At 41.5% G+C, this 144,179-nt stretch overlaps 1 protein-coding gene across 1 annotated transcript; it reads right to left on the bottom strand.

Moving 5' to 3' along the window:
- Positions 1-40,128: 40,128 nt before the first annotated feature.
- On the bottom strand, positions 40,129-111,537 carry LOC145391405 (neuronal acetylcholine receptor subunit alpha-10-like). Its single transcript, XM_080266013.1, has 10 exons — positions 111,313-111,537; positions 74,366-74,511; positions 72,229-72,383; positions 63,155-63,338; positions 60,657-60,873; positions 59,605-59,739; positions 53,591-53,796; positions 52,215-52,386; positions 51,438-51,553; positions 40,129-40,227 (listed from the first exon to the last, which is right to left on the bottom strand). The coding sequence occupies exons 1-10, from the start codon at positions 111,377-111,379 to the stop codon at positions 40,129-40,131; spliced, it is 1,497 nt and encodes a 498-aa protein (XP_080122139.1). The 5' UTR covers positions 111,380-111,537.
- Positions 111,538-144,179: the final 32,642 nt, after the last annotated feature.

The following is a 144,179-nucleotide window of genomic DNA, read 5'->3' as shown; positions in this document are numbered from 1 at the left end:
TTTTATTGTTCATTGCTCTTCTTGACTGTTTTAAAGTCTTATTTATTTCTGCTTGTTTGTATGTTTTCTTTTTTTGCTCAAATATTTTCGTGCAACACATGCTCTTTTACGCTTATTTTTTCACTTATTATCCTTCTAGCCTTTTTTTTTGGGGGGGGGAGGGAGATAGTCCATTTTCCTCTTTATTTTCAATTTTGCAACTATTCATACTTTTCTTCTCATATTTTTCATTATCTACTTTTTCGTTCTAATTTTTAAATCCTAATTTTCATTTATTCTCATTGTTTTAGTCTTCTAACTCTATTTTTGCAGTTTTCTTATTTTTTTCCTCTCTCTCTCTCTCTCTCTCTCTCTCTCTCTCTCTCTCTCTCTCTCATGCTTTTCTCTTGTCCTTACATACTTTTTAAAGGTTTTCCTTCTCCCTCTTTTTTTTTTTTTTTTTTTTTTGTTAATAACAAAACGGAGGATGGAAAAATAATAAAAAAAATAATCCATACACCAGAGTACTGGTGTCCTCCATTCAAAAAATCACTCTCTCTCTCTCTCTCTCTCTCTCTCTCTCTTCCTTCCTTCTGCTCCTTTCTTCCCCTAACGTTATTCCTCATGGTCTCCTTCTCCTTCTTGTTTTTCTTCCCTTCCCTTTCTTCTTGATATCCATCCTATTTTGCTCCCCTCCATTTCTCTTGTGGCTTCCTTTGATAATTCTCTCCATTAATAATTCATTTTGCTCCTTGATACCGCTTATCTCTTCTCTCTCTCCCTCTCTCTACCAATCTGACCCTCTTCAGAATCTTAGTCTCGCACACTTCTCTTCATAAAATCCATGTCCCCCCCCCTCTCTCTCTCTCTCTCTCACGCACCCAGTTTTTCTTCCAGCAGTCTTACTAAGGCTTGATGAACGTGGGGCTTAATTTCCAGCCACGTATTAAATCCAGGTTGACGCGGGAGTTTCATCAGGCATGGTCCTGGTTGTGTTATGGTGTCGAGTTACAGGCATCTATATCAGTATTTCATCGTTTATGCTTTTCTTTCTTTATTTTTTGCCACTGTGACTCCTTTCAGCATTTCAGTCTCTGGACCGAATTCTTAGTCACTTTCGAGATTTCGCAATGTCTTTTCCTTGGCAATCTATTCTCCATGCTGCACCTCGGTATCGGATTTTATGTTACTGTTTAATTACACGCCCTGTCCCAGATTACACGCCCTGCCTGTCCTCACCTGCATCCACCTTGGTGAAAAGGAATCATGCGTGCTACTGTAAATATGTGTCACTGGGATTCCCACTTACCAATTTGTTGAGTAAAAAATATTCGACTCGAGCACAGATTTTCACTCCCGATGTAGCGAGCGGGGTGGCCATGATGACTCCCAGGAAAGTAAGCCTATTTTGTACTCAGTGCCAGAATTACCTTTACAAAGAGTACCGCTGCACTATGAGAGGTAAAAGAGCTAACTCGGCCAGGGAACTCATAAGCGATCGCGTTGGCTGGAAGAATTTTGTGCGGAGGAGTGTATGACAATTGTTCGGCCCCTCTTTTCAATCTGACAACCGTTGGATTAACTCTGTCGGATAGGTGAGTGTGAAACTACCTGCGGAATGTTTTTTGACCTATCAAGTGCAGCCAGGATTCCGGTGGCTTGAAGGGTGAGCGAATTGGAGACTGGCTCATTCAAGTTGGCAAACACTGGGTAGTATCTCCTATTATTTTTTCTTTCTGGCTCTCTGGACCCCATCTTATGGGAAAGGAAGTCTCGATGATGACGATGATGATGATGATGATAATGTTGATGGTGATGATGATAATGATGATGATGATGACAAGATGTTACCGTACTGAAGGACTTAATTACCGTGCCTCCCTGCCCTCCGCAAAGAATCCCGATGAGAACTGCCTTAACTTACCACTAGAGCGGTCTCGCATCGGCCACTTGGGGATAAACTTGGCCACCGATACTGAATTATCCTGCACACATTTACCCAGCCAATAACCAATGAAATAGCCGAGCGTATAATTCTGCCCTTGTGTGCTCGTTCCCGGTATTTGGGTATTTGCCGAGGATGGAGAATGAGAGATTGACTAGGAGAGTGTGTGTGAGTGAGGTGAAGGGTGGGAGAAGATCAATGATGAGATGGAGGGATGGGATAGCGAGGTATGTGAGAGAGAGGAGGGTGTGACGTAGAAAAGAAGGCAACCTGTTGGCAGAGGACTGGGTGACATGGAGGCGATTCGTTTGTGGCCATCCTTTCTAGGATTAAGGGCGTCTGGCGATAGACAGATAGGCAGACAGACATACAGATAGACATATAAACAGAGAGACAGACAAACAGGCAAACAGACAGAAAAAGACTGAGGAAGAGACAAACAGATAGACGGCTTTTACCGGTCCAATAATCAATGAAACAGCCGACTCTCTAACTCAGCCCTCGTATGCTCGTTGGTGTTATGTGTTTGTGAAAATGCTTGCGACCCAGGCAGCTTAGACTGAAAGTGGGAATTTTAAAGGCTGCAAAATGCTCTCGAACCGTTGTGTTGTGTGCTTGGGTCTTTTCTTGTTGGTTGAGGAGAATTTTTTGACTTTTTTTTTTTGGGGGGGAGGGGGCAATATCTTACCTCTTTCCTGACAGGGACAACTCTAGTATCTCATCCAGCTAATGCCAGATTGTTTTATCCAGCTAAGCGAGTCTTAAGATGCCCGAGAGTGTTAATACCGGTACTTATCATTAACTCTTTCATGGTAGGGACAAATCTGGTACTCTATTCCAGCTAATGCCACATGGATATATTCACATGAGAATGCATCTTAAGAGTTTAAATTTGCTACAAGAACGTGAAATGCATCTTAACTGTGCTTTTGAGTATTTGGAGTCTTTCTTGATGACTGAGGAGATTTGTGTTCCTCTCTCTCTCTCTCTCTCTCTCTCTCTCTTTCCCCCTATTCCCCCTTTCAAAACTTCATTCCCCTTTAAATAACCCCATTTTCCTTTCCAAATTCCCGTTCCCTTTTATACAGCCTTATTTCCCCTGTCAAAACTCCATTACCCTCTATATAACCTCATTTCCCTATTAAAATCCCCTAAATTTCCCTTTTGAACCTCACTGTAGTCGGTTTGTTTTCATATGGCGAAGATACAAAACTCAAATTTAGCTCAGTTCATGGTCAAGTGTAGTCAGATAGAGGGAGTGATTTGACTGGTAACCAAGAAGACTCATTCTTTCTTCATATCCAGGTCTCATTGAACTTAATGCATTCGCGACTTAGTATTTAAGCTGTGAGTGGCCCAGTTCCCTCCGACGAAAACAAATCAACTATTATGTCCTAAAATCCCAAATTCTCTCGATAGAAACTCATCATCCCCTCTCTAGAACCCTATTACCACCCCGCATCCCCTCCTCCCCTACTTAAACTCCGATATATCTCATTCACATTAATCCGAGAGAGATTTTCGTCCTTTTGCAGCTCATTTCCCCTAGCCCAGTGGCTGAATACAACACTACAGTCCTTCATCCTTTCCATAGCCCTCATTAGGGACTAGCATCATATTCTAGCGGTAATCTATTGTTATATCTCAGCATTCAAGATGGAGAGCTAGAAATTTTATGGCTATGCTCTGTTCACTTGAATTAGACTTACAATTTTCATCTATCCATCTTCAGAGATGAGTTGTAAGATGAGACTAACGATAGAATATGGTGCTGGTTACAAAGAAATGCGATGGAAAGGATACAGTGCCATAGTATTGTCTTCTGCCATTGAGCTACATGTACTAGGCTGCAAAAGGACGAAAATCTCCGCCATGTCAATGAGAGCGACCTATAGTTAAAGTGAAAGGAGTACTGAACCCCACCACAAACCCCACCTCCTCTCCCCTCTCCAACTGGCCCATACTAAACTACAACATTATCAGGCGGGAAAATAATGAGGCCCCTCGTTAGCCTAAATAACTCTGTATCACCAGGTCATAAGCTCGCCGTTATTACTTTTCTATTAACTATGTGGGGGAATTACGAGGCCAATCCCGTCGCCACGTTATTACTATAGCGCTTTACTCGTTGCATTTATTGGGTTGTAAATAAAGTACAAGTGAAGTGGCTGAAACGGGGTAGTGATAAGACCTTCACTAGACATGGAGGCTTTCAACATCCACTGACTCAATATAGTGCTAGCTTCAGGTGACTCTACACTGAGTTACAAGACAAAAACCATTTCCTACGTTGGGTGGTAACCATATAATCAAATGAAGCTTGGTGGTCTTGTGGGTTAAGATGCCCCAGCCGATTGGGGACCTTAAGGATTTCCATCCAAGGGGTGGCTGGAGTTTACTACTCACAAAATGTCACTCAGGGGATAATAAGGCTGGTCATCCTCGTCCTAAATGTCCTAAGTGAGTTGCCTAGCCTCGGCCTCCTACGCTCCTGATGGGAAATAAAGCTTGAATGACAGAATAAGATCACCTGGAGGTAGGAATCATCATCATCATCAATTTCAGTATCACAATCATCACCATCATCATTTACAGTATCAGTCATCGTCATCATTCTGACATCTTTTCCCACCAAGGAAGGAATGGAATTTAAACTTATTCAACTTTTCGCTCACATTCTGAAACTCTGATCGAGAACTGACGGAAATGACAGTCTAATCATGCGGGCGAAATTGCGCGGGCGACATTAAATTCATATCCCATTGTGATTGCTTAGTTCCGCGGCAAAAAAAAAAAAAAAAAAAGTTCTACATCCTTTCCATGGAACTTCTTTACCAATGGCAACATATTCATGTGTTAATCTAGTGTGACACCTTAGCATTCAAGAAAAATGACAATTTTAGGACAAGTTAGAGTACAATGAGTATGCTGTTGGCTGTCTTCTGGCGTGGCGATGATTTAGGATATTGTCATTATGTCGCGCTCCCCGATTGCACTGCCTCGCCAATGGGCAGCTGGACGGGCGTAGAATATTGCCTACAGAGGAGAGCTGGTAGAATATTTGGTATCAGGAGTGGTTTCAATATTCAAATATATAGGAAAGGTAGCCAGGTTGATTACTTGGTATTAAATGAAGTTTCAGTATTCTGAGACGGAGGAGATGTGCTAGATTACTTCGTGGTAGGTGGGGGCGCTACCATCTATTCATTCAACGCAATGTTCAGGTAAGTCTACAGCGAGTGACAAGCCGAATGATATCTTGTAACGCAGGAAACCATCCACTACACTAGGTAGTAACCAAATTCAGCACTCGTATTCTGGTATGGAGGACAGCTGATGGTACTAGGTAGATTCTTTGGTATTAGAAGTATTTTCAGGACTCTGTTATAAAAGAAAACCCAGTGCAAGGTTAGCTAGAAGTTTTTTAAGTATTCCGTACAAGGGCGAGGTGACGTTGCTGTTAGATGTGGTCTGGATATTAGGTACAAGAACTGGTTACTGGTGGAATATCAGATGTTCAAGAATGTACTCCCCAAGGATGTTCGTGCATCTTACAAGGCAGGGGGACGTATAAAGTATTCAGTTCTTTTTGCGTGGCGGCACTTTTTCCCTTTAATAGCTTGACCGCGACGTTAAATGCTGGGCCAACCCAAACCATCCTCCAACATCTATAATCCACACTGGCTCACCTCGCCTCCATCTTTATCTACCAGTTAACCTTGAGTTATGAAGGATATTTTCAGTCACCTACATTTTTATATTTCTTGTGGCTGCCTACTGAATTTCAACTCAGTTTTAGAATACTTTTATTTGTCTGAAGGTATTGCAATGCTCTCTGTAACTATGTTCAACACAAAAACATAATCTTTGTTTAAGCATCACTGATCTGGGGCCTTCCATGTATGCAATTCAAAAGGAGCATTTTTTTCTGATCCCTTCAGCTTTTTATTACTTCCATCAGCACAATGAAAAATCTTTTTTTGTTTTTGTTACATCAAAAACATAATCTCTTTTGGGCACGACTGACATGGGACCATTTGTGTACGAACGTGAGAAGGAGCACTTATTTATTAATTGGGTTATTTTTACTTTGCTTTAAGCTTTTTCTTATTTCTTTCAACAAAAAGATAAAATCATCTTTATAATGCACGACTTTCCCGGAGCCATCCATTTATCCATTTCGAGTCATGACCGGCGCCAGTAATGCCATGTTCAGGGCTTAAACTTTCACACAGACTCCTGAATTCAGCTCCACGGGAACTACTTATGCAAATGCGACGGAGATGACGAGAGAGAGTGAGAGGGACTTTTACAGAGACGAAAAATTTAAAGTATCTTTTAAGAGATTCTCGGGAATGTCAAGAGAGTAGTAGGTCGGGGTGAAAAGCCGTATTCCAGTAAGCTGATGAGGCTTCTTAACACCTTTTGCTGAGCCATTTAACTGACAGTTTTACATCAGTATTCTCTTACATTTCACTTCACAGTAAAGTAAATAACGAGACACTGTACACTGAGTTTTGGAATCCAGTAGTGCGTTCCTTGGATCCCAACAAATTTTTAAGCTGTATTTTCTGATTCTTCACTGTTCAAGTAAAAAGTGGAATAATATTTTTGTCCACAACTGTACAGTACAATCTTGCTAAAAAAAAAAAAAAAATGCCCAACACGCCCTCTTACAACGCTTAACTTTGTATTCCCTTCCAGAGTTACGTTACTCAACCTCACACCTCAAAATTACATTCATAGTTCGTATATATATGTTTTGTGGAATACAGGTCTCCATTTTCAAGCTGTGGAATGGGACCATTTACAAATAACGACAGGGATTTGTATATACCAGGATGGTGGAACATATTTTTGCTTTTTTCCTTTTATTTTTCATTTTTTTGTACAGAATTAAGATTGCACATAGAAAGGCACGTGGTACGTAAATTCCTCCTCTCCCAGATACCATAACAAGAAAGAGAGAGAAAAAAGAAAGATCCGTACATTCCGATTCTGTATATACGAACACACTACACCGCGTTCAGAGCAATGGCGTGTATCGAGAATAGAAGGGGAGGAGGGTGGAGAAGCGGGCGATGGAGGGGGGGAGGGAGGATTCAGTCGTCATCCACCACGTTTCCTGTCGCTTTAACTTTATCAGCACGATGATGTATGTCATTTTAATCATGCAGGTTTCAGATGACTTTATTTTTCAGTTCTGGTGAGACTATGCTGAAGGGGTTAAATATAGCCATCATTAACCTTTTCCTAAACTAAATAAAATCGTATGGAGCTACCAGGAGGAAACTTAAACACACACACACACACACACACACACACACAAAACGGTGTGATCGCAAGGAGACAAACGCACTATGGGAAAACTACTGCTGTCAAATTCCTTGAAAGCCGTCTAGTGGCTATATAGGGAAATTCCACTCGCGTTCTTGCCTTTAGTCCTTAAAAACCTGAAGCTCTAGCTTGGCTATTGGACGGAGCATGGGAGAGGTTTTTATGTCCCCATTTGCAATATCCTCCCCTCTCTCCTCTTTCAACTATCCCTTCCCCCTTATCCTTCTGTTTCCACCTCTCCCTTCTTGTATCCCCTCCCTCTCCGCCCATTTCTCCCTTTCTCATCCCCTCTCTCCTCTTTTAACTCTCCTTCCCCTTATTTTACAGTTTAATCCCTCTTTCCCCTCCTCCCCTCCTTTTGCTTTTCTCTCCCTCTCTCTTCTTTTAACTATCCCTTTATCTTTTCTTTAACTCTCCCCTCTCCCTTTCCTTCCCTTTCCCTCTTTCCCTTACTCTCTCCCATCTCCCTGTTTCTCCTCTCATCTCCTAATGAGATGGTAAAAGTAACATGAAAAATACATCTCCAAATTCAGTGGGTTAAAGAATGCGTTGGGTATGGAAATTAAACATTTTTGTTTACCTACCTACCTATTTATCTATCTATTTGTATCACTACATTAATCCTTTCAGCCCGAAGACGACTTTTCCAATATTTTGGCTACTCTTTGAAAACTGTATTCGAGAGTCTCAAAAGAATCACGCCTCCCCCTCCTAAAATATTAACAGTGCTGCCGGAATGTACCGTACGTGTTCCTATGTCTCCCCCTAATGTTTAACCTACACACCTACTGATTTTACCAGTTAAAAGCAACACAGGACAGCAGCACAGCATTAAAGCCAACACCGGGTACCTTAAGCGCTGCCATGTGCTGGTGCTCATTATTTCTTATGCCTAAATTCTTTCCACAGATGATGTGCAATTTTATAAACAAAAAGTTACATATTGGAGGGACCATGCTAGCCTGAACTGCTGATAAACTAAACATTCTCTTGTCTTCACTTATGCTTAGCTCAGACATAGAGCAAATTGGCTATGAACGTACATGAAAAGTTGTTCATGGACATGTAAATAAATGCTGTTAAAAGTGCCACGGAAAAGTTAAGTATACATAAAAGAGTAGGGCGGTACTTGGTGGCCGCCGAGCGGTGACAAAGTGAAATTATGTTTCTTAATTTTCATGGTTGCAATATTCTGTGTAAGTTGCTTTTTCTGTCACCAGTAACTCGGCACGTCTTCATAATAATACTGTACATCTTTTAGTATAGGACTGCATCAGACCTAATGATAAATCTTAAAATTATATTTTTCAAGGAAGACGAGGAGCAATGACTAAATTAATCGCGTCACTAAAATTACCTTTTTATATTAGTTTTGCTACCTTCAGCCGATTTTTTCACCTTAAGAGCAACTTTCAAAACTGAAGGGGTTATATTCAGCTTTACTTAACCCTTTTAAACTGAGAAATGGTTGCTTAGTTGTTTAAATCATCTGGCATTATCAGAAGTATAATAAGAAATACATAACCGAACCGAACACAGAAAACATCATACCACTGCAGTCGGAAGTGTTTACAGCCCCCCCACGGAATTTCTCTTACGCTGAATATAAGCCAATAGACCATAGCAAGTGTGTAATATATAAACCAGATCTATTCCACCAAAACAGATACCATGAAAATCGTAGTGAATGATTACAAAAAATGATGAGATAAGCAGAAAAAAAGGAAAGCAAGAGAGAAATGATCAGGATATAAAGACCAAACAGAAGACGAATATGAATGGGAGGGAAAAAGAGATGGAAGATTCGTGGAAAAAGAAATACAATAGCACACAGACAGAAAAAGGTAAGAAAAAAAAAAGGAAGCAAAAGAAACCGATTAAAGAATGGTACAAAAAAGAAAAAGAAACAAAGACAATTTGGTAAAGAAGACGAACGTTGGGCAGATGTTCATGAAAACAAAAATGGAGAAACACACACACACACACACACACACACACACACACACACACACACACACACACACACACACACACACACACACACACACTTACTTTTAAATTTCTCCCGGTCAAATCCTCAACTCTCACCTCCCAATATCACTAAGTTAAAAATATTTCGATGTCATGAATACTAGATAGACTTGCTCTTATCATGCAACGGCCGTGACCGAGCTGCACACAGGCACTGTCAACAGTACAATAGGAGTGAGTAGGGATGATTGTGGCTGTGGGCTATAGTTGGTCTGTTTTCATCTGATAGAACTGGTGTACTACAACTTGAACACAATGCTGTGTTGGTACATGAAAATGACAGAGCCTTCGTTAAGAGGTATGAATGAGTCTCCTTGGTTACTAGCCAAATCAACCCTCAATTCTGAGTACATTCGGCCATAACCTGAGCTGAAAAGCGTTATGGATCTTTATCAGTAAAGGTATATCCTCTTGACTTGGCCTAAAATTGCCATCTCTCCACCTTGGATGCTGAGTTATAACAATAAATTTGCACTACAGTATAATGCCAGTCACAAAGAAGTGCTACAGAAATTATGTAGAGCCGCAGTACTGTCTTTTTCTGCCACTAAGCTACGCGAAAGAAGTTGCAAAAAGGACAATAGGAAGGTCAAGGGTCGTGTTTATACAGATTCGTATGTCAAGGTTCATAATGGGATATTGGATATTTTTACACACACACACACACACACACACACACACACACACACACACACACACACACGTATTTATACCTACTGATATATATTAAAGCAAATCTCTCTCTCTCTCTCTCTCTCTCTCTCTCTCTCTCTCATATTCAGACTCTAAGCTTCCTCTGCACCTCAAAGCTTTTTACACAACCTCCCCAAGCCAACACAATACTTAAGTCGCCTTTACGAATAATTCTTTGCCTGTTTTGTTGGCCAAGTTGGGAAGCGTCGTGGGGGAGTTGCAAGGAGTTGGAGAGGCAAGTTTGCGGCCAACATGAATAAGATGATGAATATACATGAAAAATTTGGCTTGGAATGGGAGAAGGTCTAGGAAGAATATGGGCTCTGTTTTAAATCTATGTCCGTCTATATAACGCACATATGAATAAAGACAGGCAGGCAAAACTGATGTACACTCAGATAGATAGATAGATAGATAGGCCGATAGATGAAAAGACTGATACATAGAGAGTTTAAGCTCCGGGTACTTTTAACAAAATATCTTCAGAACTGCTTCTAACCTGAACTCAGAACAAAAAGAACACAGAACAAAAGGGCATCATACAATATAACAGATTACAAATATATCGCAACTACAATGACGTCAAATGTGGCATGTCGGTGATTTTCCTCTCTGACGATTAATATTACAAAGCATCATCTATGGCCAGAGAAGCAATACCAGACCTCTTTCAAATGGCGAATATTAGCTAGTAAAGGAATGTGAGAAGCAGAAGAGGTGAGATATTACTAAGACTCTCAGTTGAGCAATATTAGCAAACAAGGTAAGTGGAAAGCTGAAGTGCTGAAATATTACCAAAACTATCTCAGCACAGCAATATCACCCGCAGAGCTAGGTGAGAGGTAGAAGGGATGAAATAATAGGCGAACCAATCTCCCCGACTCAGGCAGAGGAGAGGAAGAAGTAGACGAGATGAAATATAATAAAAAATCTCTCAGGTGTGGAATATTAACCAGCGGAGAGACGTGAAAGGCACCAGAGGCAAAATATCAAGTGCATTTTAGTCCTCCCCTGTACCAGGTTCAGTGGGCGGGCGATGTTAATTATCTCGGCGAAGAAGAATGGTCAAAATATTTTCCTCATTGCATAATAAAGGCGGATAATAAGATAGAGGTGGAGCTCTCTCTCGATTTCTTAATGTTATTGGCTCCCCTCATTCTGTTTGTTCTCTCTCTCTCTCTCTCTCTCTCTCTCTCTCTCTCTCTCTCTCACTCTCTCTCTCTCTCTCTCTCTCTCTCTCTCTCTCTCATCCGTTCCGCCTGTGCATCTCCTCTGACGTACTGAACAATAGAAAAATTTTTGAGGAAGATTGGTGTGGTGTCTTTCGAAGCTTGGAAACCCTTTCAGAAACCACCCTACCAAAGAAAAAAGACAGATAGATGGACTCTGTGTGTGTGTGTGTGTGTGTGTGTGTGTGTGTGTGTGTGTGTGTGTGTGTGTGTGTGTGTGTGTGTGTGTGTGTGTGTGTGTGTGTGTGTGTGTGTGTGTGTGTGTGTGTGTGTGTCTCAGTAAATATGGCGACGTTTATATTTTCATTACGTACAAAGTGCAGGGGCAATTCCAGGAGACTCCGCCTCTCGAGTACCCGGCAGAGAAAAAGAAGGCGAGGGGAAGAGGAGAAAGAAGGAAAGAAAAAGAAGGAGAGGGGAGAAATATACATAAATATAATAGTATATATACCGGTAATGTAAATGTTATTCTTATCTACACACACACACACACACACACACACAGAGTAAAGCTGAGACACAGAGACATGCAGGTTAACAAAAAGGCAAGGAAACAGCGGACTGCTTTAGCATCCCCCGAGGTGGAACAAAATGGCCCAGGAAAAGACCACCATGACTGCAAAAAGTATAAAGAAAAAAATCAATTGTTATAGTACTTTGGGGGCTGGAAAGAGCGGCACAGACATAGACAAAAGTTCGTCAAACATCTCTCTGCCGCCTGTGGCAATATGAAGAACACAGTAAAAGGATATGAAAATGAAGGATACTATGGAACGGAAGGTGTCACAAGAACAGTTTTTGTGATGGCAATTTGAAGCATACAACAAGAGTATGTGAAGGACGGATTCTCTGTCTTTTGGGGAAGAATGAGAAACATGACAGGTAGGAAACGGTGAAGGTTGAATATTGTCGAAGAACCAATGCTCATGGCGGCACACACAGCCAGGAAAGTATCGTTTCACTTTCAGTGTCACACTTAATTACACAGCAGACGAAAGCAACTGAACATGCAAATACATATGCAACTCAGTCGTCATTGTTTATGTATTTATATCATTTCAAAGGGTAACATGAAGGAACTACATATGTTATTACATTATTACGAAAGGCACCTTGGAAACCCTTCAAATATTACCAGACCCGTAGTGCTCACTCTGATATCCATCGTACCGGTAACGATACTTTCCCGGCTTTGTACCTCATGGAGATAATGGAATGAGGGAAAATGTGAAATACGATGGCACAGATATTTTTTTGGAATGTGTCTATAATGTCGACGGTGTGGCCTCTACCCCACATGCGTTGTGAAAGCTGCGTAATCTTTAAACTGCCATAATGTCGCTCGCGTCTTACCGTATCTATTCTATCTCTTGACGGTTTAGTTCAGTTTAAGAGAAAGTTTTTCGAGCTGTTGGAAAAAAAAAAAGGGAAGAGAATTGTTTTAAAAATGTGACAGTAATAATATGAGTGAATAATACTGAATAAATGTGACAAAAATGTGGAGAGAAAAGAATATACGAGAAAACTTGGACCAGTGCTTTGATCATTATTTGAAAGAGTATGAGAGACTGGATGAGGGATTTTTTTTTTTTTTTTACTGTGTCTCCACGGTTGGTTGTATTTTATTAATCTATTAAGCTACTGTCAGGTAAATAAAAGCTGTGTATGAAAAAAAAAAAAAAGCTGATTACTGACATGGGATGAGGGAAGATATTCAGGAGAGGAAAAGTGATATGAGCAATGAAAAGTGTTAAGTACCACTGCTTTTGGGCTTCAAACGTGCGGTCTTCTGGTATGACCCTCTGGTGCGAAATTAGAGTGATGTCATTTGTGTGTAATGGTGATTGCTTCTCCCCGGGCTTATGAAATGTTGATGGTAATGTTGTCGCCCGACGCTCAATGCTCTGTGTTGTCTACTTACACACACACACACACACACACACACACACACACACACACACACACACACACACACACACACACACACACACACACACACACACACACACACACACACACAGAGCCACTACCATTCTCCACCATCCATTCTTTATTAATTCAGAAATCCTTAATTCATTTCAGCCCACGATATTCCCATCCTTAGCTTTCAATCTTTTTCTGTTCTATCCTTCCAGCATTTTTTTTTATTCTTATTTGTTTTGTCTACTACCATCGTGTGTGTGTGCATTCCATCCTCCTCCTCCTACTACTTATTCTCCGTAGTTCATTATACACTTCATCCTATCACGATTGTTCTTTATTTCCAGACCAAATCATCATCCTTTACACTGATTTTTTTTACCTCTGCAACTAGTAAATCTGTCCTAAGCTGAATAAAGGCGTCCAATAAAGGCATGAATAAAGTAAAAACACGTCAGCGGATTGAAGAGAATAAGTTTGAGGCGGGCAGTTAAAGCCATTTATCACCAGTCCCAGCGGCACAGTATCTCCTGACACTTCATTCGACTCCTAAGTGAAGGCCGATGAATATTAATAGCCAAGTAACTGTAATCCATCAAAGAACTCGGTAAGATACCTACACATAAAAAGGGAAACAGTGATATACTCGTACTTCATTAATTTTCTGGCGCGCACACGCACACGCGCGCGCGCGCGCGCACACACACACACACACACACACACACACACACACACACACACACACACACACACACACACACACACACACACACACACACACACACACAAGAAATCCTAATAATTTTTCATAACTGAGATTCACTGGCTTTTTGCTTTTTCGATACCATAATGAAACTAAAAGATAGAGAGATTATCACAGTATACGGTAGCTGCACCTCAGGCTCATCTGAATGTGAACCCCGTGGACTGCAGGCCGATGTTCCCCTTCCACTGTCCACCATTCTCTTTCTGGGGGATAGGGAGGGGACTGAGGTATGTCTGTACAACCGGGTCATATCGATGCCACTACGTGATGGCATCCCGCTAAAGCAATTCACTAGGGGGAAAAAAAAAGGAAACAAAAGTATCATAATATTGTAAAAATGCCAAACAATTTCACAATTTTGCATATCCATTACTTTTTCTGATAAAAACGAAGTGTATCTCTCTGTCGTCTTAAAAAATGCTTTATGACCAACACTATATTTTCATCCTCTCGTGGTCGCATTATTATTTGCATTTTATCGTGGTTGCCTGAAATCAATACGCCTTATTTATGAGGTAGGAATGAGTCTCCTTGGTTACTAAACATCTCAACCTTCCAGTCTGACTACACTTGGCCATCAACTAGGCTGGAAGGGGTTAGTGATCTTTGCAAGGTTAAAGGCGCTGTAGTCACTTATTTCTTTCATATATTTCTTAACAGTTCGTGCTCTCCCCTTCACTTGATCATCAATCTTGCTTTTTCTGCTTTTCCTTAAGTTTTGTGGTATTCCTCTGAACTTAATATTTCCAACACCTCGGCGTAAAATTAGGAGCATCCAAGCGTAAAGGAACTGCTCACTCACCCACTCACTCTCTTACAATTCTTCCTCACAACGTACCATCCACCTCCCTGGGTACTAGCTTGCCTGCCTACCTGCCTGCCTAATTCTCTGCTTGCTGCGTGCCTGCTTGCGTGGGTCTCAACACGTCCTGCAATATGTTAGGCGCAGATATAAATTTCTCCCTTGGACCCACCCTCCCTCTCTCTCTTCCTCCCTCCCTCGCTCCCTCCTATCTTCCTCTCCACTCCCTCTCCCTCCCTCCTTCCTTCCTTCCTCCCCCCTTGGCCTTCCTTCCTCTCTCCCTCCCTCCGACGTTTTTCTCGCAGTGCATATTGTATTGGCCGCGCAGGAGCTCTTGAATCACGGGCTGGGGACACAGGCGAAGAATGTTTCCCTTCGAGGACATAAAACAACACCCAAACCCAGTCCGGCCCTAAGAACTGTTATGATGCCTATACTCTTTTCACCCTAACTTGGCCAAGATTAAGGCCTAGCAAAGAAATTTTGAAATGTTTACCTGCGTAAATACAAAAAGACGCCCCCCTCCCAATCCTAAGCTTAATAAAATCGTCTGAAGACAAAGTATAAGCAAAATCTTCTACTAACTTCTTGAGGTAATACATCACTTGGTATTTTCACCTTTAAGGCATCAGTCGCTTTCTTTCTCTCATTTTGGATACAACACTGAACGCCGTAATCAGAGAGAGAGAGAGAGAGAGAGAGAGAGAGAGAGAGAGAGAGTGAGAGAGAGAGAGTTGGTGGAAAAAGAGGCAAACTGTAAGAATTGGGATATTAAGCGTGAGAAGAGGTGAGAGGGGCTGAGAGGAGGATGGTGCCACGGTGATTAACAGTGGAAGATAACTGTGATGCTGGCTGTGCTTGGAGAGGATTGGCTGTGAAAATGGTAATTGGAGTTAACAAGTGAAGACAAAGAAATTACGCTTGAGAGTGCGGTAAGTGAGACAGAGACACCTATAAAAAGGTGCGGTAAGTGAGAGGTGGATGTATGGTGCTAAGGTGCTTAACTGTGAAAGATTACTGTATCATGGTGCTTAGCAAGGAATGACTGAGAGAACGGTGATAGTGGGTTACCCGGTAAGAATATGATGAAGCAAGGTATTGGGTGGGCACGGTGAAAAATCGTGATAAAATGTTTTGCTTAAAAGTTTGGTAAAATGGGTGTGGTGAGGTGTGGTGTGGTGTGGTGAGATTGGTGTGGGATGACGTGATGAGAGGGTTGTGGTGTGGAGACAAAAAAGAAAGAAAAGGATAACTGACAAAGGGGAAAAAAAGGAAAAGTGACAGAAAGAAAACTGAGAAAGAAGAAAAAGAGAAACCTGACAAAATTAAAGAAACAGGAACAAGAAATGGATAACATGCGATAAAGAAACTAAGAAAAAAGGAGAGACGGATAACTGAAAGAGAAAGAAACTGAAAACTAACAAAGAGAATGAAAAACTCTATCACGACCTGCCACCACATAACACACGGTTAACTGGCAGTGAATGTGGTGTACAAATGTGGTGCATTATGTGCGTGTCACGAGGAAGGGGAGGGGGAGCAAAGGTTATTAATGGAGGAGGAGGAGGAGGAGGGAGGAAAATTGAGCAGGAAGAGGGAAAATAACGATGAACATGATGATGATGATCATGGGGAGGAGGAGAAGGAGGAGGAGAAAGAGGAGGAGGAGAGAAAGGGAGAGAACAGGGGGATCACCACCCTGCAAAATTCTTCCTCTACATTAGCGCGTTCTGCCCAGGTCATTAATTAATGAAGAGAGTCCAAGTTAGGGGTTTATGTGTCGGAAAGTTATCCCTTCCACTTTCTGCCTTAATTACCTCGCCCAACATACACTCACCTTATAACTAGCTTGGAATTCATTAGCTCTCTGTTATACGTTTTATACACCCATATGTATAAAGCTCCTCTTCCACTCCTCCGGGCGATTTCTCGTGTGTTGCGGGGACGGCTTAGCGTTATCAATATTTAACCTGCATCACTTATTCACTTCCTACTCCCACTGCCACACTCACACCCACATCAGCAGACTAAGCCGTCTTCACAACACATAAGATACCATCAGGTGAGTTTCTAGTGGAGCGGCTGTTATGGACCATCCTGTATATCCAAGGAACTTGTTTCTTTCACGATTAATTCGCTCAGAATGGAGAGGGACACTTTCATGTGGTGGCACAGATATAACCGAGTGGTCTCAACTACCTGGTTATACGCGTACAAACGTCCCTCATCTCCCTCCCTATCCCCCGGATGGAGGATGGTGGACTGCAGGAGGTGGGCAGCTAAAGCCTGGAGTTCACCACTCTCCTTTCGGGGGACAGGGAAGGGATGAAAAAGCTTTTGTATAGCCGCGTACCTTCTTCGCCCCATCATATTGGTGCCACCATGTGAAGGCGCCCCTCTCCATCAGCGGCAGGAATAAAACGGCCAGATTTAGCAAAGGATACAAAGCTATAATTTCGCGTTCCTCTCATTCAGGCCATTTCATCCCAACTCCTCAAAAAAGCGACATAAATTCGCGTCTCCAAGAGGGCGTTTTTCTATTAGGTGAAGCGGATTTATCACCTCACCTGCAAGGGTTCATAAAAAGGAGGGTGGGTTTAATTACGGGTCAATTAACCGAAGATTGCCTGGAGAGTGATGACAGGGAGGGGGTAGGACGTGGAGGGGGGGAATGGGGAGGGAGGGGATAGGGCGTCGAGGGGGGGAGGGGGAGGAGGAGGAAGTGCTGCGAGGAAGGGAGGATGAGGGAGGAAGTAGAAGAGAATGAAAGGGAGGAAAAAAAGAGGGAAAGGAAATGGGAATAAATAAGAGGAAGAGGATGACGAAATTATAGGACGAAGGAAAGGGGAGGATGAGGAAGGAAAGTGAAGGAAGAGGAAGGAAAGTGTAGGATTAGGATTAGGATAGGGATTAGGAGGAGGAGGAGAAAAGGGGGAGGTGGCAGAGGAAAAGAAGAGACGAGAAGGAAAGGTGGAGGGAGGAAGTGGGAAAGAAAAGAAAGAAAATGAAAGACTAAGAGAAGGAAGATGGAAAGAGATGCAGGGGGAAAGGTGGAAAAGGAAAAGCAGGAAAGGGAAAGGGGGAAGAGGAAGGGGAAGGGAGGAAGAAGCGATGAGGTAGGGAGGGAATGGAGTAAGTGCTGAAAGCAGGAGAGGATAAGAAAGAAAGGTGGAGCAAGGGACAGGAGGAGGAGGTAGGGACTAACAATACTGCTGGCGAAAAATATTAACATACTCAGGTTCCTACACTCATTTTAAACTGAATAACACAGAATGGTGTCAGCTAAAACAGACTACTAGAGTTGTTCTGGTCATGAGGGGGATATGGATTAAAGATCTAACACTCTTAGGTTCTTAAACTTAACCCAAGCTGAATAAAATCATCTGGGCCCGTTTTCTTGTCCATAACACCTCTTCCAAAGCGATTTATTTTTGGATATGGCTGGTTAATATCCTTCTGTACATTATTCATGCATTATATGGCTGTATTAATTGGATTTGCGTGACACAGAGGAAGAAAGTGCGGTGTAAAAAGCAAAACAAATGACTTAAGGAAATGTGTTATGGAGCTTCCTTACGTGAAAAGAATACGGGCCAAAGACAAAGAGGTGACAAGGAAGAAGAAATTAAAAATAACAAGAGAAAAGGAAGAGAGAAAAAAAAACTTAATTATCAGAAGCCGGGATGTGAAGTAGACAAAGCAACAGATGAAGAAGTAAAGAAGAAAGACGAAGAAACTGAGGACACAAAGAGAGAGACAATTATGGAGTAAAAATGGAAAGAACTTGTGAAAGATTAAAGGACGGGAGAGAGGAAGAAAATGAAGAACGCTGAGAGAGAGAGAGAGAGAGAGAGAGAGAGAGAGAGAGAGAGAGAGAGAGAGAGAGAGAGAGAGAGAGAGAGAGAGAGAGACGGAATAAATTAGAGGAGAGGATATAAGATCATTGTGGAATGAGAAAAGATGTACTTGAATAAAAAGAAGCTACAGTAAGTGCAAAGGGATAAGACAAGGAAGGAGAGAGAGAGAGAGAGAGAGAGAGAGAGAGAGAGAGAGAGAGAGAGAGAGAGAGAGAGAGAGAGAGAGAGAGAGACGGAATAAATTAGAGGAGAGGATATAAGATCATTGTGGAATGAGAAAAGATGTACTTGAATAAAAAGAAGCTACAGTAAGTGCAAAGGGATAAGACAAGGAAGGAGAGAGAGAGAGAGAGAGAGAGAGAGAGAGAGAGAGAGAGAGAGAGAGAGAGAGAGAGAGAGAGAGAGAGAGAGAGAGACAGACAGACAGACAGACAGACAGAGGAACCAGATGCGAAATACCGAAGGGAATGGAAAACGAAAAAAATAAAAAAAAAAACAGAAAATGAGAGTTCGAGATACGATAAAGAGAAAGAACGGTGAGGGGAACTTGTAATAAACAGCGGGTTAAGCATAATTAGATAAAGAAGAATTAAAGGAAAAGAGAGAATAGGAAGACCACTGTATTGAAATATGAAGATAAAAAAACGAAAGACAATAAAAACAAATATATAAATGAGAGAGAGAGAGAGAGAGAGAGAGAGAGAGAGAGAGAGAGAGAGAGAGAGAGAGAGAGAGAGAGAGAGAGAGAGAGAGAATGTGAAAACTGTGACAAGCAAAGAAAAAAGCCGAAACAATAAATGGAGGAAGTGAGAGAGAGAGAATGTGAAAACTGTGAGAAGGAAAATAAAGAAAAAAAGCAAAAACAATAAATGGAGGAAGAGAGACAAGGGATAACTGAGATGAGGAAAGTAAAGATAAAAATAAATGGAGGGGAAAACGACGGAGTGGAGGAGGAGGAGGAGGAGGAGAAAAGATAAGTTATGGTAAACTTAGGAGTAAAACAAAAACAGAAAAATAAGTATGTATGTGAACTGAGAGGACATGAAAATGGAGAAAGAGGAGAGAAACGAAAACTGCAAAACTGCTGAATAATAATAATAATAATAATAATAATAATAATAATAATAAATGAACCGGAATAATAGGACAGAAAGAAGAAAAAGAAAGGAAGACATGAGATGTGAAAATTGATAACAGTAATTATGTTACGGCAACCTAAAGAAATAATACAAGTCAGAAAGAAAGACAACGCCAAAAGAGAAATATTTAAAAACAACATGAAGGAAGGAAGGAAGAAGGGAAGTAAGGAAATAAGGATGGAAGGAAGGAAGAAAGGAATGGAGGAGAGACAAAACAAGACACGAGGTGATAATATAATAGTAAGAAGACAGACTAAAAAATTTAAGATAAAAAAGAAAAATTAACTGGTAACACTTAAGGCAAGAGGAATAACAGTGTAGTATAAATGACGACGCGAAGCAACGATTTGGAAAAAAATGAGTTAACCTCTAGTCGGTTTGTTTTCATATGATGGAACTGGACCACTGCAACAACTTGAATACTGGGTCATACTTCCAAAAAATGTCAACGAGCTTTAGTTAAGAATTAAGAAAAGTCTCCTTGGTTACTAGGGAAATCAACCTTCCAATTTGACTACACCTCTCCACAAACTGAACTGAAAAAAGTTAGGGATCAGAGGAAATGAAACAGACAACAGTTGTGGCATAAGAGAAAGAAAAACAAGAGAACAATAAACGAGGACAATATGCGACGATAGAAAAGGAAAAATAAATGATAGAGGAAAAAGAATCTCATGGGAATATAAAAGAAGAAAGGGCACCAGAACAATACGCAAAGAAATTATGCGACAGAAGAAAAAGAAAAAAGTAAGGAAACAGAAAAGGAAACTAATGGGAACAGGAAAGATGCAACACTGAAAAAGTTCTTGACGTGTGGGAGGAGGTCGCTGGGAGGGGAAAAAAAAAAAAAAGGAGAAACACGAGGCAAATATGAAAAAAAGGAGAGGAAGGAGGAGGAGGAGGAGGAGGAGGAGGAGGAGGAGGAGGAGGAGGAGGAGGAGGAGGAGGAGGAGGAGGAGGATGAGGAGGAGGATGAGGAGGAGGAGGATGAGGAGGAGGAGGAGGAGGAAATGCGAAGAAACTATGGAAAACAATACCGTAATGGAGGAAGAGGACTTAAAAGGAAATACAAGAAATAAAAAGGGATGTGGATATGGGGAGAAGTGAAAGAGTGGTGAAGAAGAAGGAAATGCAATGGAAACTACGAGAAAGTTGTTATGGAAGAAGAAATAAGAAGATAAATACGGACGAAAGTGGTGGAGAAAAATATGAAGCGTGGAAGGGGAGGAGATAACAAGGAAATGGAATGGATGAGGAAGAAGGAAGAATTGCCAGTAAAATGGGGAAAAAATAAGGAATGAGAGGAAAAGGAAGGCGACATGAAGAGTGGACAGTGATGGAAATATGAGGAACAAGAATAAGATAAATACGAAGGACTGACAGGGACAGATTTACGATGGAAGAAGAATGAAAGAGGAATACGGAAGAGCGAAAGAGGGAGAAGGAAGAGGAAGTTAGCGAAGCAGATGGGAAGAATATGCAATAAAAAACAAGGAACTGTTGGGAGAGATGGAGGGAGGGAGGAAGAAAATGCAAGGACAATTGGAAAAATGATAATGGGGAAAGAGGAAAACCGAAGAAAATAATGAGTACACAAGGAAAATGAGGCAAAATGATAGAGAACAATTGAGAAGCACGGAAATGGGGAAGAAAATTATGAGGAGGGAAGGTAGTTGAGGAAAATGATGGAAAGGCAAGGAAAATAAGAAAAAATGAAAATGGAGAGAAATATGAAGGAGAAGAATCAGATGCGAGGAAAAAAAATATGAGGAAAACAGAAGATAACGAAGGAAGAAATACGAAGAAAATAAAGAGAAATGGAGGAGGAAAGACAGCATGATAAGAAAAAAATGAATGTCAATGAAGAAGAGAGAAAAACAGGAAGGGAAGAAAGGATAAGAAAAGAGGAAGAAATAAGAGGAAAATTGATGATAGGGAAGAGATATACGACTGAAAAAAAAGGTGGAAGAGGAAGGAGGAAGAGGATGCCAGCGAGGCAGATAAGAAGAATACCGGGTATGCAATAAAAACCAAAGAGATTCTGAGGGAGAGAGGGAGGAAGAGCCAGAAACTATCTATCTACCTATTTGATTATCTATCTGTAGCCAGACTCCTTAATCTCGGAAGGGGTGACCACAAACGAATCGCCTCCAGGCCACTCATTCCTTCACCATCACGCTGCCCATTCTTCAAATCACATCCTCTCTCTCACATATCTCTCCTCCCCAACCCTCCATTTAATCTTCGGCCCCCCTGTCCCCTCTCTCTCCCGCTCCATCTCACTCACATCCACTCTCCAAGTCAGTCTCTCATCCTCTCCTCATCACGTATGCTTAAAGTCGTTACGAATGAAACGTACAGAAAAGCAGACTAAAGTGAACTCCCTCATCAACTTAAAAAAAATGAAAATGAATATACACAATTATAAGTAAGAGATTACGTGTGCTCTGGCGTGTGCGTATGCTAATGTGTATGTATGTATGCATGCATGCATGTATGTATGCGTGTACATTATGTACCGGTATGCATGTACAGTATGCATGTATGTATGTGTTGTCGCGTGCGCGTGGTTAAACAAGTGGAGTAAAATTATAAGAGTATTCATTAAGACAGTCACCCCCACCCTGTTATTAACTCCACTAATGTAATATCAAAAGTAGCTTAATAGGTTACGCTATCCTCTAATCATCCAAAGTAATGCAATTAGGTTCATTAGGCTTTTGAACGGAATCATATATAAAAAATACCTTAACAGACTAGATTATGCGATACGCAAATTTTAATAAGCTTTAATAGTTGTTTTGTTTCACCTGACAAGATCCGTGGCCCCTTTCAGCTCAGACGATGGTCAGGTGTACAGTAATCAGACTGAAGGATAAATCTGACTAGCACCTCATAACTAAGGCTCACCGAATTTCACGTAACCTTGACTTCGTATTCAAGTTGTGAGTCGCCCAGTTCCATCAGATGAAAACAAACAGGCGATAAGATCTTACATGCAGGCTCCTCATTCATGTGATGCTATATGAAGCGTGGGCCTGTCACTTACCCTAAAACTCTTCGGAACGGTATGACATCGTCTTCTTTATTTCAATTTTGCTTGCCCTTGACGATTTAATTCAGCTAAAAAAATTGTAGTGAAGACGTTGCGAAAACAGTTGATATATCTACTTGACGTACAGTGCAGTACTATCTACCAATCAGTCAGCCTTTCTATTTATCCATTTATTTTCCTGACCCGAATTTGTCCTTTTGCCGCTTGTTTAATGTAGCTCAGTGGTAAAGACATTGTTACGGCTCTTCAACCTTTCTATGGCACTTCTCCGCGACTAGCATCTTATTTCATTGTTAATCTACCGTTACAGCTGAGCACAAGAGATGGAGAGATGGCAATTATAAGATAAGTAAAGCAATTACACCCACCCCATTACAAAAATACATTATCATCTAGGACTGAGAGTTATTAGACAGCACAGAAATACATCTACACCCTAATCTTTTATTCATAAGTAAAAATTATTAGACAAATTTGAAACATATCTTCTTCCATTTCTTTTATTCATGTGCTAAGGGTAATAAATCTGCTGGTGACAAAAGAATGTATGGAGACATCATCTTGGGTCACATAAGTCTTCCTTCCCCCATTAACTTACACGATTTAAATTACATCACTCCACCACACCACACATCACCTCTCTCACCACCATGCCACACCACGCCACTCTATTCCCCCACCACAACTCACCACATCACCACACCTCACCAATCCACCACATCACACAACTCCACTCCACACCATAACTCACCAATCCACCACACCACACCACACCACACCATTAGAGTATCACCCAATTTACCAGTTAGCCTAGCCGGACAATACCGTTAACAATCTGTCGTCTCAGAAGTATGGCCCAACCTGGGGTACGCGACGATATTATGACGGTACCGTATACATGAAGACTTTTATAAGGAGTTTGAATGTTATTAGGTAACTTTAAAAGCGATATTAAGTGATTGGGGGCATAAAAATGAAGGTTATATTAATAAGGAATGAGTGGAGAATGAGAGGGGGAAGGATGCAAGGGGAAGAGAGGGGGAAAGATGGAAGAATGGAGGGAGACAGAGGGGGGGAAGGACGGAGGGAGGCAATGGGAGAAGACTGATGAAATGGAGAGAGGGAAGAATGAAGAGATGGAGAGAGGGAAGAACGAAGAGATGGAGAGAGGGAAGAACGAAGAGATGGAGAGAGGGAAGAACGAAGAGATGGAGAGAGGGAAGAATGAAGAGATGGAGAGAGGGAAGAATGAAGAGATGAAGAGAGGGAAGAATGAAGAGATGGAGAGAGGGAAGAATGAAGAGATGGAGAGAGGGAAGAACGAAGAGATGGAGAGAGGGAAGGATGAAGAGATGGAGAGAGGGAAGAATGAAGAGATGGAGAGAGGGAAGAATGAAGAGATGGAGAGAGGGAAGAACGAAGAGATGGAGAGAGGGAAGAATGAAGAGATGGAGAGAGGGAAGAACGAAGAGATGGAGAGAGGGAAGGATGAAGAGATGGAGAGAGGGAAGAATGAAGAGATGGAGGGAGGCAAGAATGAGAAGGAGAGAGGGAAGGATAGAGAAAGAGATTAAAGGGAAAGATGGAGGGAGGGCGAGGAGGAAAAGATGGAGGGAGGAAGAGTTATTGGTTGTTAGGTTCAGTTTCTATGACAGCTAATACAAAAATCCTCTGACGGTAGGGAGAATTAAGTCTATAAGACGCCAACATAAATGCACAAACAATGCCAAATTAATCAAAAAATCCGAACACCAATTTTCCTGTTCTGTAAAATAAATATATGTACGGTTTATTTATAAAAAAAAATGTCCTTCCGCGTCACTTTCCAAATTATAAAGAATTCAGTTCCCTTCATACAATATTCACACCAATAAAAGTATTCTGATGGTTGTGCCATTTACCTACTAACAGTAACCTTAAAAACAGACAGATAGATAGATTCAGAGAGAAAGACAGATAGATAAACAGCCAATTCTAAATATAAAGATATATTACAAGATAACACTCTGATATAAACAGATTGACAAAAAAGAAAAAAAAAGATAGGCAGACAGATAGACAGAGATGGTACACTACATAGGACAAATTTTGCAAAGAATAAAATATGTTCCTGGAGCGCCTCCCCCTCTCCTGTCCTCTCCCTGCCTGTAATGAGATAACGTCTAATCTCCCAGCTCAGTCACACGTGAAATAATTTTTTTTTTTTTCAGTTGCGACAATTTATTCTCTGTTGGCGAGTATGGACAAATATATTAAATTCGAATGTACTGGATAAATACGTAATATATTTCTGTCCTATTAATACTGTTGATATGCTAAATTTATGAAAACCTAAATTTATTCTGTCGGTGTACGGGGGCATATATATGAAATTCCAATGTATTAGTTAATTAGGTCAAATATGCACTAATATTAATAACGTCTGTTTTACTGAACTTTATGAAAATTCAGTATAGTTCGTTCATTTTAACTTGGCATAGATTTTCATCCCTTTGCAGCTCATTTCTCGTAGCTGAATAGTACAGTCAGACAGTACTACGGTTCTTCATCCTTTCCACCGCACTTCTTCGTTACTAGCACCATATCTCCTGTTACAGCTCAACAATCAAGAAAAGAAGATGGGACTTGTACTCCTAGTTAAAGTGAACGGAGTATAGTAAAGGCATATTACAAAATGTTTGTTGTGTAATTTGGAAATGGAAGTATAATTATGTGTTGTACGAGTAATTAACAAACGTGGTAATGTGTGTGTACGAATGGGGTGAATGAGTGTATGTTTAACTGTAAGTATGCACGTATTTTAAATAGGTGTCGGTTTATATGTGAATGTGACTGTAAACATAAGGTTCACTTGAGTGTGTGTGTGTGTGTGTGTGTGTGTGTGTGTGTGTGTGTGTGTGTGTGTGTGTGTGTGTGTGTGTGTGTGTGTGTGTGTGTGTGTGTGTGTGTGTGTGTGTGTGTGTGTGTGTGTGTACCGCCAAAGGGAGAGTGTGTGTGTACTGTTGGGCAGGGTACAGCACATAATTTCTGTTGATGCCGCACTAATACGTGATTCTGACGGCTAATTTCACCGCACCAGGTATTACTGATTGCACACGATAAAAACAGCTATTTCGATAATTGTGCCAGAACGCTTTTTGAACGTATCCTCAGACTGGAAACTCTGTTCTCTGTATTTGCTCTACTGATCATAATTTAATCTGGTTCTGTAATGGTGTTGGAGAGGGATGCCTTCGCGTGGTGGCACTGATATAACTAGGCGAGGAGTGAAGGAGGGAGTGTGGTGGTGATGGAAGGTGGGGTAGAGGGGGGGGGTGAAAATGCTCGGAACATTATCTGGGAAGGCCATACTAATTCTTGCACCAGTATCCCTACGGAGAAACATCCCATGCAGCTCTCTCTCTCTCTTTCTCTCTCTCTCTCTCTCTCGGTTACACACACACACAATGCCTGAAATCAAAGTCCTGGCGGCGAGGTCACAACATTACACTAGCTTTGAGTCCCACTGACCATACTGACCGTCGCAGCGCTGTCCCTCACCACACCACAATACCACATCACACAGTACCAAAGCACACTACACAACACCACATCACACAGTACCAAAGCACACCACACAATACATCACACAGCACCAAACCACATCACACAATACATCACACAGCACCAAACTACACCACACAATACCCACTACACCACGCCACACCGCACATCATATAACCATAATACACCAAACCACCACACAGCATCATCAAAGAATTTACATCACATCACACCACATCATAGCCACAATTATACACCCAACCACACTGACAACACACCGCGCCACACTACCACCACCACACCATATCACACCGGAATTTCGTAACACGTTATCACACCACACTAAAATACTTAACCACATTTACAGCAGGAGAACACCGCATTAACATTTGCTGAGTCAGTCATTACCACCACTATCATTTCAGCCCTGTATTTTATCCCTAAAAGAGAGGCTTGGATAAGTTATTCAACATTAACAGGAAAAAGAAATGATAAAAGTAGGAGGCCTTACTGCATATCATCATCATCATCATTTTAAATTTCATGCCACAAGCACCACATCTTCTACACAAGCCCAGCCTACCTTTTATTTCAATCGCTTGTCTCACACACTTATCCTAAGTTTTGACTGCTTCTGCGGCAAAATTCAACCATAAACAACATCCCACATGACAACAACACAAAGAACAAGATTCTGTCTGTCTGTCTGTCTGTCTTTCCCTTTTTTACAATACCAACACTATTGTTTGGAGTCAAGGTCAACAGAGTAACAAATAAAAGCAGTTTGGTGATTTTTTGCACTAAAAAAGCTAGATGGCTATGGAAGAGAGAGAGAGAGAGAGAGAGAGAGAGAGAGAGAGAGAGAGAGAGAGAGAGAGAGAGAGAGAGAGAGAGAGAGAGAGAGAGAGAGAGACTAAGAACTCATTAAATGATCATACAGCCTTTCTGCACCGTCTTAAATATAACTACAGTAATTGGTGTAGTTCAGCGGAATAACTACAACTACCGGTACGTGGCGTGGAAAGACGGAACACACAGGAAGTGAAACGTTAACTAAATAACTGCACAAATACCAAGCCGAAGAGAAAATCAGAACACAATAATTACCATACGGTAAGTTAAAAGAAACTAATATCAGGTTCAATGACGTGTAGCTTTAAGAAAGCGGTGGTGGTGGGAAAGGAGGCAGTATAATCAAATGTTACCGACCTGAGTGCAAAGATACCAAACTGGAGAGAGAATCTGAGCACAAAAAATAATGCGCTAAGAGAAAAACAGCTAATAACAGGTTTCTAAGACGTGTAGCTTTAAGGCAGGCGGTGGTGGTGGTGGTTGTGGTGGTGGTGGTGGTAGTGGCTGTGGTGGAAAAGGAGGCAGCAGACCAATACCGCCCACCGACCAGCCACCTGACCAGAAAACAAAGGGCGAATTTATGTCCTTGCCATAAATGGGAAAAAATCCCTTACGATAAATCAGACGGCGACCACTCTGCGCGGACAATGGATGACTTCATTTTGCCCTGAATAATACCCTCCCTTGGCCGCCGGCATAAGACTGATGGTCAAGCATGTGTCTAATACATTCGTGTTTCTTACACGAATATGGGATACGGTAGTGCGAGTACGGTACGAGTATGTCGACTGAGATGTATGTATGTGTGGTGAAGCAGGGTTAACTGGGGTAATGTGAAATATGTACACAGCGTTGTAGTGTCTTCTGCAGCGACTTTTCCATCGCCTTGTACAGCATCTACAAGACAACCGGTTTGCTGATGCCGAGTTAGAATAATTTCTAAATTTAATCTAACTTGGCCTACAATTGACATCTCTTCATCTTGGACGTCGAGTTATAATAACAGCTTAATACTTGCATATGATACGAAGTTTTAATGAAAAGGATGTAGCGCCGCAGAATTGCCTTTTCTACCATTAAATTACGTGAAGTAAGATACAAATGTCAGAGTAAAAATGGCTTAGTTACACTCCTCATAATATGGTATCACTTACCTTGCTTCCAGCTGGCGATCTGTCCAGCATTAGGGGCCCATACGTTCTATTAAACCCTAAATGCCAGCGGACAACGCATTACAACATACACGTACATACAAGATCAAGGGCTATATTACCTCGACGAGATGGAACTTCTGGAGGTGGCGGGGATGGGGACTGCCTGCTTGTTTGTCTGGGTAGCCCGCGCCGACTCAACCAGGCACAACACGCCACCACCCCACGAGTCTGACCCTGCTCATTTCCCTGCGCCACCAAAGCAATTCGTCTTTTCCCATTTTCCACTAGGCAATGTTTGATGCAAATTTTTACATAAGTGTGCATTTCTGTCGAACAGATTTAAAGTTTATTAGTACTCGATTAATTACACGAATACCGTAAAGAACTGAGGCCTGTTGGAAGGAGACAAGAGTGAGAAAACTGGAAACGAGTTATCCGAAAGAAACACGCCGAGTTACGTGGAGGGATACACAGAAACAGGTGAGGAAGTAAAGAAGCCTTGTGGTGTTGATATGGATGTGCTGGAAAGTATTAAATGAAGTACCTTGAGATGGCCTGGCCTTGTGGAGACAATGACGAATATAAGACTGACCAGCAAAGTGTGTGTAAGTGAGGTGGAAGAGGGACGATGGCAGAAGGGAAGATAGAGGACTATAAAAAAATAGATAGAGGGATCAGGTGGAGGGGTAAAAGATGGCGTGCAAAGAGAGAGGGAAGTCAGATGGATGAGGGCAGGTTAAAAGTGAGGCGATTCGTTTGTAGCCACCCCTTCCGGGATTTAGACACCTGGCTATAAGCAGACAGATAGAATAACACGAATGAAAAACGTTATGAACGCCTGATATCGATTTCTTACTTGCGAGTGCTTTACTGACACGGAATGTTTCTTACCGTGTTGTCCCATACAGATTTTTACTCGAGAATGTGGCCAGACACCTGAATTCCGTAAACGGGTGGCCACAATCCACTTCCACATCGCCTTCCTCCAATTCACCCCCCTCCCCTCATATACCTCTTCACTCCAGCCCTCCGTCTAGTCCTTGGTCTCTCCCTTCTCCTCTTTTCAGACACGCGAAAACAGTTGAGATCTAGCCAGTTTCTTTTCACCTAAGGGAACTGGGTGAAGACTATTTCGTGGTGGCATGAAATTCGATTAACTTCATTATGAGGCAATGATGAGTCTCCTTGGTTACAAGTCAAATCAACCCTTTAATCTAACCACACCTGGTCATTAACCGAGCTGAAAGGTGTTAAGGATCTCTGAAAGTTTAGAGTAACAATAAAAAAACTGAAGTGTAAAAGTTTTTTGTAGCAACGTAAACAGGGTGTTCCATAAATAGTGGTACTCTAGAACCTCACTTGGCGGTATCTTTGGCGTAGGTGTAGTTGGGGATGTAGGAAATAGAAAAAAAAAAAAGATGCGGGATAAACAATGATAACGCTGTGTAAGCCCTGCCCACAACACACGAGAAATCGCCCGGCTGAGTGAAAAAAGTGCGTTATGTATGGACCGTCCTGTATACATTTTCTTGGTGTGCGTAGCTACTCTAAAACTTGCTCAAAATTAACGTAAAAATACACGGCAAAAATAGAAATGTTTAAACAAATAAAAAGCTACATTTTTCCTGTGTGTTTTAAAATGCTCTTTAACATTTCTCCTTCCTCTAATGATGGGGAAAAAAAACCCTACAGGGGAATATATATATATAAAGCTTGAGTACGTCCGGCTGGCAAAAAGGAAAGTAAATAAAGAGATAGGCTTATACAAATAATTCCAGCGACAGAGCCAACAAAGTCACACATTTACTATTCAGTCACAAAAATTATTCCAGTTCTATCTATCTGTCTCTCTATTTATCTCTTTATTAATCAGTCTATCTACACACAATCTCGCACTTCCTTCTCCCTCCAAAAACTACTCCGGCTTTGTCAGAAGCTAGTAAGAATTTGCAAAAGTTCAGCAGAAATCACAACAACAAACGAACGGTGAATCACTGAAACGTAATAACAAAAATCGCTTAGAAAACACACACACACACACACACACACACACACACACACACACACACACACACACACACACACAACCAAAAATCACCTCAACAGAAATATCACGGCAACAAAAACAGAATAATCACTGCAACAAACAAAAAGTCGTTGCAACAAAAAGAAATATCACTGCAACTTCGACAAAAATTATTGCAACGTAACAGGATGCACTGGTCCATTTTTACTTGGCAAGCCTCCAGGAAAAATAATGACTGCCCTCACTTGTAAATGAAATGCTGACAGTATCTTAGTAGTAGTAGTAGTAGTAGCAGTAGTTATAGTAACAGTAGTAGTAGTAGTACTAGTAGTAGCAGCAGTAGTAGTAGTAATAAAGTAGTAATAATAGTAGTAGCAGTTGTAGTAGCAGCAATAATAATAATAATAATAATAATAATAATAATAATAACAATAATGATAATAACAATAACAATGCCCTACTAAAAATCCAACCAAAGGCTAAAATATATATAGCTAAAGTACATAATGATATGGGCGAAGAGTGGCAAAGGTCAATAAGCAATAATATTATACCTGCACTTCCAATAAAGGTTACCAAATTTGTAAGCACATTAAAAAGAACACTACACAATTCCCACTAATAACAATATTATACCGGTACTAACAGTGTGTGTGTGTGTGTGTGTGTGTGTGTGTGTGTGTGTGTGTGTGTGTGTGTGTGTGTGTGTGTGTGTGTGTGTGTGTGTGTGTGTGTGTGTGTGTGTGTGTGTGTGTGTGTGTGTGTGTGTGTGTGTGTGTGTGTGTGTGTGTGTGTGTGTATCCACCACCATCATCCAAGCCCAGTTCAACCCACCCAGCCCAGCCATAACTCACAAAGACAAGCAGTAATTCGTACTTACCCCACCTGAGACTTTCACATGGCTGCCAGACAGAGCAATGGTCACGTCATCTGTAGAAATATATAAGGCAGTGAGAGAAATTACAGACACACAAAGAAAATCTATATGGTGATGCGTAAAAGTTATAGAAGACAGAAGAAAAACAATACACGAGGGAGTAAAATGATAAAAGGGCAAAATTATAGATGCACAAATGATATAAACGAGCGTGAGGAAAATTATGCAAGGACACAGGAACTAGTGGATGTATACGTGGATGCAAATGTTGTATACGTAGAAACATGTGGGTGACTGCAGATAAAGCCGGTGCAAATGCTATATAAGAAGTAAAACTGGGGTGCTTGCACACACACACACACACACACACACACACACACACACACACACACACACACACACACAAACGTGCAGGAGCTATACAAGATCATAAATATCAACATGCAGATCGCTGTAGCAAAGGAAACAATTGGGTGCACTGAACAAAACCATCATGGATACTGTATAAGAAGCATTGGCGGTGCTAGAGAGGAACGCCTTCATGTGGTGGCATTGATATGACTCGGCAGCTTCAATGCCCATTTATATAAAAGTCTCTCTCAACTCTATCCCTGTCCCAAAAAAGGTGGGCTACAGGAGAAGGGAATTTCAGCATGCAGTTTGTTGGGTTCCCATTTCAGATGAACCTGAGGCTACAACAGCAACAACAGTACCAAGAAACTTGTGAATTCGCGAGAGAGAGAGAGAGAGAGAGAGAGAGAGAGAGAGAGAGAGAGAGAGAGAGAGAGAGAGAGAGAGAGAGAGAGAGAGAGAGAGAATAATGAAAGTAGACAAGAAGAAGACGAGTAATGAGACAGAAAAAAGCAGGCGACAGTTCCCCTTTAGCACACGTCCTGTCCATCAGTGTTATCATGTCAGCACAACGCAACACAATCCCTCGCTTCTCCTTAACACCGGTGGTTTGCTGTGTGTGTGTGTGTGTGTGTGTGTGTGTGTGTGTGTGTGTGTGTGTGTGTGTGTGTGTGTGTGTGTGTGTGTGTGTGTGTGTGTGTGTGTGTGTGTGTGTGTGTGTGTGTGTGTGTGTGTGTGTGTGTGTGTGTGTGTGTGTGTGTGTGTGTGTGTGTGTGTGTGTGTGATTCAGGAAAACTTAATAAACCAGGAAGAGAATACAGACATAGGCTATCTATATAATGTTAATGGAAATTTGGCAAGGAACTAACCTGGATATTAAGAAAGTAATTTTTGGATAACCCGAAGAGGAGTATTATAGTTACGTGCGATATCCCATCACCGACCTCTTACATAAGCCAGACAACTTCACTCTTTTCGCCTTAGCTTGGCCCATGTTTTCGTCCTTCTGCAGCTTATTTCACGAACCTCAGTGGGAGAAAAAGACAACACCACGGCTCTTCACCCTTTCCCTATCACTTCTTCGTGGCTAGCACCATATTCTAGATGTTAATCTCGCAATACAGCTCAGTATTCATTATAAAAGGATGGCAACTTCAGACCAAGTTAAAGTGAAAGGAGTATAACACTTAGATTATCAAACCATCTATTATTACTTACCAGTCAATTAAAGTTACTAATACCTACCACGCTGGCTCCATTTACTGATATAGATTTACTAATACAATGTGTTATAATCAGGTATTATAGAGTTACAGAGCTAAATGATATACTAGTTGGTTAGTAATATCACACACACACACACACACACACACACACACACACACACACACACACACACACAGTCGGGTTAGGAGAGTGAAACACAATAGTCATTCATACATTTAATAAACATATGTGAGTAAGAATAATGGTATTCACAATGAGTATGGTGACTTTAGGTTCGTACTGTGAGTGGCATGGAAGGCTTCGTTGCATCTCCTCCTAAGCCATTTAGTCTGCATATTACACCCTGTACGCCATTTCTATCGCTTTAATATCGACAGAGTTTACACCAGTATCACGCAAAAGGATACTCAGTTGTAAGAGCAGAATAATTCGGTAAGGAAGAGATGTTACGAAATATTCACAGTCACTTAACGTACGACCCCTACAGTTCTAACTGGCTTTTGAGATTTCGTAAGATCTCTTCTACAGCGATAACTTCCGCACATTACACCTCAGTATCCCTTAATATGCTACTACGTCGGTTTACTCTAATCTGACGAAGATCTCTGACCCCTTTCACCTCGGCTGAGGGCCAAGTGTGATCAGACTGAGAGGTTGATTTGACTGGTAACCAAGGAGACTCATTCCCAGCTCAAAACCAAGGCTTACTGAATTTTAAGCAAGCACGACTTGCTGTTCAAATGACTGTGGCCCAAAATCCTCAGATGAAAACTGACCGACCAATGCAAACCATGTCGATATTAAAAGGACATGACTAACAAAGAATATAGCATAAAGGTATAACAGACAAAATAAATCGCTAAGGGGGATATGCAACGAAGCATCTGATCCACTTACAATACGATCCACAATTTAATGCCCAAAGCAGGACTACTAAGCTTTTTTTACTCTAACGTGGCCCAGATTTTCGTCTTTTGCAGCTTACGAGTATATCAAGCTGCTCACTGGTCGAAAAAGACAATGCTACTGTTCTACATCCTTTCCACAACACTTCTTCGCGACTAGCATCATTACCCAGTCTTATTCTCTTGCTACAACTCAGTATTCAAAATGGAGAGACTGGAATTTTAGGCCAAGTTTGAGTAAAAAGAGTATACAAGGTCAGCGTCCACAACAACACTAACCCCAATGTAAACGCGGCCATTCAGATATTTTTTTTTTCCCACGAGAGACGCTTTGCATTCTGATTCTAGGCTATGAAAGGGTCTGTTACCGAATTTCCCTTATTTTTTTTTCTTTTTTCGCCAATCGACTGTGGTAGCTGGAGACCTGTTTGAGATTTTTGTCTGGTCAGATTTTTTCCCTGCCTGTTTTGTAACTCTCTCTCTCTCTCTCTCTCGTGGCATTTGATGGCGAGAAGTTTACACTGCTCCCTGAAAGGCAACTTCATGGATTATCAGCTATCGGTGAGTTACAATGTATTTCGTTTATTCGTTTTAGTAAGAATTTATGCATACGAAATTTAAAGTGTCAGTGGCGGATACATGGGGGGCGGGGAGGGGACGGCCGCCCCCCCTTCAGCTATGAATGGCGCCCCTAAGAGCTCATCAACTGGTAAAGAATAGGTGGAATGATCTATATTTCAGTTTTGATCAATAAGTAGTGGATGATTTGAATTTATATATATTTTACTTTTGATCAATTGGAAGAGAATTGTTTGAATCTATAATTTATTCCAATTTCAATCGGTAGAGATCTGTAACTGGTTTCCATCTAACACGAATTACTGGTTATAGGTTTTAAATATTAACCACCATAAAAGTACCACAACCTGCCCCCAAATCCCTTTCGAAATGCTTGTGAAATGTTAAAAAGCGTTTTGTGACCGGGGCTCTGCCCCGGACCCCGCTGGGAGAGCTACCGCTCACCTCAGACCCCCTAGCTTATTGCCTCGCGCCTTGGGCGCTAGGCGCCCCTAACACTGACAAACAGCAACCCCCCCCCCTTTCCTAAATCCTGGATCCGCCACTGAAGAGTGTGATTAGTGTGCTGCATTAAACATGACAGTGTTATTGTTCTTGTCTCAGGTTCATATGACACGTGAATCCGGTGGACTGCAGACATAAACTGCCCTTATTTTGCAATCCAGCATCCCCTTCTCTGTGACAGGGAGAGAACTGAGGGACGTTTGTATAACTGGGCAGCTCCATCGCCTGATAACGTCGGTGCCACCACGTGAAGGCGTCCCTCTCCTGCACCCAAACACTGAATAAGTCCTGATTCAGCACTGTTTTGTAGCCTATGACACGGATGCAAACATCTAAAAAAAAAAATATCCGAATGGGCCTCAACATCTACAAGACCACAGTATCAGAAAGTACAGGTAGGAAAGACAAAAATACAGGCTAGAAAATATATATGTTCTTCGATGGTCCTAGATGATGATTTGATATAAGGCCGAACACTGCACACGAAGACGAATCCATGGTTTTAACAAGCATAGAAAGTGCGAAAAACTTGGACGCTAACCTCACACAAATGCCCGAATACTCAATACAAAAGAACGTAGGATCTATTATATCAAAAATAGACGTATATTATGTGCGCGCGCATGTGACCGAAAAACATCTGGAACTGATACTGCTATTTGACATGGTTTTATTTTATTTTCACTATTTTTTTACAAGAACATCGAACACTTAAACACAAATGGCGGACTCAAAGGATAGTGTCATTTACTCCTCTCTCTCTCTCTCTCCCCTTGTTTAATATATTGGTTTAGGCTATTACATTGTCAAGTTAAGGTAGTTTTTTTATTCAACTAGTTTTGATAGTTAGACTGAGTTTGAGATAGTCCAGAAAATACCTGGTGTTTTGCGTCAGCTATTATTTTCAGAATCAATAAAAATCCCCATAACAATGAGAAAACTGTTTATAAATCAAATTGATACCATCCAAAAATTATTCAAGCTCTCAGTTAATATAATTTTCCGATACGAGGGCATAGAAAACTGCTTATAAAAGGAACTGATCACATTAAACTAGCTCAAGATAGGAAAGACTTTGAAGATAACAAGGTTAAGTGTTGCAAATCTGTTTTCTGGTGCAGGCTGAATCCAGTTTCCGGGTGCTAGGTGTTCTTGAGTCAGTACTTGAAATCTGCTGTTTAAGTACAGGCTGGTCCATATATTAGGCAATTCAATTCTCGTGTGATGCAGGGACGGCTATGTTTGTGTCTGCTTTCAATTATTTTCAACTTCCCATAACCCTTTTCAGGCGTCATTTTTTTTCATATTCATTGTTTATATGGTTGATTAGTACGTCATGAGGCAGCAACAAAATCTTCGCCCCTCACAAAACCAGATTTTGCCGTATCCAGAACACCGAAAACTGGAGAGCACAATATGCGGATCGCCTTGTAGTTCCTGGTTATCATCATCGCCATTATCATGATCATCATCATCCTCATCATTTCTAAGCTGTAAATAAGAACAAATGGCACAACCGAAGTACACCTATCAGCTCCAGCCATAAGCATTTCAACCCCTCTATTTCAATACCCATTTTTGCGACAGGAAGAAAAAATGTAAATATGACCTTTCGTTTTCACGAAGACGACAGAGAAAACGATTATGCGTTTTTCCATAATAAATACATGTGAAAAGAAAATCAGACAGGGAACTGAGCTGACAGAATGATTATTGTACGAAGGAGAGCATGACAAGGGTTTGGTATCCTTTATTAAATAAGATGATCGTAGGACTGACTATGATAGGTAACTGTTAGGTGCATAGTGAGGAAAGGTGTGACTGTAAGGTAGAGTCAGAATTCTGGGGGATTGAATAGTGAATGGATGGGTGTGGCCCATTTCATTAAGTATACCGTTGATTCTTCTTCCACAATGATTTTCTTTTTTCTTTTTCCATGCATTTGACTTGTTTCAATGAGCATAGTGTTCATTGGGTGTCTCTCTCTCTCTCTCTTTTACATCTGGATCCTACTTCATCCCACCTATTCGTGGGAAAAAGAGGCGAGATGATGATGATGATGATAAAGAGCATTATTATTCCTGGCCAAGTAATGGTTTATATCTATCTCAACAGATTACCTAGTCAGATAAATATAAACAGGATGTAAATCACCAGTAAAAGATGTTTTTGTATTCTAAATAAAAGTGATAACATGATTTTTTCTTTTCTCTTGAGCCAGCAAGCACGTTAGGCAGTAAAAAACAACGAGATGAAAATATATATGTATGTGTGTGTGTGTGTACAGTAATTCACCGGGTGGGTCAGGATCACTTGATGGTCGTGATCGTCAGCATTTTACCCTCCCGGAAGGGAGCTGAGAGCTCATATAGTCCAATCTAAGGGCAAGGCTGTGACCTTCACACACCCACACACCCGTCCCCTTGCTCAAGGGGGACAGTAACCACCCACTTCGTCAGTGAAACATTTCGCAACCTGAGCGAGGCGCGAACTTCCGTCTACCAGATGGCAAACGAGAACGTTACCACTGCGCCAGCGAGCGGGGTGTGTGTGTGTGTGTGTGTGTGTGTGTGTGTGTGTGTGTGTGTGTGTGTGTGTGTGTGTGTGTGTGTGTGTGTGTGTGTGTGTGTGTGTGTGTGTGTGTGTGTGTGTGTGTGTGTGTGTGTGTGTGTGTGTGTGTGTGTGTGTGTGTGTGTGTGTGTGTGTGTGTGTGTGTGTGTGTGTGTGTGTGTGTGTGTGTGTGTGTGTGTGTGTGTGTGTGTGTGTGTGTGTGTGTGTGTGTGTGTGTGTGTGTGTGTGTGTGTGTGTGTGTGTGTGTGTGTGTGTGTGTGTGTGTGTGTGTGTGTGTGTGTGTGTGTGTGTGTGTGTGTGTGTGTGTGTGTGTGTGTGTGTGTGTGTGTGTGTGTGTGTGTGTGTGTGTGTGTGTGTGTGTGTGTGTGTGTGTGTGTGTGTGTGTGTGTGTGTGTGTGTGTGTGTGTGTGTGTGTCCGGAAAAACAAACAACGAAACTGGAGCAAAGAAGGCCCTGACTAAATTAATGTCATGAAAACAAAATATTTTCATTTAATGGCATATACTCGTAGTGACACGAGAAACTGCCTAAGCATAATTAAGGAACCTGATTCTGAAATTTACAAGCACTGAAAACCAACAAAGAATACTAAAACCAACACCCTACAACTACTACTACTACTGATGACGATGATGATCGTGATGATAATAATAATAATAATAATAATAATAATAATAATGATAATAATAATCTCACCTTATGGGGTTACAGCAGTACTGAAATTGCTGAACTTACTGATGGGACGCTATCCTGAAACGTATAAACACCGAAAAGAAAAAAATATGCAAAGAAGAAATAACGACTTAAGGAGCTAAAGAAAAAAAACCGGGCTCACCTTAATCATGAAACAGATGAAGTTACTGAGGGGTACATCGTTTTGAAATCTAGTCACCGATATTACAAACACCGACATGAAAGAACAAACCTGAAAGAAAAAGAACTTTCAAGAACAAAGTAAAAAAATTTCTGAACTAACGAAAACACGGGAAAAAATACTAGCCTACTGGCACCGACAGGAAACAAAAATAAAATCCTGAAACAAAAATTATGCGAAAAATTTGCAAACATAAAAAAACACAAGCCTGGAAAAGAAAAGAAAGCTCAGCTGTTTAGTAAAAGTTGAAAATTTTCAGAACTAAAAAGAAACAAAAAATGCTATTATTATCGCTCGGGAATCTCTAGGACAAGAGTGGCTAAAAACGGAAATCTGAACAGAAGGATTTTGTTTTAATCTAGTTTTTATCATGGCCCCATCTGAACGTGAACACGGTGGATTGCAGGATAAATTTGTTGCCCTCCTCCTGCAGTCCATCATTCTCCTTTCCGGGGATAGGGATAGGGATAGGGACGTTTGTATAACCAGGCAGCTGAGGCCGATGGTTCTATGGGTCCCACTAAGTGAAGGCATCCTCTCCAGCATCTTGGAAACATGATGTAAGAGAACGTGAAGAAGGGGTGACCGGGCGATCTTAAGAACGAATGGAATATGAATTGTCTGTCTTTTAATCGCAAGTACCGGGAAACTTGACAGGAAAGCTGGCAATATAAATCAAAACGAAAGATAGCTTACGTAGTCTCAGCATTTATTTATTTATTGAAACAGGAAAGCTTAATATATTACCGGAACAGACGACAAAAAATTTAATGTGTGTGTGTGTGTGTGTGTGTGTGTATGTGTGTGTAATTTCTCAAACGGGAAAGCCGAAAATACCAGCCTGAACCGACCGGCGATATTATTTTTTATAAAATATTCATCTAACAGAGGAAAGCAAAAAAAAAAAAAAAAAAATGAATCCAGACGATGCATTTTTTTTTTTTTTTACCATTTTTCTCTTAAACACGGAAACTAAAAGTATTAACCCTAATTTTGTGGAGAAAGTTTGTGTATTTATTTACTTATTTTTATATAGCTTGTAAACAAAGCCAAAAAGAAAAGATCCTAGAATATTTATTTTAACAGATCCAACTATACGAACCTCAGACAACGACAAAGGCAATATTAAAATGAAAACCGAAAAATAATTATGAGCCCCATTGTTAGAAAGACACGATATTAATACATTTTTGTTGCGATTTTTTTTACTTGAACCAACGAGTGACAATACCTTTTGTTGCAGCTTTTTTTTTAACCGAAATAAAAGATATAAATAATAATACTTTTTAAGGATTTTCTAATCTGAACCGAAGACAGAGACATTGTTAACATCTTTTGCTGTCATTATTATTACTGATGAATTTTCTCAACCGAAGAAATTATTAATATTTTTGTTGTTATTTTTCGTCTGAATCGAAGACAAAGATAATAATTTTTTTTGTTAATTTTCCAACCTAAACCGAAGACAGAGACAACATTCATAGTTTTATTTATTTATTTTCCTTGCTGCCATTTTTCCAACCTGGACAGCTGACACAACGGTAATACTTTTTCCTCTGACTAATTTAACTGATGATTGACCTCCACCGAAGAGAGATAATATTAGTGCTGTTTTTTGTTGTTGTTATTTTCCCAACCTCAATCGAAGACAGAGACACTTCTTTTGTTATATTTTTTTTTTTCGTTATTTTTCCACACCGAACCGAAAGATGACATATATTAATATTTTTTTTTGTTATTTTTCCAACCTGAACCAAAGATAAAGTAATATTTCTTGTTCTTTTATTATACTGTTTGGGCATTAGTCATGAGTGGAGCTATAATTACCACTGCTACTATTACTACTGCTATTGCTACTGCTACTACTATTGCTACTACTACCACTACTGCCAAAATAGGCCAGTAAGTGACGTCATGGGCCGTGTGGGGAGGAGAAGAGGATGGTAGTAGTGGCGATGACGGTGGAGAGCAGAAAACACATCAGGAGGAATCGGTCAAATACCAGTGCCACCTGTAAATTAAATAAAAATAAAATGTTAATATCTGATGTCTATATTTATCTTCCCATTTAAACACACACACACACACACACACACACACACACACACACACACACACACACACACACACACACACACACACACGCACACTACGTCCTTCGCTCCCCTCTCTCTTTTATTAAGCGTGCCATCCTTCACACTTGTCTGGCTAAATTACAGTCTGCGAGGCAAAACATCGTCGGAAAAGAAATCAGTAGGATGATGATGCTGTCTGTTTGCTACCTGGTCAGTTTTGTGTGTATTTATTTTCAGACAAGTGCTTCTTTCAGTCTTCGTGATTGTGAATGAGAGACTGAGGAAGCTGGATTAAGTCTATTTCTGTTGCAGGTTTATATAACTTAGAAAAATGAGACAGAAACAAGAGATGAGGGAAAATGAACGAAGAGAGGAAAGGAAGGGAGAAGCGGAAAGAGAAGTAGACTGGAAGGAGGAGAGAAGAGGAAGAAAAGGAAAATGAAGCAGCAGGGACCTTATTCGTGTGTGTGTGTGTGTGTGTGTGTGTGTGTGTGTGTGTGTGTGTGTGTGTGTGTGTGTGTGTGTGTGTGTGTGTGTGTGTGTGTGTGTGTGCGCGCGTAGGTATGTGTATGTATGTATAGGTATGATATGTGTGTATGCATGGGTGTGCTCATGTGTATGCGTGTGTACGTGTGTGTGGTGTGTGTATGGTGTGTAAGTATAGTGTGTGTGTATGTATGTGTCCATGTATGCTTGTCTGTATGTAGGTATATGTTTTGTTTATGTGTACTTGTGTGTGTGTATATATGTGTACATGTGTTTATATAAGTTTACATACGTGTGTATGTGTAGAGGTGATGCCAACCCGTCTGGTAAGGCCAAAAGACAGCATTAAAGGGAGATAGACCGTTCCAGCCGAGAGAGAGAGAGAGAGAGAGAGAGAGAGAGAGAGAGAGAGAGAGAGAGAGAGAGAGAGAGAGAGAGAGAGAGAGAGAACCGAATAGGGAAACGAAAGGATGGTATGAAGGAGAGGGGAATATGCTCGTAGGAAGAGAAGCCTAGGGAAAAGGGAGACAAGAAAATGAAAGTGAGGGGTGAAAAAGGAGCGGGGAAAAACAAGGAGAGAAGTAAAAAGAAAAGGGGAAGCAGGGAAGGGTGTGAAACTGAAGGGGATAATGGAAGGACGGAGAGAAAGACAAGGGGGGAAGAGGAGAAGGGAAAAAGGGAAAGAAAAATGAGGAAGAAATTAGGGGAAAAGATTAGGGAGGGAAAGGAAATAAGGAGAGAAAGAGAGGAAAAGGAAGGAGGAAAAGACATGAGAGAGAGGAAAGAATAGCATGGGAGGGAAAAAATGAGAAGGAAAGAATGGTGGGAGTTAAAAATAGGGAGGGGAGGGAGCTTACCCCACCCCTACACCACTGCCACTGGTTTTATTCATCTTAAGGTAGACCCCTTGAGATGAAAGGGATAATGAAGGCTATATGTAACCTTTGATCAGAATGCCTTTGCTATGTGTATGAAATCGTCTGGAGGTAGGAAGATTGAAATAAAACAAGAGGGAGTATTCAGAGTGCAACACCTGTGGCCACCAACTAGTCTCTGAGTCGAATATCTGATTTTACTACCTTCGACACATGACTTAAAATCGAATCATATTATTCTTGCCTAGTTCTCAACACTACCACTACCTTAGATTCAAATCAGATAAAAAAAAAAGTGAGTTGACACTGCTAATTGACCTTGACATGACACTTTCTTGTGACCTTAACCTTTAACCTATCACAAACCGCTGGTGACTATTCCGCTGATTGTTGTAAAATCCGCCTTTTGTACAAATTTTCGAGAGCAGAACGAAAAATAGCCAAGCGCAACACAAACGAGTGGGCACAGCAGCAACGTCGATACGTGAGTCCTATTGAATTGGCAATAAACTCTTTACTAACTGAAACCGCGAAAGGGGAGAGAGGGCACTGGAATGAGTAGGGTCGGTTTGTTTGTTTTTATTCTCTGCATTTTTTCGTTTGTCTTTCCGCTTCGATGTATATAAAAAAAAAAAACTCTTGAAAACATGCAGGTAGGCAGACAGGGACTCCCCCTCTCTCTCTCTCTCTCTCTCTCTCTCTCTCTCACACACACACACACACACACACACACACACACACACACACACACACACACACACACACACACACACACACACACACACACACACACATACACACACACAACGTGTATGTTTATTTTTTCAATACTGGCCTAGTTTGCGTCAGCATCATACAAGATTATGTTATGGCGTAATACGTACCATAAATCACTGAGACAGAGGTATGACAAAAGCCTTCTATGCCACTCAGAATTAGAGTCACTCCCCTAAAATATATCGCTTCGTTCACTTTTTATTTTTCCGGTATCGAGTGTTCATCCTCAGGGATTCAAGTCTCTTCATATACTCTTTTTAGTTCCGCTTCCGCCACAGTCTCCCAATCGTTACGTCTCCACAAACTTCAATCTTCATCCCCCAACCATTTTTCTCTCCAAGTTTCTGATCCTCCCTGATGGTCAAAATTCTCTCATTCACTCCAGTCAGACTTCATGCTATCACTGGTGGACTTTTTTTATTTTATTTAACTTGACCTAAAGTTTTCACCTCTCCACACTGGAAGTTGATTTACAGCGTTAGACTATGACTAGAATATGGTGGTGGTCACAAGTTAATGCTACGAAAGGATAAAGGGTCGAAGTATTATTGTTTTTGTTTCGCCGGCTCAGACGTACAGAAATGACAATGATTAGGTGGATGTGCAGTGCGTCCCTGCGTCCAAGGCCTGGAGGGGCTGGGTTTACAATGGAAGAGTTGAGAGGTAGGATGGGACTGGAGTGTGTTGGTGTCGTGATGAGGAGAGGTAGATTGAGGTGGTTTGGACATGTGGAGAGGATGGGGGATGATAATTGGGTGAGGAAGGTGAGAAGTGTTAATATTGGGGGTGGGGTTATGAGGGGTAGACCGAGAAAGACATGGGACGAGGTCATTAAGTGTGACCTTAGGGTTAAGGGACTGAACAGGGAGGCTGCAATGGATCGTGCAGCGTGGAAAGCCGCCATTAGGTGACCAAGGCCGACACATGCAAGCATGTTGGAGCCTTTAAAAACGAAAACGAAAACGAGCTAGGTGAAATATGCTGCATAAAGATGAAAATCCTGGCCAAATTAAGGTGAAAATTTTTTAATAGTCTCCAAGGCAAACTCTTCAGAAAAGGGACTGGGATACTGATGATCCTCAGAAAAGACCTGCAATCACCGTCGAACTGTTAAACAATGCCCTGTTCATGAAAGATACTCCAGCAGAATAATGACTATCCATCTATTTATAGCCGGACACCCAAATCCTGACGAAGAAAACAATCTACACAGTCGGTCGGAAATTTACGCCTAAACTCCTTCAACGGGCACTTGCCACTCGTCCACCAAATTCCCTCTCAACTACATTTTTTTTTTCTTTTTGCACAGATCCAGAAACGCATGGACTAAACTCTGAAGAAAACTTAAAACATTTCATTATTTAACGTTTTTCTTAGGCTGCACTAATTCCTATAAATGCTGAAACAACAAAATATTATAGATTTTTCTGTGTCCAACTCTGGGCATATTCTTGACAGCCTGTTCGCTTAGGCACTGCAGTCCTATGTGCCGCACACCTGCACATTTCCCCATTTCGGCACTGATACCCACCGTCCATACTGAATATATGCTAGTGTCTCATTTAGGACTGGTGCACTGATATTAGGTGTTTTCATGATCTGTCGGCGAGACTTGAGGAGGGTAAGTAAAGTCTGTCTTAACGAACTTCACCCAACTGTTCCCTGCCCCAGCCTGGGATCGAACTCACGTCCTTTCAAATAACAAACGACCTCCTTAACCACTCGGCCACAACGAAGGAATAATGCGAAGATGGAAAGAATACGATATGGCTACTGATACAGGCGAGAGGAGAGGTGAGGCTGGAAGATACTGTATACTCTAAATGGAGGTAAGATAAGGTAAGGAAAGGTAAAGAAAAAAGGGAAAAGCGAGGTAAGGCATGGCAAGGCAAGGCAAGGCAAGGTAAGTTACATAAAGTTACGGTAAGGTAAGATATAAACTGAAATGATCAAGGTGAAGTGAGTTGAGGTCAGGAGGAACCTAAATGTACATACACACACATCAAATGGACGAGAAATGTTGACTCTCTCCCTTTCATCCCCGGTTCACAAACAACTCATAAAATACCACACCTCAAATTAAACAGGTCTCAATATAACATAAACTATATATCTACAGACCCATCTATTTATCTGTTAATTGTAATATCATGATGAAAGATCCAAATCCCCCCCCCCTCTCTCTCTCTCTCTCTCTCTCTCTCTCTCAAACAGGAAGAACTCGCTTTATTATCCTCAAACATTCCAACAAAACGCAGCAACAGGTACCCACGCATCCTAGGACATTTTTACTTAATTCTCGCCACAAGATAATTTTATTCAGCTTGGGAGAGACCTCTTGTAAGAAAGCGTTAATAAAGACTGTGACTAACCCCTCGAGATCGAAGGTCTTAAATTCATGAAAATCGCCTCAGAAAATGCAAAAAAAACTATCGAACTGACGGAGTTAGGAGACCGCTGGCACCCCAACAGTACATATGCCCATCCATCCCTCAACATCCCCTCCCCAACCCCATCCATCCCTCAGCATACCCTCCCCAACTCCATCCATCCCTCAGCATCCCCTCCCCAACCCCATCCATCCCTCAGGATCCCCTCCCCAATCCCATCCATCCCTCAGCATCCCCTCCCCAACCCCATCCATCACAGCCAAGGAGATTATATAAAATAATGCGTAATGTATGATCCGTGTTCCAGTTTATCCCTGTGAATAATTGACAAGCTTCCATTAAAAAGCTGAGCCTCTGCACCAAGTTCCCTCCTCACATACACATACTCCTAACTTTCTTACTTCTTAGGGCGGCAACAATGTAATTCCCACAACGCAGGGAGGGACGTAAAAAAAAAAAAAGTTTAACAAGGTCCATATACCTAAAAAAAAAAAAGAAAAAAAAAAGAACGAAAAATAATTCACAAAAGGTGCATAATAAAAAGCAGAAAATCGTAAGGAAAATGTAATTGACAAAGAGACCGCAAGTTGAGGTTATAATAATCAGAAAACGTTGAATATGCAAGAAAAAATGTAGAAACAAATAAATGAACACTTTCTCGTTAAACATGCACCCCTAACTTTCGTCTTACTTAGGAAGGCAATAATGTAATTCCCACAACGCAGGGAGGGAAACAGAAAAAAGTTTACTCAAGTTCCATATTATAAAACTGCATAAAAAGCCACAGATAAAAGATAAAGCAAAAGAACAGCCAAGTAAAATATTTAACAAGAAGTATAAGAACATTTAAATGGATATAAAGTACATAAATTGGTACAACAAATGAATAAACTTTGAGGTGATTCGTGAAACGGGAAACTGGGCTAATTATACAAACAATTTCTCGTTGCATACATACATATAGTCTTAACTTTTTTAATACTTAAGACGACAATATGATTCCTACAAAACAAAGGGGAGTAGAAAAACGTCTAGGAAGTTAGATATTACAGTATCATGAAAGCAACAGAAAAAAGCTGAAAAACACATGAAATCGCAAGAAAAAGGTAACAGATATTATGAGAAAAAGAAGAGTAATTATTAGGAAACGGAGAACAAAAAAAAATAAGGCGCAACATTATATGAACAGTTTCTTGCTAAATACATATATCCCTAATTTTCCAACTACTTGGGGGGGAGGGTAATAAAGTAGTTCCCACAACGGCGGGGAGAGTAAAAAAAAAAAAAAGTTTGAGAAGTTGCACATTAGGTTGCCACAAAAAAGGGTGGAGGGAAAAAGCTAAATGGCATGGTAAAAGCATAAGGAATAATAAGAAAAAATGTAGACCATATGAGGGCACTATAAAAAGTCAAAAACCGACCAAAGAATCTGAAACAAAAAATCTCATAAATTACAAAAAAAGGTAAAAAGTCTACATTATTCAAACATCTCCTCGTTGATATATAAACCCCTAATATTCTACTTACAGTACCGGTACTTAGAGGAAAAATAATGTAACTGACATACTGAAGCTCTTTAATATATGACTATAAAAGAAAGAAAAAAACAAGAGGCAAATTAAAAAATATAAGGAACATACTAAACAAAGCAAAAGATAACGGTAACATAAGAAAAGGTAGTGGACGTTATTAAGAACAGAAGGAACTAGAAGGAAAAAAAATCCTCAGAAGGAATACATCTTTAGTCTAAGAAATTTTTCAAAATGAGGAGGTTACATACTCGTATAGCATTCCTTAAATTCCATCATTACAAGTTTTTATTGAGCTGAATAAAACCTGCAGGTAACGAGACTAAAATAAAAAAAAGGTCATCGAAGGATTAATAATGGACCCTGATTGTCAAAAACCCACACAAAGAGAAGCAGGAGACGGAGACGACTTTTGTTCCCGACTGCACTTTCCCTCCCTCCCCCGTCCCCTTCCTTCTTACGCATTTGTTAGTGGAGCCCGGTCTGAGGATTTACCGGGAAAATGAGGGTAAGAGTAGGCTATTGGGCTGATGGTCTGGCTAATCTGTGTAATGGCTTTTGTCGGGGGGCGGCATTACCCTCTACTCTACTTTATTCTAGCCATCTATTTTTTCTTGGTGTTTCATGGTATTTATTTATTTTTCTTTACGAGGTAGTAGGCTGCGTATAAATAATAAATGGTTCTTCTCTTCGTTGCGTGGTAGGTGTTTGTTTTGGCACCTTATTCAGTGCTGGACTGCCCGGATATATACACGTCACTCAATTCCCTTTATATTCCCCGAAAGGAGGATGGTGGACTGCGGGAGGACGACAGTTTCAGCCTGCAGTCCACCGGGTTCACGTTTCAGATGAGCCTGGGGCTATATCTACCACCACCACGACTATCACCACCACCATCACCGTCACCACCAAAACCATCACCAGCATCACCACCACCACCACCATCACCACCACAACCATCACCAGCACCACCATCACCAGCACCACCACCATCATCACCACCACCATCACCACCATCATCACCAGCACCAAACAAGACAACATTTTTTGGTCACGCAGGCACACATCCGCCGCCAAACACGTGATGAAAAATGATAAAATTACCCCATGTTTGTGGCCATGTGATCACGAACACAGGCCCCCCTCAACGCACATGCAGGTACACATACATATACATACTCACATAGTTATTACACTGGCACGCATACAATCACATACAGACACAAACACACAAATATAATTATCACAATCATACATACATAAATACATACAAACACAAAAAGTAACACACACACACACACACACACACACACACACACACACACACACACACACACACACACACACACACACACACACACTGGATGTTACAGAGCTGACGGCTGCTTTGACTCATAAATTATATCAGATTATTAATTAACTCACTCCCTTTCATGCCCCATACTTCAGCTAATACCAGGTCCAGGTATTTCAAAAAGCCAATGTAATAATTATTGCTATGGCGATGGAGATTATCATTATTATTATTATTATTATTATTATTATTATTATTACAATTATTATTATTATATTACTGTTATTAGCAAAATTATCATCATCATCATTCTAAAACTATGATGTCATTATATCAATGAAATGGGCAGGATCTTAAAAAAAAAAAAAAAAAAGAAGACAGGAAAACATAACTCCTCCAACTCCTCCTCCTCATATCATATTACCCCCTGGGGGTAGGGTTTTTTTTTCAAGAATACTCCCCCAGTATCCCTGCTTGTCGTAAAAGGCGACTAAAAGGGTTGGCGGAGGGTCAGTGCCCCTCCCCGGAAAACAACTAAAAAAACAAACAATAAGCCTCGGACAAGGACTGACCAAACGATGACGACCAAGGACTGGACAAAGGACATGGTAATTGGAACTTGGAATGTAAGGGGAGCGAATGATGAGGTGAAAGAGAGAGAGATTGTCCAGGAGCTTGAGGGTGCGAAAGTGGATGTATGTGGAATAACTGAAACAAAATGGAGAGGAGAAAGTGTGAGAGAATGGGAGTATGGATGGGGTATATGTGCAGGAGTAGGTGAGAATGAGAGGGCAAAGGAAGGAGTATGTATAGTTGTGAGTAAAAGATGGAAGAGGAGCATAAGACAGTATGGATCAGTTGGGTCAAGGATTGTGTGGGTAAAGTTGAAAGTTGGAATACAAATGTGGGCGATTGTGTATGTGTATGCACCAACGCAAGATCGTGCTAAAAGAGTGAGAGAAGAGTTCTGGACAAATGTAGAAGTGTGCATGGAAAAGTTTGGAAGGAATGAGAGAGTGTTTTTGATTGGTGATATGAATGGTAAAGTTAGGAATGTGAAGGTGGATGGAATAGTTGATGAGTGGGGTGTGCCTGCTGAGATAGATGAGAATGGGAGTGCGTTAGTGGACATTTGTGCTGGGAGGGGGTTGGTGATAGCCAATACCCTCTTCAGGCATAAAATGATCCACAGGTATACATGGCGAGTGATGAGAAGGGTGGGTGGTGAACTAACTGAAAGGAAGGCAATGATTGATTATGTGTGTGTGGATGAAAGGATGCGAAGATGTGTAAAGGATGCAAGAGTGTATAGAGGTTGGGGGAGTGAACTTTCTGACCACTACTTGGTGGTGGCCAGAATTAGAATGCAAGTATGATGGAGGAATAGAAGAAGGGAAAGACGAGAGGAAGGAGTAGTTGCAAGGAGAGTGGAAAGGTTACAAGAGGATGAGAAAAAGGCAGAGTATAAGAGAGAAGTGGAGGAACGATTGGGCAAATATGAATTGGAGCAGATGGGAGACGTGGAAGGTGTGTGTAAGATATTTACAGAAGAAATATGTGCAGCATGTGATGTGGTGTGTGGAAGGAAGAGAAGACGGAGGGGGGTGCAAGGAACAGCGTGGTGGACTGAAAAGGTGAAACAGGCTGTGGCACAAAAGAAGAAAGCATACAATGAATGGATGAGAAATAGGGGCGTGGAAGAAGTTGAGAGGCGGAAGAGAGAGTTATATGTAGAAAGAAAGAGAGAGGTGAAAAGATTAGTAAGAGAGAGTAAGAAGAGAGTGGATGAGGAATTTGGAAGGAATTTGAGTGTAAAGTGGAGGGACTATAAGAAAATGTTCTGGAGAGAGGTGAAAAGAGTAAGACAGGGTGGAAGTGAAGTTGGCAGGGGAGTGAAAGATAAAAATGGTAGATTACTAGTGGAGAAGGGAGAAAAAGTGAGCAGATGGAGAGAACACTTTAAGGAATTGTTGAACGTAGAGGATGGACGTAATGCGAGTATAAGTGGCTGGGGCATGGCTGGGAGAAGGAGGGAGGTGAGGAGACAGGAAGAAATCAGTAGGATAGAAGTTGTGAAAGCAATGAAGAAAGTTAAATTGGGGAAAGCCCCAGGAATTGATGGAGTGTGTGGTGAAATGCTGAAGCATGGGGGAGAGATAGTAGTAGAATGGATGTGGAAGATGTGCAGATTGGCCTGGGAGGAAGGTAGAGTCCCGGAGGATTGGAAGTCAGGTATAATTATTCCCTTGTACAAAGGAAAGGGGGAAAAAGAAGTGTGTGGTAATCATAGGGGCATTTGTCTTCTTAGTATAATAGGAAAAGTGTATGGTAGGATACTTATAGACAGAGTTAGAGAAAGAACAGAGAAATTAGTTGGAGAAGAACAGGGAGGCTTTAGGAAGGGAAGAGGTTGTGTAGATCAGATATTCATTCTTAGATCTTTAGTGGAAAAGTTTCTAGAGAAGGGAAAGAAGTTGTATGCGGCTTTCGTGGATTTGGAGAAAGCATATGACAGGGTGGATAGACAAGGATTGTGGAAAGTGTTAAGAATATATGGAGTAGATGGGAAGTTGTTGAAAGCTGTGAAGAGTATGTACGATGGTGCGAAGACTGCAGTGCGTGTGGATGGTGAACTAAGTGAATTTTTCTCTTTGAAAGTTGGGTTGAAACAGGGATGTGTCATGTCTCCATGGTTGTTCAATCTTTACATGGATGGGGTAATAAAAGAGGTACAAGGTAGGGTAGTGGATGTTGGAGTGGCCCTGGTGAGAGAGGATAGTGTTTGGAAACTCCCTGTATTGCTGTTTGCAGATGATACTGTGTTGTTGAGTGAAGACGAAGGGGAACTGCAAGGCTTGGTGGATGAGTTTGAGAGAGTGTGTAAGAAACGGAATCTAAAGGTGAATGTAGGGAAGAGTAAAGTGATGGTCTTTGAGAGAGGTGAAGTTAGTGAATGTACAGCGAGGTTGGATGGTGAGGAATTGGAAAATGTGAGTACGTTTAAGTACTTGGGTAGTGTGATGAGTAAGGATGGAGGTTTGGAGGGTGAAGTGCTTGAAAGGGTACAGCAGGGAAGAAAGGTTGCTGGTTCTTTGAAAGCAGTGATAAGAAACAGGGAAGTGAGCATGGAAGTGAAAAAGTTACTACATGACAGTATTGTGATACCAACTCTAACATACGGAAGTGATGCTTGGACATTGTTGGAAGGACACAAGTCAAGAGTGAGAGCAGTGGAAATGAGTTATTTAAGAGGAGCCTGTGGAGTCACGTGGAGAGACAGGCTGACGAATGAAAGAGCGTTGTGGTGTTGATGTGGATGTGATAGGAAGCGTTATGAGGAACACACTGAGGTGGTTTGGCCATGTGGAGAGGATGGAGGGTGAAAGACTAACGAAGAGAGTGTATGTGAGTGAGGTGGAGGGGGGAAGAGGGAGGGGGAGGCTGAGGATGAGATGGAGGGATGGGGTGGAGAGGTATATGAGAGAGGGGGGTGTGAGTTGGGAGCAGGGCAGTGAAATGGCGGGGGACAGGGCGACTTGGAGGCGATTTGTTTGTGGCCACCCCAAACGGGATTGAGGCGTCTGGCAATAGATAGATAGATAGATAGATAGATCATCATCATGAACAATGCTCTGCTTCTGTACCGACTTGCTTCCACTCCATGATGTTATTCCTTCACTACCTCTCTACCCAACAACCATCACTCCACGAGATTTACCTCTCTATTCTACTGCCACTAAAATTCCAACAATACCCCCCCGCCCCACACACACACACACACACTGGTCCACCCACCTGCTGCCACTCCACTCTGGTTGCCTCCTTCCTGTCCTGCTCGCCTAGCCTCATCTCGTTCTTCTCGATGGTTTGGTATACCTTGTTCAGCACTCGCATAAACTGGTGCTCGAAATCTGTAGGAGGGAATCATCATGATCATCATCATTGTAACCACCGACAGCAGCACTATTATCGCTATCAGAATCACAAATAACACCACCACCACATATCATCATCGTCATAATTACCAACATCATTATCATCACTTCCTGCTGAACACTCGCGTTGTCTAGTGCTGGTACTACAAAGAGGTTACTAAGTGTACTTGTATAAAGGAAGTACTGACTACCTGATGTGGTAAGAATCTATTCAGTGGGATCACATGTGAAGGATTATGGGACTACTGAAATGTAAACGGAATATTTACAGCAAATGGAGCATAAAGCGACTAATGACTGTAACTGAGTGTTGCTGATTTTTCTGATGCTTAATCTCGGTCTGTTTGGCCAAGCAGACCCTTTAACCATAGGTAAGCAACTGCCGCTGTGGGGCGTTCCTAAAGGTACAGTACAGTACACAGTTCGTGTAGGGACCCGATGCCCCTTTGTGGCACACAGCACATGAAGAATGGTGAGCTTCTGACCAGGAATCCTTCCCACAGCTAGGTGGAGGGAAATATGGGGAAGTTTGGTTCCCAGGTGGACGACACAGCTGATCCACCCAGAGTGCATAGCGTCACCACGTGTAGGCTCCCCTTCAGCGCCGTACCTAAAGTAAATGTACAAATCAATGTACCTGACGTCTGTGAAGTGGTAAGCTGCGTGGGTGCGTCGTTGTTTGGTGGCGCATGTCGTCTTGGGTTGAAGCGAGGGGAGACGGTGAAGTGGTCCAGGGAGTCCACCTCAGTCATGTGGTACTTCTCGCTGCTGATGGACTCCACCTTGACGCCACGGTCCGGCCGCAGGTCCTGTGTGTTAGAGCATTATTTAAACACACACACACACACACACACACACACACACACGCACGCACGCACGCACACACACACACACACACACACACACACACACACACACACACACACACACACACACACACACACACACACTATGCCTTCCTGTATTATGAATGCACCATTTTAACCACACAGTAATACCAGTATTAATATATCCCTCAATATGATGCCTAAAAGGTAGGTGGGTGGGTATGTAGTAAGGCAGGTAGGTAAGAAAATAGGTCGGAAGGAAAGCTAGAAATCAGGCAGGTAGGTAGGAGGTAGGCATGTAGGTAGGTAGGAAAGAAAAGTGGTAGGTCTGCAGGTAAGCAAGTAACCAAGTAGGTAGGTAGGTAGGTAGGCAGGTTGGTAGTACGATAGGAAGTTATTAGTGTAGGAGGGTGGGAGGGCAGATGGAGTTAGTGTAGGTGTGTAGGTGGGCAGGTGAAGTTAATATACATGGAAAAGGCAGGTGAAGTTATTGATGTGGGTGGGTAAGACAAGTGAAGTTATTAGCACAGGTGGATAGGTGAAGTTATTAGCGAACCACAGGTAAGCCAGATTGCAGGTACTGCCCCCCCCTCCCTTCTAGGATAATACAGGGCTGGGCTGGGGATATTGACCGAGACTGACTGGCTGATTGGACACTGACTGGATGGTTGCTATGAGGGTGAACAGACCGACTGACTGACTGCTTATACTGAGAAGACATTGACTGACTGGTGGAATGACTGCACTGTGTGAATATAGCTTGACTGGGTTATCCTGCATGCACCTCACTTTATTCATGTTTCCTTGGTTATCGCCTCCGTAATTCTCGCACGAATCTCTCAATTGCAACAGGTTGCAAACACTCTCAAAGTCCGTTTAGCATACGTATTTGTTTATTCATAGGATTGTGTTTGTGATCCCTCGGGCGTTGGCATACATAGACATCATGCATCTTGAGTATCCCACAGAGGTATATGGAGCAGTATTTAGTGTATGTTGCTTCATAACAATAGTATGTTATTCATATAAATACACATCAATCACACTAGGACCCACAACAATTTACCTGCGCATGCATATTCATAGAAGGATATATACATTATTTCAGCTTCTAAAATACAGTATCATCTTCCCATTACTTCATCTTCAAGGGATAGGAAGGGGATGTTTCCTTGTAGATACTTACGTTCATATGGACATTCTTATCCTCTGAGGGTATAACTGGGGGCTCGAAGTGCAAGAAGACGAGCCTTGAGAGCCACCCTAGAACCACTTTCTTCACGATCCTAGGCACCTCCGTCCCCCTTACGCCCCGGTGGTGGATGTTCAGGGTCAGTACAGACATCCCGGAGGCGAAACTCACCAGGCATATCGTTACGCCGTAGTACATGCCTGTGGAGGGAAAAGAGATTTTTTTTGTATTTATTTTATATTTTAATGGTACTAGTTGCTAAATTAACGTCTTAACCACGATTATGTGTTTTTTTTTAGATTAATTCTGCTTCTTCCAAACGCGCCTCTTCGTCACCGATTTTTGTCTGATACTCCTCAAATATCTCCTGGTCGGCTACTAACGCAAACGTCTAGTTATTAAAAAGATATACTGCAAGAAACATAACAGACACTATAAAGGTGTAATAAGCAAAATAATTCGCTAAGGAAGAAGCGCCAAGAAGTTACACAAACATTTTATGTGTCGATGGAAGAGATTTGGACTGCAAGTGAAAAATTAATGCGACTTTACACTTTTTCACGCCTTATAGAAGTGTTAGGGAGTCAAAATGAGGTGTCGCGGAGGGAGGGTGGAGAGGAACAGAGGGCAGAGGGGGTGTAGGGGATAGGTAAAAGAAGGAAGGGGGGGGGACTATGAGGAGAGGATGAAGGGGGTAGGAATCGGGAATTGGGAGGGAAGAGGTGAGGAAGAAAGGAGGGGAAAGGGGAGTAATGGGGGAGAGGAGAGGAGAGAGGAGTAAAGGAGGAAGAGAGGGGGTAGGAAGGAAAGGAGAGGGAGAATGGGGAAGGGAAAAGAGGGAGGGTGGGAGTCGAGAAGAGAGAGAGAGAGAGAGAGAGAGAGAGGAATTGGATGGGAGGGAGGGCTGGGAGTAGAGAAGGAATGAAGGGAGATAGAGGGAGTCCAAATTAAGGTTTCGTCACTTTAAAGCGAATCTGAGCCCTCATTTCACGGCGCCTGGGTACAAATGTTTCCCACGAGATGGATATTGCTCAGTACTCCGGATACAGCAGAGTACCCCAGATATGTACACAAATACAGTCTTTAGTCAGAATATTGCTCAGTACCCCGGGTACTGCTTAGTAACGAAAATATCACTAAGTCAAGAATACAAAAGGGTAACTATAATGCTGATCAGTACTCAGAATATTATTTAGCACTCAGAACATTGGTCAGTAGCCAGAATATTGTTCGGTACCCAGAACATTGCTCAGTACCTAAAATACTGCTCAGTGCCAACGCTATTACTAGGAACGGGCAACGCAAAAGCTAGGCACAAAGAACACAATGCCGTTCTCCTATGTTTCCCCACACAAGATTGGCCTTAAATGGTTAATTTGAGGTAACTGCCTGGGGAACGAATTTTGACCTCTTTCATGCAACCTCCAGACGATTTGATTTAGCTTATGGGAGTTATACGAAGCAAAGGAAAGCACTCAGAGCTCATACCTCCGCCAATGCCATTAAAAAGGATCCGGATCCGGATCCTTGATATTGTGTGGAGTACATAGGATCCTGGGCCACCCCCAAATGTAATCAATTGTTCCTTGACCCATGGTCCACTCTTCCACAACATTTTATTGAAATTCATTGAGAACTTTTGGTGACATTATACATAGTATCCGGATCCGGATTCGGATCCGCCCCCAAATTTAATCAATTCTTTCTTGACCCATGGCACACCCTTCCACCAAATTTCATTGAAATTCATTGAGAACTTTTGGAGATATCGTCTGGAAATATAGATTGACAGACAAACATAGGTGAATACATAACCTCTTCTAACTTCGTTGGTGGAGTTCAATATAAAAAACCAACAGCAACCTTCAAATCATTATAACTTTCAGTTACATTTCCACCTGGATGATATAATTATTTTTATTCCGCCTTTATCAAGCGCGATACAACAACGCATAATTACTAAAATATTATCAAAACATTTTGCCTTACTGAGCAGCTAAAATGGCGTAAAGGCTTTGAACACGAATGGAAATATTCAGATTTTTTTTTTTTTTGTCAGCTTTTTGTAATGGCTGAATAACTATCACGTCGATATTTCCTAACTTCACAAATATATATATATATATATATATATATATATATATATATATATATATATATATATATATATATATATATATATATATATATAAAATCTACCTCTAAAACTTCAACGGCCTTTGTCAACCTGGAAAGTAAATAACCTAAATTTGGCAAACACGAAAAAAAATGTCCAATAATGTGATAACTACATCATCCACCATTTCCACCCTTTTCCCACCTGAATATGGGGTACGGAAAAAATAAAACACCTGAGATGTTTGAACACACACACACACACACACACACACACACACACACACACACACACAACAACTATTACTACTACCGGTACCACTACTACTGCTGCTAGAGGTCACAAGTCTTGCCATGGACTCTCCAAAATATCTATTTAACCTATAATACTTTTCTCAAACTTGGCCTAAAATTGCCATCTCCGTCTTGAACGCTGAGTCGTAACAATAATTTAACACTAGAATATGGTGCTCTATACAATGAAATGCTAAGGAATGGATGAACAGCCATACCAATTGTCATTTTCTGTCACTGACTTACATGATATATATAAACTGGAAGAGGTTCGAAAGTCTAGGTAAGCTAAGATGAAAAGGGAATATCAACCATTTCAATAAAACTTACTAAAACCCGTGCCTGTCCATGATCCACAACTCCCGCCCTCTCTCAAGTGCTAAAATGTTCATAGTAACCATCAGCTGGGTTGTGTGTCTTGGAATTATTAATAAGGTTAAAAGTGGAAGGAAATCGTTTTATAGGTTGGGTGTCCAAAGGATACTTGTTTGATATTGGTTACAGCGCTTTACAGAGATGGAGTTTCGCTTAATATACGAAAATCAACTATGGGCACCCAGAATAACGAAATACCCTTGACCCTGCTCCATAAAAGCTATGTCTAGCTCCTCCAGTTCAAAATGTCTCTCCAGATTTGAATAACACTATCTGGAAATACCAAAAATGAAATGAAACAGGGAAAATGACGGGTAAAAATAAGAATAATCTCTTTTCTGAATAATATTATCTAAAAACACCAAAAATAAAAAGAAATATGTCATGGTAGTGAAATCACGTGAGAATCAGAATCACCACTACGCTAAATATTATCTGGAAACAGGTAACGTGAAATGAAAAATCCGTCACAGGACTGAAGGCATTAAGTGAGAATCAGAAACAGAATCAGAATCACCTCTCTCAGCTGTGCAACAGAACTCCAGTCTCTGTGCAATGAATCGCCAAGAGCCATTACGCCCTTTGATCTGCAGACGCCCCGTGTTTGCTTTCAATCTGAGGACGACATTTCCAGCTGCTATGAAATACCTTGAGGGGGAAGACGATGACAGGGACCAGGGGCGGTATTTATAAAGACTCCTATGCTTTGTGTGGGAGAGGGACGCCTTCACGTGGTGGAGAATAGCGGAATATCTCCACGGCTGCATTACAATACACCCCGAGGTAACTCCTTCAGTTCAAGTCTCTCTCTCTCTCTCTCTCTCTCTCTCTATCATTATACAGTATACACTTTCCATTTAAAGACGATTTCATTCAGCTTTAGCGGGCTCATTCGAGCTTGAAGGGTTATATTCAGCCTTCACTAATTACATTACAGCTATCCTCTCTTACGCTTCATCAAGTCGTTTCGAGAGAGCAAGAACGATTTCTAAATATTCATCATCAGATTCCATTTAAACTTTATTACTCAGTAAAGCTTCAATACAAATTTCGAAAATACTAATACTACTTTTTAAAAAGTCAATCACAGTTTTGGCTTTATTACACATATTAATGGCAATCAAAACTCCTAAATGCTATTATTATTTCTCAAAAATCAACTTCTTTTTGTACTTTGATATCTTATCTTTCCTCAAACTTAAAAAAAAAAAAAAACATGATTTCTCTAAAAGTCAACTTCCTCTTCTGTTTTATTAAATATACCATCCTTAATCAAATCCTGTAGAACTAATACTACTTCTTTGTTGTTTTATTCCTTAATGAACCCCTAACCAGAAGTCCGAAAAAATAAAAAAAATACTGATATTTCTCTACAAGTCAACCTGCTTTTGTATACTGATGCCAGAACTATCCTTTAGGGGGAAAAAAAATGCTATCTGTTATCTACAAGCCAGTGTCCTTTGTGATTTAAAAATGCCCCGACGAGTTGGCTCTGATGTGGAAGGGAAGTAATCAGATATTGAAAGGCGCATTACACAGTGGCTGCCGAGCGTTTTTGACAATGCGACCGCTGGAGATGCTGTGTGCTCAGGCAAAAGATAAGAGGCTTAGCGAGGTATTTTGAATTCTGGAATTTTACGAAGTTTTCTGTTGTTCATTCCCCAACTGCGATCAGATTTCCTTCATTTAGTTATCATTTTATGTTATACCTTTTTTACTCTAACATGGCCTAAAACTACCCTCCTATCTTCAGTAATGACTCATAACAAGATTCTAAGAGATGCTAGTCACGAAGAAGTGCTATGGAAAGGATGTAGATACGTAGCACTGCCATTTTCTGCCAATGGCCTGTGTGGCATGGGCCCTCAAAGGACTAAACGATGGGCCAAATTAAGGTGAAAGAACTTTAGTTACTTCTTCAGGAGAGGTATCGTATTTTAGCATTATATTTTGGTTAATGACATGCGACAATATTTAGTTTAGAGAAATTTCTATCCCTTAACCTTGAATATCGATGGAACAGTGTAATGGAATGAGCTTAATAATCAAAGTGAAGTTAGAAGAGTCCTTGGTTTTTATTTAAAGAGAACACCTTCTATCTCTTCCAACACTCCACCTCCCACCAGATGCTCCAGAATTGCTCCTTTGATCCTACTCATGGCATTCTCTTCCAAAACCCCACGCTCTTTTCCAGGACTCAGCACTTTTTTTTTTTTTTTTTTTTTTTTTTAATAGCTCGCAGACTCCAACAAGTTCTTCCTATTCTTTCTCTCTCTCTCTCTCTCTCTCTCTCTCTCTCAGCCCAGAGACCCCTGACCTTAACTCTCATTTTGCTGTTTCCCTCGCTATCGACTTTCGACTGTTTTGTTTTTTTGTGTGTTTTCTGTGTGTGTGTGTGTGTGTGTGTGTGTGTGTGTGTGTGTGTGTGTGTGTGTGTGTGTGTGTGTGTGTGTGTGTGTGTGTGTGTGTGTGTGTGTGTGTGTGTGTGTGTGTGTGTGTGTGTGTGTGTGTGTGTGTGTGTGTGTGTGTGTTTCCTTGGATGTTTGTGTGTGCCTTTCTTACAAACGACTGACAGACACAAGCAATTTACGTCTGCATTTCCAGCGCTCGCAAGTTTACCCACACCAAATGCATTATCAACACAAAGTTTTATAATTTTCTTTCTTTTTCCCTTTTTTACCTCGCTCATTTATTTATTTATTTACTTATTTATTTATTTATTTACTTACTTTGACTGTTACCTTGCCCATGACTCATCCGTTTCATTGGATCATTTTTTCTCGAGGTTTCGTAATTAACTCTTCTTGATCACTGTGATATGCTTTGGTAATCATCATAATATTTTTCACTTTTTTCAGTATACAATGTAAGCAACACAAATTCTCAACATTCACCTTTTTCTCTCTTTTCCTTCCTCTTTCTTTCTTTCTTTCTTCCTTCTTTCCTTACTGTCTTTCTTCGTTTCATTCTTTCTTTCTTTTTATTCCTCTTTATCCAGACTGTATCCGGCATAGTTAATTAAGTTCATGAGAGGTCAACATGCAGGTAATAAAGGGTCAGTCTGTATTTCATTTACGCTCAACATAAAAATCGCGAATATTCATTAGACGGCAAAGGTCATCAAGGGTATGAAAAATTAATGAAAGGTCAACACATCCAAACACAACCACACCCACCCACACACAAACACCCCTCCTCACACACACACACACACACACACTTACTAATGAGCGGTGTCTTCTCGGTGGGCGGCAGAGACTCTCGTATGGTCATGAGGAAGACGGTCATGGAGAGCAGCGCAGAGATGCCCAGAGTCACCTTCTCCCCGCTCTCACTCGGTACGTAGAAAACCAAGAGGGCTGTGGGGGGGGGGGAGAGGAGGGTAAGCAGGGAGTAGGGAGGTATGAGGAAGAGGGAGAAAGAGGTGAACTGGGAGGCTGGGAGATATAAAGAGGGGGAGATATGCAGAGAGAATATAATAGAGGCACGAGTAGGTACACGTAGTGGAAGTGGAAGGAACAGAGGTAAGAAGATTAGCAGAGAGGTAGGTAGTCGAGCAGTGGGTTGGGAGATGAAGGGATAAGCAGTATATTGATATCAAAACGACAGAACAACATAACAGAGAACACAGATGTGTAATATGAAAACTAAATCGCACAGGAAGAGGTGCAAAGTGCGTCCGGTACCACTAAAACATGAATCAATGTCCGATGTAGATATCCAGGCCCTAGGAAAGCCCGACTCAATTAATCTGGCCCAGGAAATAAAACTTACCAATCCCGCTAATGAGGTTGCAGGAGAGGATGATGATAATGATGAAGATAATGATGATGATGAAGAAAACGCAGGACTACTGATATTTTTGTTTGCGGTGAAACTTGGCCAAATTAAACAAAAAATAACTGAAGACTACATTGGGAGATGGACGAGGAAAAATCACGATGGAGGGCCTCGCGTCTTTACTAATCTCGTTTTGAGGATGCGAACCAAAATACCGGATGAATTTACTGAAAAACTGATGAAAAAAAGTATGTCAGAATTTGGAGGACTCGGAAATATTATCAACCTCGTATTTAGCATGCAAACCAAACAAAAGCACGAATATACTGGCACAAAGACCATGAAGGAAAATTTTAAAGGGAGGGTTTACACTCCAATCGCAAGGCAAGATAAAGATGAAGAAAATAAAAACACATAGCAGGAGAAGCAGGCTGGGATGATGATGATGACGATAACGTTAACGATGGGAAACTGGAAACCACACTCCAAAACTTACCGATTCCATTGATGAGAACGCAGGGCAGGATAAGGTTAAACACATAAAACATTGGCCTGCGTCTAAGCTTAATGGTGAAGGTGATGTCCGGGTAGGGCTCAGGACAGCAGGAGTAGTAGGTGATGTTCTTGGCAGCTGTGAACTCTATTAAGTCGAATTCTCCGTTGGATTTGTAATTGGACACATCGCCGTTGTCCATCTGCTTCATCAAGTCGAGCTGTTTCAGGAGATAGGAGAGGGAGGGAGTGGTTAGAGTGGTGTGTGTGTGTGTGTGTGTGTGTGTGTGTGTGTGTGTGTGTGTGTGTGTGTGTGTGTGTGTGTGTGTGTGTGTGTGTGTGTGTGTGTGTGTGTGTGTGTGTGTGTGTGTGTGTGTGTGTGTGTGTGTGTGTGTGAGAGAGAGAGAGAGAGAGAGAGAGAGAGAGAGAGAGAGAGAGAGAGAGAGAGAGAGCGGTAAGTAGCATGAAATTAAAAAGCTAATAATTTCAGTCACTCAGTCTCTCCCTATCTATCTATCAATCTATCTATCTATCCATGAGTGTTACAGGAGCTAAGGTTAGGAAATCACTAGACAGACTACTGTTAGCCACTCCTCTGGGCCTAAGTCAAATAAAAGAGATTGTGTGCCAGACAGGACAATGTCAACACAAGTCTTTTTATACGAACCTTTATGCGGGAAAAGAAAACCCATTATTTACACGAAAAACTAAGTGAAATTCCACGCCCAAAATTGCTCTCCTATAGTTGTTTGTTTTTTAGCTCGGTTAGGAGTTACGTGGAATTAGACTGGAGGGTAAATTTGACTAGTAACCAAGGAGTGTCATTCGTACCAACTCATGCGCATCGAGTTTCATGCAACCACAACTTGGTATTAAGGTCATAGGAGTGGTCCATTTCCCTAAGATGAAAACAAGCTGATTCTGTGATCTTATCCAAAGCCTGTTGTATATAGGTTATATAGGTGGGTGATTGTACCTCTATCTATCTATCTATCTATCTATTGCCAGACGCCTCAATCCCGTTTGGGATGGCCACAAACAAATCGCCTCCAAGGCGCCCTGTCCCCCGCCATTTCACTGCCCTGCTCCCAACTCACACCCCCCTCTCTCATATACCTCTCCACCCCATCCCTCCATCTCATCCTCGGTCTCCCCCTCCCTCTTCCACCCTCCACCTCACTCACATACTCGTACACTCTCTTCGTCAGTCTTTCACCCTCCATCCTCTACACATGGCCAAACCACCTCAGTGTGTTCCTCATAACGCTTCCTATCACATCCACATCCACACCACAACGCTCCTTTATATCCTTATTCGTCAGCCTGTCTCTCCACGTGACTCCACAGGCTCCTCTTAAATAACTCATTTCCACTGCTCTCACTCTTGACTTGTGTCCTTCCAACAATGTCCAAGCATCACTTCCGTATGTTAGAGTTGGTATCACAATACTGTCATGTAGTAACTTTTTTACTTCCATGCTCACTTCCCTGTTTCTTATCACTGCTTTCAAGGAACCAGCAACCTTTCTTCCCTGCTGTACCCTTTCAAGCACTTCACCCTCCAAACCTCCATCCTTACTCATCACACCTGGTGGTTAATAAATGTGAAAGCTGAAAACTATGACACACACACAATATTCTCTTCTAAGCTTTTCTCCATTCTTTGTCCCTCGTTTTCTCTCTCTCTTGCAAGTAGTGCACGCTTTCATTCTTGCCCCGCCCTCTTTTCTTGACTTAATTTTCTAACTATGATTTCTCTCTATCCCTTCCTTTTCTCACTCTCTCTCTCCCCTATTTTCTCTCTATGCCTCTGTTCTTAATTAACTGATAGCTATCGCGGTGCTGGGGACCCACATTACCCTGCCCCTCCTTAATGGCGAAGGAGGGGGGGGGTAATGTTCTATTCTCCTTTTCATCTCCTTTTTTCCTTTAAAACACTTCTCTTCCTTTGTTACTTTTCTACCTGATTGTTTTCTTCTACCTTTCATCACAGTTCTTACCCACATCTCTCTCTCTCTCTCTCTCTCTCTCTCTCTCTCTCTCAATTTCGCTCAAACCTCTCACCTGAAATCTGACTAGAATTCTTCTCCCCAAGTCCATCTTTCACGTACTTCTCTATATTCTCCTCCTTACTACCCAATCATTCTTCCCTCCTCTCCGCCTCCCCTCACCTCTCACCTAAGTCATCTTGCAGCTCGGAATGTCCAAGGGAAAGGTACAATGTTCACTTACTAAATCTCTCCCCTCTCTGATTTACTCCCTTTCTTTTCCCCTCCTCTCCTCCTACTTTGTATTCCCTCTCCTCTCTCTCCCCTCACCAGCAAGTCCACATCACGCCCTGCAGCTCTGAATGACAAAGGGGAAGGTAACTCTCTCTCTCTCTCTCTCTCTCTCATTTGTGTGTCGAAGGCAAGAGTATTATCATTGCATTTTCCTTACTAACTTCTCTTCTCCCCCTTTCTGTTTTCCTATATTTGTCCAATATATTCTCTCTGCTCTTACCTGATAGCCATCGTAGGTCCAAGAGGCCCACATCATCTTGCAGCTCTGTATATCGAAGGGGAAATACTCTACGTTCATATCGCAGGAGGAGCGGTAGATGCCGTGAGATAGCCAGGTCACCTCCCCCACCGCTGTTACTATTACGTTGGTGTTGATGGTGGCTGCTGTGTACTGGGCGTCAGCACTGGGAGGAGAGAGAGGGAGGAGTTAGTGGAGGGAAGGAGAAAAGAGAGAAATAAGGGGGTGAGATTAGAGAGAATTGGTTGGAGGGGGAGGAGAGCAGAGAGGGAGAAGGGGAGTGGGAAGAGGTGAGAAGGGGAAGAGGTGAGAAGGGAAAGAGGAGAGAATTAATGGAGTGGAGAGGAGAAAGGAAAGGGAGGAGGAAGAGAAAAAGAGGTGGGTGAGAGTACATGGAGAAAAATAGTTGCAACGCCACTTCACTGCTGTCATTTATAACATAACTGTTGAGGGTTCACACTGTAAAATGAAAGAGGAATTCATGAAGAGAGGGAGGGAAAAGGAGAGGGAGGGGATGGGGATGCAGGGAAACAGTCTGGCCACTTTACCCATCGCTAACATCAGCAAATGTCGATATTTTACAACAAAAACCTTCGTCTCTATAGTTTATATGAACTGGAAAAAGCAGAACAGGCCGGCAAGGAGAAATAAAGAGAAGTATGACGGTAGGGAGGGATAGAAGAGAGAAAGAGAGGAGGAAGGGACGAAGGGGAGAGGAGTTGAGTAAAGGAGAGTAGAATGGGAGATGGAGAGAAGTGAGGGAAGGGTGAAAAGAAAATGGAAGAACTGATGAGAGGGGAAATAAAGGAGTCAGTAAAGGAAGGAAGAGAAGAAAGCAGAGATAAAGAGTGTCAGTAGGATGAGAGAGGAAAGTGAAAGGAAAGAGTGAAGTCAGTTGCATGGGGAGGGAGAGATAATGAAGAGAAGGAGGGCAGTGAAGAGACGGAGAGGACCAATTATTATGGAGAGAGAGAGAGAGAGAGAGAGAGATGACAGGAACTGGAGCTGAAAATAATAGCTAGCAGTGGTAATGGAACTGTGCTGGAGAGGCTGGAAATATGGGGATCTAAGAGCTAATGGCCATTTGCTATATATATATATATATATATATATATATATATATATATATATATATATATATATATATATATATATATATATATACACTCCTCCCCGGAGAAACGCTGCGATCTACCCATACCATCCTCCTTTCGGGAGATGGGAAAGGAACTGAGGGACTCTTGTATAACCGGGAAACTCCACCGCCCGGTCATATCAGTGCCACCACGTGAAAGCGCCCCTCTCTGGCACCACGCAGGGAGTGAGGGAGGTTAATATGCCACACGAAATCCTACTAAATCTACTGTCGACTTTCTTACATGTTTTTTTTTTTTTTTTTTTTCAATGAGGAAGGTAAGAACTACGTATATAACTGTAAAGAATATAGTGATAATCTTTCTCTCTCTCTCTCTCTGGGAAGCTGAAGCAATACGGGCGGCCCACTGAACAAAAAGAAGATTTATGTGAAGGCGGTCTGCTGGGGAGAGGGGCCGAATATCATCATATTGAGAGAGAGAGAGAGAGAGAGAGAGAGAGAGAGAGAGAGAGAGAGAGAGTAGTAAAAGCAAATACTAATTTCACAAGCTATAAATCATTTAATTTACTCTCTTTACATATTATGTCTTCATTGAGCATTATCATATTTTTAATATTAAATCAAAAGTATTCCAAAACAAACATATATATATATATATATATATATATATATATATATATATATATATATATATATATATATATATTTCACGTACACTTTTGATATTAATTTTACCCACATAAGCAAAATTTTCCTTACTCTTTTAACTCTTAATTATGTACTTTTATCGAGGCCCATTTGTCATATACAAGGCAAAACTTGACAATTCTCACATATATACGAATTTCCTTGTTCTATTATGCACTTTAGATGCAATATATTACCTATAAGTTAATAAGTTAATGGGAAGTTGTTGAATGCTGTTAAGAGTATGTACAATGGTGCTAAGGCTGCAGTGCGTGTGGATGGTGAACTACGTGAATTTTTCTCTTTGAAAGTTGGGTTGAAACAGGGATGTGTCATGTCTCCATGGTTGTTCAATCTGTACATGGATGGGGGTAATAAAAGAGGTACAAGGTAGGGTAGTGGATGTTGGAGTGGCCCTGGTGAGAGAGGATAGTGTTTGGAAACTCCCTGTACTGTTGTTTGCAGATGATACTGTGTTGTTGAGTGAAGACGAAGGGGAGCTGCAAGGCTTGGTGGATGAGTTTGGGAGAGTGTGTACGAAACGGAATCTAAAGGTGAATGTAGGGAAGAGTAAAGTGATGGTCTTTGAGAGAGGTGAAGTCAGTGAATGTACAGCGAGGTTGGATGGTGAGGAATTGGAAAATGTGAGTACGTTTAAGTACTTGGGTAGTGTGATGAGTAAGGATGGAGGTTTGGAGGGTGAAGTGCTTGAAAGGGTACAGCAGGGAAGAAAGGTTGCTGGTTCTTTGAAAGCAGTGATAAGAAACAGGGAAGTGAGCATGGAAGTGAAAAAGTTACTACATGACAGTAATGTGATACCAACTCTAACGTACGGAAGTGAAGCTTGGACGTTGTTGGAAGGACACAAGTCAAGAGTGAGAGCAGTGGAAATTAGTTATTTAAGAGGAGCCTGTGGAGTCACATGGAGAGACAGGCTAACGAATGAGGATATAAAGGAGCGTTGTGGTGTGGATGTGGATATGATAGGAAGCGTTTTGAGGAACACACTGAGGTGGTTTGGCCATGTGGAGAGGATGGGGGCTGAAAGACTGACGAAGAGAGTGTATGTGAGTGGGGTGGAGGGGGGGAGAGGGAGGGGGAGGCCGAGGATGAGATGGAGGGATGGGGTGGAGAGGTATATTAGAGAGGGGTGTGTGAGTTGGGAGCAGGGCAGTGAAATGGCGGGGGACAGGGCGACTTGGAGGCGATTTGTTTGTGGCCACCCCAAACGGGATTGAGGCGTCTGGCAATAGATAGATAGATAGAAGTTAATACACACAACACTTTCAAATCCTCGGCATTCTTAAATTTGCACATAATACTCTCTGACTCGTACCTAACACTTTCAACCTCTCACACGCAACACTCTCAAACTCTCATGCATAACACTCAAACTCTCGCAAATAACACTCGAAACTTATATAACACACTGAAATTCCAGGATATAACAATTTTACACTCTCACACACAACACTTTCAAAATCTCTCACGTAACGCTTTCAAATTTGCTTTTAATCTCTCTCTCTCTCTCTCTCTCTCTCTCTCCGATCCACTCCCACCCCTCACACAAAATTTTTCCTAACTCCCATTTCTCATATCACAGGGAAAATATCACTTACTCTCTTAGACTTCCAAACACACAACTTACAAGCAGAATCAAAGCATCATTCACAAACTCTCTTGCACAACACTTCTCATCTTTCACGCACACACAACTTCCCTAAACCTCATTTTTCACATCACAAGGAAACTATTACTTGCTCTTAAAAGATCACCCACCCCCACCCTCCCACCTATCCCCACCGCCAATATACTCCTTTCACTTTAACTTGGCCTATTATAATTATCGTCCATCTTCAATGGGGAGTTGTGACAATACATCAGCACCAGAATATTGTGCTAGCCATGAAGAAGCGCCATGGAAAGGATGCAGAGCCACAGCATTACATTATTCTGTCACTGAGCGACGTGAAGTAAGGTGCTAAAGGACACAAGTCTAGGCGAAGTTAAAGTGAAAGAGCTATACCACCACCACCATCCCCACCCCGACAACAACCACCACTGTCATTAACATTACTATCATCCCCACTTACCCCCACCCATACCACCAACTCCTTCATCCCCTTCCACCACCACCCCTGCCAACACCCCTACCACGAACCCCACCACTACCACTTATCACTACTCACTCCTACCACCACCGCCATCATCCCTACCACCAACCCCTCCACCCACCCTCCACCTCCACTACCAATCCCAGAGCCACCCGCCGCACATAAACACTCACTATCAAAACAAAAATGGAAAAGTTCGGCCTCCTCGACTTTCAGACCCCCAATAATTCTGGCGAAACTTCTCCTTTGCCGCCCGTATTTAAAAGACTGTACGCAACCACCACCGACAAAGATGCAAGTCGTTTGGTTGGAATATATGAAGTTTTCTGAAATCCGTGGTTTTCAAAATTATGAGACTTTGGGAAGTACTGTTTTTTTTTGGAATTATGGGGTTTTCGGAATATGACTTTTTTATATACGAAGTTTTCGGAAAATGATTTTTTTTACGGGAGGTTTTCGGAATAATTTATATATATATATATATATATATATATATATATATATACCATTGCAGCCCGGTGTCCGGAATATTGGACAGAACTGGGATTTTTCAAGTCTTTATAAAGTAGGGAACCCCCGGGTAGGGACCTATGAGCTTCGCGACTATGAGCCGACAGGCGGAGGGCGGTACGCCTAGTGCCCAGCCAGCGCGATGCCTTGCCCAGCACCCCGGGGATCCAATGGGATATATACAAGGTTTTCTGAATTACTATGTCAGCAGCAAAACTATGGGGGTAGCAGAAATTTTAAGTGAGCCGAGCTAAGGAAGTGGCGTCGCCCCTATCCACACGATTAGCCTGAAGCTGGTAAGCCGTTACAAAACCTAGATTTTTGGCCATTCACTACGAAAATGCCAAATTAATTTTATTCATAATGGAGATTGTAGCTCCAGGTTCATCTGAAACGTGAACCCAGTGGACTGCAGATTTAAGCTGCCCTCCTCCTGCAGTGTACCAACTTCCTTTCGGAGGATACGGAGGAAGTTGAGGACCTTTTGTATAACCGGTTAGCGGAATTGCCTGGTTATATTGGTTCTTACCACACGAAGGCGTCCCTCTCCAGCATCAGTTTCATTCGTGTTTTAAATGGATGAATTTACTCAGCCAAGGAAAAATTTTGTAAACTGGAGAGACCAGATACGAGTATAGCCTTCACTTACCCCTTCACTAAGTCAGATATCCCCTGAACTTACTGAAACCTTTAAAAGATCACCAAAGTAAAGAAAGTTACATTCTTGCTCATTAGTCTCGAAAGTGCGTCAGAATCTACTAAGATCCTGTTGAATTAAAAAATAATGATCAAAGTTGATTGGGATCTAGCATTTTTGTCAAAAACCCATGGCTGACGTGCATAGGATATTGTGCCCGCGACTGTTTCACATCACCTTATCTATCCACCCCCAAACACACCATACACATGTATACAAGTATCCCTCCTCCATACACATGTACACAAGCATTCCCCTTCCACACATACACAAGTACCAGCCTTGCTTAGTCCCTGCTTCACAACGCCAACTATTTTGCATGGACCAATTAGAACTGATTCGCGTTTATTTCACGGCCACTCGTTCTATACATACTACATGCTGTCCAAAATCTTATCCACAACTGCTCTGAAATATCTAAAGACACAGTGGCCCATACAGTTCTTCATCCTCACCGTTTTACTTCATCACACATTTATCGGTGCTGGGGAGGGACGTCTTTATATTATGGTGGCACAGATATGACCGAGGGGTGAAGCTGTCCGGTTATACAAACGTCTCTCATACCGGCTTCACTTGCTCCAGAGTGGAATTATGTGAACAATAAACCCCAACTAGCCTTCGGATGCAAACCTTCACGGGCCCCATCCAGTTGGAGCGCCTTAAACCACTTGACCACCGGACGTGATTCGGTTATACGACTACTGTCCAACAAAATCAATGGCTTTATGTATTAGTAAAAACCATCTGGCATGTCACTCAGTGTTGAGTAACTTTTTGGTCATCTTCAGCTAACAGAATTAGATATCATAGTCTAGTCTTCTCCGTAACAAACAGCTCCCAAAGAACCATTAGGTCTGTTGTTGTTTTCTTTCCCACACACTCGTGTACTCCTTTGCTGCACTGCATTGAGTGGATGATGAGTGTCCGCACAAGTCACAATACCTCCGTGTTTCACGTGCAATAAACCTGCTCCAAAACTGATGTGTAGCAGTTACTCTGAAATACTGCCAACATTTACAACCAGACCTAGAGCTGCTCACTCTCAGTATCTCACCTTTACCAACCACACCTACCCCACAACCAATGCTCTGAAATTTTACTTGCAAATATGAATGGCACAAATGTAAGGCGTAAATATTAAATGAACTGATAGATGGACAGATAGATAAGAGTGTGCTGATATAAATGCTTGAATGAACTGACAATTAATGTGTCGGTTAAGAAGCCACATCCGGCCTTGCTCATGTACGAATCCACCCACTCACTGGTTACTTGGTGGCTTTCTTAGAGGAAGAACGTACAACCTTGCCCTCTGCATACTTTACTATAAATAAAGCCTTTGGCCATAATTTTCTCAGAATAAAATTTAGGTCTTTCGCCAGTCCTAAACTTGTCCAATAACTGACCCATATCTGTTGTAATAATCCCCTTGCACAGCTTCTCTAATTTCTTCCACACTTGTAAACTCCCTTCATCACATAATCCTCTTCCACATCTGTACATCCGAATTCCACAAAGTAAAACCCTCTTCCACACTTACAAACCTCTCTTCCACACTTAGAAACTCCTCACCCACTCCTATAAATCTCTTGCACCTTTAAAAGCCCCTCTTTCACACCTAAATTCCCCGGCTGCACACTCATATGTCCAAGGGAAGGGACACCTTCACCGGGTAGCATCTATATATAACAAAACGGTGGAGCTGTCTGGCTAAACAGACATCCTACAGGTCCCTCCCTATTTCCCAAATGAAAGATGGTGTACCTCAGAATGGCAACTTAACCCTGCAGTTCATCAGGTCCACGTTTCAGTTGAGCCTGGGGGGCCACAATAACGACAACAACAACAACCACAGAGCGTGTAAATCTGCCTTCCTCCACCCCTGCCCCCACCGCAGCGCTACGGCAGATATATTGTGGCATTGTTCGCCCACTCTTTCCCCGCGCCCGACAAGATTGTATTACGCTCTCCATTTTTTCCACGTTTCTTGACTGGGGCAGGTGCGTGGGGGACGTGGGGGACGGAACGTGCCTGTCAGGAATGGAGCAGAATTGCGATGTATGTGAGAGGGACTTGTGGGGAGGATGTGTGGGGAGATATGGGAAATTGTAGGAAAGGTGTGTGATGTGGATAGGTGTGTTGTGTTTGGGCATTTGTGAAGGTAAAACGGGTCTGTCAGAGCTGTGACAGGCTTGGGACCTGTGGATGGACGACTACTATGAGAAGGACGTGTGGTTGTGTGTATGGAAAGTATGGAATTTATGAAGCGAAGTGCCACAGCCCTTATACTTGGCTTTCCAGCTAAGAAGCTAATAAACAAGTAAGCAAATTAACCCAGTCTAGTTATTCTTTTACATATATCCATACAGTCTCGAAAGGCAACTCGTCACATACTGTACACTCGCTCAAAAGAGTATCTGAAACCAGGTAAGCTATGCTTTCACAGTGAGTGTTGCTGCAGTGCGAGTTTATTCCCAAGACAAATATTTCTGAAAGGATAAAGCAATCATCCCTCCAGCCATCATCCAATCCTTTTTTGCCTTATCAGGAGCGTAGAGGCCCGGAGAGAGGCTACTCAGTCCTGGTTTTTAAGACAAGGGTGAGCAGCCTCACTCGTCCCTGGGCGGCAATATGTAAGCAATAAACCCCAACCATCCCTCACACGGAAATCCTTACAGGCTCCATTCGTTTGGAGTATCCTAACCCACTATACCACCAGGCGTCATTGGTTATGTTGTAACCATCCAGGGTATGTTGCTTAAACTTGTTTCCTCATGATTTACTGATAAAATGAAAGGCAAACACATTCACGAAACATACCTGGAGATTATTTTTAAATGCTTTCAACGTATAACGACGAAAAAGTTTCTAATAATTCGTCGACCGAATGTACACAATACTTAAAATAGGACTTCTGAAAGGCGGAAGTTCTGATTCGCTCTTTGTTGTGAGAACTAATGCCAAAGCTCACGGACGCACGATATCGAATCAGTGAGTAGAAAATCCGATTTATTATCTTTCTCTCTGCTAATATCGTTCTCTCCCTCTTGCTCCTCCTCTTCTCCTCACTCCCATTCCTTCACTCGTTTTCTCACTCTCTCCCTCCTCAATCCTTCCTTCCTTCCCTCTCCCCTTCTGATCACTGGAATTCTACTACCCCTTCCCATCTTTCCCCATATTTCTTTCCAACCTCCTTTCTTTAATTCCCTCATTCATTCTTCCCCTCCTACACCATGCTCCCTTTCTTGTTTCCTTTTTATCACTTTACTGTTCCCTTCCTTTATGTCCTTCTGTCCTGCTAACCTGTGACACTCTTTTCCTTTTTCCCCTTTCCCCTTTCTTTCATTTCATTTACTGCCAACTCATTCCGCTCAAATATTTCCATTTCCTTCTCTCCATCACTTTATTATTTCCTTTCAAGCCTATGTAACTATCCCTCCTCTTCCCCTCCACATCTCCTCTCCCCCTCCCCTCCTCTTTCCTTCTCCACTAACCTCCCTCCCCCTCCTTCTTCTCTTCTTCCTCTTCCTCCTCCCTTCATTCCAACTCCTACTCTTTTCCTCCATTCACCCACTCAGCGTCCCTATACAGGAAGAGATCAGATTTCTGCACACTCTCTGAAAAGGGCTTCATGTGACCTAGTTTACTCTCTCTCTCTCTCTCCCCCTTGCCGTTCTGTTCCGCCTACACATTCTTTTTCCCTCCCACCTACTTTCTCTCTGTTCAAGGTGCTCCCGATTTTATTTTTCCCTGTTCCTATGTCTAAGGTCTGCCCTCCCCACTCACAACTGTGAAAGGGGGTTGGAATGATGATGACGGCAGTAACAATAATATCAATAATACTTGTAATTATAATAATGAACTCGCCTGTTTATCTACCCATGTAACCATCTATCACCTACATATCTACAATACTTATCTATCTATCTACCTATCTCTATCCACTTACTTGTTATAGAGGATGATGTCAGGCTTCCAGACCCTATGGAACGGCACACGTATGACCTGGATCCCGCCAAAGTCTGACGCGTTCCAGGTGAGGTGAGCGTCAGTCCAAATCTGCGTCAGCCAACAGTTCGTAGTCAGGATTTGGTTCTTCTCGTCCTGTAAGGGATGAATTGGGTGGTTAGTGGGTGTGGCTGGGTAGTTAGCAGGGTTATTAGTACATCTATACTGTACATAACGTTCAACAAAGCTTTACCTATATATGGTGAATTACAAACCGGTATTTAAGTAACAAATTAATGGAAAAGTATTTTGAACTTTCCCTATAATCAGTTCTGTATAAGAATTCTTTTTATATTTCTAAGCTACACTGTTTAAAATATGATTATGTATATTTTCATCCAGCCATAAAACAGCGACAACTATTAAAACACTCTTTCATATGCAACTCTTATTCATTTTTCAGTTCGCTAGTCACATAAAGCAATCACGAACAACTATTGAGAAAACTCCCTCTCATAGTACAATCCTAATTTACTTTTCAATCGTCCTGTTCTAATAAGCGGAAAATCGAAATCATCCAAGTCTGTGGCAGTGCAGGACCCAAATACCAGGCCTGTCTCATGGGAAATTGACTGCACAAACAGTTAATATTGTGGCTGAGCAAACCGCCACGCTACAAACACAAACACGCAGGCAGAAAACACGGCAGACACACACACACACACACACACACACACACACACACACACACACACACACACACACACACACACACACACACACACGGCAAAACACAGCACCATGGCCAGATAAATAATACCAGTCTTGTTTCCACATTCTTCATCCCTCACTTCCCGGAATTCATCGCAATCCACCTAACTCAGCCCAACTTAATCTATTCTTACAGGTGAATATTTACAGTAGGTGACGTGGAGTCAGGATTCCAGGGGCTTGAATGGTGAGTAAATGAAAGTGTGGCCCATCAATTAGGCACACTTCTGCTAGTTCTCCTTTTGTCAATTTTTTTCTTGCTCTCTCGTCCCTACCTCGCCCCGTCCATAGGTGGGAAAAGATGATTGTATGATGATGATACTGATGATGAATAATGAATGATAATGAAGTTGATGGTGATGATAATGATGATGATACTAAATAGTTATCCACCGTTCATTTTACTCTCAGAAAGGATTATTGAATCGAGTCGTAAAGCTGCAAGGTGAGTGATAATTATTTCCATACATAGAGGAAAAACCTGGAATGGCATTTTGCGCTTTAATTAATTAATAAATTTATTTATTTACCGGGTTTTCACACTGAAAAAGTATTTCTGTTTCGAGTAATAAAAAAAAGGTGTGAACATACAATTTTCATAAATGGAAGAATATCAAGGACAGATGGGAAGCCGTGTTTATTTATTCATTTGCATTTTACTTTACCATCAAATGATTTCTGGTTTGGGTCGTAATATCAAAAAGTTCGAGGGCATAATTTAAATCCATGGAGAAAAACCTGGGACGGGAAGCCGTGCTCATATATTCATTAACGTTGATTTGAATTATTTATCAATCTATTAACTTCTTTATATTCTGTTAACGTAACACTCAAACTTTTTTTCCAGGTTATCACACAGAAAAGTGCGACCGTTTCTATACTTTTCATCCCCCCAAAAAAGGACGCATGGTAAGCCATGTTTTTACTTATTCATTTACTGTTTATTATACCATCAAAGAATTTTCAGTTTAGGTCATAATGTAGAAAATGCAGGCATACATATTATCCACAGAGAAAAGTCAGAGATGGAGAGACGTATTATTATGTATGTCCGTTCATTTAATTTTGTTATACACGAAGGTAGATTTTGCTTTGGTTCGCAGGATGAAAATGAATATATATATTTTTTTTTCCACACGAGTAATTTGGGAGAGAGAGTTTAACTGGTTTATTGGTATCCTGTACTTACAAATCTTCTACTGTAAAATAAATAACTGAACAAACAGGTAAATGGAGAAAAATGGCCGATCAATCAGGTAACTAAAAATATAGCCGATAATACATATAAATGAAAAAAAAAAAGTCAAACAGACGAATAAATAATTAACCAAATAGATACGAATACACAAAATATCCGAGTGACCTACCACGTCAATGATGCTGTGGAGGGCGAGGCCGAAGACGACAGACAGCGCCTCGGAGGAGTTCCTGGCGGGGCGGACCGAGGCGTCGTAGTTGGCCATGAGGTAGCGAGTGAGGCGGTACTCCTGCTCGTCGCTCACCACAACCACCACTGAAGAAGGGGAAAGAGAGGATTTTAGTAGGTTTCGGGGGATATTACTTTTCTTTTTCAGACAATAAGGAGCTTCATAGTGGAACCCCAGCTATGAGGGGAACTTCAGAAGGTCGTCAAATTTTATAGGGACTTTCCTACTCGCTGGTCACCACAACCAGTGCTGTAGGAGGAAAGAGAAGAGACTTGAGGGGCACTTCAGGAGGTTTCAGGCATTGCGGAAGACTTTCAGTACAGAGAACTTTTGCATACGAATGAAAAAAGAATAACAAATAAGACAGAGTTCCATGAATGAATATAATAAAGAATAAGATAAAAATGCCACAAGCGAATAAAATAAGGGATGAGATAGAGCTGCACGAGTGAAAAAAATAATGGATAAGATTAGAGTTCCACGGGTGAATATATGGTGGGTAATGGTAGGGAACACGCCCGCCATTAACTGCACCATTTATTACCCAGACGAGACGGAGCTTTTTGGGTGGTATGGGGCCACGTTTTCAACTCTTTCACTTAGATGACGCACTTTCTAGCTTATTTCTGCTACCATAAGACGATTTTACTCAATCCTGGAATGACCTCTGGAAATGAGAGGGTTAAAGAAAGATATATCTAATTAATACAGATCAAGAAGTCTCTTCAAAGCTTGTAGCCTTTCTAACGGCGGCGTGGAGGTGGCTTTTTATACAACCCCTTACGGGATTAAGACGTCTGGCAATAGACAAAGAGACAGATGAATAGACACAGATCAACTGATAGGCAGATAGATTGATAGATACATACATGGCTTCAAAAGTGCCTTGTCGAGTTGCTTAACTATATAAGCAACTGCATATAGAGATGTGCAAGCCGCCCACTGTAGACTGCACACAGCGCTCCACTAAAAACTTCCGGTACGTGTTGTGGGTACGGCTAAGTCCATTGGTGTGGGCGTGGGTGTGGCAATGTGAGTAGGAAATGAATGATGGATGACAGACACTGACTCCTCTGAATGAACCGTCCCCGCAACACACAAAAAACTGCCCTGCTGACTGGAAGAGAAGCGTTATATATGGACCGCCCTGTATATTTTAGCATGATCAAAAGTTCTTCGACACTTCCATACCGAGTGTGGCACAAACCCCACAAATTACTAAAAAAATGGCAAAAATTCTAGTGCAGCGCTGAAGTATTATTATAATGCTATAGAATTAGCATAACCTTCAGAATGGCACTATAGATATCATTCCGAGAATTTCACTTCAGTATTAATATGTATTTAGGATATCACTGTGGTATTAATATACAGAATATTGCTAATATTTTGACAGTTCTCTCTCTCTCTCTCTCTCTCTCTCTCTGAACTCCATAAGAAAAACCAGTTGCCGCGCCTGAGACCCACACGAAGACCACATCAAGGGCGGACAAAGAAAGGAGAGAGGGTGAAGTTGGGGTTGTGTGGAAGTGACGTGAAGTGGTGAGATGAAGCAAGGTGAAGTGAGGTAAAAGTCAGCGAAAGAGATGCTGAAGATGGGGTTATGGTGGATACAGAATGAAATGAGGTGAGAAGTGAGGGGAGAGGTAGGATGACATGAGAAAGAGTGTAAGTAAGGGTTGAGGTGAAGGACAGAGAGGTGATTTGAGGTGAAGTGGAATGGGATGACTCGTTCTATCTTCGTTTATTTAAAAATATGTTATCCAGTCACATTTTCTCTCTCTCTCTCTCTCTCTCTCTCTCTCTCTCTCTCTCTCTCTCTTAAGGCCAACTGTGGCCGTCCCGCATGCCAACTTGAGGCTGAGCCGGGTTGTCAGTCCTCAGTGACAAGATGTCTGTCAACTTGAGCCAACATGCACACACTCTAACTTCACACACACACACACACACACACACACACACACACACACACACACACACACACACCTATCCTGTACCCAAATCTAACCAAACCTAACCTAGCATAATCTAACCTAATTTAACCTAACCAAACCTAACCAAACCCAACCTACTCTCAACCAAAGCCTACCCACACCTCACCCAACCCCAATGCCTCACACCATGTCCCTGTTCTGACAGCAGGTGAGCCACCTGGAAACATTGATACCCGTCTCTCGGGGGAACTCTCACCCTCTCCACCAAAACTCTCTCACTCTCTCTGGGAGTCACCTTGCAATATCACCCTTTTACCGCCTTCAAATGGTGGCACTGATATAACAGGGCGGATCAACTGTCTCGTTATACAAACGTTCTTCAACTAATTCCCTATGCCCCAAAAGATAAATGGTGGACTGAAGCAGAAGGGTAGCTCAGGCCTGCAGTCCACTGGGTTCACGTTTCAAATGATCCTGGGTCCACAACACAGTTTGGCAAAATATAATGCTGTACGTGCATCGGCGTCGGGCAGAAAGAGTGTGTGTGGAGATTAATTAAACACATGATTACTAATTCTGAACTTAATCAATGTATGTACGAGTGTTATTAATGAGGCGGAGTCACGTAACGCCTGAGTACCTTGGTGTAATAGCTGATGCTCCCCAATTATCGCTGAGGCATATACAACACATGAGTATGGTGAAAAATATGTCCAGATGAAACACTAATGCTTTAATATATACAGTTAGTAGGTTCTGTTATAAATGATATATTGGCACTACTAAGAGCCAAACTGCGATGACAATGAATCAAGTACAGCCTCCCCCTCCCCTCCACCTCTATCAGTTCACCCTGCCCTCCCATCTTCTCTCATGAGGTCGTCAGCAGGTCAGATGGAAGAATGCCGTGAAATCTGATGCTATAGGGGGGAATTAGGTGATTTTTGTTAGCTATTGTAAGCCTTCGTTTCATCCGGTTTATCTCCCCGTCTCTCTCTCTCTCTCTCTCTCTCTCTCTCTCTCTCTCACACACACACACACACACACACACACACACACACACACACACACTTCCATATTTTCCTTTTTTCCACTCACCACATCAACTCAGCCAGACGGTGCAGAAAAACAGGCACTCAGCATTTCTCTCGAATTTCACCAAGCAAAATACCTTTCTATCGGCCTATCTGTCTATCTATCTATCTATTTATCTATCTATCTATTTATTGTCAGACGCCTTACTTCCGTAAAGAGTGGCCACAAACAAATCGCCTCCATGTCACCCTGTCCTCTACCATCCGGCTGCCCTCTCTCCAACTCACTCCCTTCTCTCTCATATACATTTCCTTCCATCTCATCCTCAGTTTCTCCCTTCCCCTCCTCCCTTCCACCTACATACACGTTTCTTACCCCGTCTCTCATTCTTCTTTCTCTCCATATAACCAAAACACCTGAAAGTATTTCTGCTAATGCATTCCAGCACATCCACATCAACACCACAACACTCCTTCACTTCCTCATTTGTCTGTCTCTCCGCGTAACTCCAAACTCGCCTCTCAGATAATTACGATACATCAAAGAAAAAGAGTACACGATCTCACTCCCTTCAACCCATCTATATCAATCAATCATTCAAACAACAACCAATCAACAATCTATCTATCTTTGTATCTATCTGTCTGAAATCATACGAACACTACCTTATCAAAACTGCTGTTAACTTTTGCAGGCGGAAATTTTTCCTATATAGAAAATTTCCAAACGCTAGGCTGTACATGGTGAAAGCAAGAACAAGGTTGTCGACAATGCAGCAAAGACTGAGAGTTTCCATATTGCAAGTACAGCACACGAAAGACTATAATCCAATTAGTTGTCTATCAGGAATTGTGCTGCCGCGCTCCAATACTGATCAGCTTATATGTAATCACTTGCAACAAAAGTATTTCCTGCACTGCTGGGCATTTACTCTGACCTAACATGGATTCCTAACCCCTTATAGTTAGGCTGATGACCAAGTGCAGTCAGATCACAGGTAATTTTGATTAGTAACCGAGGAGACTCGTTCCTACCTCATAACCAAGGCTCGTTGGATTTCACACAACCACGACTTTAGTATTTAAACAATGAAAGTGACCCAATTCCCTCAGATGAAAACAAACTGACCACAGCAAACTTTTTTGGTCTGAGATTGCCCACTCTCCTAGCTTTAAAGAAGATTACATCGTATGCGCCAGCATGGGTTTGTTAGGTTACCGTACTTTCTCTCTCTTTACTATAGGCCACCGCTGTGTGCTCATCCCCGTCCAGCTTTTATTTGTGTGTGAAGCTGGGGATGCAAAAGAAAAAAGAAAAAGAAAAAAGAAAAAATAATCAAACATGGAACACCGCCGCCGGTCACGAGTCGTTTCCTCCCTCCTCTCTCTCACACACACACAAACACACACACTACTGTGGAGTGAATCGCTACGGAGCGGGGGTCGCAGAAGGCAAAGGCTGAGAGCTGGGAAGGAGTAAGCGGCCAGGTGAGGTGGTGTTTGAAAGTGAGTGAGTGAGTAGGCTTGAATAACTGGGAGAGGTAGTGTGTGTGTGTGTGTGTGTGTGTGTGTGTGTGTGTGTGTGTGTGTGTGTGTGTGTGTGTGCGTGTGTGTGTGTGTGTGTGTGTGTGTGTGTGTGTGTGTGTGTGTGTGTGTGTGTGTGTGTGTGTGTGTGTGTGTGTGTGTGTGTGTGTGTTTGTGTGTGTGTGTTTGTGGGTGTGTATTAACTCGTACATACATGACTTATGTTCATGGAAGTGTATGCATGCATATGTGTGGGAGGGTGAGAGAGGATTCGTGATAAATGAGATACCGTGGCCCCAGCGTCACATCCCAACATTTATCAAACACCCGCCTGACAGGACACACGGGTAAGCAGAACCCAACCCAAACCACAAAAAAAAAAATCCTACCACGAATCTCTGCATTAACTCCCACGTCAGTATTATTAAAAGTGTGGTGAGAATATCCAACTCTTATTCCAATACTGCTTATGCGAAAAAACTCCGACAAAAAGCAACTCTTTAAAAAATACCACCAGGAATTTCTACATCAATTCCCATTCCTGTACTAGTTACATGAAATCACTGAAAAGAACACTAACTGTAAAGGAAAATACTGCATGAATCTTTAAATGAACTAAGACTCGGTGATGCTTATAAGAAATCACCGGGAAGAAAAAATGTACTGTGACGACACATGTTGCTAGGAATATCTGCATGAACACCTTCCTCAGTGTTTTTGCCTACAAGAATCCTGTCGATGGGTAAATGAATAAAATGAAACGCCACAAAGGATCTTTGAATGGACGGTGACACAAAACAGAATACTAAGTAGAAACGTTTCCTTTGCACTGTACTAGGGAGGCAGGGTGGGAGGGGTAGGGTAAGGGAGAAGAAAAAACAATTGTAAAAACGTCCACTGTACAGCCTTTTCAGTGCAGGAAGGCAGGATGTAAAAAACAGAAAAAGAAAAAAAAAAAAAAAAAAGGAAGATTCCAGAAACATTTCCTGGTCTATGTTTTTAAAGGGAAGAGAATAAGAAAAAAAAAAACATCTACCAAAAACAGGCAACATGAAACCTCTCGCAAAAAGAAAGAAAGATAATAAGAAAATAAGTAGGAACACACCCTAAGCCCTTTATCGGGAGGGGAGGGGGGAAGAGTAAAAAAAAAAAAAAAAAAAAATAGTGTCCCCGCCAACAAGAAACCACCCGGAAAAAATGGTTGAAACTAAAATATGAAGCCATGTGCAAGGGTTCCGTGCATCGTGTCCTGGGAGGGGGGCCAGGATAGAAAAAACAATATATATACCGGCAATAGGGAAAAAATAAACTCTGCAGTAAGACTGGAAATGAGAACCTGAAGGACGCTAAGTAGAGTGTGTAATCTATCCCTGCCACTCGGTCCTGGTCGTGTGTTAAGTTAGAAATACTACTGTGTCCTTGTCTTTCTAAACACTCACATCAAAACTGCTTGCCTCATCCCTGGCCCTATGTTAGGAGCCCGACACAGTATTAAACATCATCCATTAATTTAATTAGTTTTCTGCAATCCGATGAAGAGGTAGGGGAACCAGACAAGTAAGAAATAGCGAGACAGACAAACAGAGAGGCAGGCAGACGGACAGACAGGATAATCTACTTCCAGATCCATTCACTAATCTGGGACAGGAGTGTGATGACAAATAGGCAGACACTGGCAGTAGTAATGGAGTGAAAGTCAGCGGAAAATTCTTGCTAACCTTCTCATTTCAAAGGCTGGGTTGGACAAGACATAAACATACATCCGAACAAATGTTTATAGGGCAAATCGACCCTACAATATTACTGACAGAGGAACTCACTCGCTCACTAGCTTGAATACACTACGGTTCCACCCCCTATCATATATGCAAGATTATACACAACAAAAACAAGGGAAAAAGGGAAACAGGAGAGGGATCAGACACACAAAGGGAACCCTCTATCCAGCATCCATCACGGGGGGCGACCGAAACGACAGGGCAGGACAGGGGGCGACCGGAACGACACAAAACAACACGACACGCCTCACGGTTGACCGGTCGCTCCACTCTCTGTGGGGATGGCGGCGGGGGACGTGAAAAATGATGGTAGGGGAGAGACGACCTTTGACCCCGGCGTTGGCAGCGACAAGGAGGCAGGGAAAGAGAGGAGAGTGAAGAGAGAAAAGAGAGTGAGAGAGAGAGCGGGGGGGGATAGGATAGAGTGGAGAGAGAAAAGTGTGAGAGAAAGTGAGAGGTGGGGTGGAGAGAGTGAAGGAAGAGTGAAGAAACAGAGGGGAGTGAGGGGAGTGGGAGGTGAGGACTGAGATATGAAAAAAGGAATGGAATGTAAAGGAAAAATAAAGAATGGCAGTGAAGTAAGAAGGGAGAGAAGGAAAAGACTGTGAAAGAAAACAGCAAACAGTGACGATAATAGATTGATAGATACAGATAAAGAGATAGAATGACAGATAAAACATAAACATAAATCCTCTATCCACCCATCAGTAATACGCACAGCCTCCCACGCCACGAAGCACCTTTGATCTCTCACACACGTACAAAATGTTCCAGTGCCTCAAAAAAAAAAAAAAAAAAAAAAAAAAAAAAAGGCCACTACAAAGGTTATGGACTGGACGGCGTTTGGAGCGTAGGAGGTTAGATGGAGGGATGGAAAGGGGGATAGAAAGGGTGTATATGCGTTGGTACTGGTTGGTTAATACAAGACTAAAATACATTGCTGGTATTAGTGATGAATGTACAGTGGGTATGGTACAGGCTTTGTCTCCTTCAATCACACTTACATATTCCCCCCCTCCTCTCTCTCTCTCTCCCTCTCCTATCTATCTATCTATCTATCTCCATCTCCAACTGCAAGAAAATGTTGTTTCCATCGCGGCTTACCAACTGCCTTCCTTCCATGACGTCCGCCTCGTCACTTAATTGGCTGCCACTCCCCCGGGCCTTCAAGTGGTCAGAGGGGGTAAGGGGAGGAAGGAGGAACCTGGGGGAAAGGGAGGGGAAGATGAGGGAGAGGGGAGTGGGAAAAAGGAAGGGGGACCTAAGAGAGGAGGTGGGAAGAGGAGGGAGGGAGGAGGGGTGGGTGAAGGGGATGGTGAGGAAAAGGGGTGCGGTTGAGTAATTGTTGATAATATATACAAAAATTCGAATAGTAATTATTTAAAAATGTCCAGTATTCGACTGGCTTTCTGGATAAATTGGACTGGAAATCATCGGAAATTTTGCTGGCGCCCTAATCTTAAGGTGCTCATCACAAATATTCCACTGGTACTTAGTGGAAGCATCTGGCACTACTCTAGTCTCTCTCTCTCTCTCTCTCTCTCTCTCTCTCTCTCTCTGTACGGCACATAGCAATACCTCAATATTCGATTAACACAAAATAAATATCGACAGACGACTGAGTAAGGAAAACGTCATGGGGCTAACTCAAAGCTCGACTGGCATTCAGTACAAAAAAAATGGCAGTAAAGAGAGAGAGAGAGAGAGAGAGAGAGAGAGAGAGAGAGAGAGAGAGAGAGAGAGAGAGAGAGAGAGAGAGAGAGAGAGAGAAAAGGAATAGCTACCCTGCTCTCACTAAATTAAACCAGGCCGTCCTATAAAAATGTATACCCCATCAGAAGCCACCCAACCATCCTCCTTTCTCAAACAGGTCCCCCACACAGATCGGATCAGCAATTCAGTTCCGCGACGAGATGGAAGCGATTGGCAGGCCACGACGTCGTCAATCTAATCCCACCATGGAATTTCGAGGTCGCTCACATACGCGCACACACACGCACACAGACACAGACAGACAGACACACACACACACACACACACACACACACACACACACACACACACACACACACACACACACAATGCCTTCATATTTTTCCGAGAATAATTACTCTGATTTTCATGCACAATATCTCATTATCAATAAAGAGAAGAAAATAGGACACACAATGATTTATACTTTACGTTCCAGTACATACATCACAAATACACAAAAATATGCCAAAAATAAAAAGTACTTGGGGGAGGAAAATTCAGTCAGCGATACAAATTCAAATATATCACCTGGCCAATATTCTCCAGCGTGAAGCCCCATATTTCTGCGGTTGGCCGATATGCCCTTTGCCCTTCTGACTCCCGGGTTCTCGTATTATGTCTGTGGCGGGGATCGAGACTCAAAAAATACCGTGTGTTCCTCAGGACTAACTTACGGCTCCGCTCAGACACCCTCATCCTCACAACTCGTGGTTTTCATTGAGGCGAATGTGGGCGGTATTCTTGTCGGTTAAAAAAGGTTTCCTAGCACCTCTTCCTTGACGACTTACTTTATTTTACATCTCACTGTTATCCTTTTTATATTTATTTTCTTTGCAATATGCTTTGTACTTGATACTGACAGCATCATCACCGTCGTTTATAAAATAAAAGTCCGCAATGAATATAGTATAAAAGAGATTAAACAGACCATCATCACCAACATTACTACTACTACTACTACTGTTACAACTATTACCCCCAAACCTCTCGTATTCAAAGGTTAATTTTATTCCGCATGAAAGCCGTAAATTATTTTTACGATGGTTCGTGTTCATGATCCCAGAAAATACCGATGCTTATTTCGATGATAATGTTCAACCTATTGTGCAATCAGCACTGTGCAATAGGTGTTATCTGTACTGTCCAGTGTGTTACCAGGACAACGCAAAACTAGTTATCAGTACAACGCAAAACGGGCTACCTGTAGTGTGCAATATGTGTTACATGTACCTCGCAGTACGCGCTACCTGTACTGTGCAACTACAGCAACTGTGCAATGATCATATATATGCCAAATATTTTCAGAAAATTTTTAAATATTTCTGAAACTTATTGTGCTGGCAAAATGCATAATTAGATATTCACACACTCGCCATGCCTATAAACCCTTATTACTAGAGTGTAAATATGCTGTAATGCCTAACCCAGCAAAAACTTAAATGCACTGGCGAGTTACACAGCTTGAACATTATACTTCGGACACACACACACACACACACACACTCATATATATATATATTCCTATCTATCTTCTATCTATCTATCTATCTATCTACACACACACACACACACACACACACACACACACACACACACACACACACAAACTCCCTCTCCGCACCTACTGAGAGAGAGAGAGAGAGAGAGAGAGAGAGAACGCATGTGTTCGCGTGTGCTTGTGTGTATTTCTCAACTTACAGAAAAATAGAGTCTGGCAAGAAATAGTAACATGTGGGTGAAAAGGACAGCTGGCCACAGAAGTAAAATATTATCCCACGAAAATGAAGCCACATTTTATTGTCTTGGGAGAAATATTTGCTGTGTATTGCTTTCCATTCTGCCGGACCTTCTAAAATTCCTCCCCCCCCCCTCACTACTCTCTCTCTCTCTCGTAAATCTGTGTTAGTTTTAATGCTGGAACTGGCAGTATAAATATGACAACGCTTGATTCATTATAATACATTTGGTTAGTTTGATCACGGTTATTGTTAAATATGGAGCACAACGCCTATATACATATCAACATACCCCCATCTACCTTCACATACAGTATAGCCCAAACCTCCCACCTCCCCACAGAAACTCCCTCTACACACACACACACACACACACACACACACACACACACACACACATTCCCACACCCACACACACACACAAACTTCCTTCCCCTTCTCCTTCTCCCATCCACTCCCCCACACAGTACAGAGGCCAGTGCAGTGCACACAGAAGGGGGGGCGTCGTCCCCTCCTCACCAACAATACACTTCCCACCCCGATAAACAAAGCCTGTGTTGGCAAATAAACTTTCACTCCGAGTTCATCGTTTAGTTTTGGGGAGTTTAAAGCCTTCAGTCTGGTGTTGGAGAGGGACGCCTTACGGGGTGGCACAAATATGACCGGGCGAAGGAGCTGCCAGGTTATATACTGTAAACGTCACTCTATTTCCTTCTGTCCCCCGAAAGGAGGATGGTGGACTGAAGTCAAAGGGCAGTTCCAGCCTGAAGTCCACCAAGTTTACGTCCAAATGCATCTACTATCAGAACAACAAAGACTGACGCATTTCAGACAGGAGGAGGGTTATTATCTTGGGATTAGGAAGCTGTCTAAAACCTCATCTAACCAGTTTATTCCTCCATACAGCAAAAGTGTTGTGAGGCCATCTACATGAGTATGGCTCTTCGAGAAGTGAGAGATACTGGCGTGGTATGCATATTGGTTAACTAATAAAACACTTAACTAGCACGAGTCATAACCTAACTCTTATAACTCATACCACGCACAACTCATCACTCACACCTTTCACAACTCACACCCACTCACAACTGACACTAATCACAATTCACACCACTTATAACTCTCATTACTCACAACTCATACCACTCACAACACACACCAACTACAACTCACACGACTCACAACTTGTATCCTCACACACCCTCACCACTCAAGTCACACCACTCACACATCCACACCACTCACAAGTCACACCATTCACAACTTAAACCATTCACACGCTCACACCATTCACACACCCACACCACACACCACTCACACTCTCACAGCACTCTTACACCCACACCACGACGTCGTAACTCATAAAAAGGGAGGCGGCAGAGCACTTTCGCACTCTTATATTAGGGTATTGGAAAAGTTTGAGAGTTATATTAAGCCAATACACCGACATCATACGGCTACTAGTAGAGTTTGCCGGTGCGCACACACACACACACACACACACACACACACAAAACCTCCCGAGTGCTAGAATTCCAAGACCATCTAATTCTCCTAACACGCTGCAGTTATAAAATGTAACATATTCCCCCATAAAACATAAAATACTCTTTCATAAGACAACGAATTTCCTCCCAATAATTTCTGAAACACAAAATCCTCACAAGTACCAGAATTTCATAGGCATACTATTTTCTCAGCATGGAAGAAAAAAGTAAAAAGAAAAGAAAAGAAAACTCATAAAACATCAGACAGACTAATACAGTATCATATTTTCTCACCAGCACGAACATATCCCCGCAAGTACCAATATTCCATAGATATTCGTTTCTCTCAACACGCAAGAATTTTTAAAAGGCTAAAAATTCTACCGAAACACATCTGACTTTCTCAAAAAATCATCAAAAATTTTCCTAACACACACTGTAAAATTTTCTCAGTCTAAAAAAATATCTTATAAAATTTCTCCCAGGCGCCAGAAATTCATGGACATCCAATCTTCCCACCACGTAAACAATTTTAATAGGTCAAAAATTCTATCAAACGACATCTAACTCTCTCATGAATCACCAAACACATCATATATAAAATTTCCCGACAAACTACAAAAATATCTGACACAAAACTTCTCCAGGGCGTCAGAATTTCATGGGCATCCGATTCTCCCAACACGCAAGCATTTCCAGAGCGTCAAAAATTCTGGCGATTACCTCCGAGTTTCTCCCTGAAGGCGTGGCTTGCTTCAGAAACCTCTTGGGGCAGCGGTAACATTCCCACAGTTTTCACAACATTTACAGAGCCTCCAAGATTTACAATTCTTTCACACTAAATCTACACCACCTTGATTTACAAATCCTTTGCAGTATCTACACCACCTCTTGATTTACAAGTCTCTGACACAATAATTACACCATCTCCAAAATTTACAACTCTTTTCCACAGTATCTACATCACCTCCAAATTCTGCAACTCTTTTACACAAAATATACACCACTTTCAATTAACAACTTATTTATCACATTTACAGGTCCTTGTTCTTATTTCCCCTTTAATATATTTCGCTCAGGAAATTCACTTATGCAATATCTACGGTACACCGTCTAAAAAACAAGTACACGCACAACAGGTATTACTCTCACACTACATTCTGAGTACATGTATGCAGCCTTAACCCTTGTATTAAAGTGTATCATGTATCACACCTCTGTATTTTTTGCCTGAATATTATCGTCCTATGTAACTGCGCACTGTCCACATCTTCCGGCAATCATGTGTGCGTCTATGAAAGTAACAAACTATACACTGTTCACTGTAACCACGTAGAGACGACAAACGCTCTCTCTCTCTCTCTCTCTCTCTCAGCACGTCTCCATTCAACACTCGTCCCACTTCAATTTCTCACATTTCTTTCCCTCTCAACGTTTCCTTCAATACTTCTTTATCTCCCTCCATCACTCTTGTCTTTTCTACTTTTTTCCATCAATCTCACCTCCACCTGTGTTCCATCTATATCTGTCAGTATATTTATCAGCCTTTCTGATTTATGTATCAATTTATCTAACTGACCTCATATTCGTGCGTCTGTTCATCCATATTAATGCAATCATATCTATGTGCCTACTGATTCGTTCATACTGATCTACTTCCCAGTACATCACCTACGAGATGGGGGTGGTACGTGGACCCTCTCTCTCCCTCTCTCTCTCAGCTATTCCCTCCTGCTCCTATCTCCTATTTTTACTCATCCACACCTCACATCTTTTTCCTCTCTCCATCTTTCTGGTCTTTCATCCTCCCTTAGTCTCCCCCTCTTTCATTTTTATTTCCATCTCCTCTAGTTTTACCGCCCATTTTCACTTCCCTGTCGCAGCTATAAAAACAAGCGATTCTGTTTTTTTTTTTTTTTTTTTTGAAGATCTGTTGAAGGATTACATAGTGTTTTCCTTTTTTCTTTTCTTTCTATTCTTTTACACTCTCTGATGTCCTCGGTTTAATCTCTGTCTCTGTTTGTTTCTCAGTCTGTCTGGTGCTGAGAGTTTAAGTTATCTCGTTTCCTGTGTTTCTCTTGCAGACTTCTTTGCTAATTTTGTTTCTCAACTCTCTCTCTCTCTCTCTCTCTCTCTCTCTCTCTCTCCTGTCATTCTTCCATTTACTCCCCCCTTTTCTTGTCTCTACTGCCACCTTTTTCTTCTTTTTTTCTCTCTCTCTTCTCTCATTTGCACCTTGTTTTGCTTGCCTTTCTATTATTTTTTTCCTTCTTTTTCCCTAAAAATTTTCTAACATCTTCAATTTCTGCTGCTTTTTTTTTCTCTCCTCCTTTTCTCTCCTCCTTTCCTCCCTTCCTCCTTCCCTCTTTCTATCATTCTTCTCTTTCCCATTAACCTCCTGTCATTCTCTCCTTCCTTCTCGCTAACTTTCCCTCTTTCTGTCTCCTCTTTTATCGTTTCAGTCTTTTATCGTCACCACATTTCTTTTTATTGTCTCTTCCTCCCCTTCTGCCCATTTATTTTTTTCCTCCCCTCTTCACACCTTCCCCCCCCCTCCTTTCTCTCTCTCAATTTTTCTACAACATCGTTCTCTCTTGTTTTCACCTCCAGTCTTTCACTTTTATTCTCTCTTTTTCCACTCACGAGTCTCACCCAAGCAAATCCCGTCACTAATTCTCTAGAGCACCTTATCTCACTCGACTTGCCCCCCCCCTTCTCTCTCTCTCTCTCTCTCTCTCTCTCTCTCTCTCTCTCTCGGCCTCCTACTTCATTACTACATACTCATCCATTATCCTAAGTTTCTTCCTCTCTCTCTCTTACTTTCCTTTCTTTATATCCTTCCCTCGTCCTCCTCGTTTTCTCCTCATCTCCTTTCCCTCCATACCATCTCTCTCCTCTGTCGTCTTCTTTTTTCTTTCTTCACTCTCCTCCTCCTCCTTTTAATATCTTGTTCTTTGCCCTCCTCTACATTGTCTAGTTTTCTGTCCTTCAACTCAATCTTTGTCTTATATTTCCCATACTTCTCATCCCTCTCCTCCTCCTTTCCTCTCCTCTCTTCCCCAAAAACACCGCAGGAAGACCCCCACAAAACTCGGTAAATATTCCCTGCAAGCATCCACCTCCACGAATATTGCACACACACCTCTAGCATTTTAACGACAAGGAGGAGACAGTGCTATGTTTTCATTCGCTCGCTTACACTTTCCTTTTTTGTCTCTACATCTGGCTCTTACTCTTTGTCGTCGTCTGTCCGTATTTTTTTCTGTGTTTCTCCCTCTAGCTGTGTTTGCTCCCATTCCATATACCTGCTGGTCATCTCCCGCCCTCTCTCTCTCTCTCTCTCTCTCTCTCTCTCTCTCTCCCTCCCTCCCTCCCTCCCTCTCTCTCTCTCTCTCTCTCTCTCCCGCCCTCTCTCTCTCTCTCTCTCTCTCTCTCTCTCTCTCTCTCTCTCTCTCTCTCTCTCTCGAGGTTTGTCTGCCTATCTGTCACTGTCTCCTGCCTCCAATATATTCATTCTCTCTTCCGCTTGTTGTCCTATCGTTTTGTTTCTGTCTGTCTTTACATGTTGTGTTTATAAAGTCTTTACCTTCTCCCCCCCCCCTCTCTCTATCTCTCTCTCTTCCTTCCCTTCTGTCCATCTGAATAATCATTTTTTTTTTTTTTAAATCCTCTCTCCTTCTGGCCTTTTCACACTGCCCAAATTTCATTCTCCCTGTCATATATCTCCATTTGACCGTATAATGCTTTCAGTTTTTCTCTCGTTAGTCCTTTCTTTCCTCTTATCTTCGCATTCCTCTGTCCGCGTTCTTATTCAGACACACTGATTCTGTTACATTCACTCTCTAAAAATTCTGTCTGAACTGTATAAATCAGTCTGTTTGTAATCTATTTTTAACTGCCTTCTCGTATTACCCATATCAAGACAGCTTTTCATTCAGGGGTAATAGATTAGCTGTTTGAGTTAGCATTCTCTCTCTCTCTTTCTCTTTCTCACTCTCTCTCTCTTTCTCCCTAAATTCCTGTCGGTGTTAAAGAGGGACGCCTTCATGTGGTGGCACCGATATAACCAGGCGGCTCCACTGTTTCCAGCACCGTTTCTAGCAGTAAATGGCTTAAATATAGCAACACGGAACCCACATTAACTCCTGGCACTAAACAGATGAAGCCCGACAACACACACTCAACATAATGTATACTGGAGAGTGGAATACCTAAGACCAACACATTAACTCTCTCAAGGCCGGAATAATTCTTAGGTACACTGTCGGGCCAGTTAAGGAAGTTCCCTAGCACCTCTTCCTTTGCGATTTATTTTTGGTTACGGCTAGTTAATATCAGTATGTATGTTGTGCTGAGTATGGCGGTTATTGAATGAATTAAATGATACGAGGACAGTACGGAGTAATACGCCAGATAAATCGCTTAGGAAGAGGTGTTAGAGAGCTTTCTTTACCGAGGAGAATAGAGGTCTAAAAAATAAAATAAAAGCAGGCGAGGGCAGCATCTAGCCAGTAAAATGATCTGCTGGGGTGGCGTGGGCGGGTGAATTATTAGGGATAACAAAAGTGTCTCACGGAAAGAGGACGCGTTTTATATCCCCAGGGCTGAGTAATTTAAAACCAGAGGGGAAGGGGTAGTAGGGAAAGGTGCTGGATGAGGAGGATAAGGAAGGATACGTGAAGGGGCAGTAGGGAAAGGGGCTGGATGAGGGTAAGGAAGGATACGTGAAGAGGTAGTAAGGAAAGGGGCTGGATGAGGAGGATATGGAAGGATACGTGAAGGGGTGTTAGGGAAAGGGGCTGGATGAGGAGGATAAGGAAGGATACGTGAAGGGGTAGTAGGGAAAGGTGCTGGATGAGGAGGATAAGGAAGGATACGTGAAGGGGTAGTAGGGAAAGGTGCTGGATGAGGAGGATAAGGAAGGATACGTGAAGGGGTAGTAGGGAAAGGTGCTGGATGAGGATAAGGTAGGATACGTGAAGAGGTAGTAAGGAAAGGGGCTGGATGAGGAGGATAAGGAAAGATACGTGAAGGGGTGTTAGGGAAAGGGGCTGGATGAGGAGGATAAGGAAGGATACGTGAAGAGGTAGTAAGGAATGGGGCTGGATGAGGAGGATAAGGAAGGATACGTGAAGGTAGTAGGGAAAGGAGCTGGATGAGGAGGATAAGAATTGATACGTGAAGGGGTGTTAGGGAAAGGGGCTGGATGAGGAGGATAAGGAAGGATACGTGATGGGGTGTTAGGGAAAGGGGCTGGATGAGGAGGATAAGAAAGGAGAGGTGAGGGGGTAGTAGGGAAAGAGATTGCATGTATAAATTGGAAGGAACGAGATGCGAGGAAGTTAATAGATTTTGAGGATGCGAAACCTAAACACGAATGGAACTGACTTGTGTTCTTTCCTGACGTGCGAAGTTTTATTCTCTCTCTCTCTCTCTCTCTCTCACACACACACACACACACACACACACACACACACACACACACACACACACACACACACACACAACACACACATTCAATGCATTTTTATTAGGCCAGCATTCTCCAGCAAACTTTGTGCCCTCATACCTAGTCCTCACATATTTCTTTCTTCAGTCCTTCAGTGAGATTATTTATTTCCTTCTACTAACACTTATTTGTATTACTAGGTGTGAGAAGGTTAAAAATAGAGGTATATTTAATTTTCTTCGTTCAACTGGCAATGATTCCTTTTGCCTGCCAATGGGACTATTTGACAGATAGATTGATAGATACTCGTAGATAGATAGAAAGATAGATAGATAGATCATAGACGGAAAGACAGACAGACAGACAGACTGAGAAAGAGACAGAGAGATAGATTGATAGACAGACAGCCAAATAGACAGATATAAACAGATAGTGAGGGAAAAGAGAACGAGACATAAAAGTGACTTAGAGAAAGAAATTAAAGAAAGTGAGAAAGTGGGTGCAAGAACAACCCGTCTAGGCACCCAAGATGAAGTGTGTGCCGTCTCAACTCTCAAGACTGAATTCATTATGTCCTCTGCTCCGGCGCTAAGAGTTTTGCATGAAAGTTTGGCGAATATTTAAGGACAAGAAACACTGAGCTGGCTGGCATGATAATAGTTACAAGTTGTCTAAAATTATAAAAGAGAGAGAGAGAGAGAGAGAGAGAGAGAGAGAGAGAGAGAGAGAGAGAGAGAGAGAGAGAGAGAGAGAGAGAGAGAGAGAGAGAGAGAGACGGGGACAATTTTCGTGCTAGTTCTCTGAGTTGGAGTTTCTGGGTTTTATAAGACTCCTGATTGTGGATATTTTAAGATGTCCAAAATCATAAAAAATACTTAAAATACGGTAGTGTCGTTCTCTCTCTCTCTCTCTCTCTCTCTCTCTCTCTCTCTCTCTCTCTCTCTCTCTCTCTCTCTCTCTCTTTTAGTTTGGGATTATCTGAATTTAGAGCAAGAACGCCTGGCTCTGAATTCTTCTAGATGAGAGAGTGACTGAGTGGATGAAGTTGCTGTTTCTGCTTTCTAGTTTCGACGCTGGTAAAGCAGGTGAGAGCAAGTATGTACAGTTTTTCTATTTACCTATGTCTATCTATCAAAATCAATCAATCAATCTATCCATTTATCAATCTATCAATATCTTGTACTTAACCATCTATCGATCTATTTATCCGTCTCTTCCCGTCTACCTATGTATCCATCTATCTATCTATCTACCTGCTTATCTACCAATATTTCAACTGTACCTACCAAAACATGCGGACAAATTACCACAAACATCATCACCTCTTGGTTCATTACTCTGCGTCAATATTGCACCAACCTTTATCAATTTTCGCCCTTGACTCGACAGCGGGATCCTGTAGGGGTGACCAATGTACGCCACACCACCCCCAGACACTCTTAGTTATCGGTGACTGGTTCTGCAGCATCCACTGAGTCAAAAAACCCTCCCAAGCACCCACACCCACATCCACATACATACCTCTCCCCCCCACACAGACACAGACACAGGGAGACAGACAGACATACAGAAAGACAGACAAACACACCCACCATGTACACACCCACACTCATGTCCAACACAAACACTTTCGCCCACCCGCTCGCCCACCCGCTCACCCCCCCCCCACACACACACACAACCTCCCCACACAGACACAAATATGGCAGGTGATGAATGAACAACCCCCTGTCAGTCTGAAAAAAAATAATCGCTGCTTTGATGGAGGAGAACAGTTTATCATGTAGATCTTTATCGTCCATGACAATTGTAAAACCCACACAAATACTGTCCCGAATGATTACAATGCGATACCAACAACACATAATTACATATACACAGAAAACCGATATCAATAAACTAAACAGCTGCATTAACTAAAATATATATATACATGGAACGCTGGATAATTTTGAGTATGTGATGACAGAGACATCGAATATAAAATGGGAGAGAAGAGGAGAGAAGATGAGGAAAAATGAGAATATGAAATCTGGGGAAAGGGGACAAAATGAAAAACTAGGACTGCTTTAGACGTATTTTGAATTTTTAACGAAGGAAAACTGGATATTGAATGCAAAATGGAAAAAAGGGTAGAAAAGAGAAAGGAGAAAAATAATAATAGGCTACGTGGAAAAAACGAAAGGGAGACGAACTACAGGATTAAAAACTGATTCTCTCTCTCTCTCTCTCTCTCTCTCTCTCTCTCTCTGACACTGACGGAGGAGAAGTTGGAACGACTTCGAAGAGGGATTATAAAAAAAAAAAAAAAAACAGTAGGCGACACTCACTTCAAGGTGTTTGACAGAGAGAGAGAGAGAGAGAGAGAGAGAGAGAGAGAGAGAGAGAGAGAGAGAGAGAGAGAGAGAGAGAGAGAGAGAGAGAGAGAGAGAGAGAGAGAGAGAGAGAATTTCAATTTCTCTGTAGAGTAAAATCGTCTGAAGTTTGCCAGAATTAATTAGTCGACCTTTTTACAACATGATGTCATATCTAGCAAGAATATATCAGTTGTGGTGCCAGAATATCTATCGATCATCTATTTTTTCTTTTCTTTTCTTTTTTCTTTTTTTGCCCCACCAGGAGTGTTAGGGTAGAGGTCAAGTTACTAATTTCCGATACATAAGGTAAGGGTGACCAGCTTCACTTGTCCCCGAATGGCCTTTTGTGAAGATTAAAACCCAACCACGCCTAGCCTGAAACCATCATGGGTCCCATCCGATTGGCCCTGACCCACTTGACCACCATAAGTCAATTGGTTATACAGTTACCATTCACTGTAAATTGTGTCACTGATTACAAGAAACCATTTGGTTTGTTGGCTGACGTTGATAATTTGAAAGCAACACTACATCGTAAGAGTGGATGGCGGACGCTCCAGTTACCACGACCAGTATAAAACTGTCAACAGATAACGAGAAAAGAACACGTAAATTCTCCCCTGGCAGCGGAAAGGTTAAGCCACACAAGAGGCCAGCCAGCATGGCCTTTAATGCAGCACAACCCGTGTTGGTCACATCTGGCGAGAATCGGATGTGTCAGCATTGGTGCTTGTGCTGGGTTTTATCGCACAGGCTGCTCTTATTGTGGCCATCCTCTTAGCATACCATTACAGGGTCTGTACAGGGATTCCTGCATCACAGACATCGCGCAGTATTGGAGTAAAATAGCACAGTTTATATTATTAGTAAAAACTAATCCCGTTACACATTATTATTATTATTATTATTATTATTATTATTATTATTATTATTATTATTATCATTACATACTGGCAGCTTCGTGAGTGTAAACAGCTGTCAGTCACAGTCACGCAGTAATGTATATAATACGGTGCAATCTGAATGAACATCTATTTTCAACACTGGCAGAACAAAAATTAGTGATCCATACATATCATCACAATTTCCAACAATAGACGAGGAGATGTGACGACACTGCTGACATAAATGAGCCGTGTTTTATTATTCAGGCTGAAAATTATTGCTGGTTGGGAGTTCGATGTATAAATTCATGCAAATTATACACAGCGTGATATATTTAGCCTCGTGATCCCTCCAGCAGTACTCGTGATTAGCATATACGCCTATGCTCACCCAATACTGGTTTTAATTAATGCTCAAATTATAACTCTTCAATATTAATTTCTGGTCTTGGTGTACACTTGGATCATTAATTAACCAAAGTTGTAATATTACCCTTTCATTTTTTCTTTCTTGTCATCGCGAAGTTACTTCACTTAGATAAAGAAAAATCCGTCGTTGTGAAAAGCTTTTGAAAATCTCACTATTGTTCATTCACTTTAACTTGACTCAAATTTTCATCCGTATACTATTTCACAAGGCTCAGTAGCAAGAAAGATATTACTGTGGCTCTTCATCCTTCTTCTGTAGTTATTCGTATAGCATCATATTCTAGTGTTAATCTACAGTTATAACTCAGCATTCAAGATGGAGGGATGGCAATTATAGGCCAAGGTGACGTGAACAGTATAATCGCTTCAATACCATAACGATTCTTTCATGATTGCGGTCAACGGGTCTGCTCGGCCAAGCAGACCGGAGTTACCAGATAACACCACCACCATCACCACCACCAACAACAACAATGACAACAACCGTCAAACTGAAGGGGTTAGCGGACACACACACACACACACACACACACACACACACACACACACACACACACACACACACACACACACACACACACGCCCCTGTTGACGCAGTACACGCCTTTTAATTAATACACAAAATACGACAACTCATTTCTTATTTATTTTGGCGTTGGTGCAAGTCTTTTTAATTAAGTCATTACCTCCAACGTGGGGGTCTGGAATCACCACTACCAAACTTAATCAACTCTTATGCAATCATTATTAAGTTTTCTTTATTATTTTGAGCATAATTTCGTTGGTGTGAACTGCCTAGGCCGTAAAATAATTTCACGAGAAGATGGTAGTGATGATCCTACTACTATTACGGCACTACTACTGGTGCTACTACGAAATCATTCTCTATCTCCCTCTCCCACTCCCCCTCTCTCTCCCCCCCCCACACACATACAAACAAACCAAAAGAGGACACCAAACGCACCCATCCTATATGCAGTATTCTCAGCCTGGCAGTCTTTATGGAGCAGAGTGTCAACCCAAACAGACATCAGATATACCCTACAAAGCACACATCAGACATACCAAAAAAAATGTCCCTGTCTTCAAGCACAAGTTTAGCTATCTGGTTATCTGAAAGCAGTCCCACTCCAGTTGTAATAATGTCGTATAAAGTAAGATTACTAGTTTTTTTTTTTTTTTTTTTATGCGAGGAACAAGGAACCAAAGGCCATGAGCCCGCAATAACAGTTCCCTCCAAGAGAAAAACAAAATACAATAGAGAGCCAAATTCAAGATCCGATCATTTCGAGATGCCTGGACACACTGCGTTTGAAGGACTGGAGATCATAGGCAGCAGGAAATACAGACAGAGGGAGACAGTTCCAGAGCTGACCTGTTGCATAAATGAAGAACTGGGAGTAACGGTTAACTCTTTCCTTAGAGAGTTGGACAGAAAAGGGATGAGAGTTTGCTGCTAGACGGGTGCTAGTACTCCACTAACATGAAATTTATTTACTGATAAACGTTATTCACAAACTCATATACACATACATGCATAATTTTATTCGCATATACAGTACAGTACGTATATATAGCCTACACACACACACACACACACACACACACACACACACACACACACACACACACATTCTTATGTTTTCTAATGTACATATAAACAACATATACACACATACATGCATATACACACATACATATCCATGGAAAACAATGAACATACCTTCAGAATTTAGACAAGACATGAATACACTCAGACATGCAAGAAGAAAAAGAGCGAGTTGGTTTCCATGGCTGTAGCTCAAAATAAACACAAGCCTTTCTTTATCCACTCCCCACTGAAATTTCCCCTACACTGTTTAAGTCTGGGAATTCCTAAGTTGCTGTTTCTAGTGACGTCGAAGCTGAAATTGATAAACTTAATTCCTTACTCCTTTTACTCCAACTTGGCCTAAAATTACCATATCTCCAGCCTGAATTCTGAGCTGGAACAGAAGATTAACTCTAGATTATGATACATGTCACGGAGAAGTCTTATGGCGAAGAAGTTGAGCCATAGCATTGTCTTATTCTGCCACTGACGCCACTGACCTTAATATGAGGCAAAGGCACGAAAATATAGGCCAAGTTTAGGTAAAAGGAGTATAGCATGTCATGTCACTGAATAAAACCTCATGCTTCCCATGCCTTAAAGATGGCAACACGAGGCCGCAGAGGAAGTCACCCAGCTTCAGCTGGGGTGACATTTTCATTTATATATGTAAAAGAGATACGGGCTGGCGGAGCGGGAAAAGATATTATGTAAATGTGGACAGGGATGGTGGTGGTGGTGGTGGGGTGGTTGTCCAAAAGCCACATGTGACGAGGTCTGCGCTGGCTTATTTTTTTTGGCTTAATTTTTACTTGACTTATTTTTAATTCTTTTACGGCATCGGCACCAGATTTTGTCCGTAATTCTACCTGCTCCTGTTGCTACCAGATAAAAATTCCGTCCGTCTATCTGTCTGTCTGTCTCAAACATTCAAATTTTACCCTAATTCAGCTTGCTCATGTTGCTACCAAATACTCTCTCTCTCTCTCTCTCTCTCTCTCTCGTTAGCATTGACCTAAGGGTGGTATTTAGTTATGTACACTTTTATCTAACTGTTGGTTTTAATTCCAAGCAGACAGTTCAGGGAGGCATTCAAATTTTTATTACTTTTTCAACCTTTCTTTTTCATCGTCCAATCTCTACAGTCGGTAATGGCGTCATGGAAAGTGATTAAAGATTCAATATATTTATACATACCGGTAATTCATTAATCCTAGCTCCATCTCACAAACAAACACACATAAATAATTCCAAGCATACATACCGGTATATCATCTGCTTACACCTCTCAAGCATAATTACATATCTGTTGATGTTTTGAACCACTGAGCTCTAAGTGCCTTGGGGCGCAAAACACAGGCTGAGGCCAGGAGGAAGCAGGACAAAACTGGTGGTGAGTCAATTAACAAGTTTCAGTAAGTCAGTTAAGGCGTCTTGGCCGGCATTAACTTGTTCTAAGGCAGTTACTGGACATCAGGTGACTCAGGGCGGTGTATCAATCCCAGACTTCCAGCAATAAACTTAGGCTCTCAGTTACCATAAGTCGCATTTATCTAACCATACAAAGGAGCTCTTAAAATAGAAGGATGAAAAATTCAGTTACGAAAAGGAGCGATTAGAATAAGAACGACTGGAAACTCTCTCCATTAATCGCTTTATTACCTTCTCATTTTCTTGCTACCACCAGACCATAATATTCCGCTTGGAAGTGAAGGGCGTAACTTGAGGTGAGTAACTTAAGGTATAATAAAGGCTTTTGAAGTTCTTTAAAAAATAAGCGTAAGGAAGTTCGAAACTCGGGGTTCAGGCTCTTTCTTGAATCTCTTGTGAACTCGCTGATGAAACTCTTAACCCTTTCAGTTCACTGGGTCTCTCCTAGGCTGAACAAATCGCTTGGAGGTAAAAAATACGTAAAACTGTTGGTGCAGTATTAAGGATTTAACAAAATCACTGATGAAACTCGCTGTTGCAAATAAATCTAAGCAAAAACAAAAGCTATCAGGGACACAGTAAAACACACACACACACACACACACACACACACACACACACACACACACACACACACACACACAAAATAAAGACAATACACCTCAGCCCCCAGCCAAACGTCTCTGTCCCTGCTCGGTATAACATCTTCCAGCGTTAAGACGGACACGTGCACACCTTCCCTAACTCTCCTATCATCAGGTTTCTTTGTGTTTCTTCATTTTTCTTTGTCTTTTTTTGAACTAGTGTTCTTCTTTTTCGACTTGCTTCATTCTCTCTCTCTCTCTCTCTCTCTCTCTCTCTCTCTCTCCCTCTCTCTCTCTCCGACTTTTTTGAAATACCCCCTTTCTCTATCGCTTTTCATTTTCTGTCGAGTTTGAGCACCTTTTCGTTTTAGCTGGCTTTATTTACTTATTTTTTTTCAATTAATTTTGTTTGCGTAGGTTGCGCACACCATCCACTAACTTGATGCAGTGCTGCCTTTAGGTGACTCTACACCGAATGACAAGCCAAACTGTTTACTGAAACCCAGAAAGAGGTGCTAGGACGCCTCCTACAGTTTGCCACTCAGAATGCGCGCCTCTGTCTCGTGTATGCAAAATAAATCGCTTAGGCAGAGGCTCTACGAGGCCTCCAGTTCCCTTCGGAACATGAACCTCTTGTCTCGCGCATAATAAATCGCAAAGTATGAGGCACTACAGAGCCTCATATGACTCCGTCTGGTAGACCAATGAGCAAAAGTTCCCTGACAATCCTCTGCCAGCATTGTGTCCTGTCTTCCAAATTTTTCATTCCTCCCCAAAACACTGATAGTATCCTTCTTTCCTATACTCTTTCGTTGTGTGTATTTTACTGCTGTTACAAGGAAAAAAAGTTCAAAATTATAACACCTCAAATCGGCACAAACAGCAGAGAAGTGTCGGCGAAATTCTGCTCACTCTGCTACCACCCCGCCCATGATGAAGCCAGCAGGGCGGACGGGGCAGCAGCTGATCACACACTTTCCTCATGCATAGTCGATGGCCTCCTGCGCTTCCTCGCGCCACACGGTATCTATTAGGCAAAATTTCGTGGCACTGTGTTAACCTTCCCGACCTAGAGATCACTTGTATGTAGGTAAAAATGTTACTGTTTTGGTCGGCTCATACATTCTCCAGGTCAGTTCAAAGTCGTAACCTACATGGTGCATGTACTATATATACTGTGTATGCAGAATGGCCTCACAGAAGCACTTGTTTACCTGCGGCCGACGGGTCTGCTCGGCCAGAGACATCGATGTTAAGCAAGAACATCACCTCAAAACAATGTCCACAGCTAATGAGATAATACTATACTAATCAGTAATAAATATCTCGCTTCATTAATTCGCAACCTCAGAAAGTAGGGATTTTTTATCGGAACCTTATCGTTGTCAGTGATAAAACTCATATCGCGTTTAGATACACCCATTTTACGTCATACTTCTGACAGAAAACTAAATTGGCCTCCAGGATACAATTTCGATGGCTAACAGAGCAATTAGGACACATGATTAGCCTGCAGAGTGGATTAAGAGAGACGAGGGACGGGGAAACGGGAGGGGGAGAGATTAAACAATTATTTACTTATTCATTTTACATAATAAACCCTAATATTCTCTTGTACGTTTTTTTTTTTATATCATATTAATATCGACACAGTCTGCATCAATAACATATATGAGGATACTGCGGTGTAATGCACAGAATAAAACGCTACAGAAAATTTGTTACGAAACCTCCAAAGCCACTTAAAATGCTACTCAAAATCTGATACGGGGATAAAGTCGATAGGGGAAGTGGGAGGGAGATAAGGGCAAGACGAACGAGACAGGAGGCTTGTCCCATCTAAGGCAACAGTCCACTTGGGATATGAGGTCGTATTCAGAAACTTTCCTAAACATGTGTATAAGAATATTAGTTTATACGTTTATCTTTACCCATGCAGCACGAATGGAACGTTAAGAAAAAAAAAAAAAAAACGATTAAAACTTATGATTTGCAATAATAATTTAGTACCACGGTAAGGTTTGGTTAGGATCTTTTAAAAATACGGTTCACCAGAAACAATGAAAATGAAATCTACCTATTTCTATCTATCTATCAATATCTACCTATCTTTCTCTCTCGCATTTTCAAACCACTCGTAAAATTTAAATAAATAAAAAAATATTAATAAACATCTATCAGTTATCATCATCAGAACCCTCTTTCCCACCTAAAGAGTATTAGGCAAATTCAGAAACTTGTACAGGAAACATTAAAAGTAAGCGAACTGTCAACACAGTGCCCAGTAAAAATAGGTCACATATCCGCCACTTATCATTCAAGCCTGAGAAATTTTAGCCTTCTCCTCACAGACCAAACAATCCAGACAGAACTGCGTTTCAGAATAAAAAGAAAGGAGTATAAAAATGGTCAAGGCAAAAGAACAAAGCCCAATATCCACTCGCAGAAAATTTCAGGCCTCAAGATTTTGGACTAAAATTAAGTTTTTAGGGCGGAGTATTGCCCTGGGACTCCCTGAAGAGGCAAATTAGCTCGGGGACCTGGCTACGGGGAGGAGGAGGAGGAGGAGGAGGGGGAGTGAGAGAGAGGGATGAGTAGTGGAGATTGTTTTTTTTTTTTTTTTTCCTGTTTTACCCTGTCATAAAGTGAGGTCAGACACTTTCCCTACTAGATCTAACTCTTAGATAAGGAAATCTTGTGGTGAAAATATAAATAAAACAGACATGGAACTGACGGAATAAATAAGGATTTTCTAGCCACCTTCAGTATTAGTGGACTGATCGTCTTATGCCAGCAAAAGAAAAAAAGAAAGAAAAAGAAAAAAGGAAAGCAAAGAAGAAAAAAGAAGAGATAACTGGAGAAACTGAAACCGTCACTACATAAGGTACAATTACAACACCTTGTAGCAGCAAAAATAAGAAAGCAGATGCCAACATTCAGACGGATTTACATAAGCTGGACGGAATGTAATGAAGCAAGATGATGAATGTGATGATGGAGGGAATTTTATAATGATAAATGTGTGACTTCAGACAGCGAACGTGGACTACTATACCCTCTTACTCTAACTTGGCCGAAAATTACCCATTTACCCATTCTCCATATTGACCACTGAATTATAAAAAAAAAAATATGACACCAGAATATCATGCTAGTCACGATGAAGTCTTACTGTGTCATTGTACTACGTGAAATAGGGGGCAAAAGGACAAAAATCTGGGCCAATTTAAGGTTAAAGCACAATTTCGCTTAAAATTCATATCGCTATCTGACGGGAAGAAGAATAAACGAAGAAGAACCTTATACTGGAGGATGCTAATGAAGACTAACCCTTCAACATCCTTTGGTTTCTCGCAGGCTAAATAAAAGCGTCTGGAGGAATGAACAATATATAATTAAACCCTTCTCACTATTAATAAAATGTTTTCCCTAAGCTAAATAAAACCGTCTGGAGGTAGGAAAACACACACACACACACACACACACACACACACACACACACACACACACACACACACACACACACAGGGTAGTGATGAATGACGTGGAAAGAACGGGATCAGCCAACTAGAGGGGAAATGAGGGAAATGAAAAACACTGGAGATGAAGAGAAAGGAGAGGGAATGAGGAGGAAAGGGATATGGAGAGTGAGACTGAACACCATCAATCCAGTGACGTCTTTTTTATATTTATTCTTGCTATCTCCAGACTTTACTGTATTTTATTTAGCTATAGACAGAATTCTTGAACTGGAAGGATTAGACGTTGCCTTCATTAAACTCTTCAGCACTAAATGTAATTCTATACTGGATAAAGATAGCTGGGTGGGAACACGGATGAAATACTGAGGGAGAGAGAGGGACAGTGAGGGGGGGGGGAGACATACATACAAACGTGAGGGGCGAGGACAAAGAGAGCACACAAGCATACGAAAGAGACGAGGATGGTGAACACAGACAGAAAAAAATTTCTAGGTCAGAAAGAATGTAAACATACGAATGCAAGAGAGGGACAGAGAATAGAAAAAATAAGGAGTTAAAGTAGACTGGTAGACAGACTGATAGACAGACAGACAGACAGATATATAGACAGATAGCTAGGAGAGACTGGAAACAAAGAAATGAAAAATATACAGACGGAGACAGCTCAAACAAAGATACGATTGGTAAAGGAGAACAGAGAAAGGAAATTGATACTGGTGAGAGGAAGAGGGAAAAAGAAAACATAGGAGGAGGAACTTGACAGGATTTTCTTTTTTACCCTCTCTCTCTCTCTCTCTCTCTCTCTCTCAGATCTGTCCCCAGGGAAACGTTGACAAGAGGGATATTCCCGTATTTGCTTCTCTCGCTCTAATTTTTCACATTTTCTTCCATCTCCCTTTGCATAACCTTAATTAGCTCTCTCACTCTCTCTCCGTCTGTCTGTCTGTCTGTCTGTCTGTCTGTCTGTCTGTCTGTCTCTCTCTCTAACTTAAAATCTTACCACCCACATGTCCTCCCCTCTTACTTAATCAGTTTTTTCAACCTTTCTCGCACTCCTTTCCGGCCGTCTTTCTCACTCTCCCCCCTCTCTCTCTCTTTCTCTCATTCTGTCACTCTTCCTTCACTGTCCTTTTTTTTTTTTTTTTCCCTCCTCGTCTCCACTCACACTCTCGCCAGGCCTAAATACCAACCCCGTCAACATAAGGCCTCCTCCTCCTAATGGCTGTTTGTACGTCAACACACACACACACACACACACACACACACACACACACACACACACACACACACACACACTCTCTCTCTCTCTCTCTCTCTCTCTCTAGCATCTTAACTTTTTAGTAATCTCTTTTACGCAATTATGCCCAAACGATGAAAGAAATGCTCATTAAAATAGAGAGCCGTTTCGAAATTCCGTGAGGTGAAGCAGAGAATTTCGAAATGCTGTTGATGAGTGAAAAGGTACGTGCCTCAGTGCTGCAGACCGCTCTAATGATTGTTTTATTTTCGTAGAAGTAGAGGTACAAAAACGATGGCGATGATGGTGATGATAAGGACGATGATGCTGATGCTGATAATAAGGACAGCGAAGATGATGACAACAACGACGACGACGATGACGACGACGACGACGACAACGACGACGACGACGATGATGATGATGATGAAGATGATAGGTTAAAGCTAACCTTGCCTTGATATTTCAAGCTTTATCCTGTTGTTCTAAAAATAGTACATTATTTTCATCCCTGGCTACCCTTCAACCCTTCCAACAAATCTGCTTATAATCAGATGCAATGAAAAGGATGTAGAGCCGTAGCAGTGTCTTTTTCTGCTACTGAACCACATGAAATAAACTACATAGTGACACAAATCTGGGCCAAGGTACTGTAAAGCAAAAAGAACTATAATGACGATGGGGAGCTGGGCGACTCCCTGGCCAGTGTAAGGAGGAGTGAATGCCGGGACTCTCCTCACTAATTGGAGGGCGAGGCGTGAATGGGCAGACACCCCCCCCCTTACCACTCACACCCTCGCCACTCCCTCCCTATTACCACTTATCCTATGTCCACCTAATTAACTGTAACTCTAAAGACATCCAGCTACTAAGTTTTCATAACTCTCTTCATCTACTTCAAGATTCATTTCCTAATGCTGCCTGGCCTTTGTATAAATAAACACTTATATGTGTACGTATAAATAAATTACTTAGACATATACAGTTTTCAACATTTAGATGACAAAAAATAAAGTGTAAACAGAATTATGTAGTGACTTCAATGCGTTATTTAAATTCCGTTTCTTGTAGCATAGCATTACAACAGTCTAATGATTTTAATCTAGTTCAAACAAACTTTACCGATCTTCAACAAGACTAAGCAGAATGTCAACATCCCCAGTGATACCATAACACCAGACCAGATTGTGACAGTCCGAACATGTAATCGCTATGGACTGTGGGTATCAGCGCGTCCGCGATGACATGTGGTGTGTGGTATGTAGGACAGCTAGGTCTCAGGGAACGGACTAAGAAGTCTATGTCCTGAGACGGAAAAAAAGACATACTTGAAGAGAGTACAAAAAACTAAGTTTTAAGGGAACTGGATTCCCGAAGTACGACCTGGAGACAAGGAATGTTTTTATGCTCGTTAAAAGGGGCTCTCTTGTGTCAGAAGCCTCCCAGTTGAAAGCTTCCACTGCAGGGGAGAAAATCTTGAATATGTTTAAATGCTGGAGTTGGTATGTACTGACGAGGGTTAAAGTTAATTAGGTTGTAATAGCGAGAAGTATAGTACGTCGACCTAAGGGAACTTAAGAGAGAAAAGCCTATGATGTTATATTAATGCGTTAATTACCTCATTATTTATAAAATAAATTAACCTGTATTAATCACACAACGTCCTTTTTACGTTGTTGTTTTTCCTAGCAGACGTTTTCTTCGGTTTAAGAGAGCACCTTGGTAAAGAATGGTTTAATGACGGCTATATCTAACACTTCCAGTTTACAAATTTTCTCCTGACTTGAACACCACCGTCTGAAGGCTGCAAGAGTGAAGAAGAACACAGGTGATCAGGGTGAAGTGGTTAACTCTTCCAATGTCGGGGATTTCCTCAACCTAAGAAAATCGCATGCAGTTAACCAGAGGGAACATTCCTTAACTGTGCATGGTACTGAAAGGATTCATTAGGCCTTAAATAAGTGGTGTTCAAGACATGGGACTGTGAATTCGTACCTTTAACCTCTTGTTGAAGATTTTTTTTTTTTTTTGCTACCTTCAAACGACGTTTTCAAACACACTCTCACACACAGACAGAAAGACAGACACGCACATGCACAACTTCCTTCTCCCTTTCACCCACAATTCCCCCCTCCAAAAACACATTTCTCCTACCACCCCGAACACACGATTCCTGTCCCCCTTCCCAAAAACATCCACTTTCCTCCCAAACACACACACACTCCTCCAACTTCCCCCACCTCCACTCGCAGCCATCAAATCAATACCACAGCGGCAAATTTTCATAATATTATCACTGGGCTTTCCCCTCCAAAAAGCGGCGTCATATAAGCCTCCAGGAACGCAATATCAGCCTCTATTATGCCCAGAAGCGCCTTCCTACTACGTGTGAAATTTTGCACAGCTGCTATTGTGGTGGGAGTTGTGTGACAGGACCCCTCCACCTCCCTCCAGGCCGCGCGCGCGCGCGCACACACACACACACACACACACACACACACACACACACACACACACACACACACACACACACACACACACACACACACAACGCCATAAGCCTGGTGCAGGCTGTCGTGAAGATGGCAGAAGAGTAATCGGAAGCATATTAAGCCAGCAACCAAGAGGTTATTCGTTCGACTCCACTCTCGAAGTAGAGAATTACTGCAAAATCAGTCTCAAATTAAAGTTTTATTGTAAACATAAAAACAAATTTGACTAAAAATTCAGTCTAAAAATCATACAATTTCATGTTCAATGTTAATAATAAATAGTGACCCAAGTTTCTAAAAGAATTTCAGTCTCAACGCCGGAAAAAGGAAAAATAAAACTCAGACTTCCGACTCAAATTTCCGAGACATGAAATCCAGGCCGCTGCACGGTACTCTGGGTCTGAGGTAGCGGCAGTTAGTCATAAAGCTACGATCCAGGCAGTACACTTCGTTTTAGGACTGGATGAGCATGGCTGCGCACTCAACCGAATGTCGCGGTGCTCAGCTTAATTCGTCCTCCCTAACTTGGCAGACATTTGCGTCCTTTAGTAGCCTATTTCCCATTGCTTAAAGGAAAAAATGGAATATGGCTGTACATCTTTTCCGCAGCACCTCTTCGTGACTAGCACCATATTCTAGTACTCAGCAATCATAATGGAAAGATAGCCATTTTTGATCAAATTACAGGTGAACAGATTATAACCACAGTTATTTCCTCTCGGCTCCCCACAGACTTCTACATTATCCACTTTTAATACCAAAACCTTTCACGTCCTTTATTCCTGATAATGCCAAAGGATTTTATTCTACTTAGGAGGATTTGATCGTAATAGCATGGGTTCGAAACAATTTCCATCATCCCCCCTTACCTTTTTTTTTTTTTTTTTTTTTTTTTAAAGTGTGGGACGATTTCATTTAGCTTTGGGAAATCTCTCGTAATAACGGTCAACGTTCTTACTGAGAAAGTGAACAATATTTCTCTATCTATCCATCTATGTATTTATCTATATTCGCGCTACCATCAGATGTCTCTATTTCAGAAACGAGGATCAGGAAGTACTACTGCAATACCCAGTAAACATAAACTCCTAACAAAGTATACACAAACTCCTAACAATCAATCTGCTGACGATGACGATGATGATTCTATGACGGCTTCCCTGTGATCTAATGTAGAGATAAGAAGAGTTTATGTCCGGCGATCCCACGGTCAACTGGGCTCCAAGAACGATCTCATGGCTGGCTGAGTGGAGAGTTTTAGGTAGTCGAGCAAGGAAGCCAAAATTTAAGTTGAGTCTCTCTCTCTCTCTCTCTCTCTCTCTCTCTCTCTCTCTCTCTCTCACATCCCAAGCACATAAACGTTCTGCACATCACTTATCGAAACTGCATTGCAACTGAAAAACGACAATACACTTATTTTTTCGTTAATGCCAACCACTTATCGTAACTCGGACAGCAAAGGGCCTGGTTTACGGTATTGCCACGGAGCTCTGTGGGTTTTAGTTTGGCCTCGCAAGTGCCTTTACCGGGAAGTGTTTATTATGGTGGGAGAATGTGAACAGCGGCAAGTGTGTGGGTATTTGTGTGTCGCGGGTATTAACGCAGGGCAGGCTATGAAGGCTCCCCCCCTTCTCTCTCTAGTGTGTGTGTGTGTGTGTGTGTGTGTTTTCGGATATGAACAGCGGTAAATATGTGCGTGTTTTGAGTGCCGCAAATAATAATGCGGGGGAGATAATGAGGGCCTTGTTTCTGCACATTACTTTTTCTGATTATGAATGTTGGTTAGATGACTACACTATTGTAAGCATTAATTCAGAGAAGACACTGATGGACATGATTCCTATTTTAGATTATTAGAGACATTAACTGAGTAATATGAAGCTCAATATTCTTACACTGTAAAAGGAATTAATGCAAGTGAGTCAATGGAAGCCCATATTCGCATATTACATTGCCTACGAGAGTCTTTGTTCATATATTACACTGTCGCATTTACGGTGGCAATAACATGGCCATATATCTGATGTGACACTTCCGTGGGTATTAATTCTGGTGAGATTATAAAAGCCGTGTTTCTTACATTACACTGGCGTTGATATTAACACGCTCAGACTCCGATGACTGACTCTCAGTTTAATATACCTCCTGGTGTTTGCTGGAATAAAAGACTAGAGTTTTCCCAACCATGAATGGGTGAATGAAGGTGAATTTAAGAATGCTGTGTTTCTTATATCACACTACCGTAGATATTAACACTTTCAGGTTACGATATTTCACTGTCAGTTTAATCACATGCACTGATGTCTGCTAAAATAAAATACCTAATAGAGTTCTCCCGATTATGAGCAGGTTAATGGAGGAGAGATTATGAGAACTGTGTTTTTGTCATTGCAGCACAGGAATACAAACTTTGCATTTTATTCCAACTTATGACAGATAATTACAAGTAACTCATAAATGCTCACCGAAAGGTAAAAAGTTAGATTCTCTCTCTCTCTCTCTGGCAGCGGTGTTACAACGTTATCTAATTCGATTGCTGATGACATTTTCCTACTGAATGGTCGCGTAATTATATCAGGGCTCGCCAAACATCACTTTTGCTGATCAGGACATTGAACCACACTTTCATTCCGTGTGTGTGTGTGTGTGTGTGTGTGTGTGTGTGTGTGTGTGTGTGTGTGTGTGTGTGTGTGTGTGTGCTGTTCTTCCCTAAGATCCATCAGCTCTCCTACATATCGCATATATCCCTTTGTCACCAATTCGGCGCTAATACCCACCATCCATATTGCATACAAGCTAGGTCTGTCACATTCAGGACTGCCTTACCAGTTTCTGCATATCAAATGTTAACCCCTTTCACCAGACGACGTAATCTGCATTTTCTTTTTGCTACTGGCATATATATTTCTGTTCTGATTTCGGTGATGTATTGTGGTGATGGGGTCGATGCAATATACCGTGCAATTAAGCCCTTCAATTCAATGCATCTCCCCCAATCTCCGTGAATTCGTCCAAGAAGAACAATTATAGTTGAACATCAGAAATATTTAGAGAACAAAACCATAAAACGTTACAAAAATAGATGTTACATTAATTAAATAAAAAGGACAATCCGTGCATATGATTGCAAAAACAGATACTGAATTAACAAGAGACGTTCAATTAGTAGAAACAAATGTATAATTAGCAAAAAAATGGAGACACAGTAAGAGTGACATAATTAGCAAAGAAGTCACTCCATCGAGCAACTAATGACTCTCTCACTCAGCCCTTCAATCTCGTCAACCCATAATTACTCTCAGATCCAATTAAGCACAGGTAATGAATGCGTCTCACAAACTGGGGAGAAGGGATGCAGGCTAATTTTTGCAGTACGGAGAGAATAAATAAACAGTGTGGGGAATGGTTATGTAGTAGCTTTGTGAGAGAATTTGTTATCATGTATGTTTATTCTGGTTAATCACACTGTACTAAAAATTCTCTCTCCCCCTCCTCTCTCTCATACAAAAAACTCCATTTATCTATTTACCTACGCAACTGGTCTATCATCCATCTACCTGTCTACCTACATACCTGTCTATCAACCTATCTATCTATCGATCCATCTGTCTGTCTACTTGCTCCCCTTCTCTCTGCTAGGTGGGAGGGTCGTGCTGACATATACTTCAACACTTGTACCATCCCAACACGAGTCCTAATACTTTACATCTCTCTATATGTTCTCCAGGCACGGGCAAACAGGAAAGAGGAATAGTGGATGAGTAATTGCACTAGGAGAGAGGGGGAGATAAGGGTAGGAGAAGGGACAATAAGAAGATAAAATGGGAAGACTGGTGAAGAAAACATAAAAAATTGGGTTAAGACGATATTTGTGTGTGTGTGTGTGTGTGTGTGTGTGTGTGTGTGTGTGTGTGTGTGTGTGTGTGTGTGTGTGTGTGTGTGTGTGTGTGTGTGTGTGTGTGTGTGTGTGTGTGTGTGTGTGTGTGTGTGTGTGTGTGTGTGAGAGAGAGAGAGAGAGAGAGAGAGAGAGAGAGAGAGAGAGAGAGAGAGAGAGAGAGAGAGAGAACCATCGCTCGCAGGCTATTTACATTCCTTCAACAATTCCACCATCTAATATTTTCCCTCCATCTATAATTCACATCCCCCAGGCACAGTTTTTGGCACCTAAGGGAAGGAACACGAATTCTGTCTCCCCCTCCATATGTGAGCTGCCCTGATGAGCCTACGGGGACGCCTGAGGAATCTTAATTACACTGAGGACCTGTCTGCCTAACCTTTGCCATTGTACAGAGATGAAACGGAAGGTTGAGGGCGTATCTCTCTCTCTCTCTCTCTCTCTCTCTCTCTCCTCTACTGTATGGTGCATGGGTGCATTCATTTCACACCAACTTGGCCCGGATTTACGTCCTTTTGCAGCGTATTTCACGTAGCTTAGTGACAGAAAAAGTCAATAATAATCTTCTGCAAATTTTCCAATAGCACTTCTTCATGACTAGCATCAAATTCCAATGAAAATCTATTGCTACACCACAGTATTGCAGATAGTGAGATGGCAATTTTACGCCAATATCAAGTGAAAGAGTGTAGCGGATTTAAAAACCGGATATCACCGTTACTCATGGGCAGATATAAAGTGGATTACGGGATTCATGTAACTTGCTCTGTTTAAGTGTATTGAGAGTTGCCTCACATTATTGGTATGGGCAAAAATACGGCTATTTTCATGGAATGTTAGATGATCAGAGCGTCAAATTACTCTCATACGGTTCACCACACTTTTACACCCCCCCCCCCGCAAACACACACACACACACACACACACACATACATTCGGTAGTGTACTGAAAGTGAAAGTAATCAAACACGGAATACAGGAACCTTTGCTAATAAATAAAGATGAAATAGGAGAAAAACACAAAAACAATGTTCCAATAATAATAATAATAATAATAATAATAAAATTGGGCAAAAATTAAACGTTGCTGATACACTGTTTGGAATAATAATATTAGTAATAATAATAATGATAATAATAAATGTTCTAGGAGTCACAATGGTTGCCAATAAAGAGTTCATTTAAGAAGGGCAGATGTCAACTGAAATATTAAATGATAAATGATAATGATAACGGTAATAATGAAACGAAATATAAACAGAAAGGTTGTGGGGAGTAGATTAGACTGCAAAAAGCAATGCAGTAAATAATAATGATAAAGAGGCCATAAATATGACAATGGGAGGGGGACGAGAGCTGGCTGAATAAATAAATGATGATAAAGGGGTATGGTAATTAAAAGTGAAAAATACGATGGGGTGGGAGGGAAGGGAGGAGCAGCATGTACTGGAATAATGAAAATGATAAACAATATTGGTAAAGATTAAAAAATAAAGAAAAAAAAAATCACTTGAGGCGAGGAACCACCCGAATCAGAGAAATTATGAGATTAAAGGGAAATTAAACAAAGCATAAATGAAATAAATCACATACCCATTTGGCGTCAGGAAAAACAGAAAAAATAAATGGGTCAAACACAGCAATGAACAAACGATATCGAAGATAAAATACACGAATTTACACGAATAATAAAATACACAATAAATCAGGTAGCTAATCAGAAATATAGTTAATGAAAAAAAAAATGAAGTACGGTAAATTGTAAACGAAATAATACATGAAAAGTTATAAAAATACATTGTACATACCTTTGACGGTGAGTGTGATGGCGTAGAGCAGGAAGCTGACCCATCGCAGTCTGCTCACACGTGTCATGGTCTCTCACTCACTTTCTCACTTTAGCTCACTGTCTCACTTTTTCCTCGATTTTTCTTTCTTTCGTCTCTGGTTCACTGCCATCTCATTTTCTCTTTTCTCGGCCTCATTTTATCTCTACTTCTTTTTTTCTTTCTCCTCTCTCGCTCACTTTAGTCTTCTTTACACTCTCACTTTATCTGCTTTGGTTCACTTTGTTTCTCTCTTTTCTGACCCACTGTTCTGTTCTTTTTTGTTCTTTTACTTTGACGTTTTCTCTGCTTTCAGTTTTTTCTTGTTTCTTTCTCCTTCCCTATCTTCAGTTCTTCTTAAATTCTCGGTTCTTTTTGCAGTTTTTCTTACTACCCTATGTCTTGTTTTGTATCTGGTTTCCTTGTTTCCTTCTAATTTCCTTCCTTCTTTCTGTTATTTTTATCGTCTCTCTTTTTCACTCATTTACCACCGTCCATTTTTTCCCAGCTATCTTATATTCCTTTTCCTTCATTTTCACACTTGGTTCACTTGTCCCCTTCTTCATCTGCCTTTTTTCTTCACATACTTCTTTTCCTGTATTTTTATTACTTCCTTTTCACTATCGTCCTTGAGTGTTCCACCTGTGTTTATTTTTTCTTACGCCCTTTTCTTCAAATATTTTTCCTTTGTTTTCTGTGCTTGTTTTTTCCTCTCAGTCTTTTTAGTTTTTGTCTTTCTGTCAGCTATTTCTTCGTTTCAATCACACCTCCCTCCGTCTATCTGACTCTATTTTTCTCTCACCATCCCTTTACTATTTCATTTACAGTCACTCTCCTTTCTTACTCTCTTCTATCTCAGTCCCTTTCCTACCCCTCTCTCTCTTGTTTAGTCTTTCCTGACGCCCTTCATTACCCCTGTCTCACACCTGTCAACCTCACTCTCAGCAGCTCACACGAGGTAGATCTCACGATGTGGCTACTTAGAGATGAGCTACATATTTGACGTATCAAGTAACACTCCCACACTATCTCACTACACAGTTCTTGGTAACAGGAGAGACTATTATTTCCTGCACAGTTTTTTGCAAGACACAATAGCCAGTGAGTGCGCAAACGTACAAATTTCTTTCTTTTACTTTTGTAAATATGAGTTTCTGTGATCCATTTCCTCACTGCTGCCACACTGCTCCAGATCTGAAAAAGGGGAAAAAAATCTTAATTAGTTTATAAGTAGTAGAAATACAACAGTACATCCGATAAAAACTTTGGTGTAGGAAGAGCCTCTCCAACTTAAGGTTTAACGTTCTCAGACTCATGAATCACTCTCAGCAATTGTCTTGCTTTATCTAAAACACAATACTAGATTTGGCCCGAAAATGACAGGGTTAGTGACAGTTTTAACTCTCTCAGGTTACCATATTTCTCTCAGCTGCATAAAAATCTTCTGATAACATGTGGAATAAAACACAAGAGTTGTTTCGAGCGTGTGAGGGTTAAACAAGCGCATCACACCCCCCCACCTCATCATCTCACGTGTCTTGAACATCTCCCAGCTCAGCCCTGTGTTATTCATCCAGGAAACGATCATGTGGTGAGAATGGAGAATGAGAGACTGACTAGGAGAGTGTGTGACTGATGTGAAGGGAGGGAAGGGGAGTGGAAGACCAAGGATGAGTTGGAGGGATGGGGTAGCGAGGTATATTAAAAAAAAAAATAGGTGTGACTTGGCGAAAGAGAGGCCTGATGACAAAGATGAATACAGATATATGTAGATAGATAGATACATAGACAGACGGATCAGCCAATACTGTGTCCACTTCCCTCTCCCTGTGACCTTTTGGACCTCGACCTCTGACCTATGAACCTGTAATTAGTGCCGAGACCAAATTTTGTGGTGATATCTGGACTAATCAAATACAACACATTTTCTGATGTTTCTGCCTTTCAGTTACTCAGTTACTTGACTTCCCCCCCCCCTTACGTCTCTCAAAATTATCAAGTAATCCCAATTCAAGGATATATAGTCAAATCAAAGGCTTTCTTCTCATCAAATTTTCCTTACCTATGACCTATATCCTTCAAACGCAATGGATCTGTTCTTCTCCAAATAAATAAACCTTGTACTTACCTGATTTGCTTGACTTCCTTTGAAAGAACAATTCATAAAGACTTACGAGCATGTCGGATTTATATGTACTACCTGCGTGTGTGTGTGTGTGTGTGTGTGTGTGTGTGTGTGAGTAAACGCATGTATGCAAGTATATGCATAAAGCTAGAATGTGAACCCAGTGGACTGCTGGCTGAAGCTGCTCTCCTCCTGCAGTCCACCAACTTTGGTTTGGGGGGAAAGGGAGGGAATCGAGGGACCTTTATAAAATCAGGAAGCGGATCCGCCTGGTCATAATTGGTGCCACCAAGGAAAGACATTCCTCTCCATGAGCACCTACACCTACGAAAATAATACCAAGCAACACCTATCCCTCCACTGGCGTCCCCTGCATCAAAGCGCTGGACGTAACGATGGAAGCCTCACCGTGATGGATGAAGCAAGTTTCCTGGCCAAAGTCGAGGAAGTGTGAAAGAGAGATAGTGAAAGCGGGTGAGTGTGAGCGGGATGGATGGAAGAGCGAGGCAGCAAGTTGGAGAGACAGAGCGTGCGTGAGATGGCTGGAGGCGTTAGAGAGAGAGTTAGTATGAAAGAAAAAGAGTGTAAATAAGATATATGGAACAGTATTTACCTGTGCTATATGCAAAAAAGAAAAAAAGGGGGGGGGGAATCAAGGGAGATTAAGAATGGCTGTGTGGGACGAACAGTAGGCGGTGGAAAAAAGTCACAGTGAAACAAAACGCGAAAACGAAAGATGGTACATATTCTTTATCCTACGCACAAAAAAGAATAAAAGAAACCAGGAAACACTGAGAAAGGGTGAGTGGGATGAATGGAGGCGTTAGGGAGATGACTGAGGTGAAAGAAAGAATGCTATTAAGATACACAGGACAGTTTTTATTTTTTTATGTGACGACAAGACCCCGGAGGTAGGAATCCTTAAAAATACCGTCCCTACTAAAGAATATCAAACAACTGAGAGCAATATCAAGGTCAGTTCATTTAAAATTACTCGTACACAGTGATTCTGAAACGCTACAAGCTTTAGGCAATGCACGAGAGAGAGGAGAGAAGGATGATGGCTGCCAGAGATGAGCGGTTCTGTATACTGTTAATTTCGGAAAGAGTTAAAAAAATGTTGTGTGTGTGTGTGTGTGTGTGTGTGTGTGTGTGTGTGTGTGTGTGTGTGTGTGTGTGTGTGTGTGTGTGTGTGTGTGTGTGTGTGTGTGTGTGTGTGTGTGTGTGCGCGCGCGAGAGAGAGAGAGAGAGAGAGAGAGAGAGAGAGAGAGAGAGAGAGAGAGAGAGTATGTTGATGTGCGGACAAAACGGCATGCAAACAGTGAGTTCAGAAGTGTTTCGCTTGTGACAGCGACAGTACTAAGAGTGAAACACCAATGCAAAGAAAGAGACAGAGGTGATTCAAGACGAAGAAAAAAAAAAAAAGAGAGAGACGAAGGACCTTTGATTTCATCTTATATCAAACAGATAGTGTGAAAGAGAAAAAAGGGATATGAGAGTGAGTATGGGTGAGATGGAAGAGTGCGGAATGAGGGGACAGATGGTGCAAAATGGACAGAGAGGGAGGAAGGGAGGGAGGAAAAGGGTCTGAGACTGAGTGAGGTAGAGAAAACAATGAGTAGTCAGTCTGTATATCTAAAGTACCAAAGTTGTTCTCTAGAGTACCGTATCAGTGTCAGAGTTCACTTCCACAGACGAGATCCAGTATTAACTTTTAACTGTTCTTTTAGCTTCGACTGTTGCGCCACACATTTCAGGAGTCGCAGTTCCAGTCCCACCAATATCAGCTATATATTTTAGTACCTCAGCATATTTTCTTTTTCTTTTTCTTTTCTATATTTCCCGTGATTACACCTGAAAGGACAATATGGCTTCTCTCTACTTTTCTCGCTTTCAATTTCCGCTTTTTTTCTTCTAAGTAATTGTTGAAAGAGCTGAAATTTTTTTTTTCTGTGCTGTTTTCTTTCCCCTTTTTACTCTCTTTCTTATCAAGGCATTTTTCTTTTCTACCTCTTTATTTCCCACCTAAATCAGACAAACACTACAATCCTTTACTCCCATTTTATATTCTCCTTATTTTCATTCCTCTTCCTCATTCTTAAATCATATCTAAAACGCTTAAGAAACAACACGAATTTTTGTTAAGATTATCTCTCTTTCTGGCTCATTTCTTCTTTTCTCCTTTCTATATCATTCCATAAAAGGCTGGGTCTGTTCTACAATTTCTTTTCGCTTCTCACGGCTCTTGGGATTTTTGTATGGCCTCATCCGCTTCTAAATGTACCATGGCGTAGGGTACTCTCTCTCTCTCTCTCTCTCTCTCTCTCTCTCCTGTGTGTGTGTGTGTGTGTGTGTGTGTGTGTGTGTGTGTGTGTGTGTGTGTGTGTGTGTGTGTGTGTGTGTGTGTGTGTGTGTGTGTGTGTGTGTGTGTGTGTGTGTGTGTGTGTGTGTGTGTGTGTGTGTGTGTGTGTGTGTGTGTGTGTGTGTCAGGAAGAAAGGTAGAAAGAGAGAGAGCAATACCTGAAAGTGGGGAGTGCGGGTGACAGCGGGCAGGTAAAAGAAACAAGGAAATGAAAGGAAAATAGTGCAAGGAAAAATATTTCTTTTTTGCTGTTGTTGCTGCTGCATACATCACCATTCGCGGCAAGGCTCTCTCTCTCTCTCTCTCTCTCTCTCATACATCAGCCACAGCCCTTGAAGCGGAAGGCAGAAGTCAGCGTCTAATCCCAATATCTCACATTAACGCCGCACCGAAGCCTGATTGCGTTCCCCCGATCTTCTCATTTTTCTCAGCCTGTTTCTTCGCGGCCTGAAATGAAAGCGTGAGAGAAAAAGAAAAGGCAGGATCCTTGGCTAATAATATCCCGTGAAATTATTGCGAAGATATGAGCGGGGGAAAAATTATAGGCGAAATGCAGGTTGGAAATATTATAGTCGAATTACGAGAGGGAAGATGATACTCGAAGCACAAGAAGAGGAAAACTGAAAACTGAAAATACGAGGAGGAAGATGAGAGCCGAAATTGGGGGAGGAAAAATTTCGTTAACCAAATTAGGACTGTAGGGAAAAAAAAAAAATATTCGAAGTACAGAGCGAAATAATGAAATGTGATTTTAATTAGAGGGAAAAAATAGGAAAAATCAGGTTGGAAGTATGAGAGGCTTGATGACAGTCGAAAATGCAAGAAGGGTAAATATCTTAGCGGAAAAATAAGCACGAATAACGATGGCCGAAGTGTAAGGGGATGAAAATTGTAGCGAAAAATACAAGGGCAGGAAAACGATGTATACAGTAAACACAAGAGAAAGACATCATGCCAAAAATAAGACAGAATACTTTTGGGAGCAAGAAATACTATGGAATAAAAGATGTGTGTGTGTGTGTGTGTGTGTGTGTGTGTGTGTGTGTGTGTGTGTGTGTGTGTGTGTGTGTGTGTGTGTGTGTGTGTGTGTGTGTGTGTGTGTGTTTATTTAGCTTTCAGATCACACAACAATCAAAATCAACATCAAAAGAAAAAAGAAAAAGAAAATGCCCTAAGCCTATTTTCTGGCAGTTCGAGGCCTATAATGTGTTAAATATATATGGCATTTTTTACTTCTTCACACAGTACACCGGACCTAAAAAGTTCCTCTATTAAACTCTCTCAAAGATGTGTCAAAGTTTAATTAGTTCACGCTTAACTTATAGCCCAAAAAAATAAATAAAATAAAAGTAATAAGGTTGCTTCATCAACCTCTTCTATTAGATGACGGATTCTTAAAATTCTTGCCACTTCCAGGTTATTTCAGTATTTAAAAGCATAGTTAATAAGATACAGCAGGCATTTAAAACTTCTTATGTATCCAAGCTCATATGAATTCAGACAGTGAGATCAGAGATAAAAAACCATTTCCTCAAGCTTCATATATATCCAGCAAGTGGAAAAATAAGACGAAGGCCATAAAACTCTAAGGATTCCAGTCACCGCGATTCATTATGTTCGGTCGTGCAAAATGATGTCCGTTCGCATCCATGATACTCTTAGGTGTACGGTCACCGCGTTTCATTATGCAAATGTCCATGTCTAAAATTCCTTTCCACTAGGTAATTTATTCTTCTTTTACATTATCGAGGCTGAGAGACAGTATTCAGGTTAGGGAACATCTCTTGTAGCGAAGCAATCAGTAAGGGATGGACAGGAAGAGTGCAGTCTCTGTAATAAAAATCTGTGTAACAAAAATATATGAAAAAAGGTCTCTTCTTTTCGTCTCTCCTTGTCTCATCTTTTTGTCTCTCACTGTCTCTTAAATCCGGATCCCCGTCTCTTCTTTCTGTTTCTCTCGTTCTCTTCTTTAATCCTTTCTTTTCCTCCCATTCCCACTATCTCGCCCATCCTTACATGTGTGAATCTGCCAATCTAATCTCCAATCATTTTCGGTAACTATTTTCAATCTGCTCTCTCTCTCTCTCTCTCTCTCTCTCTCTCTCTCTCTCTCTCTCTCTCTCTCTCTCTCGCTCGCTCGCGCGCTTTAAACAACGGATATAACCCTGCCTAAATCTTGAAAAAGGGTGGCGTTGGAGGATTTGGAGGTGGGGAGGGAAATGGGGGAAAGCGAGGAAGGAGAGAAAGAGAAATAAGAGATGGGGGAGGGGAGAAGAGAGAAAAGAGGGGAGGGAAAGGATGTGGAGAAATGAAGGAGGAGGGGGAAAGGGGTAAGGGAAGGAGAGGGGCAGGGAAAAGGGGGTAAGTGAAGGAGAGGGGAAGGGAGAAAGAGATATGGGAAGAAGAGGAGATGGGTGAAAGGGGTAAGTAAGGGAGAGGGGAGGGAGAACAAACAGAGAGAAGAGAGGGAGGTAGAAACGGGGCAAGGGGTAGGAAAGAAAGATTAAAAGAAAGAGAGCCGAGGGAAAGACGAACGGAAGGGGGAGGGAGGGAGGGAGGGAGGGGGATTGGTGGGGCAGTTTACAAATGATTCTTAACCACTTTTAGCTTCAACTGCACATTACTGCCCCATAAGTTAGGATATTAAAGCAGTCACTAGCTTCTCGCTCGTACGTTACCGCCTTGAGACCATTTTTCATCCCCCCCCCCTCCCTTCACCTCTCTCTCTCTCTGTCTCTCTCTCTGTCTCTCTCTCTCTCTCTCTCTCTCTCTCTCTCTCTCTCTCTCTCTCTCTCTCTCTCTCTCTCACCATTTTAGTGAGACGCGTAATTTTTGAGCTTAGCTGGTACTTTCTCATTTTTACGTGCGTCTTCCTGGGCCAGCGAATATATCTGAGTGCAATAGTACCTGCCATTCCCCAGTGTTAAATTCACAACACTACCAATCTTTGTAATGTGTCTCTTGAATTCTGTGTTATGCATAAATTCCAGGCGGTACTTCGCTTACATCAAATGCATGCGTTTGATGCCCAAGAGGTGGCTGGAGGCTTTTCAATCATGTAATGCCGTCAAATAACCAAATCCTCTGCCCTTCTATGTACTTGATTACATTAGTCTTCCCTCGTCCCCTTAAAGCTCAGATAGGATAACACAGAATTGGCTGTTCCCACTGTATATAAGTTAGCAGGATATATGTCTCTGTATTTACAATCATGGAAGGTATTTTTTTGCGTTAAATTAAGCATAAAGGTGTAATATTTTTGAAATATTAATTATGATGACGACAGAAACCTTAATCACTGTTGCGTAAAGAGGATGCAGGTCAGGCTAAAACTGTTCTGTCTTTACAATAAACACTGTTTCATTATTTAGGGTTAATTACACTCTTAACGTAACACTTTTCTGAAATTAATAAGCAATTGTGCATTTTATTGCTGAGATTCGCAAACATCCTTCATATATATGCCTATGTAAAGAAACGAAAGAAACTGAATGTAAAATCTAAACCTTCTCCTTCGAAATTTCTATGATATGGGGCTGAAAAAAATTAGGAAAGAATAGTAAAGAAAAAACTCACACAAAACATGGGGACAATGGCAAAGGGAAGGAAATTGAAATAGTCATCATTAGCGAGGTAGTATTTACGGCAGTAGCGACGTGGGGAATAGAAAATCACCCTAACGCAAAGGACCCCGAGAGCATAAAGTACGTTGGAGCAAACATCAGTCCTATAATAGGCCAATATCGCACTAACGGTGAAGAGGAGGAAGGCACAAATTTACGGGGGAAAATCCGTGGTGGCCCCGCGAGCGTCTCTCAAGCCTGGCGAGCTTATTAGAAATATATATATTTTTTATTATTCATCCCCGAGACTCTTAGAGAAGATAATTGAATCGAGACTGAGGGTTCAAAAAATATGAATGGAAAGCAAATACGTATAGTTATCTTAACATTAATTAGGATGGTTTCTAGCTCTATTTTACTACTAGGTTTGGTGATGGAGAGGGACGCCTTCATGTGGTGGTACTGATTTAACCTGGCATACAGCTCGTCTGGTCACGATCCCCTTTCGTCACCACATTTTAGACCAGTTTTCTAACACCAACTGGACTGGTAACGAAACGAGATTTGGTGACGAAACGGAATATGGTGATGAAATGTGATATCGTGACGAAATGGGAAACGATGACGAAACGGGATATGTGTAGAAACGACAAATTGTGATAACATCGAGTTGTGAAAGCATCCTCCCAATCTATCGTTTCTATATACGACGAGAGAGAGAGAGAGAGAGAGAGAGAGAGAGAGAGAGAGAGAGAGAGAGAGAGAGAGAGAGAGAATGGTGGTGGTGGGGGATCCGTCTATTCAGGAAAGCCACCCACTCAACCGCATTGGAGTCCTTTTCTCTCAATATCCGGAACAGAAAACGCTGTATCCCACTCTGATTTGATTATAAACTGATATCTGGGGGACTGAGTTTATCTTTTTGTCCATATTTTTTCCCGCTTATGAGTAAGTTAAAAAGTTAGCTAAATAAAATGGAAAATTTTGGTTCACCGTCGAAACAGATGGTTCGGTTATTTTTTTTCTCGGAGTTTTGTTGGATAGAGGCTTTACACACACACACACACACACACACACACACACACACACACACACACACACACACACACCGCTCGCTGGTGCAGTGGTAACGTTTCCGCTTGCCAACCGGTAGACGGGAGTTCGCGCCTCGCTCAGGTTGCGAAAAGTTTCACTGACGAAGTGGGTGGTTACTGTCCTCCTTGAGCAAGGGGACGGGTGTGTGCGTGTGTGAAGGTCACAGCCTTGCCCTTAGATCGGACTGTATGAGCTCTCAGCTCCCTTCCGGGAGGGTAAAAGCTGACGATCATGACCATCAAGTGATCCTGACCGAACCGGTGAATTACACACACACACACACACACACACACACACACACACACACACACACACTCTCCATATACACCCTATCCCCCTCAACAACAATAACACTCAAGTCCCTGCCCACTTCTCCCCTTCCCTTACCTAATATCCCGCCATACCTTTGCTATCCACCCTATCCCCTACCTTTATATCCTCTCTTCTCTTCCTTCATACTCCATTCCCCCGTCCTCACCCTCACCTCTCCCTTCATACACCCTCTCTCCTCTTCTACCTCCCACCCTTCTTCACCCTAATTCTTCTCTTCATATCCCCCTTCTGCCCTCCTCTCCCTTTTGCTTCCTTTCACACCTCTTTCCCCCTCCTCACCCTTACTACCCCTTCTCTCGTTTCATACCCCCTTCCATTTCCCTCTTCACCCTTAATATCCCCTTTACCTCAACTTCAACCTTCTGCACTCCCAACCCACACGTACACCAGTACTTTCATGTACCGGCCACAAGCTTTTATGTCGTAAGTTTCCGCGCAACCTTTCCATTAGCTTAAGTTAGTCCCCGCGGTTTTAATAAGTTGTTTTAGGGGGCAGTTTAGCACTTTGTACCCTGTATCATTCGTCTTCATTATCTGACGGTATCTTAAGCCTGACACTCTTGGGTCATGGCCTCTTAAGATAAAAGTTAAGACGTCGTTTTCATTGTATATTTTCTACTTCCAGACGAGTTTCTTAAGCTTCAGAGATATATGTTGTATCAGGGGTTAGAAGGTCTCAGGTATCCTTCAAAACCTGATTTCTCTCTCTGAGCAGAATAAAATCGTATGAGCAAGCAAAATTAAAGTACCGGTATAAAATTAATGATCAGACTTACTGGACTTACCAACTTCTTGTCTCTCCATTTATTTTAACTCACTGCCGTTCGGTGTACTAACTCATTATTTCTAAAGCCTTGGCACCATAGCAGTAAAGTTTGTGTCCCTTTTTCTCTTAACCCTTTTCTTTTTCATTTCGTATTCTTTACGTGTCATTCTTAGTTTTCTCGCTCGTCTTTCATTTTTTTCCTTTCAGTCTTCCTTCCACCACTTTTCGTCCTCTCTCTCTCTCTCTCTCTCTCTCTCTCTCTCTCTCTCTCTCTCCTTCTTCCTTTCCTCCTCTAGCTTTTTCCTTTTTTCGTCCCTTCCTATTCCTGTTTTCCCATTCCTTCTTTTCTTTCCCCTTCGTTTCCCTGAACCTTCCTTAGTGGTTTCACTTCCATATTTTGTCCTTTGTTTCCTTCATAACTCCGCCCCCCTCCCCCCCCTCTCTCTCTCTCTCTCTCTCCTTCTTCAAACAAAGTCTGATAATTATCTCTTCCCTTTCCTTTTCAGTTTTTCACCAAGATCCTCACTCTTCTCCCTCTACAATATAATTAACTTTCCCTATTTACTTTTCATTATTTCAGTTATCCATCCACCTTTACTCATCCCTCATTCTTCCTTCTCCACTCTTTCTCATTTTCTTTCTCCCTTGCGTGGGTTCTGCTCTCCTGTCATCAGTATTAATTTATTTCTCTTGTCTCTTTTTCTTTTCTGCCTATCTGTCTGTCTGTCTGTCCCCCCCTTTTACCACTTTAAGCCAAACTCTTTTAGCACCCACACTCACTACTTTCACTTCACACCCTTCCCGTACTCTCTCTCTCTCTCTCTCTCTCTCTCTCTCTCTCTCTCTCTCTCTCTTTTACCACTTTAAGCCAAACTCTTTTCACACCCACACTCACTACTTTCAGTTCGCACTCTCTCCCTTCCCCCCCCCTCTCTCTCTCTCTCTCTCTTTCTCTCTCTCTCTCTCTCTCCCCCCCCCTCTCTCTCTCTCTCTCTCTCTCTCCACTTTAAGCCAGTCTTTTCACACACACACACCTTTCAGTTCGCACCCTTCCCCCCTTTCTCTCTCTCTCTCTCTCTCTCTCTCTCTCTCTCTCAATTTCATTTTCACCCCTCCCTCTTCCATCCATTATCGTTTTTTCTTCCCTGCCCCTAATTCTCTTCTTTATTGGTATCCCCTTCTCTTTATTTGCTCTAAGTACCTCGTTTTCTTTACGTATATTCTCATTTCACCAATATTCTTACTCTTACTCGTTACTAGCATCTTTTTGGTTTCTTTTTTTTTTCTCTCTCTCTTTGTACAGGTAATGCTAATCTTTATCGTTTACATTGTTTTAGGACGCTCGCATCTTTCTTTGTCCTTAATTCGGTTCTCTTTTTAAACAGTATGAAGCATTCTGTGTCTTTCAAATTATGGAAATAATTCAAAGTATTACATATTACCTTCCCCATTTATCTGCCCATGTATCTATTCGACTACACTTTCACTACCAGAAATTTACGTGTACATCTTTATCTCTCCCTCGCTTATTGGCGTCGCTCAAGTTAGAGCGTTGTAACGATACCTTGCTGCAACAAAAACTGCGCTACGCTGCGCCGTTTTTGCAGTGTTACGGTAACAAACAAATATTCAAATTGGATCATTATAATATAAATATATAGCCACAAGATTCTATCTATTACATTATGTATCTGTCTCTATGTAATGCATGTATGTAACCTCTGACCTTTCATCTATCCATCCATCTATTCATCCATTTGGGCAAAGTTTTACCCATTTATTTATCTACAGGTCAATAAATCTATCCATACTTGCTGTCTATCGGTCTGTCTGTCTATCGATTTATCTATCTACCCTCCCTCTCACCGTCACCGTTATCTTTAATTTCCTTGCTCTTTTACACATTCCCCTCCACCAGCTTTTTCATTTCCTCTTTCCAGCATCTTCACTTTTACTTGCATCCCCCCCCCCCTCTGTCTGTCTGTCTGTCTGTCTCTCTCTCTCTCTCTCACTTTTTCACCCATTCAACCATTCTCACATCCCTGGCACTGCTTCAGCCTTCACTGCCTAATATAAACATAACTTAAACATACTGCAATGTTCTGGGGAGTCGGGCCTGCAAACTCTCCAAACACTCTCCTGCGCCCAGCTATGACCATAAAGCTAAAAAGCCGTCGGGTCCGTCAGCTAATATATCATCGTAAAGTCCCCCCCCCCTCTCTTTCTTACTCTCCTTTGCATTTTTTGCATTTTTAAAAATCCCTTTCTTTCGCTTTTTCGAAGGTTTGTTTTTTTTCTTTTTAGATTTTTATCCTTGCTTTATATTTATTTAATATTTTTCGAGTTCTCTTTCAATTCACTCACTCTCCCTGTCTCTGTCTGACTGTCTGTCTGTCTCTCTATCACTTTTCTTTTATCCCCATGAAACTCATTTTTCCCCCTGAAACCTTGGCTCAAAGAAAGTACCCCTGCCTCAAGAATATTTTTTGTTTGGCAATAGAAGGCTCTCACTCACTCAGGAATAAAGGTGCTGACTCACATTTTCTACCTACCTGTAGGCATTCATTTTTTTTTTTTCTTTTGTTATGGGGGAGGGTTCTTGGAAATACGATCTGCTATACTTATTTTCTTCAGAGATCAGTATAACGTTTTTCTTTAACGTGATCAGTTTCGGTTTGTGGTACCTTTTAATGCATCTTTCAATTTTTAAGCTATTTTCTTTTTCTACTCTATTAAAGTTTCTTCATATATCTTAGAAACAATTATTTTCTGAGGGCAAACATTGGCGTTGCCAGGTCTCAAAGGATGGGGGGTGAGGGAGGGACTAAAGCGGGATATGGCCTTCATTGGGGGGCACATTTATACACATTATCCACAAATAACAAAATATATAAATTTCAGATGTGAGGGGCCAGTAATGGGGCTAAGAGTCTGATTCGAGGAGGCCAGGTCCCCAAGGCCTTCCGTAGCTCAGTCACTGTATACAGGGGGTCCAGCGTACCGCCGTGGGTTTACTCTAGGGAACAGCATACCTTCACTATTTTAACAGGAGGTTCGGCGTTCTGCTACTATTTTCACAGGGAGTACAGCTTATCTCACAACTTTTAGGGGGAAAAAAATATATCGTTAAAATTTTCTGTGATATCAGAAGGGGAAGGGTGCGAAGTGAAAGGAGTGAGTATGGATTTTAAAAGGGTTGGCTTAAAATGGCAAAATGAAAAGAGAGAGAGAGAGAGAGAGAGAGAGAGAGAGAGAGAGAGAGAGAGAGAGAGAGAGAGAGAGAGAGAGAGGAAAGTGGAGAAATATTTTTTTCTTCTTAATTTGACAAAGAAGAGGAAAACCTAACTTGTCCCTAACTTTTTAGCAAGACAGCAACATTTTCCTCCACCAGACAGAGTGACGCCAACCTGACTTTACAGAGAAGAGTTTTTAGGCCTAACTACACTAATTTGCCTAATATACGGGGTGTTTTCTCGTAGGCCTACGACCCTCTTTGGCACCTCTTTCTTATTTTTATATCTTGCTTCTAACCACAAGCTCTAAGTCTCTAGATGCTGTATTATCCTGCTAACTCTAATGCCTGTCTATTTCTGGATCTCTAACACCAACAACTTGCATACTCAACACTTTCTAACCCTACTAATTCTCAGTCTAAAACTTCTCCCACTACCTTGGCCAGCTCTCCTTCTGATTACAAACTCCTCTTTACCTCTACCAACACTGCTTTTACCTTCTGTCTGTCTGTCTGTCTCTCTCTCTCTCCCTCTCTCTCTCTCTCTCTCTCTCTCCAAATTTTTCCTCTCTCTAAAAACTCTGCCAGAACCTACACACACACTCACCGGAACTGTTATCTCTCCGTACGGGCTGGAATATCACTCTTATTCCGTAAAATGTTGCTCCTTTCTGCTCTAAATGCCCATTTTCACTCCCCATTATGGCTCTTTCTACTTAAGACACCCCCCTCTCTCTCTCTCTCTCTCTCTCTATTACATTCATCGTTACTCCAACACTTCCTAATTCTTTTTCTTTAGTCTTTCTCATTTCACTTCCTCCAACTCCCCTCCTATGACCACTAATGTCTCCCTCTGTCTCTCCAAACTTTTCTCCTCAACGTCCTCTGCCTCTCCCAGTCTCTACATTCCTGACTCCCTCTCCTGCCATCCACCCTTTGTTATTTTACAGACTATTCTTTACCTGCCCAGTTTTTTTCCCATCTCTCCCAAACACTTTTCGATTTGATGACATTTTTTCATTTCTTGATCAATTCGCTTCATATTTGGTACAACTGTTCCTTGGGCAAATACTTCGACCTTCCCCCCTCCACTCTGTTTTTTAATTATGAACATTAAAGGAATTCATGATATAAAAGTCAAACCACAATAACACACAAAATTATGGAATTCTATTTTTATGTATCATCACATTGCCCTCCAAAAACCTCATTTCTGCGTTCATATCTCCTCCAGTTTTCTCAACTACGTTCCTCACTCCATTAACTATATTTTTATTATATTTTAAATCTATACTTCTATTTTCTTTCCTCTACAACTTTACCATCGTGTAAGTTCATCCCTTCTACTTTCCTTTCCACCTCGTCTTCCAGCTTTACACTGCTCTCTCTCTCTCTCTCTCTCTCTCTAACGTCCTCCCTTCCGCTAAATTCCCTCCCTTACGTTTAACTCTACCTTCCTCCCTCTTTCACTGCCACCACCATTTTAGCTTTCGGTTTCAGCCCCCCCCCCTTCTCTCTCTCTCTCTCTCTCTGGTGTCATTTAAGTAACTTTGCTGACTCTCACTGTCTTTTAAGTTCCAGAATTTTTGTGGGATATATTACTAACTCTCTCCCTCTCTCCATCCATGCCTCTCCAATCGTTTCTCTATTTCTGTTTCTGTCTGTCTGTCTGTCTCTGTCTGTCTGTCCGCCTCTCTGTCTCTGTCAATCTCTCTCTCTCTCTCTCTCTCTCTCTCTCTCTCTCTCTCTCTGTCCTGGTTTCGAGGTGGCAGTAGAAGTAGCACTGAATATATGATGCAGGATGGACACTGAAAAGCTGACTAAGCCGTCCCCACAAAACACGTAAAATCAGCAGGCACAGTGGATGAGGAGCGAGGTAATTGGCCCACCCTTAATATCTTTAGGAGAAGCACACTCACCATGCAAAGTGAGGGTGAGTTACGTATATATTAGCCCAAAATTCATATTCATGGGTTAAATATTGCTTTTTACTTGCAAAGGGAGAAAAGCTGGCTAAAGAGAACTCCAATTTGGTGCCTGAGTGACGTGAGATGAAACGACTTAATTATGAGAGTAAGAAATAACAGTAAATCGTTTAGACACGGGATGTATTTTATTAAACTCTCACTAACAGCGGGGGATTTTATTCAGCTGCTAAAGAGTCCCCTAGTAGTAAAGGGGTTTTAAAAACGCTATATTTAATCCTTCCAGTTAAATAACCTCTCTAAACTGAAGAGGACTGACTGGAGAAATCACAAGTAAACTTACAATGAAGTCCTCTTGCTGAAAAGTTAATAATAATGTTGGGATAAAGAGTATCACCATGTTTCGCCCCAGCCATGTTCAAAAGGGCAAATTAAACTTCATTCTTTTGTAGGGCAGGACTTTAGGGATATTTTTCTTTAATTATCGTCAAACGACTTTATTCAGCTCAGCAGGGAGTCTCCGATAGATGGGCAGAATTGAATATTGGCGAGCATTGCATATGTAAGAGAAAAATGAGTATTAAAGTGCACTGTCGAGGAATAAACTGACAGGAAGAGATACACACACACACACACACACACACACACACACACACACACACACACAAAACCCTATCATAACAACACTCATTCACACCCAAACCCAACACCCACACGCCCTCCAACACACACAACAAACCTCGTACATAACACAATCACCCAAACACAACGACAAACAAAACAGGAGCAAAGCCGCTAACATACGGGTGACTCCAACATAGCAATGACTCCCAGTAAAAGCTCCAATCCAGTGGCCATGTTGAAATACCGACCCCATAAATTCCCTAAATGCCACTAGATTAAGAGTACCAACACCTGCCCACGAAAAAAAAAAAAAAAAAAAAAAAAGGCACACTGCTGAAAATGTGTTTATTGTCGCTTTCGCACAATAATTTTTTTTATATATTTTTTATTGCTAAGTTTTCGTAGTCTACCACGCAAAAAAATACATCAAAAGAAAATCACATACTTTATATGCGTTAGTTCTGGTGTTCTAACAATTTAACACATTTTCAGGATTAGGGAAATATTTTTAAAGACTTTTCGCACACTGACACACACACACACACACACACACACACACACACACACACACACACACACACACCACAAAACCATATACTACAATCTGTTCATTGTTGTCTCAGGTCAGTTAAAGCACTTTCCATATTTGCGTATAATTTTATCCATTTGGACAAGTCACAGCAGAGTAAATGTGACACAAACTCGACTATGGGAAATTAAATAACTACAGAAATAAAGATAAATAAATAAATAAATAATGTCGGTGAAAATGGGGAAATAAAAGAATGGATGTGATTTTATTTTGCACTTGTTACATCTGTCTAATAAATTTGACGGATGCTGAGATTTTCACTGAAGTCTGCTGCTGTCTGTCACGTCTGAGAGTGATCATGACCCTTGTAAGGTCAAGCATGTACAAAAATAAAAAAATAAATAAATAAATAAATAAAATAAAACACACTATCGGGACTCCAACTGTGCTTTCCATTTTAAATTATATTACCAAAAGCTTTAAAACACTGTATGGAATGTCCTGTTTAAATAGATGTACATTTTACTCCACTTTCACACGCATTAAAGTACAAACATTTGGCATCAACCTGAATTTTTAGTCACAATAATTTACCAAAGATATGAAACCCGTAGAGACATATCGCAAAGGTACAACTGTTATGAGTGTAAGGGGTTCACTATTCCTTTCAGTTCAGTGTAGTGTTCTTATGGTTCCCGCTGATGACAGATACTATTATTCTTGATGGGGTAACCTTTGACCTCTGACCACTGGGGTTATGACATTCTTTTCATCATTCTGTCTGTCTCTGTCGCTGTCTGTGTCTGTCTGTCTCTGTCTCTGTATGTCTGTCTCTATCACTGTCTATGTGGCTGCCCACCTGTCTTTATCTTTTGCCTCTAACTGACTGTCTGGCTGTCTGTCTTTAACTGTGTCTTTGTCTATTCTATCTCTCTCCTCATCCAGTGATAGTCCTGCTTCAACCGGTAACTATATTTCACTCTTAATAAATCCCCAGTTAAATCTCCTAACCCTCTTCCCTTGCCGACCTCCCCACACCACGTATTCCCCCGCGTCATGCATATTTTACTCCCTGAATCCTTCGCCACACCTGGGAATTCGCTGTCAAGAAAGAGACTAGAAAATAATCGCTTCAAACTCCCATCTAACCTGCAGTACAATATCTTTACAATTTCTTACTACTATCATGTTAGCTTATTTAGATTTTGTCGTTATGGCAGGATCTAAAATTCAACTTCCTTCTTTCCTTTTTGTTCGGCTGTACATTCTTCTCTTTCTTCTTATTTTTATTTTGACTCCTGTTCTCAGTACCACCAGGTAATTATATTGTATTTAGCTGTTCCCGGATAAGTAAGGCTGGAATGATGATGATGATGATGATGATGATGATGATGATGATGGTGGTGGTGGTGGTGGTGGTGGTGGTGGTGGTGGTGGTGGTGGTGGTGGTGGTGGTGCTGCTGCTGCTGCTGCTGCTGCTGCTGCTGCTGCTGCTGATGATGATGATGATGATGATGATGATGGTAAAAATGTAAAGCCGTAATATGCAAAATAAATCGCTGTGAATGAGGCGTTACGAACGAGTGCAACTAGAAATCCGGCCCTTCGTCTGATAAAATAAATAAGTGGGCGCAAATCAGGGCAAACCATCCCACGCACCAGACCACGCCATTTACACCATAAGCCTGGCAAAAACGCGCAAACTTTGGTATTTTTCGAACTGTTTATATCACTGGGCGTAAACATCGGCACTAAATTAGGTAAAAAGGCAAAGTATACACACATACACATGCGCCCGAGCATACACACACACACACACACACACACACACACACACACACACACACACACACACATCGCACAAAGCTTGGCAATATATTACCCAGGCGAGAGCTTCCATGATTTTTTCCCCCCTGTTTTTTTCTTTTTTGTGTGTTTGGGGGCAACTGGATAAGCTTACTGCATTAGATTATCGTTAAAAAAATGCTCAATGCCTTTCCTACATCCTGGCGCGGGCGCGCTCACACACACACACACACACACACACACACACACACACACACACACACACACACACACACACACACACACACACACACACACACACACACACACACACACACACACACACACACACACACACACACACACACACACACACACACACACACACACACACACACACACACACACACACACACACACACACACACACACACACACACACACACACACACACACACACACACACACACACACACACATTTCCGTCTCCATATGCAAGGAACCCCAGTTTGCTTATTCACCAGACGCCTGTTCCTCTATCACAGGGAGTGTTTTGGTTGTACTCACAGCCACAACGAGATTGAACTCAAAGGCTCAAAAGTACGTTGGACGGAGTGTTTTGGTTTGTACTCACAGCGCTTAGGAGGTTCATGGAAGGATTTGTATTCACACCACTTGTAAGGTTCAAAGGAGTGTTTCTTTGTACTCAATGCATGGGAGGTTTAACTGAATATACGCAGAGCATGTTGAACATTGTACTCCCTTATAGTGCATAGCAGGTTTAACTAGGCATCTGGTCGTACTGAAGCCCGTATTAGCTTCAGAAGTGTAGTTCAGTGGAGTGATTGGTGTTACTAATATCACTGAGGAGTCTCAATGCAGTGTGGCTATGTTCCCTCCGCAGAGGAACTTCAAAGGCTTGGTTGTATAAGCAGCGTGTGGGAACACTGATTATCGTACTCACTTCGTAGACACTTCATCATAAGAGATCATGGTTGTACTATTAAGGCATGAGAGATTCAATGGCTGTATTTATAGACCAGAGGAGCATCAGTAGTCGTATTTCCAGTGTGTATGTATAGGAACTTCATCTTTCTGTATTCATAGATCAAGAAAGTTTCACCATCTGTGCTCCCGGTGCCCTGAAAACTTATCTTCTGACAGTTGTATTCCCCGTGCGTAACAAACTTTACCTTAGTGTTTGGTTGTACTCACAGCGCGTAGGACTTTTGCTGAAGAGTTGTACAAGTTTACCCTCTTCCCTTCCCTGACTCGTTTCCTAATCCCGTGTCAACTCTTCACTGTCTCTCAAACTTCACCCCTCTGCCTCCATTTTCACTACCTTCATTATTCCCCTGTTGGCTTCTACTTTCTCTCCTCGCACCCATCTCCATCTTCTTCCTCTCCTCCCTCCTTCCCCTGCTTTCTCTCCTGACATCCCCCTCTTTCTCTTTCCTCTCCCCTCTTCTCTCCTCTTCTCCTTTCTCTCCGCCTTTCCCCTTTCTCTCCCACTGCTCTTCTCTCCCTTCCTCTCCTTCCCCATCCCCTACGTCATTTTTTCTTTTCTTTCCCGTCACCCTTCTCATTCTATTTCCGCTCCTCCCTCATCCTCTTCTCCTTTCTCTCCCTCCCTCTCTTAGCCTTCCTCCTAACTTTACCCCGTTCTCATTCTTTACCCCTCTGCTACTCCTTCTGCCTGGGTAGCTGCTCAATTTATTCCATCTCACTCCCGCTGAAGGTAAGTCAGGTACTTCGGTAAGACTGATGTAGGCAAAGTTAGGTTAGGTTAAGTTAGGTCAGATCAGATTATGTTGTCAGGTTAGGTTAGTGTAGATCTGGTTATGTAAGATTAGGGCAAGTTAGATATGTTAAGCTGGGACAGGATAGGTTAAGATTGGATAATATAGCTAATTTGGGGTTAGAACAGGTTAAGAAGTTTGATAAGGGTCAGAGAGCGGTTAGATCAGGCTGGTTTAGGGTCGGTTAGATTAAACGTTCTTTTCATTACTTAGCCTTCCTCATCCTTGTACTCCATCTCTGGCTACACTCAACACGAGAAAATTAACAGTGTCCTAAATCGGAAGGTGAAGAGTACGACGCCACTGAATAATGGAGCAATAATAACATAAGTCGCAAATGAAGAGATAGTCAAGATGGTCCAGTAAACGTTTAAAATAATAAATAATAATAATAATGATAATAATAATAATAATAATAATAATAATGATGATAATAATAATAATAATAATAATAATAATAATAATAATAAAAATAATAATAATAATAATAATAATATAATAAGGACAATGACGATTACAAAGATGATGATGATGATGATAAGAAGAGAAAAAATAAAAGGTCTTTTAAAATGTAAATCACGGCAAGAACCTCGATTACTTTCCGTTCACTCTCTAACAAAAATTCCTTCCGTAGCGTTCTTTTTTTACAGTATGTTAGCCATTATAGTGTTCTCTATTATTTTAGTGTTCTCTTTATCAATGTAGTGTTCTCATCATCACTGTAGTGTTCTCTTTTTCACCTTAGTGTTTTTACCACTGTAGTGTTGTCTTTTTCATTTGCCAGAGCTCCTGCTATCGCGTAGGGAGCTCAGTAGTCCACTCAGTACCATACCTAATTTCTCTCTCTACTGAAACCTCCAGATAATGGGAAGAAATAGTAAGGGGATTGGAAACGTACTCCATTAAATTGCTGACATTCTATCTTCTCACACTCTTTCGTTAAAATTCCGCGTTCGTCTCTCTACCGCCACTTATAAAAAGGCCTCTTGTAATCCCAGGCTTTTCATCCTCACATTTTTCACAACGAGTCGCTCTAAGTCATCCTCAGCTTCAGTACTTAAAATCGTCCTGGTTAAATATCGTTCAGGCTTTATGGTAATCTATGTCACTCTAAGCCCATCTGTATTCTGATCATACTTATGCCAGACGATTTTATTAAGCTAACAAATGATCTCTCGTACTGATGGAGTCAATTTCGTTCTCCATTTCCCCTTTCAGCGCGATGTTTGTCTTGAATTTAGATCTTGCTTACGTCATACGGTTTATTTCAGCTTCGGAAAAGCCTCTCCATTTCGATGACAACCTTTTGGTTTTATTCTTGCTTCCATCAAAGTTTACTCATCTAAAGAAAATCTCCCGTTATACCGGGGGAAAATTTCAAGGCATAACCAGCACTGCACATGGTCTGCAATTTCAAGTATCAAGTATCGTGGCCAAGATGTAAATATACCTTTGAGTAATACTGAACCTCTAACTGAAATGGGTTCTCTTGGGGGAAAAAAAAAAAAAAAAAAAAAAAAAAAAGGCGTTAGATGAAATTTAACACTAAGTTCTAAATTCTCTGCTCATGCATTACCCGAGCTAATTTTGAACAATTTTGCTGCGGTAGGTTGCTCTGAATCTTAAATAAATTGCCTGAGTAAGTGAATCGTATATTGCACCAAACGAGGCAAATGCCATGACTTTTAAGAGTTTCCACTTGTCTCATTCCTCTCTCGTTTAAAATGGTTCCAGACCTGAATTCCAAGTACCCGTAAAAGCTTATAGGGAGAGACAGTTTATATTTCACGTCGCTTCCCTTCTTCCCTCTCTTTCTAAATACTTCCAGGTTGAATTCTATGTAAGCTGCCAACGAGAGATCGCAGGAGTACAGTATATTTCTTATGACGTTCTAGGTTTAGTTTCATGTTATCTCCCTTTACACGTCTTCCTCGATTCACAGGCGAACCACAGCCCTTAAACTGATACCAGAACTCTCTCTCTCTCTCTCTCTCTCTCATCGCTCCCAAGCCCTCGTATTCCATTTAACAGGTCATAATCGGCCCACTTCCCTCTCGTTCTGTCTGGTTTCAGTCCTGAATTGCAAGACCTTGGTAAAACTCACAGCATTATCATTATCCCCCCGATTTAGAGGATGTTATTCTATTCGTGTATCTTCAGATGTATTATATTCAGTTCAGGAGAGACATCAAATAAGAAGGATTTGATATAGCTAATAGTCCTTTCACTACTGGGCCTTTTTTCCTTTTTCTTTTGTTCATGTATCTCTGGACGATTTATTCAGCTTAGAAGAGACTTATGGAACTGGAGGGACTTGATACTGCTTATAATCCATTCACTACTAGGGGGCCTTCCCAAGTAATATGAAGTCGCCTGATGGTGGCTTGATTTAAATGGACGCCGTCAGTGCCAGCCAAATGGTTTTAGTGCTCATAAAAGTTCACGGTGGGCTATTCTCTTCCTCACGTCGCTCCTGGATTGTCTTACATTTCACAGATCATACTTGTTACATTTCCTTTTCGTTCTAACTTACTATTCCATTATAGAATTCCGCATCCCTAGGACCCCTCATGCTAGATTATCCTGTTTCTCTCATCACACTTTTTTCTTTCATCATGCCACATCCTTCAACAGCTCCTATAGTCGCCCCATTTCCTTGTCGTTGTAGATGGTTCCAGTTTTGAAAGTTCACACTAGGTCAGTTTCTTTCTCACGTCGCCCCTGAACAGACGTCTTTCATATAACAGGTACCACAATGCGAATATGCTAACCAGACAAACATCCCCTAACCCCTATTAGCTCAGTTGAAGTCCAGATGTAACCATACTAGAGGATCGATAAGACTAGTAATGACGGAGACTCATTCTTACCTAGTAACTGATATTAATCGAATTTAATATAACCACGACTAGGTATTTAAATTATGAGATTAACCCAGTTCCTGAGAAAAAAAAAATATGTACCATTCTCCTTTCTTTCTGCTTAACTCCAGTCTTGAGCTTCAAGTCTCTATGAAGGAGCACAGTAGGTAAGTTTTTGTCTCTCACTGTTCCATATTATTTTAATCCTAAGTAGCTTTACATTCCACAGTTTTTCACAGTCCTTTCCTTGTCGACCCAACTTTACCTCACCCAGAATTCTACACCCGCGTACAACCTCATAATATGTCAAGTTATTTCTCATGTCGTCCTATGTTGAGTTCCGAGCGCAGCGTCTTGCAACAGTTCCTATACGACTTATGTTCATCCCATTCTCAATTCAAATTCTCCATTAAAAATCACAGTAGGTTACTAACTCTCTTGACATGTTCGAGTCTCAGTGCACGCCATGTCTGCAACAGCTTCTTCGTATTTCAGACTCTTTCTAAGCCATTACTGAATTCAAAGCCCCCATTAAATTTCACGGTACTGCAAGAAATTTTTCACATCGTTCTCCGAACCTTACAGTGTCAGGTATTTCACAGTTTCCCGTCCACTCCTACTGATGAATGTACTCCAGGTGCCCCAGAAAGATAACAGCCGCATCGTTAACTTCTCACGTCGTTTTACACTGTCCTTTGCATTAACCGCTCCTTGTTCACTCATTTCTATCTCATTCTATGCTGGTTTTGCCCTGAATTTTAAGTCCCTAGGGAAGATAATAACAGTATCGTTTATTCCTCCCGTCGCCCCGAAGAGGAATACACACGCCTGGTGGTAAGAGAAAAAAAAACACACTAAGCACTCGTACAGAAGGAAATTAAGTCCTTCCTCAATTAAAATGAAGCTACAAATACGACAAATTACTGGGCTCTTAATCATATCATACCCTAAGTTATGGCCTATTCTACCTCGTCCCTTTTTTTCCCAATTCTGAATGACATTACCCTGGAAGACAAAAACAGAACCACTATTACCTGGGAAGTTCTTGGTTTCAGTCCAAGAGCGACGTTTCAGTTTGGGGGCGCCATTCTTCTTCGATCCAGTCGTTTCTTTTTGATGTTCTTGATAAACGTTTGCTCAAGGCATGTCCCCTTCAAGTACCACAGTTTCCAAAGTACCAGGACAGATCCGGAAGAAAAACAAAATGAAAATTATACGAGTCATACATTTTTCCTTCTTTTCACGATTGTGCAACACTACAGATTATCAAAAAGGACGGTCTAAATACCCCTAGAAACCCTACGAATTGAACCTCTTGTTATTTTTTTCAAAGTTCATTGGTAGTACAGCTGGTTTCACACTGGAAAACAGATAGAAAAGAAAACATTCGGCTAAAAAACACAAAAGAACCGGTCAGTCAAAGGCGGAAACTGCACGAAAACCACACACGTCAAATTTCCCCAGGTGGAAATGCCAGGAAATAAAGTTGGGGCACGGGAGAGAGAGGCACGAAGGGATGCAGACACACACTCTTCTCTTTTCCGGCCAGGAGCACACTGCACGGGCCGCCTGACAGGGTCCTTCTCTCTCTCTCTCTCTCTCCCCCGTGGTGCCGCAGCATCCGCCCTCATCTGTTGCCAGACGTGCGATGTAGGTTCAGAATAACGAATAGGGACATAAAAGATGGGGGCAGGACAAAAAGCGATGTGTGTCAAAATAACGAATAGCGAAATACAGGATGGGGGAGGACAAATGAGCGATGCGAGTCCAAATAACGAAAAGTGATATAAAGGATGTGGGCAGGACAAAGAGGGAGAGGTGTGTCAGAAAAAGGTAGAGAAAGGAAGGAAGGAGGATGAAAATTTTGAGAAAGCTGAGGCGGGTTGACGACTGAGACTAAAGTTGGGAGGAAGAGGATGTGGGGTTTGGAGGAAGACGGAAACAGGAAAGGATGAAGGATGGAGACTGAAAAATATAAGAGGAGGAATATTGTAAGGAAACGAAGGACGGCGGCTAGGAAAAGAAGGAAGAATAAGGTGGGACTAAGTTAAAGGCAGGTTAGACAGGAAAGATAATGAGAGGGGAGTAATTATGGAAAGATATAGTTTAGATCCAGAAAGAGGGTACGGATGGAGTACCTGATAAAGGAAAAGGAGAGGCGATTTTAGAATAAAGAGGAAGACTAGAATGAAGAATATGAAGGGAAAAAATGAATGAATGAGAATGATGAAGAGAGCTGACTGAAGCAGGGACATGAGAAAAGGGGAATGTGAGAAAAAAGAAACTGTAGAGAGGATAGGTGGAGACAGTTAAGTAACAGAGAGGGCGATTACTAATCACTGAAATTATAGTTGATAAAGGTAGGATGCTGGGGTACATGAGAAAGTGAGGCGATGGAGGGGAATGCAGAATAACAGCAAAGAACAGAGTAAAAAAAAAAAAAATAAAAAAATAATAATAATAAAATAATAATAATTATAATAATAATGCGGGACAGAAGGGAACAGTAGAATAATAATTAACAAACGAAGGATGAGGGATAGCAGAAGGGCGCAAAGGGGGAAGTGAATTTCAAATAAGACAGAGGGACGGAGGGAGGGAGGAAGGAAACAGAAAAGATGTAAGCCATTTTTGAATTGCTCAAAAGAGAAAAAGGGCCAGAGAGGAAAAGCGGAAGAAAGCTGGGGAGATAGTCATAATATCAGAATAATGTAAAAGAATTGGGACACAATAAAGTAGGTTCGGAAGCACGTAGAGATGGAGCACGCAGAGAGAAAAAAAAGGAAACAGAGAGAGAGAGAGAGAGAGAGAGAGAGAGAGAGAGAGAGAGAGAGAGAGAGAGAGAGAGAGAGAGAGAGAGAGAGAGAGAGAGAGAGAGAGAGAGGGCACTGATTAATGTACACAGAAGACTGAACTAACCAAGGATTATAACAAGTGGAAACGAGACTGATAGTATTACGATTCTTAAAACGAGGTAGATTACAGATAACGGCGAAGAATGAGTCGGACAGTGCAATATCCGTGAGAGGAAAGAGATGAGGGAAGGATGTGTGGCATTGGAAAAGCAAATGATGAGATTATCCAACATGTGAAAAGATCGATGAATATAATGGAAAGATTCTGAGAGTGGAAAATGAAAACGATATGAGAAAAGAATACTGAGAAAACTACCCTGTGTATTTCTGACAAGGTATGACCAGCTTCTGTGTCCTCTATGACCGTGCTCAAAATTCAAGGCTGTAGCTGCAAAGGAATTCTCCCATCTTTAAAAAATCATGTGCCACTGTCGTGCATAATGCACACAAGTTCAGCCACCACAGTGAGGGTTATATAGTGTTCAATCTTTTAGCTAGGTATGGGTTATATTAAAAGAACAAAATCGTCTGACATTCACGATGATGATGATGATGATAACTGTGGTGGTGGTGGTGGTGAATATCATGATGATGGTGAAGTGATAGTGATAGTGCTGGTGAGGCAAGGTGATGAAAATGATGGTCAATATCAAGAGGTGAGGTGATGATGATGATTATGATGATTTCCCGATTACCTTCATCATCTGCCAGACTTCATTTTCCCCCTGCACGTTTTATCAAGGAACTCCCCTGCCGCCGCTGCCCCGCCAAATGCCAACTTCGTTACCAACTTCGGTGAAAGACTTCTCAGCTTCCCAAATTTCAGTAATCAACTCTCGTGGCTTATATACCACATCAGGAACATTGGCACATTTTCATCGAACACATCAGAAATAACAGCACATTTTTATCAGAAATATCAGAACATTTCTATCAGAAACATTGGCACAATTTTATCAGAAATATCAGAACATTTCTATCAGAAACATTGGCACATTTTTATCGGACACATTAGAAACATCGGCACATATTTATCAGAAACATAGGCACATTTTTATCAGAAACATTGGCACATCTTTATGGGGTACATCAGAAACATTGGCACATCTTTATGGGGTACATCAGAAACAGGCACATGTATATAAGAAACACAGACACATATTTATCAGAAACACTGACACACTTTTATCGGACACATCAGAAACATGACACATTTTCATCAAATGTATACACAAACACTGCCATTTTTTAAAAAAACATACTAAAAGCATATCAGATGCACAGGAACATTTTCACCAACTCACCAAATAAACTGGCACCTTTTCATCATGCACAGCATGGGATATTCACACACACACACACACACACACACACACACACACACACACACACACACACACACACACACACACACACACACACACACACACACATACACTGCATTATCAGTATTCATGGACGACAACCAAAAAATAAATAAAATGCATCTATATGTTAACAAGAAGTGCCCTTGCATTTTCCATCAAACTTTTCGAGAAAATTTTGACTGAGGTCCGTGAAGAAAAGAAAGGGAGATACTAAAAACAAAGGAAATTCTGCATTAAAAAAAAAAGAAAAGAAAATCAGAAGGGTGGGAATGGTAGAGAAAGAAAAGAGGTTGTGATTTTCATTACGACTGTTCAGACTATATTTTTGCAACCTACTGACTGTTTTGTTCAACTGATGAAAGAACTCGCTTAATAATGGGTTCAGAAGCAATCTCAATTTCTTCTTCCAGTACACGAGGTTTACATCTATCTATATCTATCTATAGCTTTCTATCTAAATCTATCCATCTTTCTACATATGTATCTGTATCTAGATTCTGACTAGGCACAGACAAGTCAGTTCATTTTCTGAGGCCTAGTAACTGACCTATTCCGTTGTATGATCACCTAATATTCTGAATATTTCGCTCATTCTCTTAACACGCCAGTAGTTAATTAGACAGCGCCGTGACAGAAAAATAAAAATGCACGTAATTCACTCTCCAGCCAGACAGTGCCGGAAACCAGGGATGTGGAAACTGACAGTACATTTTCCCTACGTGTTCTGAGCTTCACATTTTGGACAAATCCAATTCACTGACGAACTCAAAACATCATAGCATACTTTTTTTTTTTTTTTTTTTCTGCGTGTACGTGCCTACGCGTATACATTTTTTTTTTTTTTTTTTACCACAGCGGCTATTCCTGCGCTGTATATCCTGCAGTCAGTCAAAATAATATATGTTATGCAAAACGCAGCGTAAGGGTTAAACTGGGCTAATCGGTTTGAGAATAACATTTCAAAGGTCAAGGTTACCGGGTAAATTCAAAGTTGACCTAGCCCTACGACCTTGTCCATTAACCCGTTCTTTCAGAAAAAAGAAGAAAAAAAAAAAAAAGGTAGGTTTCGTCCTGGGCTACCCCCTCAACACTTCCACAATATTTCGTTAAAATCGGATAAAACCTTTTTCGTCTGCCCGGAATGATTCTCACGTGGGGAACCCCTGTCGAGGCCACATGGCAAGGTCAACGATGAATTACGTTTTTCTACATGCAGCTGTATCAGCTCACTTCCCTCAGCGATTTACTGTTTATCTGTTCACATTAGAGACTTACAAGTAAAGGAAATTAAAAAATAAATTAATGTCTGAACAGATCCTATATAACTCAAGATTACAATTTTTCTTCCAGGTAAATATTCAGGGACCAAAATAATTCCTCGAAGTATCTTTTTTTTTTTTTTTTACATCCCAACTCAGTGTCTCATCTCTTCTCAGCATCACATCTCTTCTCAGGATCACATCTCATCTCAGCATCACATTCCATCATAGCATCACATCACTTCAGCATCACATCTCTTCTCAGCATCACATCCCATCATAACATCACATCACTTGAGCATCGCATCTCATCTCAGTATCAGAGAGAGAGAGAGAGAGAGAGAGAGAGAGAGAGAGAGAGAGAGAGAGAGAGAGAGAGAGATAATAGCAACCACGGCCTGACAAAAATAAACCCAGCGCTGACGAGAATATACCTGCGAGGCTCCCCAAGCCACCACACCTGCCTGAGCCAAGCCACTTTAAGCCCCCGTCAGGTTATATGAGGGGCGGGGCTCTACTCGGCAGGCCGCTGAGGGAAAAAGGCACTTGGGGGGGAAAGAATCTGTGACGCGAGAGAGGATTACCAATACTTAATGATCGGGACTCCATGAATAAGATTTGCATTTCACACAAGCCCCCTGCCAATACTAACTTAGTGTTATTCGAACCCCGCCAAACTAATACTGGACGGGCCCATTAATTTGCACTCTTCCTTTATATTCAGATGCGCTCGTGGGATTACACATTAGTCTCGCCAGGTGGAAAGTAGTAGTAGGAAAAATAGTAGCAGGATTGGGTGGGCAGGTGTGAGAACATGTGTATTGTGCTTTTGACAGTGGCCTGATGCGGAAAGTTATTGTTGTCGGGTATTGCCGTATCACTGTTTTTCCTGCCGTTTTAATGGTGCTGTCGCTATATTTGTAGTTTAGGTTCCATCTGAGTAGTTGTATTAGTAGTAGGAGTAGGAATAGAAGTAACAACAGCAGGAGATTGACGGGGTACTGTATGTGTCATGTGTGCATTCTATTTAGCTGAGCGGTGGTCTGGAGTGGAGTATTGCTTTATACTGTCGAGTTTTTTTTTTTATTATTACTGTATCTGATGTGCTGCTGTTTTAGTGTTCTGTTGCTGTCAAGACTTTTTTGTTGATGATTTTGAGCTTCTGTTGGTGTACCAAAGTTTTTCTATTTTAGTGATTGTTTCTATTTTGGAGCTCTACTGCCTTTTCTGTTATAGCATTAGTATTGTTTGTATTAGAATTAGAATTATTATTAATACGAGCTACAGAAGCTAGAGATTGGACTTTCAAGTTGTGATGTTATTGTGTGTACAGTATGTACAGTGTTTTGGCGTGAGGTGGCTCGGAGCTGAGTGTTGTTTATTTCTACGCGGTGGTGTTTACTGCATCTACTGGGCCACCGTTACCGATTTCGTTGGCTTTTAGTATTCTCTGTTGCCGGTTCGATATTATTGTTGCTATTTTCATGGTTTTGTTGCATCTGTAATAGTAATATTGTCGCTAATTTTGTTGCTATTAAATTACTTTTCTAACAGTTCTCATCTCTGTCGTCGTTTTAGTACAATTATTGTCGTTGGTTCTAATACTTTCCTTGTCTTGTCCTTAAAGCAATACGTCACCAATCCCATCCTGTGAGGCTTCATTCGTCAACACTTACCCTCCTCCTCAGACATTCAAACTGTCCTCTCCGCCATTCCGTTTCCTCGACATCTCTTGCATTTATTAACACGTATAATTCAGAATGTTAAAACTGTATGCATGAAATGTAACAAGAAATCTTCATGAATCGTTTTATTTGACTCTTCGCTGTGGGCTATTTTTCCAAACATTTCTACGTAACAACAGCTCTTTCCTCAGCGTGATCTTATGAATCAGTCTCCTTCATGATTAGTCTACGAGTGTGGTGCATACCTTAGTGGAGGGCCTCGTGGCTATCTTCTCCTCTCCTTCGTGACTTATCGACAAGGATGGTATATTCTCCAATGAAAGAGCTCCTGACTATTCTGATCTCCGCTTCCTCGTGATATTTCCGGCTGTCTGGTTAGGTCGATGAAGTGATGAATGAAAGTCCTCACTGACATTTCAGCCGAGATCAGTTCCCGACACAAATACTATCTTGTTTAGGCGAGATGCGGGTATAGATATATATATATGAAACTCCACTACGAGAAAAAATAGGAATCACTCTCTCTCTCTCTCGAAACTCCACCACACGAATAAACAGGGATCATTAACTTTGTACGCCATGATTATCCAGAGTTCTCTCTCTCTCTCTCTCTCTCTCTCTCAACTCCAATACAGGAATAAATAGGAAACATTAACTTTGTACGCCATGATTATTCAGTGTTCCAACTCTCTCTCTCTCTCCACCACAGGAATAAATAGTGATCATTAACTTTGTACGCCGTGATTATTCAGTGTTCCAACTCTCTCTCTCTCTCTCTCTCGAAACTCCACCACAGGAATAAATAGGAAACTAACTTTCTACGCCGTGCTTATTCAGTGTTCCACATCTCTCTCTCTCTCTCTCTCTCTCTCTCTCTCTCTCTCTCTCTCTCTCTCAACCACAGGAATAAATAGTGATCATTAACTTAGTACGCCGTGATTATTCAGTGTTCCAACTCTCTCTCTCTCTCTCTCTCTCTCTCTCTCTCTCTCAGGTGCATTAACTCTTATTATCACATCTATATATGTCCTACCTTTAAACAATTTTTATTCACCTTCAAGAAAATATCGAGCAGTGATCCCTCGAGACATGAATAAAATCGTGTATAAGTACGATCAATAAATGCATAAAATAACTGATAAAACATCTGTAATGAAAGCTTATACAGACATATTCCATTCCCTATATTTATCTGGAAATCTATACACCAAGCTACCAGGAATATATATGAAAAAAAAGTCTCCATAATTTTAACACTGAACTGATACTTGCCATTTTTTTTTTTCAGGAATTTATATCTAACTATACGAGAATACAGGGAAGACTTGAAACGGAATTTAACATACTTTGTAATTTAACCCTGCTAAATGAGGCTACCGGGGAAATAAAAAACAGGAAAAAATATTGCACCAGTCATTATTCACCCTTTCATGTATTTCCCCAGCTATAACATATTAATTAGAAGAGTTATTACCGTCAGTGTCGGGCTTGCGGAAATCTGTATACTTTATTTATCAAGGATACGAAAAAAAAAAAAAAGCAGTTCGAGAAAATTGTAATATATATTTTAACTTTTACAGCATTCATTATTCACCCATTCATATTTTTTCACTCTCAGATTAATCAAAAGAGTTAATATTTTTCTGTTGGTTTCTCGCAATTTTTCTACTGTATTATGCAAGGATACGGAAACAGGCACATTAAGTCGTCCTGGGAAAATAAATGGGATGCGTAATTTATCTTTTGTGGTAGGTGGGGGCGCTCACCATCCACTCACTCGATGTAGTGCTGCTCTCGGGTGTCTGCCCTTTCCTCTCCTCCATCCCTCTTTCCTTCCATCCTCTTCTGTCTTCCTTTCGTTCAGTCTTCCCTTGTCCTTCTGCCTACGGGTGACTTTACACTCCCTCTTCTGTCTTTCTTTCCTTCATTCTTTTCTCTTCCTTCTGCCTGTGGGTGACTCTACACTAAGTGACAAGCCAAATGGTTTCCTGTACATCAGGAAACCATTTACTACGCTGGGTGGTAACCATATAACCAAATTTTGGCGCCTGATGGTTTAGTGGGTAATTATTGCGCTCCAATCGGATTGAGCCGGTGAAGGTTTATATCCAAGGGATGGTTGGGGTTGATTGCTCATGTAATGCCACTCAGGGATGAGTGAGGCTGGTCACTCTCATCTTAAATGTCTGGACCAACTGCCTAGCCCAGGGCTCCTACGCTCCTCATGGGGCAATGTAGGATTGGATGATAGACAGATAGATAGATAGTATTTTATCTTTAAACTTGGTGGTCCTTCAGCCTTTCATGTGTGTGTGTGTGTGTGTGTGTGTGTGTGTGTGTGTGTGTGTGTGTGTGTGTGTGTGTGTGTGTGTGTGTGTGTGTGTGTGTGTGTGTGTGTGTGTGTGTGTGTGTGTGTGTGTGTGTGTGTGCGCGCGCGCGTGCGCGCGGGGAATGAAAGAGCTACGCCATTTTTTTTTTCTTTTAGCCTGCATTCTTGCCCACTCTATCGAATTTTCAGCGGTTTAAATCTTTCATGTCCCCGTGGCACATTCAAAGCGCTCTGTTCTTATTCATGTAATAGATAATTCAAGCCGTTTTAACTTCCAGCCTCTCATGGTATATTCAGAACGCACAGTTTGGACTCACTTTGGGTATATTCAGGGGTGGTATTATTCACTGTT

Source organism: Coenobita brevimanus, chromosome 18 (assembly GCF_032717465.1).
Source record: "Coenobita brevimanus isolate Jiangsu-jjx chromosome 18, ASM3271746v2, whole genome shotgun sequence".
Classification (NCBI taxonomy): domain Eukaryota; kingdom Metazoa; phylum Arthropoda; class Malacostraca; order Decapoda; family Coenobitidae; genus Coenobita; species Coenobita brevimanus.
Note: the sequence above shows the minus strand (reverse complement) of the source record. Positions and strands in the feature narration are given on the sequence as shown.

Bases quoted from the DNA above. Each gene is read 5' to 3' on its own strand.
- LOC145391405 (XM_080266013.1), bottom strand. From the start codon at position 111,379: ATGACACGTGTGAGCAGACTGCGATGGGTCAGCTTCCTGCTCTACGCC. The intron at 74,512-111,312 runs GTATGTACAATG...CCCCTTCTTCAG, and splicing joins CATCACACTCACCGTCAAAG to TGGTGGTTGTGGTGAGCGAC. The intron at 60,874-63,154 runs GTAAGAGCAGAG...CTCCTGAAACAG, and splicing joins GGACCTACGATGGCTATCAG to CTCGACTTGATGAAGCAGAT.